The 131,583-nt window shown below is 37.7% G+C and overlaps 4 protein-coding genes across 6 annotated transcripts in view; 2 read left to right on the top strand and 2 right to left on the bottom strand.

Annotated features, from left to right (window-relative positions):
* slc26a10 (solute carrier family 26 member 10) overlaps nt 1-11,356 on the bottom strand; it is a 12,114-nt gene extending 758 nt beyond the window's left edge. The window contains exons 1-18 of the mRNA XM_081386982.1: nt 10,880-11,356; nt 9,825-9,935; nt 9,540-9,697; nt 9,290-9,454; nt 8,996-9,148; nt 8,713-8,795; nt 7,628-7,775; nt 6,744-6,857; nt 5,372-5,449; nt 4,674-4,769; nt 4,464-4,570; nt 2,350-2,419; nt 1,982-2,161; nt 881-935; nt 691-779; nt 546-600; nt 365-471; nt 1-243 (exon numbers count right to left, since the gene is read on the bottom strand). The exon at nt 1-243 is cut by the window's left edge and continues 758 nt beyond it. Of these exons, the coding sequence (XP_081243108.1) occupies nt 205-243; nt 365-471; nt 546-600; nt 691-779; nt 881-935; nt 1,982-2,161; nt 2,350-2,419; nt 4,464-4,570; nt 4,674-4,769; nt 5,372-5,449; nt 6,744-6,857; nt 7,628-7,775; nt 8,713-8,795; nt 8,996-9,148; nt 9,290-9,454; nt 9,540-9,697; nt 9,825-9,935; nt 10,880-11,144 (2,073 nt within the window). The 5' untranslated portion in view covers nt 11,145-11,356 and the 3' untranslated portion in view covers nt 1-204. The remainder of the gene's footprint in view (nt 244-364; nt 472-545; nt 601-690; nt 780-880; nt 936-1,981; nt 2,162-2,349; nt 2,420-4,463; nt 4,571-4,673; nt 4,770-5,371; nt 5,450-6,743; nt 6,858-7,627; nt 7,776-8,712; nt 8,796-8,995; nt 9,149-9,289; nt 9,455-9,539; nt 9,698-9,824; nt 9,936-10,879) is intronic.
* A 23,827-nt stretch (nt 11,357-35,183) lies between these two features.
* Nucleotides 35,184-36,725, top strand: sp5l (Sp5 transcription factor-like; the record flags this gene model as incomplete). The annotated part of the gene is made up of 2 exons (XM_081385933.1): nt 35,184-35,237; nt 35,691-36,725. 2 exons carry the CDS (start codon nt 35,184-35,186, stop codon nt 36,723-36,725), a joined length of 1,089 nt encoding a protein of 362 aa, XP_081242059.1.
* Nucleotides 36,726-38,835: 2,110 nt separating this feature from the next.
* On the bottom strand, nt 38,836-114,568 carry arhgef25a (Rho guanine nucleotide exchange factor (GEF) 25a). 3 transcript variants are annotated; one of them, XM_081387633.1, is made up of 17 exons: nt 113,822-114,568; nt 109,228-109,366; nt 61,965-62,275; nt 60,630-60,740; nt 53,820-53,944; nt 52,662-52,728; nt 52,173-52,276; nt 51,894-51,963; nt 48,878-48,967; nt 47,968-48,060; nt 47,211-47,261; nt 46,884-46,961; nt 46,260-46,451; nt 45,984-46,164; nt 45,428-45,645; nt 43,205-43,372; nt 38,837-40,787 (listed from the first exon to the last, which is right to left on the bottom strand). In XM_081387633.1, exons 1-17 carry the CDS (start codon nt 113,915-113,917, stop codon nt 40,668-40,670), a joined length of 2,214 nt encoding a protein of 737 aa, XP_081243759.1. In that variant the 5' UTR covers nt 113,918-114,568; the 3' UTR covers nt 38,837-40,667. The 3 variants fall into 3 exon arrangements, with proteins under 3 accessions (XP_081243760.1, XP_081243759.1, XP_081243761.1); XM_081387635.1 differs by having other exon boundaries at nt 113,826-113,949; XM_081387634.1 differs by lacking the exons at nt 109,228-109,366; nt 113,822-114,568 and adding an exon at nt 94,645-95,034 and having other exon boundaries at nt 38,836-40,787.
* A 5,782-nt stretch (nt 114,569-120,350) lies between these two features.
* ankrd33aa (ankyrin repeat domain 33Aa) lies at nt 120,351-131,260 on the top strand. Its single transcript, XM_081386014.1, has 5 exons — nt 120,351-120,478; nt 126,235-126,590; nt 126,709-126,838; nt 127,341-127,481; nt 129,143-131,260. The coding sequence occupies exons 2-5, from the start codon at nt 126,312-126,314 to the stop codon at nt 129,949-129,951; spliced, it is 1,359 nt and encodes a 452-aa protein (XP_081242140.1). The 5' UTR covers nt 120,351-120,478; nt 126,235-126,311; the 3' UTR covers nt 129,952-131,260.
* The last annotated feature ends 323 nt before the right edge of the window (nt 131,261-131,583 follow it).

Below are 131,583 nucleotides of genomic sequence, written 5' to 3'. Positions count from 1 at the left end.
AGCAAGTACTGAACACAACAGCCACTGCAGGTACGTACTCTTAGACACGATAGAGGGCCCTGTCTAAATCACAGCACGTTGAGTCCAAATAAATGCTGGAATGACTCATTCCTCGACACACTTGTAGTCACCCACAGTTCTTCAGGTCCAGTTCTGAGTCTCAGTTATCATAAATGTTGCAATACTTTGGTAGTGTCAGATAAATCATACCCATACCATTGTGTTGTTCTCAGGAGGTTTCTCCTGTCAAGCAAAATGATGAAATGTTAATGGTAATGCAGTTGTGCCACAACAGTTTAGCACTAAAAATATGCTGTTTTGTTGTTGAAAAAATGACATATACGAAGAAGCCTTTGCATCTTACCCGCTGCTGTTGTATGTAGACCACAGCATCATGGATTGTAACGAAGATATGCTGAGGATTCATGTATTTCATGAGCCCACTGGATGTGAGAATCTTCAGTACACTCTCTACAGAAGAGAGAAAATATTACACTCAGAAAGTGGTTTGTAAGGTTTTTCCAAGTATATACCTGGAAACTCACCATTGCAGTTAGCCAGGTATATCGTTATCCCAATCTTCTGGCACTCCATGCACATCTGTGACAGGATATAAGTACCGTGAGCACATGACACGATTCATGAGGATGCCGACTGGTGTCAAAACAAAACCTATACGGCCCAGCTCACCTGTATGAATAACCGAGCTCCCGCAACATCCACAAAAATGACACTGCTGCAGTCTATCAACACGGCCTGGACTTCACCCTCAGCCATCTCTGCATTAAACAATTGAGAAAAACCCACAAGTGTGATTCGTCTGAAATAAAAGACTCTCTAATGTGATTTTTGATGCTGCCAAATAAAAATGGGAATGGACCTGATCTGAACAAGTCATTCTTTGAAGAAAAAGAACTGTCTGCAACTCCTTGTTCCTTGAAAAAAAAAAAAAAAGTTATCCAATCAATCCAATTTTTGCATTACAGGGGTTTTAAAAGAAGTTAAATGCAGGTAATATAAAACCGCAGCTACAGTATGAGACACCAATATTCAATATAAATTGAATAATAATATTTAATATTATATAAAAGGTACACTATGTAACCTTTGGCCCCTCTAGCATAAAACTGCATGCTTTTTGTGGAAGAACATTGTTTTGGGTGTGTTTCGGGTGGAGTATGTACGCAATTTCCTGTGAAAACCATCCCGTCAGGTCTAAAATATAAACACTTATAATAGGCTTACCATAGCGAATCAGGGTAAGACAAAAACACGTTTCGGAAGAAGGATTGATACTCTTTGGTTCAATTTTGTTAATTGTGAACAAAAAAAAGTTACATAGTGTACCTTTAATAAACAGTTCTTCCACCAAGTAATATAGTTCAGTAATCTTATTATATAACTAATATAATATGACACATGGTGACTTGGCGCATTAACAATTAACAGAATGTGCATTTGTGCTTTTACAACAGCTCTGAACATGGCTAATGAACATTCAGAACTATTTTTTTAATGTTTTAAATTATTTTAAAGTCCCCGTGAAATCAAAATTGACCCTATTTACCTTGTTAGCGCATATTACTAGTCTTATGGTGAACAATTAATCCGTGCAAGTAAATATAAAAAAAATTTTTACCATGGTAATCTTTAATCAAAATCTGAAAAGTTACTTCCGGTCTGGAATGGCGTCTTTTTCTGATGAAGTAGGTTTGACGGCTTGGGTTGAAAACGCTTAACCACTCCCCTCAAACCGTTAGTCTGCAATGAGCAGAGATGGAGAGGACGAGCGCTAAGTAAAACCCTGCCCTCTGTTCAATATTCCGTTTCACTTGGAAATACGTCACAACACTGGAGAAAAGTCGTTTGCAACTTCCGGTTCACGGGGACTTTAAATAAAATGCTGGTGGACATTTTCAGGCTTAAGCGAGCAAATAATACAAAAAGCAAAAACAATTGATAGATTGATTGATCATCTTACTACAGAGCTAATGGCCTCTCTCTCTCTCCTCTCTTTGAGCTTCAGGGCTTTCTCTCGGCTGCGTATCCTCTCAGGCGTGAGGCCCAGAAGCTGAGCCATATCGGCCTTGAAAAAGCTACGGTTGCCATAGTAGATAGGCCCATTGTAAGTCAGGATCTTCACACCAGGAACTTCATAGCACTACGATTCAGAGGGATGGAGAGGGTATAACCATCAGTTACACAACAGAGATGTGATTGAAACAAATGCAGCCGGGCAAAGGTTAAGCGATTGCATTTCCAAAAAAAGTCCCAATTCTAATCATAGTAAATTACATTATGTGTGGTAATAAGAAAAGAAACTTAATATGACTGACTCTGTTGACTCACTTTATTATGGTTGCTGATGGATCTGTAGATCTCCGTGTTGGCGGCTCTTCCTAACACAGAGCAGTTGGCCCTGAAAACAGAAAGTTTACTGTGAGTTCAGGGACATCTTTTTGACTCAACTTTATCTCCCCTTTCCTTAAATGTGAATTTCATATCCGCCAGGAGAGGAAGGTTGTTTTGGAACACAGGGGTCTGTAAGGGATACTGGTTTGCTGTTTTTATATAGCCCTTGAGCTTTGGAAAGCATAATTAAAGGATGTAGTAAACATGATTATTAAAGCAGATAAATACACAAATCTAATTAGGTAGTTTCGATCTCAATTATATTATGTACTAAATATCTTGTTTCACTGGGGCTGCTCTAGTTGGATTGCTAATATCGTTATCTCTATACGGTCAGAATGATACTCTAATTCAGTGGTTCCAAGCTTTCTCCCAGAGGATCACTTTAAAATGCTATATGTTTCACAACACTTCTGAAATCTAAGCATACTTGTAATTAAATCTGATTTACACAGAAGTACCCTGCATCCACAAACAATTTGGTTATCCTTAACGTAGACAGTTACATGCCAATTCATCTTTAATGGGAATCCTGTGCATTCTTTTTCTACAGCAAGTATATTCAGGAGTGATTGTATTGCTTGCCAAACTAAAGTCATTGCACACTTCCAATATGTTGCATGGTGTTTGGATCAAATTATTTTTTTTTTTTAAATGCTACACATTTTTTGACATGTTTAGAACAGTTTTGTCTGGTTTAGCCATATGGTTTTAATCATTTTTATTATATAATCATTTAAAATCTATTATCTTTTTTTCACAAAATAATTTTCACTTATTTATGTGTTTATTGCACAGATTAGGTTTTAGTGGCTAAGAGTGAAATCCAAGGCTGTGTCCGAAATCACCCCCTATACCCTTAAATAGGGTACTATTTGAAGGGACAGCCATTTGTAGTGGTGTCTGAAACCATAGCGGATTTAATCGATTGCACTCATTCAATCCCATACAATGCACTACAACTGATGAACGCTCAACTAGACAATATCCATAATGCACTGTGAGAGTCGAAGGCATGGCAAATTAATTCCCGCGTCTTGTCAGAAGATGGCGCCCGCAGCTGAATCATCCATCCATCCATTTTCCAAACCGCTGGTCCAATGTGGCTACAGCGTAATGTCATACAGGTATAAATTCCGTTTTAATTGATTATTAAATTGTTTAGTTAAGGTTACAGTTTCCATGACAGAGTCTTTTCATCTTACAACTGGAGCTGCCAGTTTGTTAAGTTTCAAATGATTATTAAAGCAAGCACAAACTATACAAAAGCGGCAGCCCTTCCGGCGCACTCAGTGTCTGAATTCATTCACTCGTTTTCATTCACTCCTTCAAGTGGACTATATTTGTGGAGTAATGTGGGGAATAGTAAATGAGGGTATAGGTATTTCGAACACAGCCCAAGTGTGCCGCACATATCATGAAAAGTGAAGCCAAAACATTTTGCGATTGAGGGTAGGTTTACATAGGTTCACATTTTTGTAGTTTACACAGAGGCAATAATGGTATCGTTTTCAAAAACGTGCACTTTGAAACACGTTTTTAAAAGTTTGCAATTTCAGGCCCCCAAAACGCTGTTGTCGTGTAAATGAACGGCCAAAACACAAAGTTTTTCATTTTAGTTGAAAACTGGGTAGTGTAAACGGCCCCTGAATCTGCAGGAGTATGGGTGGCTCCATGGGCGGCACTACTGGGCAGCCTCGGAATCCAAATGACGTAATCAGCATAGCACACTATGCCAACGGCCATTTCTTGGATATTTTGGCTCCATTTTTCTACAGTGGAAGGAAGTGGAGACATGTCATCCACCTTTTTTTACAGTCCATGTTGAAATCATAATCATTTCCTCTAAAATCAAGTATGTGTGGCGACCCTAAGAGAGCACTAGTAACCCCTAGTGGAAGTCATGACCCTGAAGTTGGGATACCCTGCTCTAATTTATACTAAACATCTCAAAAAGTGACAATATGCCCATAATGGGAAGTGTCATAGCATTTTATCCAATAAATAAAGTTTAATTTTAACAAAATGAGTATATAATGCCCTAAGAATACCTCTGTGTGCGACAGATAACTGTCATCATGGAGAAGACCACCCCAATGGCCAGGCCCAGGTCAACATTTAGCACAACTACTGACAGCCAGGTCACAAGCCACACCATCTGCTCAGACATATAACAAGAATTAAAATTTATCAGCTGGACTCAATGTCAAATTAAAGATATATAGCAGTTTTCTGGGAAACGAGAAGTTGTAAAAACATACAAAATCGATTTTGCTGACTCTCCAAAGGTCAGGAAGATCCTTAAACAGCAGAAACATCTGTCTCAGGCTGGTTACGTTTATACATGCAAGCACTGCCTGGGTGGAGAGAAGGGAGTGGGATGTTGTTGGTTATATTGATAATTCCTTAAAGAGAACATGAATTCAAAATGTACCCTATTTGTTTTGTAACTATGTAATGTCTATGAAGCATGAGACAATATTACTCTAAAGAAATATCCCAATAAATGCAACTTAAATTTATTGGAAATGTGTCATTGGTAGCTAACAAACAAAATATGTTCTAAGAACTTTTTGATAACATTTGATTAAGTTATTTCTAAATTTTCAACAACAAAAAAATGTTTTAAAAACATTTTTCTTGTTTGTGGCATGGTTAGCAAAGACATTAAGGGAATGTTTAATCATTTTAAACATTATGGGAACGTTACTTTTTGAATGTTGAACATTTTGAAACAAGTAGTAATAAAAAATATAATAAAAAAACGAATATCCAACTAAAATGTTTCAGAAAAAACCTTCCATGAATGATGGACACTTTAGTGCTAACATATTGAGAACATTATTAAAGACCAGATAAATATGAACAAACATTCTATTAATGTAACTTTGAAGAACATTTGTTGAAAATTAGCCAACGTTCTGATAATGTTTCCTGTTTGCTGGGAAGGGACTCTTACCTTGGGTAAGAAGTAAAATAGAGGTCCTATCAGCAGAAGTACAATAAGAACGACCAGACTTGTGAACAGTCCAGCGAGCTGTTGAAGAAAAAGGGTTTTATTGTATCTAACTACTCTACTATGTTGGACAAACAAGACAAAACATGTAAAGAAAATCATTTACTTAACTTCTAGCAGTGAATATACTACAGTAAACAATCCATTAACTTAGCATGACCTTTGCAACATAACATTTGTTAGTGTTTTTTTTTTTTTTTTTTTTTACATGCATTAAACGTACAGTATGGAATTTTTCTCCACTAGGGGTCGCTAACCTCTTTACAATAACAAAGGCGTAGTTTGATGACGCAACACATGCTAAGAATTATGGATGTTGTCGTCAACGTCAAGCTGGCCGATCTAATAATGTTTATGGATGACTGAATACATCGATGCTTTTATCATGACTGTGATATGAAGCAGTTCGGAATTGCTTAAGAGACAGCTATCAGCTCCAAACACGACGCGAGCTCCCGCGGATATAAAAGGAATACGGACATTTCATTCTACCGAACTACACGCAAGTGCAGAATTACTACTCACAGGTCAGTTTATTAGACAAATTAAACTTGTGAGGTAACGCAGCGCTGTTTCACTAGGTCTAACATTACATTAGCACACTAAACTGCATTTGAATGTGTTGAAAAGTATGTGTTAGTTTGTCTGTATGAGACTAGCAGTAAGCTAGATCAACATTAGAATAACATACAGATCATATTCTAACATTTTATCATTGTTGAACTATATAACATTGATTAGTTTTATGTAAATGTGCTCACCTGTTTAATAAGTACATGTAGGAGCGGTCGAAGTCTCGGACGTGGAGCTCTTGTTTGTCTATGGGAGCTCTAGGCATTTCGAAAACACAGCGCTGATATTGATTCTCGTTTTAGTTCTCCTTTTTTATCCAAAGTCTGCTTGCCATGGTCCGTAATGTTTGAACGAAACAACAACAGCGTGCAAATAGACACTGCGAACTCCACAGTTGTCTGCGTCTGTCGCTTTGGTTAATCAGAGGGCTCTGCTCATAGCTCTGGTTGCCATCACAGTACGAGCGGAAACCATAGGCGGAAACCAGGGACAACGCGGATATGACGCCACTGACTGCGACAAAACGGAAATAAAGAAACGTGCCGTGTCTAAAAATTAAATAAAAATTTCTCCTGATTTGAAAGTTGTAGGAAACAGTCGGGATAATGTAAGTACACAACTAAAAAATATATATAACGTAGATATAGTGATTTTTGCTAATTTTAAAGCAAAAAAAGTTATATATTGTGCCTTTAAGTGGCTGAACAGTGAACAGTAGAGGTGATCTCAAACAAACCAGTACCTGTGTGTGAGCTCCAGCACTCTCCAGTATGTTGGTGGTGGCCAGTGTAGCTGAATTGGGGAAACAGGTGAAGAGAGATGACACAGTGTTGGAGATCCCATGTGCTAGAAGCTCCTACAACAACAAGAACATTATCTTTTGTTATTACACGGCTCTGTGGAATACTTGATTCTGATGTGGAATAACTATTCCCAGATAACAATCGCTGAAAACAGATACTGTAACACAGGCTCATCCGGGTTACTGAAGTCAGCAGCGCTATACGCTTGCTAGGAACGTTTTTTCTTTGTGGAAGTTTTGCATTTGGTGAGCTAATAAAATATTAAAACTCAGTCGAATCAGTATGTTGTGTACAGTTATTTAATTATGCCATCCAGTATCATGGACTCTCTTGTTTCATACAAACGCAGCTGCTGCCATTTTGTGACTATTGTTTTGCACGCTGTTGGATTATAAAATACAAACAGGTACGATTTTAAAACAGTTTAATCCAAAATCAATATCTCTTCTCTTCATAATTATGTATGTGGCGAAATGCTGTGTAATAAGTGATATAACTGTATACCGTATCTGTTAAATGTCCATCTAGTTTGAACTTGCCGCGCTAGCAACTGCTCTTTCCGCGGAAGCTTTGCATTTAAAGACCTACAGTAATAAAATATTTCAACTCAGATCAATATTCCGTGTCTAATTATTTACTAATGTGGCAAGCAAGTAGCAGTGTAAGGGGTTTATTCTGAGAGAACAACCGGCTGGATGTACATTATCCCTTACATGACTAACACATTCACAAACCTATAACCATGGCTTAACTTAGGCTACACCATGCTCCAGTTCCACCAGTCAAAACTTTTTATAACTTTGATTATAAATACAGTATTTACCTGATTTGGATCAATGGAGTATCCATGTTTATCTGCATAAATCATGGCCAGAGAAACAGACACAGCGTAGGCAACAAGGGTGATAGCAACCGTGTCACCAGCAATTTCTGGAACTGTCTCCAAAGCAGGCAGCCGTGGCTCAGGGAAGCTGAAAAAATAGTAAACTTTTAGCTTTAAATTATAGTTGGTCCCACTTTATATTAAGCGTCTTTAATTACTGTGTACTAACATTTAAATTAATAATTTGATACAATGCACTTATTGAGTTTATACATTTTTTAACACTGTACTTATATTTAAAAATACCTGCATTATCTATAATTACTTTCTGTAATTACATCTATAATTGCACTGTTGACCCTTCCCTTGCACCTTAACCCACCCTTAAACCTATCCATACCACCAAACCTGTCCCTAACCTTACCTGTATCCCTCCTCAATAGCAGCACAAGTGTTTTGTAATACTACATCAACACAATAAGGTACATTGTACCTATCAATTTCTTTTATTTTTTATGTAAGTACATAGTAAAGACACCTAATATAAATTGTGACCTTATAGTTAAACTGCAGGTTGTATTTAAATTGCAGGTTAAATAAAATTAAATATATGGATGCATTAAATTGATTAAAATTGACAGTAGAGTGTTTTACATTGTTACAAAATATGTCTAATTCAAATAAATGCTGTTCTTCTGAACTTTCTATTCATCAAAGAAAAAAAAAATGCATCACATTTTCCAAAACTGTTTTTAACATTGATAATAAGAAATGTTTCTTGAGCACCAAATCAGCATAAACTGTAAGAATAATTTCTGAAGACTGAAATAATGGCTGCTGAAAATTCAGCTTTACCCTAACAGGAATATATTACATTTTAAAATATATTAAAATAGGAAACAGCTATTTTACATTGTAATAATATTTAACAATATTGCTGTATTTTTGATCAAATGAATGCAGCCTTGCTGAGCGTGAAACATTAAAAAAATATTGCAGATCCTAAACCTTTGAACAGTAGTGTATATACCATTACTATTGATGAATATTATGAATATAATGTATTACATACAAGAATATATTACCCTGCTGGAATATGTCCTACTATCTGTATGTCATACTTGGAATCCAGAGAAAAGGCATATGTAATTCCTGTTGCAATTATTACCTGCAGGAGCCACAACAGAATGGAAGATTATTTTTCACAATGCAGACCACAGTAGAAATTATGGTTGATGATGAAACTCTCAGTATACTGGACTAGTTGGCTGACGAATGGTAAATATTTGTACAAAAGTTCATTTACTCATTTATGTCTATGAGTCACTCTAAATCTTTTCAAATGCCTGTTGTGAAGTGCAGACTCACAGTGATGATCTCTATAGGGATGGGAGTTCGCAGGCGCTCCCGAAAGCGTGAGTTGACCTCTTTAACTGGCACCAGAACAGCCAGGCAGAGCAGTGATATCACCAGCTCAGCCAAATTAGTGTGGGGCACATTCTCCATCACTGAAGCCAGAGTCTGTGGGTTTAAAGGGAACCTCTGACATGCCTGATTCATTTGTGCTCAGTCATATTCAGTGATACTGCTTCTGTTGTTACTAGATTTATTACACTAGTAACCAGAAAAGGAAAAAACAGTCTGTGTTATGCCATTTCTGACCTTAAAAAGAGAGAAGGCACCAGCATATCGGGGTAGACGTAATCCCAACATGCTTTGCAGCTGTGAGACGGTCACATGGAAGGCGGCTGCACATGTGAACGCCTTAACAATCGGTTCTGAGAGGTATGTGGAAAGGAAACCCAACTGGAGGCCGCACATGCATAGCTGGAACAATAATAACAAGCAATACAATCTCATAATTCTGTTTAAATAGAGTGCTATGTGTTTAAGTTGAGCAGATGTTGTTTACCATCATTATGCCTGAGAGAAATGCTACAGCTGATGCCACCCCAATTCTCTGGGCCTCAAACTCTGCAGCCTCTGGGCTACTGGAATTCAGAGCAAGCGGGATGGGAACCAGTTGCTCCACCACCGAGCCAGTCATCAGACTCAACACAGCAAAGGTACCTGCAAAAGTCAAACCCTTGGATTATGGTATTTCATTTTCTTGATTAAACATTGACTGGTTAAACGTGGTTGCGGATTAAATCGTTTTTTCACAAAGCCAAACTCTGGTAAATGATGGGTCTTTTACCTGTGGAAACATGGTGACCAGTGCCGAAGAGCATATAGAGAACCACAGGGAAGAAGGATGTGTAAAGACCATAGACAGGAGCCACCGATGTCAACAAAGCAAAGGCCATTCCTAACAACAACGAAAAAATGAATGTTTACGTTGTCTTGAATATGGGTCAAGAAGACATGATGCATTCATTTATTAAATTAAAGTAGCCAACATCAAAAGTTACACTCACACAAAATATTAAATAGGCTATTGCATTTTCTATGATGAACATGTACATTTCTGAATTATTTTCAGCAATCTGTAGGCTATGTATTTTTAAACGCCAAATCAAACTCACCGTAAACTCGTAGGCTAACGAATCTGGACGCCATGTCATGTGACAAGTAGCCTAAAGGTTTTTTTATCACGTATTTTAACCTTAATTTTTATGTAAAATTTTGTGCAATGCAAAATTGCGAATGTAGTAAACATAAGAAAACGTCACGATATGTGTTACTCAAAATGATCTAATATATATAGCCTACATACACACACTTTTTTGTAATTATTAAATTGTGTTATCAGGTGCATTCAAGTTACAAATAAATTAGTTTAACACTTTTTATTAGATGGTTAAGACTTCATTTATTTAGGATATTTATATATTTATTATTTTGAAGGAAAAAAATGTTATGAAAGTTTTTACAAAACCATATGAATCTGACGTTATACAGAGATTTACATTTCCAAGAACTTGGCAAGTATTTTAAACCAAATTTGTAAATTATTATAAACCTATTTTTGTAATACAAAGCCTTTATATAAACTTTTTGATGTTTCTATCAAGTATAGTCTAACAGTCTAACAATAGTTTTTTTTTTTTCTAACAAAAAATCTCATTAAAGCTGTAGCCTACCGCAACAAAAATATGTTGATGTTAAATAATTCATCATGTTATGTAATATTGTAAATTATTTTAGCTTATTATTCAAATAATATTTTTCCTATTCTCTAACCTTTTCTTTCTCTTGCTACGTTAGCCCACTACAGCTACAAACAACTAATTAATTAAGGTTTATTTTTACCTTGGGGAATGTGTACTATTCCAACAGTCAGTCCCGCTATGATATCTCCTAACAGCCATTTTTTGAGCTTGTATTTGGGCAGCCAGCTGCACACGGGCAGTCTCTTCTTGAGCAGGTGAACACACTCCACCTGAGAGCATCTGCATCTCTGCGCCAGTCTGTCACGGAGCCGCTCTCTCCCACTAGACTGCGCTTCCGTGCCATACGTCTGTCTGAAGCGGTCCTCAGTGTATACGTTTCTATACACAGCCACTGACGCACTCATCTCGTCCTAACGTGTTCTTCCGAGAGCAAGGTAAATAATCTTCAGAGTTAAACTGCTCCAAACAAGTGCCCAGCCCGTCATTTATAGTAGGAGTCGCTGGAATTTGACATCAGGAACAATTGTATTTTCCTGTCAAGTACTGGAGCCAATTGAACAGCAGGGTTTTTTTTTTTTTTTTTTTTTTTTTTTTTTATTAAGTCAAAGTCGACGGCAAAAAAAAAAAAAAAAAATGCTACTTTGGAGCTTAATACTTGACAAACCTCAGTGTTAAATGTCTTGCAAATCTTCCAGGTCCTACTGCTAAAGGCTTTTTACAAAGCAAACAATGACATGAACACTCTCATCTTTAACACATAGACCAGCTATCAGTCCCTCCTCCCCATCATAGCCCGTAACTCTTCAAAAAAAGACTCTTTCTTCTTGGCTATGACATGAGGAATCATGGAGTAGCCTATAGAAAGCATACAATGTATAGCTCTGTGAGACATCTGCATGATGATCAAAGTACTATTGTTTACAGGGTGAAGGTGAAACCTCAAACCACAACTATTACTGATTATTAGAGGTGCTCATTTCCGGGAGGGGGTCGATTTATCCCTGCCTTTGGTGTCTTCATGGACTTTGAGGAACCAAAGCTGCCTTTTGAAGTGTAATGATATATGTTTTCTTTGCCTCGCTGACCAAACTGCAATATGATTCTGGTGAGTGTGCGTTATATTCCCTTAACATAGTTAAGAGGAAACAAATGTCAATTTGGGATGCCATTTTTGGATTATAGAAGTGGAACATCACCTATTGAGTAGCCTAGAGACCAAGTATGCTGTATAACCCTTTAAACAAAAACATTTAATTCAAGAAAACCTTATATCAGTTGCATGGTCTTCATTTGTCAAGTATTTTCTTTTGTCTGAAAAGTTCAAATTCAATGAAAAATGGGTGAGCCTGCAGTTTTAGTGTGAACGTGGTGGAGATCACTTCAGCGCTGGCTCAGCCAACAAAACCACTGACGTTTGTATACCTCTAGACAATGTCACGGGTGCCTGAGATTGCAATCTGACAAAATGTCCAACCCATAAAACAAAGAGTAATACAATATAAATGGAACAGTTGTTTTAGTAATAGCCCAGTATTAGGACGTATGAATGAACCTCTTCCTGGCCATGTTTTTTGTTGGTTCGTGCAGAATGCCACACACCTGCGCCGAGTCAGACTGGGCCAGTCTCTTGGTTGAGGCGGCACTGTTGTAGTTCTTATTTATCTCTGACCAGGGTTACATTTACATTTATTCATTTAGCAGACGCTTTTATCCAAAGCGACTTACAAATGAGAACAATAGAAGCAGTTAAACTAACAGTAGGACAACAAAATGCAAGTGCTATGACCCTTCTCAGTTTAATCTAACGCAGTACATGTTAATATATATTTTTTGGGGGGAGGGGGGAAGGGGGAGGGGGGGTTAATATCATTAACTATGCATGAAATGTATTTGAAAAAGCATTAAATAAAATTCAAGTAAAATTGAATATAAAAAACTTATGTTACTTATTATTTCAGCTATAGTTGCCATTGCAATATTTGTTATTTTCGTTTAGCTTAAATTGAAGTACTGAAATAACTAAAGCTATATAGACATATTACGTTAAAAAAACTGAAACTAATAAAAATAACAAACACAACCAAATAAAACTAACATTAAAATGAAAACAGAAAATATAAAAAGAAAATCTAATTGAAAATATTAAAAACATATTATAATAGTATATCAATGATTCTAAAACAACAGTGCTTATTTGACAGAAAACAATATGAATAAGAGAAATTTAGACGAGAGAATTTAGAAGATCTAATTATTTAATAGGAAAAAAAAATGCTGTTTTATGTATTTTCAAAATGAAAAAGTCATTCCATCACTTCAGATATGCTTTCTCTGACTGAGGAAAATGTGGCTAAAGTGCATGAACTTTATTACTAATTATCTCATACATTCTTTAACAGATTATTCCCACATTACACAAACCTTTTATATCAGCATTAGACATTCGTTTCGTAATTTTTTTTTTTTTTTTGTCACTATGGCGGTATTGCAAAAGCCATCCAGAGGGGATGTCTTCACAATGTCTTCACCATTGGTTACATTTCAAAATGTGAAGTGTATCCTAATTATAAGAGAAAAATACAGTTGTTTTGATCCCATATTCCAAGATTCTCCAGGTCTCAGTAGATATGCTCTGATATGTGGAGTTTTTTTGTTAAGGAATGCAGCTATTGTGTTCATCAGCTCAGGAGAATTTATGGACACGCTGATGGCGTGTTGCGTCTGGTGACTGTTTAAACAAGATATTAATCAGCGGTGAAAGGAACAATGCGCTGAATGGAAGAGGATATGGAGTGTTGAACTCGTCTCCCCCCTCAAAAGCAAGATGAAGCCTAAGCACTCCAAGAAAAGACAGGTTACGTTAAACCAGAACAAAGGCAATATAAACAAGAGTGACACTCTGATTCCCTTCGACTGGAGTGTGTTTACAGCTAATCTGGATGTCAGTCTGCTCTGAGATGACAGGCGGTGGGTGGTTAATGAAGCACATATTTCGGTCTTGGGCATATTTCCACACTGACTGGCCAATAGTCCTGTAATGCTGCAAACAGCTGAATGATGAAAGCATTTGGAATTAGGAATTTCTAATTATTTTCTGAACATAACACAATTTGTTCATGAGGTCTTTTGTTAAATGCATTCATTTAATGTACAAATCAAAAGGAAAAGAGCAAAAGTAAATAGTGCTGGATTTTTGTGAACTCATTGCATAGTTTGTATTGCATAAAATAAAGCCTGTCATACACGCATAAGGGAGAGACTAAGTTAGTTTTCTTTGGCTCCAAATCTTTCTGTGGTATAATTTCCCTAGTTGTATATGCTATAATTGCATTAGAACAATATCTTGTTAACCTCCATGCCCCCCTCACGCTGAGAGTGTGTTGTGGTCCTCGGCTATTGTCGTCTGCTTCATCATGCTTTACTTGTTTTGGGAGGGGTGTCCTAATAATTTGTCAAAATTCTATAGTTCCTCTTATTGTTCCTTATCTTTTTTATGGGCTACTTCATCTTCCCCTCACTTGTATGTCCTTTGCTCTGACCTCGACAGCGAGACGGGTGCTGAACCTATCTTTCTGTCGCCATCCGACCACCTCTCCCTTCCCGTTCTGTCACGAGTACGTCTCCACATTAAAAGCATACGTTATAATGAATAAGGATTAGTTCTCTTTTTTTCCTTATGTCTCTCCATGCTGTTTTATGATCATCTTAGCAGTATAGTACTGGACATCAATATCAGAGAATATACCCTTTCTTTATGGACATATTGTATACTTTTACCCTTCTTGTAACATTTTATCTTGTATGTTGTGTTTGTGAATGTTACAGCCTAATGGTTTTGTTAAAAGTTATATATGTAATGTTTGGCAATTCCATTTTATTAAATTACTTATTGGATACTAAATTATTAAAATGCATACATGCATGCATGTATATAGACAGACAGACAGACAGACAGACAGACAGACAGACAGACAGACAGACAGACAGATAGATAGATAGATAGATAGATAGATAGATAGATAGATAGATAGATAGATAGATAGATAGATAGATAGATAGATAGATAGATAGATAGATAGATGACAGAAAGACAGACAGATAGACTTCAGAATAAAATAGGTAATGCATGCAATTTGTTTGCTAATAAATGGCAATAAATAAATTAACTTAATTATATAGGAATATATTACATAGCCTAAATGTTTTTAATAAATATATTTTTTTTACATATTTTTGAATATATATATATATATACTCTATATTTTATTAATTAAATATATTATTAATAATGTTGTTTTATATACGTGTGTGTGTGTGTGTGTGTGTGTATGTGTGTGTGTGTGTGTATGTATGTATGTATGTATGTGTATATATATATATATATATATATATATATATATATATATATATATACCTCTGTGTCATTGTCACGTAACATGGTAGCAAGCACACAAAGACGAGGAGGAACTGGAAACTGGATCTTTTAATAACAAAAACTCATGAAACATAACACGCTATAACATAGACGAGAACAGATGAAGAATGATGGAGAACACAGGGTATAAATGCAAGGGCAAATGAAACTTAATCAAGTAATTAACTGGACACAGGTGAATGAAATGACTAATTACACTGACTGAACCAAAAACACAATGAAGGGGGAAACACAGAACATACAGTCAGTATTTTTGAATTATTATGGGTTTTTTTTTACTTTAAAAAATGTATACATGCGACATCCATAAGCAACATCTTCAAAATATGTTTTTAAGTTCTATAATGGCTCTGCGCAGAATAAGCAAGAAAATAACTGATTACAAAAACAGAAGGTTTGGGGTCATTGAGTGCTGACTCAGAAAAAGCAGCACAGTAAAACGCTTACAAAGTTTAAAGATGTTTTGAACCATGCTAACTTGTCTTTTCATTGGGAAAACAGGAGTGTGACCGGCGTCTGAACAGCAGCAGGAGAGGAAGGGGAGTGGAAGGACATGTAGTGACCTTCTGTTCTCTGTGGACGATAAACCCGAGCAGACACACCTTGACCTCTAATCTCACACTATATAAACTGTATTTGATAGATATAGCCTACATGCAGTACCTTCTCAACTTTTATTGTAAGTAGAGATGAATTTGAAAGTATGAGAAAGTATTAGTGTAGCAGTGGATTGTGCTATGGGGAATTACTGTTCTGGGCCCTTACTTTAAGCATTGTGCTGCTCTAATGCCCTGTTGGGACACAACCTTGAACTACATTGTGAAATTTTCTTTCTTTGCATTGTCCGCAGCTCCATCACTGTGTTCTCCACCCATGTGGCCCTCAAATTCTATATTCCCTCTTTATACGACCCCTGAGGATCTCAGTGGAGATTGATGAGAAATATTTTGTGCCAGAGAGCAGTCTTGGGTGGACCCAGGTCAGCTCTCTCTCTCTCTCTCTCTCTCTCTCACACACACACACACACATACGCGCACACACACACTCATCTTAAGTAAAGAGTCCAGAGATCCTGAAGGACTCTTGGCTCTAAAAGAGAGCTGACATCAGGGATTTCTAGGCCTCTCTGTCAGACTGGTTTCATTTGTTTATGCCAAATGTCGTTGAGATGGTCAAGATGTCATGTTCATGGATAACCAGTAATGGTTTTGGTTTAGAGAATGATTAGCGATAATGAAACAGTGAGTTCTTACAGTATTGCTTAGATGCGCAGTTTTACTAAACAAATGACAAAAACAAAAAAGTATTCTAAGAGTGAAACACTGACGTGGTTAGTTTTGCAAGAGAGGCTGTAATGGAGGTACTTATACTTGTCTTGTTCACACTCATACATTGAGTCAGTTAGGGTCATATATACAGTCACCCTGAATTAATCATATGAATGTCACCGTTTTATATTTAATGATCACTGGATTATGATTCCACATATAATTATTATTATTTGTATTTTATTTTTAATTTTTTTTTATAAATGTATATAAATTGTCAAATAACAAATGTTATATTAATAGTATTAAAATATAGCCTATAAAAATATTATTTTTAATATATGATTCAAAAGTTTGATTTCTTTCTTTAAATTAGATTTTTAGAGTACATACAATTCCTAAAATATAAATCTTATATGAATAATATTCATATTAATTGAAAATAATATTATATAAATTGTAATTTATATTTGATTTATAAACTTATGAATTAATATTTCTGTTATATTTTTGTGATACTTGAATCATTCAGATGGTCAAATAGATACAGTATTATGGAGAGCCTTTATACTTGTTTTTTGAGGGCAAGTTTAAAACACAATATCGTAATGGCAAGGCTTTCTGCAATCAGTAAGAACAAGGTGTTAAAAGACTGGGGGGAGGAAGAGACCCTAAGAAAGGTCTGCCATATTCTTTAGAATCAAGGTTTTATCATAGCTTAGTGATGTATGCCAAATATATTCATACTGACATAAGATTATTAATTAACATATTTCCCTGTCTGTGTCCTCTAGGAGGGGGCCAAAACATACAAGATGCTCAACAGGACCCAATAACTGTTCCTCCTGCACTCCCTGCACACACACTTCACCTTCACCCCTCTGTTTTCAGCATCAAAGGGCAGTCATGGCTCCAGCTGGGTGGCCACCGGCCTCTTATTTCCTCCCACATGCTCTCCTGCCATTCATTCTGATCCAGGCCCCGTCAGGGCTGAGCGGACCCATGGGATACAACCAACGGGACCGCTCATGGCCACTTCCTGGTCATTTAAGACCTGTGCCGCAGAATGGAGGGCCATTGTCCAGACTGTTATCTGATGGCCTGAGCCAAAAAGCAGACAAAGCCAAGTGCTTGGAGACTCACCCCTTCCGCTTTGCTGAGGATACGATGCTTTTTTTAAAGCATGGCGATAGATGATTAAAAAGAAGTGAATGGAACTGGAATATCATCAAAGAAAACAAACATCACCAGTTTTAAATGAGCATAACTAATGATGATAAATTAAACAGATGGTCAAGGAGGTCTATGTAGATGAAATATTAATTATGATAGGTGGAGGAAGTGACTGTTGTGTGAAAGTGAGTCTATAAATCTATCTTGTTTCACTTGCTCTTATCATTGTCATTATTTTGTCAGTTTACATTATTACATTCGTATCATCAGTAGGCCTACACAGTTTTTATTGCACATAGCAATTCTGTTTTTTTATTTAGGTTTTCAATAAAGTTTCTCTTTATTTTCTATTCCTCTCATTCCAGTATAATTTGATAGTCGTTATATTAATTTGCAAAAATTTGACGTTGACGCATTCAACATGAGTGAAATACCCGCGCTCATAAGTCGCTGGCATTATTGGATCTCGGGAGTTTTTGTCACCAACCGTTTATGATAGCAGCCAGGTGATATCCAGCATGGAGTGTGTTTTGAAACCAATGAAAATTGCAGGTTAGTGTAGAACCAGGAAAAAAAATAACATGTTGTCAAAGTTAGTATTGTGGCACTTGCGTGTGTCGTTATATTGTTACAGGAGAACTCCGGTCAATTTTAACATTGAGCTAATTTTTTTAGTTTTTTACTGTTTTAAAAAAACAGTAATCGATTGTCGAGTTCACGCGCATTGGTTTAGTACCTATGATCATGCGCGTGAACTCGACAATCGATTACTATGGACTTTGACCGAAAACAGGATGTAAATACAGGTATGAGCGCTGGCTAAATAAATATCATTTTTATCCATATCTTTCACATCTACTGCAGTCAGATTGACCCGCGTTCACTCTGAAGGAATCACTCACATGACCTGTGCACTTGTAATGACACATCAAGGATGTTAAGAGGCTAAAAGCAGGTTTAAAACTTGCCCCATTGAAGTCAACAGGGTGCAAATTTTAAAAAGAGGATAACTCGGTGTAGGCAACAACGATTTTTGTCGTTGTTCTCTGTACTGACAGCACTCCAAATGTACAAAAAAATGAGCTCAATGTTAAAATTGACCGGAGTTCTCCTTTAACATTTTCCCAGAATCAAGCTCAAAATTAGTTACGAGGTTTTTCACCAGCAAAAGTCAGAGATTTGTGTTTTGTCAGTCATTAAACGTACAATATGTAAAAAAAATTCGCCACTAGGGGTCGCTAACCTCTTACAATAACAAAGGCGTAGTTTGATGACATAACATTTGCTAAGAATTATGGATCTTGTCATCAACGTCAAGCCGACCGATCTAATAATGTTTATGGATGAGTAAATACATTGATGTTTTTATCATGACTGTAATGTGAAGCAGGTCGGGATTGCTAAGAGACAGCTATCAGCTCCACATGCGACGCGAGTCCCACGGATATAAAAGGAATATGGACATTTCATTCTACCAAACTACACGCGAGTGCAGAATTAAGACTCACGGGTCAGTTTATTAGACAAATTAAACTTGTGAGGTAACGCAGCGTTGTTTCACTTGGTCTAACATTACACTATCACACTAAAGACACTATCACACTATGTGTTGAAATGTGTTAGTTTGTCTGTATGAGACTAGCAGTAAGCTAGATCAACATTAGAATAACATACAGATCATATTCTAACATTTTATCATTGTTGAACTATATAACATTGATTAGTTTTATGTAAATGTGCTCACCTGTTTAATAAAGTACATGTAAGTCTCGGACGTGGAGCTCTTGGCATCTCGAAAACACCGCGCTGATATTGATTCTCGTTTTAGTTCTCCTTTTTTATCCAAAGTCTGCTTGCCATGGTTCATAATGTTTGAACGAAACAACAACAGCGTGCAGATAGACATTATGAACTACACAGTTGTCCACGTCTGTCACCTTGGTTACTATCAGAGGGCTCTGGTTGCTATGGCAGTACCAGCGGAAACCAGGGAGAACGTGGATATGACGCCATTGACGGCGACAAAACGGAAATAAAGAAACGGTACATGTCTTCAAATTAAATTACAAATTTCTCCTGGTTTGAAAGTTGTTGGAAACAGTCGGGATAATGTAAGTACACAACTAAAAAAATATATAACATAGATATAGGGATTTTTGCTATTTTTAAAGCAAAAAAATGACATGTACCTTTAACGGCCGCATCTAAGGCAGTAAATTCAGCGTTTTCATCAACTTAAGTTACAGGTTGCAACGTTTATTGAAGTTAACTACTATGCGCCAGTTTTTCATGTCATTTAATACGATTTGGCCAAAATCTTGAGTTATAAAAAATGAAGTGTTACACACAGACTATATGGTCTTGTCCACACTAATATGTTTTCGTTTGAAAACGCAAATTTTTCTCTCCGTTTTGGCCTTCCGTCCACATGAGACGGCGTTTTTGTCCCCAGAACAGAAAAGTTAAAATGCGGATTGATTCTGCTTGGAATGAGCAGGGCTTAAATTACTTTTTAAGCCCTGCTTCAGTGTCTCATAAGTCACGAGAATCCTTCAGAAATCATTCTAATATGATGTGGTGCTTAAAGGGATAGTTCACCCAAAAATGAAAATTATCCCATGATTTACTCACCCTCAAGCCAGTAGTATCAAAAAATGTCATTGTTTTTCCAAGCTTCATAATGTGAATGGCTGTCCTGATTTTGAAGTCCAAAAAAGTGCATCCATCCATCATAAAAGTAATCCATAGGACTCCAGGGGGTTACAGGGCCTTGTAATTGTGATTGTCAAAACATTTGGTAACTAAATAGAATTTTAGGAAGTTTAGTGACAACATGTTACAATGTTTACATTGTACAATGACTGGTAGGATACAGTTTTTATTATTGCTTGACAAAAATTGTAAGATTTCAATTCCATTCTTGTGATTTGATTCCGATTTTGATTCAATATTGACTAATTTGGATACATGTTTATTTTAAATTTTATTTAAAAAAATAATCTCACCTAATACTGTAAACATAGAGGGCCCAATCTGCTGGTATTATTAAAGGTTAAAAATAACAAATTAAATTAAATATAATGCAGTTTTTGTTATAATAACAATTATTTAATGACATAAGTAAAAATATAATAAATATGTAATATAGTGCTCAGCAAAATCATCTCCTCTCTAGCTATTTTTTCTATATTCAGTTAACATGCTATGGTCATTAAATGGCTTTCGTGAGGTAAATGTAATGTTATGTGACATAATTGTTCTCCTGCTGTTATATTGACCTCTTTCCGTGGTTGAAAATAATTGGTCGATATTATGTATACTTTCGGTAAGTTGTACTGCATCTTTAAATAAAAAAGTAACAGATGATCGGTTCACGTGCACTTGAACTGAGGCGCTCAGCGATCTGTCACGTCACATTTACAAGCGCCAAACGTATTTTTGTCTGAATTTCGTAATAAAATTGACGGAATAAGAGCTGAGAGTTAGCTTAATATTAAAAGTACCTTTTTGCTCCGCAATTTTTCTGTGCGTGAGAAAATGGATGTGTGGCGTGAGAGCGTTTGAAAAGTGTCAATTGCGTGAGTCTCACGCTCAATGCGTGAGAGTTGGCAGCCGGTTAATAAAGGCCTTCTGAAGCAAATAGGGCTGGGCAACAAACTCAAGCTCCTCTTTTCTTATATCGAAATCCTCCGACATTTCTCTTTAAAAAATATCAGTTTAGACATGACTGATGATTTGTTTTGCTCTATCCTCTGCGCCGTCAATGCATCATACGTCGGGTCAAGGGTTACTTTTTCGACGTAAAACAATGCGTAAGGCCGTCTGACGGAAGCTAGTTATTTTAGTTTATAAAGTTTTATGAATATTTTTCCTACACAAGCGCATCGGTGTGCTTCATAAGGCCTTTATTAACCCCCCGTAGCCATTTGGATAACTATTATGATAGATGGATGCACTTTTTTGGGCTTAAAAATTCATCCATTCACTGCCATTATAAAGCTTTGAAGAGCCAGGGCATTTTTTTAACATAACTCCAATTGTGTTTGGCTGAAAGAAGAAAGTGATAAACACCTTTGGCTTTAGGGTGAGTAAATCATGGGGTAATTTTCACTTTTGGGTGAACTGAACTATCCCTTTAACTAACATTTCTAATAATTATTATCACAATGGAAAGTGGTGGGTGGCGCTGTGTTTTTGTGGAAACCGTGATTAAAAAAAATTAGTAATATTTAATTAATAGAAAGTTTACAAGAAAAGCATTTGTTTTATTTTATTTATTTTTTTCGTAGCAGTGTAAAAGTCTTTACTGTAACTTTTGTTCAATTTAATGCATCCTTGCTAAATAAAAGTATTAATTTCTTTAAAAAAAAAAATAATAATAATAAGCTTGCTTACCCCATACTTTTGAATGGTGTATATAGGCCTAAAGACTATCATGAAATATTATTTACATAATCTAAGACTTAATGATTTAAAGACTGTCCCCTAGTGGAGAAATTGATACAGGACAACCTCACTTCATTAGGTGTGAATTAATTATTTTCAATCACAACCCACCATACTGGCTCAGCAGGCATCTTCCCTGTATTCCCCTGCTGTTTGGATCCTAGGCATCCCATTAGTGCCCTTGTTTCCCACAGGTAGACAGGTGATGCTGCCATACAGAGCTGGCATTGTGTGTCTCATCAAAGAGAGAGTTGTTGAAGAAGCTGTGCTGTTCTGGACTATCATACGCATCAGAGCAGGTGTGCAGACTGCAGAGGGGGATGGTGGCAGGACCGCTCACATTTCAGGCATGCTTATTCTGCTACATGAACGTATCTGTGTTTTAGGCAAATATTGTGTAGCCTATCTGTCATTCTACAGAGTTCAGTTTTATGAAGACTGTGCAGACCAAACTGAGTCCATTTATTATGTGAGACTAGGATTGTGAATATTGCAATGTGAACCATGTGCTGCATAGACTCACTGGTTCAGGATTGACTCAGCACTGCTCTCTGCTGGACAACAACTTGCAATACAGACAGTTGAAATATGAATCTAGTTTTCTATGAATCAAAAAAAATCTTGGTGAATAGAGATATTGCATACAGTCGATTTAAAACCTACACATTCCAAATTCAGCATTACAATACTTAAAGTGTTTAAAGTATTAATACTAAAACAGACAAAATATTAGCATTTAACTAGGAATATTGCAGCAAGAAATACTTCCACACACTGAAAATGAACAATATTGGTTTATCTGAGCTCATTAACTATATTTTTTCTTTAAATTCTTGATTTAAAAAATGACAAAAACAGATTTCCATCCACATGAACATGGATGCAGATTTGGTTGTGATGTTAAAATGTTATCTTGGTCATGTGGATTATCTATTTGTATATGAAAATCAACGGGACAGATATTTACAACAAAAGTGTCAAGGAGAGTAAAAGCAGTATGATAAATAAACAGAAGACATCCAACCTAGACTGATCTATCCATCTCTGCGTTTCCCCACGTTCATTTCTTTTATTTTTGAAGATCAAGCAATGGCAAAAAGTTGAATAATTCTGTGTCTTTGATCTACACACACAAGTACGAGTTCATTTCCATTTTTAATTTTTTTCTTCTTCGTCTCTGTAAAAGTGCCAGCATCAAGATGTACCTTGGTGTGCAAATGTGCTGGAATAGGTTAAAAGGAAATCTCCCTGCTCTCTCAAAGCTGAAGTGCAGATGTTATGAAGTTAATTAAAAATTTAGCAATTTGTTTATTCGGCACCAATTTAGGTTGCATCAAATGGGAGAAAGGAGTTTTTTTTTTGAGTGAGTGAGTGAGAGAGATATGCATGAACCTGTCACATTATGTTTGATGATGACTAGAAAATATTAGTCCATCTGGAATATGTAGTATAATATTTTTATATTTAATCCTCTGGTGGGGTCACACTCATACTCCTCCCGGTCAAAAGTGGCTCAAATGTAACTTTTTTACAGTAAAATCTTTTATAATCTTTATAAATCTTTATAAATCAAAATTTTATGGAATCAAGTAATATTTATGCAATTACTATAATTCATTTGTTTCCATTTTTACAATACAATAAATTATTGAATCCATACAATTTATTTCAATTTCAATTTTTATTATTATTATTATTATTATTCAATTAACCCCTTCCTTGCTGTGTGCTTTTTTCATCATTGTGGCTGATTTGTAGATTGTACCCCCAAACAATTCTCTATAATGGTTTTTATATTTATTTTCTTCTAATTCATTTCTATGGTGATCATTTTTTGTGGGACCATTTTAACTTTTTTTGTGTGTACACATAAGTGGCACAAAAGTAAAAAAAAAAAATAATAATCACACTTAAAATGTTTTGGTCAAAAGTGCCCAAAGGGTTATTATATTATATTATATTGTATTGTATTATATAATGTCTAGTTTATAGACATTAAACTAGATGTCTAGATATCTATGTGTAGTTATTTTGTACTTATATATCACACACAATTTGTCCTGTTAGGGGCCTGTGCAGAAGATTCTGCATTTCCACCTTTGTCAAAACCTGTTGGCAGCTAACTTGAGTTGTCAAGGCTCATTACTCACAAGCTGACATATCCAGAGGACACATTTACTGAGCATATTCCACAAGCCTTTAAACAGCTATCCCGGTACAGTAAGCCGGCACTTCATAAATAATTATCAATGTTTACTGATATTGCATCAGATTGTTGACACAGACCGTGTGTTTCTCTCTGTTCGCACCTAAATAACGGTACCGTGCAGAAAAGGTGTCAAGTCTCCAGGGAGGGTCTGCCAGGGTCTGCCCCCCCCCCCCCCCCATCACCACCGACTGCCTGATCATGCTCCTGACATGAGTGAGGTTTGGATCCTCAGCACAGGTGTTGCAGCAGCGTTGGCACAGAATTCCCATGCCCGTGCACACAGCCCAGTGTTAACCACTATCTGCTGGCTCTTCCCAGCGGACCTGTGCTTCCATTGAGGGATATTACAAGCGGCAGGCGCTCTCCTCTGATCTGCATGCGCTCGGCACTCTCTCAGTCCTGGGTGAATAGTGCTTGACTTGTTCAATTTGTTTAGAAGCCTCATTCAGCGCTTTGAAGCCACGCATCTTAGCATAAATCATAACCTGTCTAGTTGCTCACAAGTGCTTTGAAATGCAGCATCTGCTTTGAGTCCCTGCTTTACAATTAGTTAGGCAACATCAATAGATTGACTAAATATCATGTTTCTTCATAATGAAGTGTTTGGGGTATAGCCTACGAATGAGGGTAACTTATTTATTTATTATTTCGACTTACCTGGATTTAGTGGACAGTTGGAGTTCGTCATTCATATACGCAACAATCAAAGTGGGTTATGGCGGATAACCTACTTAGAGAGTATTATGGTTGTGGGGCATCGAGCATGTTGTTTACTCTTTCATCACTCCATTCCTGTTATCTGTTTGTTCATTTGTTTTGCAAACTAGAGCCGTCTGTTCTGTTGTGGGGAAAGAGGAAGGAAAGATCTTAGAAGACAAGGAGAAAAACTGCCTCTGACGTGCCTGATTGTCGTCAGCCGGTGAAGTGAACTCAATAGACGTAACGTACAGTAGACCGAGACGTCTTGAAAGGACTTTCTCACAAATGCGTAGTGTAGCATCCCAATGGTGACTCAGAAGTTTTTCATTTCTTAGTTTGTTATATTTCAAACTCATCAAATTCATTTTATTAAATTAACCAGAGCTCATGGCAAAAATATCACTGAAAGTGATATTTAATTAATCAATCTATCTATCGTTCTGTCAATCATCCATCCATCCATCATGCTTTTACTTTCCTTCACAATTTCATTTATTTTTTTATGAAAACATTTATTATTGACATTATGTCCATTACTTTTCTATTGGATGTTGTTTTCATTTTAGATTAACTGCCATACTTAATGTATTTAATTGATTCACTTGAATAATCTGATGTCATTATACAGTATTATATGGTTAGAAAGTCAAATTAAAGGTTTAAAAAAATACCTCTGAAAATCGACTAATGAAAAATGGTTTACCTAAATACAAATTAAATTCAGTCAGATTTTTTTTTTATTATTATGGAAAAAAATAAATTTTCAAAAATAATGGAATATAATTTAAAACAAATATATATATATATATATATATATATATATTTTTTTTTTTTTTCTTGACATGTTTAGCTCTAAAATATTTAATCCGCTAGAAATTCTTTGCAAGGGCATATTAAAAATGCTGTTTTAAAATCACAATAGATTGGAAATTGTACAAAAAATGTGGGAACCATGTACTGCATATGAAAATGGCCGTTCTTTCTTAAGTTAGCATTATAAATTTGTATCAGGAATGAATTTATCATTGATCCATCACAGTCGGTTTGGTCTTATAATGTCTGCACACTCAATTAAGCTATAGATCAAAGAAAAGTTGAACCACTGTTCTTCTCCATCATAATGTGCACCCCTTCAACCTGCAACATTAGAAATTCTTTTTGCATTGAGAAGAGATGGGGAAAAAAACAGAAGAAGAAAAAAAAAATACTTAAGTTTCTCATTTTCAAAAGGCAGGTATTTGATCAGTAGTCATAAATTAAAGTTACGGGGGTGCAAATTACGGCATGAGGATTAGATAAAAGCAGCTCTCTGTCAAAAGGTGGCATCTTCAAAGCGCCCCTGGTTAAGCAGCACACAACAGCACGCCGCCGTTGCCTGGCATGGCTCGCTGCCGGATGACATCTCTCCGTGCATTACGGGGGCTGCGCTAACCGTGGGGGCCAAACAGCTGCTGATGGAGGTGTGCAAACACAAATAAATCTACATCTGTGAGCAGAGCTGCTGCTTGTGTCAGGGGCTCTGCCACTGGCTCATCACTAATGCATTGGATAAGTAGGCCGCATATGGCCCGGGATACAGGGTGGAGGAAGGGCACAGAGGGGTCTAAGTAAGGAGACCCTTAATCTTACATAGTTATTTTCATACAGTTACACTAAAGGGATAGTCCACCCAAAAATTTGAAATATTCTGCCAAAAAGTTTCAGGTCACATTAACTTCCATTGTATTTTTCAGCCATATACACACTCAGAAAAAAATGGTACAAAAGCTGTCACTGGGATGGTACCCTTTAAAAAGGTTCTAATTTTTTCTATTTAAGGTACTTATATGTACCAATATATACCTTTGAGGTATACTAATATGTATACTTTGAAAGGGTACCACCCCAGTAACAGCTTTTGTACTTTTTTTTTCTGAGTGTACAACAAAGCCAATGGGGACTAAAACGTACCGAATCCAAAATTGTTTGGTTACCAACATTCTTCAAAATATGCAAAAAACATTTTTCTGTACTCGTTCCACAGAAAAAAAGATGGTCATAGGGGTTTGGAATGACATGAGGCTGAGTAAATGATGACAGAATAAAAAAAAATAGTGAACTATCCCTTTAATAGTGAAACGTATACTGTCAGGCTCCAATCAGGATTGTGTGAGCGTGTCCTGGTAAATGTGCCCACAAAGATGGCAATATCTGAAATCCTTGAAAACAATCAAAACGTTTTTTGGTCCCCATGACGAAAACAGATTAAAATGTAAAAATGCTGAAAGTTTTCTGTGATGTATAGGTTTAGGGGTAGGGTTAGTGTAAGGGGACACAATATAGAGTTTGTACAGTATAAAAATCATTGTCTATAGAACGTCCCCATAAAATGTGAAAACACAACGTGTGTGTGTGTGTTTCATTGAAAAATAATAAAAGAGCATATGCACTGGGAATAACATGAGGGTGATGATATAAAGACAAAACTTTCATTTTGGGTGAATTATTCCATTACTACTCATAGGGCATGCTAGATATGCTGAATTAATTCTGTTAGGATACTATATACTAAGCATGTTAATATAATGCATTTTAAGCACTTTTAAGTAGCTTGCACATACGGTCATATTGGTGGGCCTGTAGAAGCACCTGCATCCTTTAAAAGAAACACATTCTTCACTTAAAATGCTGAGATCATCAGTCACTGTTGTCCCTTCCATGTGAATGTCATCACTGTCAGAAGCAGACGTCATATCCATTTCAACAGCTTTTCTTGGAATGCAAGAACAAAATGATCTGCATGGCTCAAGCTCAGAATGTAGAACCATTCTAACCAAACATAATGTTTTGCACCTGGAGTTTTAAAATTGGTGTTGATTGGTGGCTAAACATAGGGTTTTTTCCCCTAATAAAGGATAAGATAAGAATAATAATAATATTTTTTTCTCCTAATAAATTAAAGATATTTCTCAGTCCAACTAAATATAAGCTATTTCTTTGGCTGGAATATAATGTATTGCTAAGATAACATTCTACCAGCATTCTAATAGTTTATTAGTGATTTCCACAGAGCAAAGCTTTCTACCATGTAGGTACAAGAATCATACGTGTAATTAGAACATAGCCGTCAAAGCTTGACAAACTCTTCACATGTCTCACTGTAATTCTGAGCTTCTAAGGAAATTGGCTGGGGTCCATGTGCTGCACAATACCCACATTAACTCGACATTGTCAGGTGTTCTGACTATTTATTTTCTTCTGTTTTCAGTGTGTGTTTGCATGTTATGAGCCGTATTTGATTGATAATACGCCTGTTCTTTCCTTTTGTTTTCAGCCGGGCTTGTATATTATTCATATTATGTTGCCTTAGACTGACAGCTATGTTGGGGAATTAGTCTTTAGTCTTTAAGGGTTTTAAATAACATGATCCATAAATAAACAATGTCCCCCTCGCTCTGTAAATTAGTAATCATTCATTTTAAATTTCAGGTATGGTACACGCACACACCAACATCTGCTGTGTTTGAGTTCAGTGCATTTTAATAAGTGTCTGAGTAAAGTAATAAAAGTATGATAGAAGTCTAAAATCCACATTGAAAAAAAAAATATTTAGGATCAAAAAGCTATAAATAAACAAACAGAAAGAGAAATATACACACTAAGACATTCTGAAATACAAGTAAATTTATCACGCAAGTGGAGGCATTTTCTATTGTGATATATTTTAAAATGTATTCCTGAGATAGCAAAGCTGAATTTTCAGCATCGTTCCTCCGGTCTCCGGCTTCAGAAATCATTCTAATATCCTGCTTAAGAAACATTTCTTATTATTATTCATGTTGAAAACAGTTGTGCTGCTTAATATTTTTGTGGAAACCATCAGGATTCATTTATGTGAGATCAACTATTTTGTAACACTGTAAATCAAGCTTGATCAATTTAATGCATCCTTCCTGAATAAAAGTATTAATTTCTTTCAGAACAAATCGGACTGACCCCAGACTTTTGAACGGTAGTGTATATCAAATAGTCTGTCTTCCAATGAAAGTGCTTGAGGTTGAATGTCTGGTCTTCAAACAGGATGTCTTTTCAATATGTGAGAGTTCAAAGTGCTGAAGTAGTCTTCAAAGCTCGAAGACTGAGCAAATTTCTTTCAGATGGCAACTTTCAGAGCGTGTCACGTGACTCTGTGGGTCCAAGACCTGAATCGGTCTGGTTTCCCATCCATTGTTGCTCTGGGATTAAGCAGTCAGTGTGTATTTAAATGACAGACGAAGCAGATCGGGGCTGAGGAAGGGAGTTGTTCCTTGCTGTAAAGTCTTCACTCTCGTTTTATATACAGTTCCAGTACCCCCTCCATTTCACTCTTTCCTTTCGTCTCAGGGAGTGCAGGCGCATGTCAAGCGATTGTTGAATTGAAATATTGATGTAGAATATCAAAGCATGGGGTATAGCTCCTGTGTTTCCTGAACTAACCGAAAACTGCTTTGATCACAGGCTCCTGTGATCTGACTTCTGAAGTTGTTAAGAGTACTGAAAAACAAAATGCAAACAAACTTCAAGTGCCCCTAGCAATGATAAAAGTTTCTCTGACAAGTAGATTTTTGCCTTTTTTTGAATTTTCACACACCAATGACGGAATTCCATCTCGCATAAATGCAAATGGACAATTGCTGAAAAGATTTCATACACATAGATTTTATGACAATTTCTTTCATTCGCAGTGGCTTATGTGAATTTCATACTGTATAAAAACTTTTAACTTCTCTCAATCTCTCATTTTTAAGTACATTAAGCTATACTTTAAAATGTAAAGACAAATTAAAATCAGAACCCTTATTTAAGTTCCTTGACTACAAATAGAGGACAGGATAGAGATTCTGTCAGGAACCTCCAATGCCTCAAGAATCCTTTTAATTGTTATTGTGCATTACAGTAAAAAATGCTTCTTTGAGCCCTTAATGAGAGCTTATGGTAAATGAATCAAATATTTGTGCAAATTCATCAACATTAGTAAGCCGGGCCTAAAGCTCAGCATCCTGAACTATCAACATTCCTTGACTCTGTCGTGGTCATTATGAACAGCGCTGTTCCTGATTGCATTGATTAGTGTTTTAGCTGGGAAGATGCGGGGGGGCAGCAGGTTTTTACATGCACTCTGTCTCATCCATTATACCACATTTGTCAAGTTGGGGGTTTTCAGTCATTTAGTCCATGTGGGGCTGTAAACTGGCTTTTGGAGATGGCCAACAGTACAAAAGCTTGCGGCTGGCTGTTTGGAGTGCAGATGGTCAAGACAGCTGGGACAATTTAGTGATCTGAGACTCTTAAACTGCCCTCCAGACATGCTAAAAAACAGCTTGACAACATGCCGGCCATTGTTTGGGTCATTTTATGAGGACATTGATCTTTGAATGAATGGATTTTGCATTTCTGATGGAGAAAAGTAAGACTCTTGCTGTCTGGATCAATAGTAAATTTGTAAAATTAGATTGTAGAATTAAAATGAAATCTAAATCTAAGACCGAAGAGTTCAGATGCAAAAGCCTCTAAGTGCCATCTAAAATTTTCTTCTAGAATGAGTATTTTTATCAAGCTTATATGTTTATGTTCACTTATTCCACTTTAATGGCAATGAAAATTACCTATTAAGTGTCATTAAAGTGAAATTACTGAACTTAAATATATGAGCTTGATAAAAATACTCATTTTAGAAGAAAATTTCAGATGGCACTTAAAGGCTTTTGCATCTGAAGTCTTCATATATTTTCTATGGTAAATTAGGATTAGAATTAGAATGTAAAATTATTTTTAAACTGACATTTAAAAAGGACAAAATGAATCTTGCTAATTTATTACCATTTACAACCACTATTTAGAATAATATTAAAAAATACAAATATTATAAATGTTGTGGGGCGAAAATATTAGCTATTAAATAGTTATAAAACTGATATAAACATTATATCACTATATTCACTCCATTTTGTCCACATCAAGTGAGATTTTTTTATGCACAAGGAGTCTGACAACAGCCAGTACGATCAGATCTCACCATCATTGAGTCAATATTTGGTAACACCACCCTTTGTGTTTAAAACAGCTTTTGTCCTAGATACACTTCCACATAGGCTAGGTTTCTTCAAGCATCTTGGAGACGTTGCAGTTCTTCTGGATTTAGTCTGTCTGTTTTAGTCTGTTTCTTCATGTAATCACAGATGGACTCGATGATGGTGAGATCAGATCTCTGTGTGGATCATAACGGCTGTTGTCAGACTCCTTGCGTATACAAAAATCTCATTGGATTATTACAATTAATGGCAAAGGAATGTTTGGAGATGTAAACTGGTATTTCCTATTGACACACTAAGATAAACTGGCTTAAAACCTTTTTTTTTGTGTGAAAAAACTAGCTTGTCTAAGACTATATGTATATATATATGTATGTATATATATATATATATATATATATATATATATATATATTTAAATATTTAAATATATATATATATATATATATATATATATATATATATATATATATATATATATATATTTTTTTATATATATATATAATGTGTGTGTGTGTGTGTTTGTGACATACAGGGAAAATATTTTGAATTAATATGAATTTTAAAAATGGACAAAGTGGGATATAATACTTGCGAATTTACTAGCGTTATTTAAAACAATATTCTTATGTATATATGTATATTATCTACAATATATGTATGATATGTATATATATACAGTGCTATGCATAAGTTTAGACTCCCATACTAAAGTTGACTAAAAAGAGGAATAAAAAAAATCATCTTTTGGAAACTGAACTTAATGCCTTAATTTAAAAAAATTGGCCTTTGGAATTAAAATAGCCCCACATCATCACATAGCCTTCACCATACCTAGAGATTGGCATGGTTTTATTTCAGTTAGCATAATAGCTGGTTTGATTTGCATTGAGAGATGATCTTATGGAAAGTACTCCATGCCAATCTCTAGGTATGGTGAAGGCTATGTGATGATGTGGGGCTATTTTAATTCCAAAGGCCAAGGGAACTTTATCAGGATGCATAGTATCCTGGATCCATGAAGTAACTGGCCTTTAAAAATAAAAATCTGCCTGGCTCTATGGGAATTTAACATAGGGGTGTCCAAACTTATGCACCCTGTATTTTAAGGAAGAACATTTATTTATTTATGATACATTATTCATTCACAAAGAAAATTGGTGTCCTTAAAGGTTGGATTTTGTTCAATTTCCAAAAGATGATTTTTTATTCCTCTTTTTAGTCAACTTTAGCATGGGTGTCTAAACTTATGCATAACACTGTATATATATATATATATATATATATATATATATATATATATATATATATATATATATATATATATATATATGTTACAATATTCAGAATATTATACAAATAATAAATAACATATAAATTCATTAAGTAATCTTAGATTAAGTTTGTTATAAATAACAAAAGTAGTAAATTAGCAAGGTATATAAATCTCATGCACATCCCATTTTGTCCTTTTTAAAAATTCAATTAAAACCATAATTTAAAATCATTTCATTTCAGTTCAAACTATATAAATGTAGGAGCCCAAATGAATGCCTGAAAGGCTGCAGTAAAGCAACTGTGCACAGGCCACCTAACAGCAGCCGAAACCTCTGTTAAAGGCAGTTCTCCTGATTGCCTGCCATCTCTAAAGCTGCCTAATGAAGGCTGGGATCTGTGCTTGCTTTGGAAATGAGTTTTCCCTTGAAAACGGCATAAGCCGTATCCAGGTCTATTTAAATGAGGTAACATGGGGAAGGTAAGCACAACCACTGGAGCATTGTTTGCACAGTTCAAAGTGAGGAGAGCGTACTTTGCACTTCAAAGACACTCATCTGGGAGGCAGTGAGAGGAGTGGGGGTGGGTGGGGGGAAGGAGGGGGGGATTTAGGGGACAGGAAATAAGAATCTGGGTAATTAACAACTTCTGCTCCATAATAAAGCAAGCAAAAGGAGACGGAAGCAGCCTCCCCTACGTAAAGCGACCAAATATTTGATGTGTTATACCTCCGTCCTCTACGTGTTTCCCCTTTTTTTGACTGTTACTTTGTTTTATTAGTATTACACCCCTTAATTGCCCCCCATACAGTACAGAGATGTGCTGCTGCTTATTATGTTATGTTTAAAATGCAGTCTCTAATGTGATTTTTACACAGAGCAATAATTTTGCAGGCTAAATTTGGAGAGAGAATGTTGTTGGTTTGTTTATACATGTTATATATTTATTAATTTGTTATTTTAATGAACTCAATCAGCAGTCAGTCAAATTATTTATATATATATATATATATAATTTCTCATTGAATAACAAATAGATTGTCATCTCTTCACCTCTCTTTCAATGTGTGAATGAAACCAATTACTCAGTATATAAACAGTTATTAATAGGCTAGTTTATTTTAAAATAGCCTACATCTTAGACATACATTTAAAAAGCCACATACGAAAATAAAAATGTTAAAAACTCAATTGGACTCATTACAATTCGACGCATGTATAAGTTTAGCACGTTTCCTACGTGTCATCTCATTTCTCCATCGCTGTGGTGTGTTTTAGCAGACTAAAGCAATGCATCTGCTGGGACAAAGGTCGATTGTTATGCGACTAGAGGTGAGAGGCAACACAAAGCAGCAAGGATTTTCTATGTATTAAGATGTTAAATGGCTTTCCGACTTCAATGTAAATTCTCTTAGAGAAAGACTCAAAGTGTTAGATGAACTTTGGATGCTCTGCATTTAATCCCTTTAAATGTGATGACGCCCTTAACTTGAACCCGGAGTGTGAAAATGTCACGCAGGGCTCTTTATTTATAATATCACTTAAGAGTGCGAGCTAGTGCGCATGGACATTTATTTCACTTGTCTTGGTTGAAACTTTTACAATTTGGTTTCTGATTACCTGGTGTAGATTCTTTATTCTCTTTTATTAACGGGACAAGAGTAATAGCCCAATTCGATCGTCTTCAAACTTAATTTGGCGTCTTAATACGCCATTTTCCCAGAATGATCAGTTGACAGTTGAACAGCTCCTATCAATAGACAGATTAACAGTTAGTGGTGCTCATAAGAACGAAAGATCAAATACAGCTGAACTAATCTGCATAAAATAGGCTACTTTCAAAAGTTTTAAACCCCTAAAAACCTTTTAGCATTATGTGCAAAATTATGCCATTATATTAGGCTAATTCCCAGTAAATTGTTCGAAAAATGTCACATTTTCATAATATGTATCATATAATTTATTTTCATTTTTAAATGCACATCAACTGTACTTTGCAGTCAGCTAAAATAGAATATTTAAGTTTTAACTGACGCCTCAATAAAAAAAAAAATCTTTTGTGGCTCGTTTCACTTGATGGAAAAAAAAATCAGGTTGAAACCCTTAAAATCGAGTAGAAATGAATGTGACAAGTTAAATAAATGGAAAATTGTGATGGCATTATTAAGTTGTTTTAATGATTGTAACAGGAAAGTGGGTTCGTTTCGTTCTTAATTTATGACAAAAGAACAAGTGTTAAACTTGTAAATATCAGTTACATGCAAAACAAACTTTTTCATTTTAGACTCTTCTCACCAACAACCGGTAAAAGAAAGGAGCTCTCTCAGGTTAACATTTGGCTAAATTAAATTAGAATAAAATGAAGGTTATAATACACACCCCTCTTCCTAATCTCCCAAAGATTGCCCTCCCCAATATTCCCCCACCGCATCTCTCCTCCATTCACTGGCCCTCCTGATACATACTTAAGAGACCCCGTCGAGAGGATCTTTTCCCTATAAAGAGAAGATGCGATCCGAGCGCCTTTGAAATGATCCTCCGGACTTATTGCGACAGGCCCTTCAGTCGCACTTCAAAAGGACGAGTCTTGGTTTGAAAGCCGCTGCTTTTTAAAAAGGGACCCAGAAACCCAGCAGCAAGAGCGCGGAGTGGCCAACGACTCTTACAGCCGATAAAGGACAGGAGTAGCAAGAGAGAATCGAGGGATTATTGATGAGCACTATATCTAAACTGATGCACCGGTAACCTGACTGTGTAGCGGGGTCAATCCGAGCAGGATCTTTGCGCGCCTCCTCGCCCTCGTACCCGCGCACTCTGACTTTGGCTCGGTTACGCACTGCGCGCCGCGCTTTTACGCAGGTGTGGATATTTTGAAGATCCAGTGCACACATGGCTGCGTTAACCTTATCCAGAGCGGACAATTTCCTGCACAATTTCTTACAGGTACTGCACTTTCATTTGTTTTATCGTGCATTTTTCGAGTACACAGAGAGACTTTGGCACAATCTCCAACTTAGAATTTTGTTTCCTGCATAACTTTATTTTTGGTTCATTTCTTTCTTTCTTTCTTTCTTTCTTTCTTTCTTTCTTTCTTTCTTTCTTTCTTTCTTTCTTTCTTTCTTTCTTTCTTCTGTAAAAATGTATTAACATAAGTTTAATTGCAGCCTTATTTTCAGTTTTTATATTTTTTATATTATACAATTATTATTATATTATAATAATATTATAATAATATAAGATTATTATAATTTCTTTTAAAATTCATAAAAATTTTAAAACAACAATAAAAAATAAGGCAGCAATTAAACCTATTTTGTTATATTATTTGTTCATTGATTCTGTATATGCAAGTATGAAGGTTGATTTAGTCACAATTATTTGTTTTCTCCCCTCTAGGATCGTACTCCCAGCTCCTCTCCAGAGAGCGGTCCTAACACCCTTTCTTTTTTGGCCACCACATGCAGTCAGGCTTGGCAGGAGGGGTCACAGCTCCCTTACGAGGGTCCAGTGGGCTCCGCTTCCAGCATGTTTCAGCTCTGGAGCAATGACGTGGCCCCTAACTCCAGCTTGAGCGCTCACCAGATGACCTTTACCATGCCCAAAATGCAGTTCCCCGGCCACATGCAGCCCACCCTGGGCTCGCACGCCCATCATCACCATCATCACCACCATCACCACCACGAGCTGCCCCTCACACCTCCGGCCGAGCCCCCTTCCGCCTACTCGTTCGAGCTGTCTCCGGTAAAGATGCTCTCCTCCCAGACGCAGGGGAACGCGGCGTACTACGCGCAGCACAACGCTGTGGGTCAAAACTTTCCCAGCTTCCTTCAGAACGCTTCAGGAAGACCTCACCTGCCCGGGGGGCACGTCGAGGACGGCCAGCAGTGGTGGAGTCTCCCTCAGAGTAGCAGCGCACCCTCCAGTCACCCCTTCTCTTTGGGACGGCAGCTGGTTTTGGGCCACCAGCCTCAAATTGCTGCACTTCTGCAGGGCACCTCAAAGGGTCTGTTGAGCTCCACTCGTCGCTGTCGCAGGTGCAAATGCCCCAACTGCCAGTCCTCGGGAAACGGAGGTGCTGCTCTAGAGTTCGGGAAGAAAAGACTGCACATTTGTCACATTCCAGATTGTGGCAAGGTTTACAAAAAAACCTCTCACCTGAAGGCGCACCTGCGCTGGCACGCCGGCGAGCGTCCCTTCATCTGCAACTGGCTCTTCTGCGGGAAGAGCTTCACACGTTCAGATGAGCTGCAGAGGCATCTCCGCACGCACACCGGGGAGAAGCGTTTTGGCTGTCAGCAGTGTGGGAAAAGGTTTATGCGGAGCGATCATCTCTCCAAGCATGTGAAGACCCATCAGAGCAGGAAGAGCCGGTCCGGTCAGCCCGCTCACAGTGGGACTGATGCACTGCTAAGCAACATCAAGAGAGAGTAAAGAAGGCAAAATGCAAAAGAACTCAATATAGTCCCCGGAATGAGACCAGGGACCTTACAAGGACATTTGCGTCATCTGAAGGTTTTTAACAGATATTCCAAAAAGCAACAGGGACATGGGCCTGTTTCCATTGTACTTTATTTGAAAACACTGGAGCGAACGCACACGATGCTGCACCGAAACCAACCTTTGAGATTTTAAAGAGACTTATGGGCACAGCAGAAGTTCTCTCGTTGTGATATATCTAATAAAAGTGACTTTTTTATGGCTCTGTCTGGATGCAAAGACTTCTCATGACCAAACTTTGCCCTTGCACATTTATTTAAAGATTTTAATTCAAAAGCTACAGGAAACTCTTTGAACAGCACAATGACAAGTATTTGTTACTTGGTGAAATTGTCATTTGTTTACATTTTGTTGTTGCTTTATTGGTATTTTGTTTTAGGGGGAATTGATGCCTTATGTTGAAATCATAAATTCCGGTTGCAAAATTTGCCAACACTATTCCCTGACAGATCACCTGAAGTCTTGTTTTCTTGCAGAGAATGGCACTGCTATAAATATGTCGAAATCTTAATTCAAAACATGAACCGTATGTATATAATGTTTATACAGTGCACAGTTCTATGAAGACCAGCATGTGAAATATTAATAAACATGAATAACTCTGCAAATCAAAATCTTGTGCTTTGTGTTTTGTTCATTCCTCCATAGCAAAAATTCAATTTAATACCTGGTCAAGCACCCTTAGTTCGTTTTAACAGATGTGTGAAGTTCAGCAAATGGCTAATGTTAAATCTAAACCTCAGTGTCGAACCTCAGCGTTTTGCATTTATTCAAATGTTAATGTAATAGCATTCAGGATGCTAATTTAAGATGGCCATTGTTTCTAAGGTGTCGAGGAAGCACTTAAAGGAAAGACAAATGATTGGATGAGTCTTCAGACATTTTACAGTTGTCAATAAATAGTCAGGCCATTCATGGGAACAGTGGTCTGACCTTCTCCCATCAAGTTCACAGTCATGTTGTCTCGTAATTGCCTGTGTAAATAACAGACAACAGTTACGCTCCACTGGAGCTCAATGTGAATGGACCCCCAGCTGTTTATATCCCACTGGCCGCGACAGAAGTCACTTTGATTTGGCACCTTTGTGATAGTGAATGCTTAAAACCCCTCTCCCCCATCTGTGTGTGCAAATGAACCCTTTACTGCTCAAGAATGCCCAGAATGTGACTTAAAACAGAGACAAATTAACCAGATGTCTGCATGTGTTGACTAGATTACCTAGCCAGATCTCAGAAAGCTCACTGATTTGGAGGATTTTTTTTCTTCATCAGTATATGATTTTGGTCATTATTTTGTTTTTACATTTAAAAAAAAAAAAAAAAAAAAAAGTTAAACCAAAGCATTCATGACTGTGAAGGTTTTCATCTATTCAGGCCATCATAAAGTGTCTGATGGAGTTTAATCATAAACATTCTGGTTAAACTCTACTAGAACCTGCATACCGGGGCAAGTTGTCACGGTAACCAAAAGGTTTTGAGTCAAGAAGTCCAAATACACTAATGTTTGTTTTCTCAGTGATTTTGTATGTTAGTTTTGAACACCTATAGATCAAAAATAGTCTAAAAATCAAATAATTCCTGTGAATTATATTTTTGTAATATGTCTTGTACAAACTAATTTCCACACTAATAAAGGATATCATTAAGATTATGGCTGAAAGGTTTAACTGTTTTCAGGGCAAGAATATTTTTTATAATATCAGGGCAATTTGTCACATTTAATTCATGTTTTAATACACAATTTTATAAAATGTATTATTACAATGTTTAGTTGTTATATTGGAAAATGTTGCTGAATAATAGGCCAGTAATAGACTGTTTAATGGCAGGTTTCATTGTTTCATTCAACATGCCCCCTCAATAGTGTTTAGTAAACTATCTTGGGTCTTTTTGCAGTTTTTTTGTGTATACAGAAACAGAAATGATCCTACTTTGAGAAATATTTACATGTGACAACTAGCCCCGATCTCCCCTATATCAGAAACACACATCCTAAACATCATCACACAGCAAACTACAGAGAAAACAGCCAAGAGAGAAACATTGTGTGTTCTAAAACACCCTTGCGTTCCAAAAGGAACCAGTTTAATTTGATATAATACAATGGTTTTGTCACATAGACATGGATCATGTCCAATTCTTTCTCTACATCATTTCCTTCATCATTTAGAGGTGTTCTTCAAAATAGCATGCAACAATGTAAGATTCAAACCCACATTTGTGGAAAGGCAGTACAGGAAAGCTTTCAGTTTATACAGGGATATGTCAAATTATTTGATTTCTGCTGATTTGAATATTACGTCAAGGCAAGAGAAGGTTGTTACAATCATTTTAAGGATATTTAAGCGAATGCATCTGAAACATGCCAACAGTAAAGCATATGAGCTTTGGTGCTTTGAATTTGAAGTTTTAAATTGATCTGTGGAAAAGAAAAAGAAAAGAAGACTGATTGGTTGTGTATACAGAGTTGAAGTCCTCTGGCTCCCTCTCTTGGAAAGAATGTGCAATGAGCTAAATGGAGCGAAAGTGCTTTTTGATCATGCTTCAACATCAAATACCAAACACATTCCATCCCTTCTTTGGCGAGGCATCTAACATTTTATGACAAACCGTACGTTTCAGACTCGATTAACAATGTCAATACTATTTTTACTTATGATTTAGTTAGTCATTAAAAATAGAAATAAAACAACACAACAAAACAAAACACAATACATTTGTTTTAAACTTTGGAGAAAAAAAAAAAAAAAGAGAGACATCTTTAGCTTTTTCCTTAGTTTTTATGAGAACATTTTCCCAAAAATTAAGCAAGTGTTTTAGATGGTCTGAAACTGAATGACATTTTCTATAAAGGGTACTGGCACCTGCATTTGGCACAAAATGATATAACATTTTACCTTTGGCCTTCATTAAGTTAATAACAACAACAACAATAATAATTATTATCATCATCATCACCTAATATAATTTGGAAACCTCATTTTGTATCGAGACACCTGCAGAGTAATCCAGGCAGTGTGCGTCCAATGTGGAGGGGGCGGCAGAAGCTAAAACGGGCCATTAAACCACAGATAAAATACTATTATGCGGCATCTTCTTCTGCCATAACAACTGCTGTCCATCTTTCAGTCCTTCCCTTGAGCGAGTCCTCCTGCTCAACAAGGCAAATGCTCGTTGTATCCACCTTGTCCAACAGAGTTCATTGATCTTAGAGAATTCAAACCCCCAATCAGCGAAGAGAAAGTCAAGCGTCCGTGTCTCCATGCACAGATCATTCCGCTACATACGGTATATACAAATTTAGCTGCATTTAGAGTCTGTTTCCCCTTAGCTCCTTCATAAGAGTTTACGCAGCCCACGAGAGCATTCAATATAGGTGGATATAGAAAGACGACTTCTGTAAAGAGGCACCGATAGTGCGAAACCTTTAAAATCCAGCGTGAGCCCCTTAAGGACTCTCTTATGTTTGTAATAATACAGTATGTTCTCTGCAAAACACATCTGATGGAAAATGTTCAGCATGTTTGCAAGGATGAAGCCATCAGAATTTAGCACACAAACACACACTCAAAAACATACATACATGCACGCTAGCCCAAACGCATCCTCACACCCTCAAATAAAGGTTTACTCTGGTTCCTGCTCCAGTGACCTCCCAATATAGGAATGGTTGATTCTCCTTTGAACAAAACAATTTTAGTAAAAAGACAAAAAAAAAAACAAAAAAAAACATAAGAAATTATGTAAAACAATTTAAAAAGTCACTAGGAAATTCACGTCACAGGTTCAGGAAGAATACCACAAGATAACAGACGTGAATAAAGTCCAGACTGTGGCATGCTCTGGTGCAAACATCAGATTCAGGGTCGTTTCCATTCACAGGTCGTCCTCATCAAGCTGGGCCAAGTTACTGGAGCGCTGAAGAGTGGAGGAGGGACTAGGAACAGCCATGCGTCCCTCTCTCGATGAAGCTCTGCGTCCACCCTCTCCTGAGATCTGGACACAGCGGAGGGGGGAAAAAGGCCATTTCTGCCACTGATGGTTTATTTTTCTCAACAGCACATTATTAACATTATGATTCTATGGAAGCCTGTTTTAACCTATTGTGGAAATTTGTTTAAAATAAAATCATGTAAGATTAAAAGTCACGATCATTGGATATAAAGTTACATTTTATGAATTGCAAAACAGTCACATCGTGAGATATAAAGACGCAGTTACAAAAAATAAAGTTGCAAGGATAAAAGCTAAAATTGCGAAATATCGTCACATTGCAAGGTATAAGTCGCAATTGTGAAAAATAGTTGCAATTATGAGACATAGTGATTGAGATATGAAGTTATTATGAGAAAAAAAGGGTACGTTTACTCGACAATGATGTACTAAAAACAGAAAAGTTTTTTCTTTGTTCAAATGTCAACATTGTCAAAACGATCCCCGTTCACACAGATCCATGAAAACGTCTAAAAACGGTGTATTATTCATGCCAGGCCAGAAGATGGCGATGTCACTTTGTAAAAAAACACTATACGATGAACACGTAATACGTATGCGAATGACGTCCCCGTTTCACAAATTCGTGGTTTTGTAGTTTACACAAAGGCAATAACAGTTTCGTTTTCAAAAACTTGAACTTTGACACTTTGCGTTTTCAGGCCCCCAAAAAGCCGTTGTCGTGTAAATGAACAGCCAAAACGCATAAAAAGTTTTTAGTTGAAAACGGTGTCGTGTAAACGGCTTTTTAGAATCTAAGTCACAATTGTGAAATATAAAGTCACAATTGTAAGAAAGTTGCAATAACAAGATACAAAGTCATAATGTGAAACATAGCCATTCATTAGATCATAAATAAAGTTGCAATTGGGATATATAACATCTTAGTTACCTTTTAACTTTTTAGCGCAATTTTCCACCGGACAAAATTGCGATTGTTAACTCATGATTTCTGTTCTGTCTGTGCGCACCAATCTTGCACTTCTATCTACTCCTCAACCAGACCACCTAGAGACTTCGGGTTTTCGGCATTATGTTAAGGAAGGTCTAATCTTGGGAACGCACAAAAAAAATCCAGGAAAAGATTTACTATCTCTTAGTGTTGTGATCCCATGACGTGAGAAAATTGCGCTAAAACACTCACCGAGTTTTTATTACTTGTTTAACTCTCACAGGCTTCCATAGGATTCAAATTTTCCCCCACACAGTTCATGTGAAATCTTCATTTATGAATATATAAAGGTTTGTGATGCGTGACAGCAAAGAAATTCTCGCCTATTCCCCAAGCAGAGAATAATGAGCTGTCACGAGCCGAGCTTATGTCTAAAAATGGCTGAAGAGTTAATTACCAGGAACAGCCTAGGATATTAAGAGTAATATGTTTGTTACAGGGTTTATGACATGACTAAAATCAGCATGACTGAATTTCAGAACGAGAGCTTCAGAAATTATATAATATTGTTGAACACTCCTGTCAGACCCACAATCCTTGTTAGAAATGAGAGACAGAACAGAAACTCCGAAAAGCTTTTCACACTTATTATCAACCGCAAAGATCTTAATTATGTTCGGTGTCCCTTGGTATTGGTGATCGTTTCTCACCTCCAATATCAGAATAGAAATAACAATCAAAATCCTACTATAAGCCCATCCAGGTGAGAAACCCTTGTTTGTCCCCTTGCCATAATAAATATAGCCTGAAGAAATGAAATCATGGCAGTGATTATTTTAGATTAGATATGGTAGATGGTTATAAAATTAATCTAGCATGAAAAGTAGTTAGTATTAAGCACATAACCACATGGGAACTAAAGTCAAAACAGCGCTCAGATCCAACAGCCTGCAAGAACAATCAGGCGTTAGATAGGGATCTGGTACTTCCTTCTGTCAACCTGTCTCCTTCCTGTTTGTCAAGTGGCCTGAGTAAAGCAGATAAACAGCTATTTCACGCACAACTATTGTTGAGCTGTCATCAAAGCTCATTTTGGGCTAGACGCCGCTGCAGACGGAGACGGATGTTTAAATGGGCCGCTGTCTCAGAATAAGGAAAACCTCAGTAAAGTAGACTTCATAACTTCATAGGTTTGTTTGTAGTCTCATGAATGATCAAAGAGGTTACAAGGTAAAATGAATAATGCATATTTAAATTCTACACTATTTCTAGGTCAGTAATGAAATATGCAAATTTTTTACTAAAATTGTTTTGCTTATAATATAATTTGTAATAAAAAAAGTTGTATTAAACGATTAATCCAGAGCTTCAGACAATACCTGTCCTGCAAATAAGGCCATGTTAGAATATTGTTATTGCCTGTCCACAATATACCAGCAGAGGGAGCAGCATGGCCTCTTTTTTAAACTAACCATATTCCGAGCAAACCAAATCCAAGTGAGCCTGAGTGAGCGGGTATGCACAGTACCTGTGAGCCTTGCGTGCTAGAGGAACACAGTCCGTTGGAGACCGCCTGGCAGTTTAGGGGTGCCTGGGAGAATGGCGGCTCTTCAGAGAAGGCCAGCTGCACGTGAGTTGGAGACACCGTCTGGGAATTCAGTCTGGAGTCCACCGGACAGTGCTGGACTTGTGTTGACTGTAAACGTCAGACAGAAACAGTGGTTACAAAATCTTTTAGGTTATTTATATCCATTTACCACATATGATTGTGACCTCTCAGATGATGACAGCGGGATTAGAAAACTTAAAGGAGAACTCCGGTCAATTTTAACATTGAGCTCATTTTTTTGTACATTTGGAGTGCTGTCAATACAGAGAACAACGACAAAAATCGGTGTTGCCTACACCGAGTTATTCTATTTTTAAAATTTGCACCCTGTTGACTTCAATGGGGCAAGTACTAAACCTGCTTTTAGCCTCTTAACATCCTTGATGTGTCATTACAAGTGCACAGAAAATGTGAGTGATTCCTTCTGAGTGAACACGAGTGAATCTGACTGCAGTAGATGTGAAAGATATTAATAAAAATGATGTTATTTAAGCCAGCGCAAATACCTGTGTTTACATCCTGTTTTTCGGGTGAAGCCCAAAGTAGTCGATTGCCGAGTTCACGTGCATAGGTTTAGTTACCTATGATCACGCGCGTGAACTCGGCGATCGATTACTTTGGACTTCAACCGAAAAACAGGATGTAAACACAGGTATTTGCGCTGGCTTAAATAACATCATTTTTATTAATATCTTTCACATCTACTGCAGTCAGATTCACTCGTGTTCACTCAGAAGGAATCACTCACATTTTCTGTGCACTTGTGCAAATTTTAAAAATAGAATAACTCGGTGTAGGCAACACCGATTTTTGTCGTTGTTCTCTGTATTGACAGCACTCCAAATGTACAAAAAAATGAGCTCAATGTAAAAATTGACCGGAGTTCTCCTTTAAGAGTCTTAAGAGACAGAAATAGGCCATTACTAGAGTAATACTTATATTTGTAGTTAAATATCAATAATAAATATTATTTATAAGTTATTGTAGACATATTTATAAACAATTACAGTTGGTATTAATATTTTGAATTAGCTTTTATTTTTATATTTCCATTTTAGCATAATTTTAAGTGCTTTAGTCATTTTTATTAGTTAAAATAAACATTTCAAAATGGTTTAAATGTATTTTAGATTTTGTTTTATTTCGGTTATACATTTTTATACACCAAATTAAACCTATTTTAGTTAGTTGTCAAGGCCATCTAATATTTATATTTTAATTTGATTTCAATTAACAAAAATGTAAAAAATAAAAATAAAAATAAAGCTTTTAGTTTTAGTTGACAATAACAAACACTGTTTCTCTGTGAATACATGTGTTCTCTTTCTGCTTGAGATGAGTGTGACAAATCCCAATTCACATCTACAACGGACCAGAAGAACCATTTTGTTGGGGATTGAAAAGTATGTTTGAGTATGTAGTAAGACAAAGTCAATAGAAAACCAGCAAAAACAGTGCAAGCATGCATACTAAAAATCCACTGAAAATAGTACACTCTCAGGCATACTGTGATACGGGATGCATTACTCATCAAGCATCGCGTTAGTTCAGGAAGGCCACGTCAGCCAAGCTCGCATCAGCTGATAGCCAGCTGTTCCTGACGTGTACCAATCCAGTGTCGACATCTATCACAGCGGCCTATTTAAATTCCCATTCCTCCAGCACTTCCTCCATAGCATCGCTGCTCGCATTCTAACTCCCTCCTCCAACCCCAACTCCACCCAACATGACCTTTAATCAATTTGACTTGTTATTTTGTTTTTCCGTAAAGGTCACTACATTGCAAGCATTTTCTATCATGTATTTGTATTTCCACAACTCATGTAATTGAGAATTGTAATTATGTATGCATATGCTGGTTTTGTTCTGTACCCCAGGTGGGGTTGACTTGCTGCTCTCCCTGCTCTGTCCAGGCATAGCAGCATGGGCGGGCGTGAGGGATCGAGAAATAACCACTAGCCGGGACTTGAACTTGGGTCACTCAAAGCCAACCATGCTACATTTTTAAGAGCGCTGCCTACAAGGCCATCAGCTCTGACAGGCTACCATTTGTTCAATATAGGTCGGATTGACAGTGGAGATGACCACACAAAAACTAGGTGCGTGAGGTTTGAGCAACCTCAAACGACTGACATCTCTTACCTCTGGCTGTGAGTGGTCATCAGTGGGGACCTGGCTGGGCAGGTAGAGAGAGGGCAATGATGTGTTACAGGAGCGCAGGCAGGGAAGTTTGTGTCGGTCGATAGATGCTGAGGAGTGAGGCCTCAGACCAACCACTGCTGACAGAGGAGGCTTCATGCTACGACCCAAACTGTTGCTCTTGCTCTCCCTTCTCTGGTACTCAATGGGCGACTGCAGGGCTGAAACACACAAAACAAAACTGATAGAGTAGCCATATTTAATTTGCCAAACAATAACAAGGCTTAGAGGACATAAAATGACTTCCTAGTTCATGTTCATGTTCAGAATCAGATTTTCCTTTTTTCCACTGGAAATTCGTGAAGTTGTATTTTCAATGATTTGACATTCAACGTTTGAACTGTCGAGGACTATAATAAAGTGTAAAATGAGCACTGAGTTTAGATACCACTTAAATGTTCATCCATGAATGGTTTAAACATCAGTCTAAAACAGCTTCTGAGGTTGGGGGCTGAGCTGAAATCAGCAGGGTGTATGGTGTTCACTTTGTGAGTCTCACCATTGAGGAAATTGCGTTGGGTCTCCAGTATTTGACTCACGTCGCTGACCCAAGCCTTGCAGATGTCCAGCGACAAGGAGTGCAAGACAAATCGCACCGTGCTGCCATCAGCCCCCCGAGACGTCAGGGCAAAACGATTAGGGTCACCGTCTACACACGTCTCCACGCCCAGACAACTTATCTGAAAGAAGAAGCTATGTTAACACATGCAAACATACTGCGTAATGTGGAAACCTTATGTGATGATAACTTCCTCTAAAGGGGTCTAAAGCTCACCTTAATACTGTTTTTAAAAATATATCCAGGTAGAGAAAATCCCTTTTTCCTGTCTATTGGCTCACTGAAGATGACAAGCTGTTCAAATAGGAAGACCCGCCTCTCCTTAGTGCGGGAAAGGATGCTGCTGTCCTGTTCTGTGACTGTGAACGTGTCTTGCTGGAGAAGTTTTCCTTGTGCCGTGATCTTCCCCTGAAAAAAAGAAAGAAAATGTGGTTTTAGGGCATGGATTTTCAAACCCTTTGGGACCCCCAAATATAATGATCCCCTTTCTAAAATATTATATATAGAGAGAGAGAGAGAGAGAGAGAGAGAGAGAGAGAGAGAGAGAGAGAGAGAGAGAGAGAGAGAGAGAGAGAGAGAGAGAGAGAGAGAGAGAGAGAGAGAGAGAGAGAGAGAGAGAGAGAGAGAGAGAGAGAGAGAGAGAGAGAGAGAGAGAGAGAGAGAGAGAGAGAGAGAGAGAGAGAGAGGATTCTTTGATGAACAGGAAGGTTTTTATTTGAAATAGATTATATTTAAAAATAGATTTTTAAATAGAAAACCCCTGCTTTAGGGGATCAGAGTGGATTTCAGTATTTCCACAGACCGACAGCTTTAAACCACAGCCTGAGTCTGGCACCATACCTCAAAGCCTTGCAGCCGACCCACGTTCATCATGTCATTGCAGCGCTTCGGAACAAAACACATCACCTCCACTGCTTTCTGTTAGAGAGAGAGAGAGAGAGAGAGAGGGTGCAATGTGTGGAAACAGACCTCAAATCTTTATTAAAGCCTATGAAAAAGTATAGTATTACTGATTTCTGGCTTAAACTGACACCAAAGGGAAGAAAAAAACACAAGCTGGCAGGGTCAAGGAATCACACAATGTTCCTTGGTGGGATTATGTGTTTCTTCTGGTCTTGAGAAATAAAACTTGCTTAACGATTACAGTTTCTGATGAGTGACTCATACCTCCAGCTCTTCGGTGTCCATCCCAGCCTTTGTGTAGTATTTGAGGAAATCCTGTCGCGAGACACACAGCGTGAGCTCTAGAATGTTCTATTTTTGTAAAAAGATCTTAATATGATTTGACTAGTAACAGGTCTGTGGTGTTACTGTGACACGTTTCACACCAAAGGCATCAGCATACAAAAATGATAATTTCTTCTAAAGCAGTAATTGCCAACCAGGGCAGAATATAAAAATGCACTACGGCTCAAAAGTTTGGGGTCAGTACTTTTTTTTTTAAATACTTTTATTCTGCAAGGACGCATTGAATTAATTAAAAGTGACAGTAAAGAAATCCTAAAAAAAAAAGACTTGAGTAATACTGCTGAAAATTCAGCCTTGCCATCACAGGAAAAAATATATATATATATATTAAAATATACAGTTATTTATAATTGTAATAATACAATATTTCACAGTATTACTATAGTTTTTATTTCTATTACTGCAGCCTTGGTGAACATAAGAGACTACTTTCAAAAACAAAAAGACCCCAAACTTTTGAATGATAGTGTAAAACAGAAACCCCTTAAAGTATTGTTTGATTATATATTTCTTAAAATCAAATACATCTGTATTAAAATTTTGGTAATAATTTGATGTTCTACTTTTATTTATCAATGTGGAATTGATTTGACATGATCCCCAACACACCTAATAGAATAAGCCACGAGTGCACAAGAATGTGTGTGATGTGTGTTTGTGTTGCACTCGGTTTCACCTTCAGTAGCAGCTGGTACTTCATGATCCTCTGCACGGGTTTGATGAGCAGGTCATTCAGCTGCAGCCTGTGACCCAGCTGCTGTTTCAGTTCCTGCACACAAACACACACCTGATTGACTGAATCCTTTATGCACAAAGAGAGAAAACCAATGTTCTGCATAGCATACAATAATACTACCCATACTATTTTTTTTTGCAGCGTGCATACCATGTGCAGTATAAAATGCATGGAATACAGATGAGCTACAATGAGCTATCCACAATGCAATGCATTCAACTGCACTGAATTCAATATTTAACATCATAAGTCATATGATCTGACTGCCAAAAGTTGAGCAAAAAAAAAAAAGATTTGCTGAATTTAGCATGCAACACTGAGGTTATGTGACAAAAATCAGTTAACTATTGTAGGAAACATGCATCATTTACACACGGTTTAAAATACTAAAAAATACTAGGCAGTATACAGTACATACTGCGCATTAAGCTATGCATTGGTTTGCTGGTATTCCACTCCAAACATAACCAAACACTCTCCTTGATCCATTATCCCATAATGCCCTGCAGATCGCATCTATAAAACCTAAAGTAACCCCAGCTATCAAACCTCTAAATGCTTTGGCACAGCACTGAGAAGAATCCATTTAAGTGTCAAACTTTTCAATCAAGTCTTTCCCTGTTTTGTCGGTTCCAAGAATTGATGGGTCAGTCCAGGCCTTCATGTCCACTGAGCGATTATTACACACGCAGTGCAAATGGAAAGAGAGCGAGAGAGTCTGCCTTGAGATATTTACACAGATGGGCCTGTACGGCCAAAACAGCCCCTCAAGCTTAACCTGTGTGTCTTTGAAGACTCCACTAGAGCGTGTATACATGTGTTTGTGTGCTTGCTCTTCACAAGCACTCACCTCAAAGTAGGTCTCGATGTATTCTGACACGATGTGCTCAGACTTAGGTTTGTTCTGGCAATAAACCACATACATGTGAAGCCGTCTTTCCTGCAGTTTGTGCAAACAGAGAGGACAGAGTGAATTAGCTAAGTAGTTATACAGAGGACACAAAAAGTATATGTAAATTTAAGCCATAACAAAGTCTTTGAATGTCTTGGAATTATATGACAAAATATCTCAGCAAGTAGTGTTTATTTGAAAGAAATATAGCAACCTTTTCAAGCAAAACATTTCACACAAAGAAGTTTGCTCAAATTATAAAAGTAACGGTTATACTGTTAAAATGAAATAAACCAAATTCAGTCACTTTCTATGTCCACTGTTAATGTGATGACGACTTTGCTAGTACACCTTGAGGGCAAGTGACTTCATACAGCCACAAAGGCCCTGTTTTACACTTGGTATTAAGATGCGTTTTAGTCGATCGGAACACAAGTAGACGAGGGAGAAGCATACCCGTTTACACCTGGTGTTTTAATCAATTTCTTTTGTCCACTTTCAACCACTTCTGTCCTGATTTCTTAGAGGGGAGGATCTATGAGCGGGTAAATATATGGGCTTTTTCAGATCTTTCGATCTAATGGACAAAATAAGCTTCAAACCAAACCTGGATCTCGAGCCAAAGTTTAAATCCCATCTGGCAAGCATGCTTCCCATAATGTTTCCGCATTAGGTCAGTAGGAGAGTAGGCAGTCTTTTGTGGCCGTTCGAACGTATTAGACCACTACACTATGAAACCAATCCGGTCGAAACAAGCTCAAAACGTTTTAGACCCCGTTTACACCTGTATTTAGCGTTGTCCACTTGTGATCGGATCACCCAAAACGCATCTTAATACCAGGTGTAAACAGGACCTAAAATCAATTTGACACCAGCTGGTTGCAGAAAAGCCATTGCAGTTAGTTCTGAGAAAAGTATCCTTTGTTTGCAGAAACCACTTAGTTTGATGTTTTGTATCTAATTTAAAGACATTTAGTTTCCAAAAGTGGATTTTTTACTGGATTAAAGTACAATCTTATGTCCAGAAATCCTGTTAGTTAAAATTGTTGCCAATTAGACGAAACAGTAGCTGGGACGTTATAGAAACATATCAAATCATTTAAGAAAAAAATACATTTATTGAAGGTTGATAAATTGGCCACTGGTGGTAGTTTATCTAGTCAAATCATTCTTTCCTGATCCCATTAGTAAATGCAACTTAAAGAGAGACATGAGGCAGCGGTGAACATGTATCATGACAGAGGTGATTCAGTGGAAACTTTCAAGCTGCTGTAAGTTTAAATAGTTTGAAACAGACTCTGTCTGCAGTATAAGAGCAGCGTGCTGTTGATGGCATAGAGAGAGATTACAAAAAACTGATGTAGGAGAGTGAGCAGAAGGCCATGTATAATTCAGTCCAATTATCCTCAATGTAATCAGAGCCACATTCTCTCTCTCACTGCATTCAGGTAGTAGGACGTTACAACTGGACACTACCACTCTCACACACAAACACACCCACACGCATGCACGCACACACACACGCACGCACACACACACACAGACACACACACTACAATACACACAGACTGAGTTGCCCAGAGACAGGCCGATTGGATAGACGTCAAAGCATGAATGGTTCTGACAACAGATTGTAAGCGCTTCATATGGACCATGTGACTTTAATTTCTTAAATCAGCATTTGTGTCGTTTTACCATAAAAATAACAATGAACAATATTTTTACAGTAATTTACAGTAACTATTTTATGCTAAAACAATTATTTGCTAAAAGTAAAAATACTAGAATAAACTAAAAAGTTAAATTTATTTATTCAAATATTTTATTACTCAAGTAGCTTGTAATATATACTACAATATTTAAATATTATATAATAATATCCATGTAATATGTTTAGTAAATTTTACTGGAAAACAGCTAACAATACTGATTCAGAAAATGACTTAGGCAGTGCAATGCATGTCCTTATAAGACTAAGACCAGCTGAAGGATTTTGCAACCCATCGTCTTAATTTATCTACATTACACATCATTGACTGGAAGTTAGGAAGTCCTGACATAACTTCAGTGTCTCACAACTTTGTAATGTACTGTAGAAGTTAAAAGAGAGGGTGAGAGCAGGGGCTGAGGAAATTTGAGACGGGGGGAGCGGGGGGTGGGGGTGGGGGGTACTTGTTTGTGAAAGGAAAAGAAAGAGTGGGGACAGGAGAAAGAGTGAGCCTGGACCTCACTCACCCTCCATTACTGTTTCTCATTACCAGTCAATTTCCCACAACGCTTGTTTCATAGTTCGACTCAACCTTTAGATTTGCGTTACAAGTTTCTTTATTCCCCTCAAGCCTTTTAAAGTTACCCAAAGGGCTCAGACTCATTAAACAGTAGAAAGGGCAAACGCTGGCAGACGCCAATTTGAGTTTTCAGTAACTCTTGAAAGTGCTTTTCATTTAAGCAAAACACTTTGATTCACCACAGAAACTTATATCACAGCATGTGGCAGCTTTAAACAAATTACTGCTACTGTGAAGTACTTCCACAACTGTAAATCTGCAAATTTTAGTCTTTCACATGTATGCCTGTGGGCGCCGGGAATTGTGTTGTTTCTTCTCGGCGAGTTATTTATATGTGTATGTCCATAGTGTAGGACTGAACTCCAGAAATAGACACGGTGTGTAAAGCAGCAATGTTGTCAAAGGACATAGCCGTGCTCGTTATTCCTCCTTTGTTTTTCCCGCCTCTTTTTCCCTTGTGGTGATGAGCCAATGGAGTGGACACACAAGCAAATACACAGTCTTAAATGAGCTGTATTAGTAACAGGGGGGACAGAAATAGAGTGGGATGATGGGACGATTAATGGGGTGTTAAAATGTGTGTGTGTGTTAAAAACATCCGTTTACTCAAAGTGTGAGAGGACGTTTTGCTCAGTCTTGCTAGGCAAAGGCTGATAGAGGAAAGCGAGAATAATAGAGAGACTTACATGTTTGATAAAAAGTTGGGCCAGTCGTTCAGGCTCAGCCACACATTTCTCCAGCTCACCCAGGAAATAACTGAGATCAGAACAGAGGAGAGATTAGACATACAGCTCACCATAAGTCATCAGCAGGACCATATGGAATCTGCATGCACTAAATTACAGAGATTTTCCCAAAAAATCAGTGCAGAAAATGCAAGAAAAAAAAAGTTGAGAAAGTTTAGGAATATACTGAAAGTCTTGTCAGATTCATGATACACACAACACAAATACAGATAAACCCACTCTTTATGCCAGTCGTAGATCTGATGAATATTCCCAAACACTATTTTGTCTTTTCCCTTCATGTCTTCTGGAACACCTTTAGCAATCATAGAGGCCATGTAGCCCTGCGAGAGACAGAGCATGATGAACTTCCATAGCTCATGACCCATAAAAACACTTTTATTATTAAATAAGGCATTTCAACAGAGATAAAATATCCCACTCATAAAAAAAATGTAGATCATCATATTCCAAATATTTTAAATCCAGGCACCATTATTTTGATTTATACTGTGATCAGTATTACAGCTGAGAGGAATTCAGGTCAGTTCATGCATCAAATCTAATTCTTCAGTGATTAAATGCTCTGAAATGCATTCGAATTATTCTAAGATTACAGGAAAATTGATAGCGTTCCATTACAGAGTTGATCAAATCCACATGTGATTTGTTAATTGATATTTTAATCCCACCCCCACCCCCACCCACCCATCCCCAAAAGAAGCTCACCTCCACAATAAGTCCTAGATCAGCTACATACAGCTTTTCTGTCTCTATCAATTCTTTCAGAACATACCTGTAGAACAGAAGAAGTCAGCTTTCATTCAATACATCAACAATATCTGACAGCTCAAAACATGTGCTGTGAGTATAGGGTGTAATATTAGCAGAGTTCTGACTTGTGCAGAATAATAATAATCAAGGAGCTATTTGTGGACCAGATGAAGGGCCTGTTTTATCGAAACGGGTGAATATCCCAGCGGGAAAATCCATTTTATGCTGGTAGCTTTGTTTGGGAACACGCTAGCTTGTTTCTTTGGTATTTAACTGGTCTAAGATTATCTTTACCTGGTTTAAGATGAGCTTTAGCTGTTTAATATGATCATGAGCTGGTCTAAGCTGGTCATTAGCTCATTTAAGATGGTCATTAGCTGGTCTAAGATTATCTTTAGCTGGTTTAAGATGATCTTTTGCTGGTCTACCAGCCACTATGCCAATTTGACCTGTTATTATGGCCAGTAGGTTGCTGGTTTCTAGCTGGTTAAGAACATTGTTAGTCTAAGATTATCTTTAGCAGGTTCAAGATTATATTTAGCTGGTCTTTAGCTGGTTAAGATAGTCATTAGCTGGTCCAAGCTGGACATTAGTTCATCTAAGAAAGTCATTAATGGAATAAGATTTTCTTTATCTGGCTTAAAATGATCTTTTGATGGTTTACTGTAAAAAAAAACAAAAAAAAAAAAACAGTTCAACCTGTTAAGGCTGACTGGTAGTTGGTTCCTAGCTGGTCTAAGATGATCATGGTGAATCCAATTTTGTCATTAGATAGTTCATTAGATGGTTCAAGCTGGTCATGATCCTCCAGCTACCATGATCCAAAAAACAGTCTGACCAACTAAAGCTGTTATGACCAGCCTGCCAGTCTACCAGCTTGAAGCAATTAATAATCCACCTACTGGTTTAAACTGGATTTTCCACCAGGGATGACGTACTGGTGTGCTGAAGAACATCTGATGTCTGCTCTGTTAAATTTTGCAATTTAAATCTCAAAGTAATACAGCATTAAAAGATCTAAATTAAGCATTTCTGTTACATAAGCTGCCTTAAATAAGCATTTCTTAGGGGTTACATAACTCAAGTTGCAAATGAAGGAGATTTCACACACACATGCTTTTTTCTAAGGCACTCTTCCGATCCTCTTCGCTGTCTATGGTGTCTGATGATTGGCTGGAGTTGTCATCCATCAACACGGAGCCATTGTCGTCAGCCTGTAGACTGGTGCACTGGGTGAACTGCAGACACAGAGGGGATAACTGTGAATAAGAGACGAGACGTAATGCTGAAATGTTATTCCATTCAGGGATGGCTGCAGGGACAAAGAGGAATGATACAGAGGAGAGAGAGCAGGGTGGGAAAATAAGAGCTGTTGTAATAGCTCAGGTTGCCTAGGTGACAGGAGAGGAGCATGCTGGGTCTGCTGGTGACAGTGACTGAATGATAACAGGAATTCAGCGCTTACCAATAATCATGACACCACAGAGACGGAGTAGATACTCTACTCTGAATATCAATGCCTTTGACCCCGTGAAGTCACCACGTTCTCAGAGAAACTCAAGTCAAATTGTTTTGGTTGAAATTGAGCATTGTTTTAGCGGAGGATAGATGTGCAGACAGCCCTGCAAGTCGTTCAACGATTTGAGATGGAAAAAGGAAGTCTGAAGACGTCCTGCCTTTGTTAATGTGTTTATTAATCAGGGGTAAAACTAGAACATAAACTATGCTATAAATCCTCACACATTGTCACGTCCCTCCGTTTTTTTTGTCATTAAGGATTTCCTAAAACAAAAATATAAAGTAAATTGTTCCACACCATTTTTGCTACAGAGATGAATAATTCACCTCAAATCCTGCAAATTGTTGTGAAGAGATGATTATTACAATTTACTTAAAATGAGATTGCATTGTGACACCGCATAGGTTTGTGCTAAAAATCGGTACTATATTATCTATACACACATTTCTATATTGGGCAGTTGATTTTTCAATTCAATAACTTTACAGCTAACCATTGCGCATTATCAGATTGCCATTAAAGGGATAGTTCACACAAAAATGACTCACCCTCATGCTATTCTAAACCTATATGAATTTCTTTATTCTGCTGCACAGAAAAGTTATTATTATGAAGAATGTTGGTAACCAATTAGTTTTAGTGACCATTGACTTCCATTGCACGGACCAAAAAAAAAGGGGGGGGGGGGTTCGGTTAGCACACTAGAAGAGAAGCGCCACATATTTAAAATAAGAAAACATTTCAGAATCCTCCATTATAATTGTACCAAATCCTTGTTAATGTACATAAAGACTTCATCCTAGTCTGTAAGACTGTACATTTTAATATTAGAAACAGTACTAATAGTATTATTTAGGTGCCAGATGTTATATATTCTTTTAAGATTAATTTATGACTGTGGATAATCTGTATCATGGAAGAATAGCGATCACAGTTCTCCCACGATTCTGAAAACAAAACATTAGAGAACCGAACAACATAATATGTAAATTACTTGTGGTTCTGACAAAATCCTCTAGCCTATTTAATGTTACAAATTAATCTACTTAGAAATGTCTATAATGTTATAATTAATCTATTAAAAATATTAATAATTTTAAAGGAATTCATTATGTAAAAAATCATTTGAAAATAATGAATTAAAACTTGTTTCGTCCAGAGTTTTTAAACAAATCTCTTGAATGAATGATTCAGTGATGCATCAAATACATTTTAACAGTCACTGGTCACCACCAACTGGAAAAGGAACCACTTGCCATTGTTTTCCCTGCAGTGTGTCTGCAGTAGTGTACATCAATAGACATATTTTCCTTTTGTTGGAACAATAAAAAAATCTCTACAAACAAACAAAAAAAGCAATTACTTTTTACTTTTTGAAAAACTACATTTCGTGACACTATAATAGAAGAAGTATTATATTTCAACTGTATATTTAAAAAATGGCGCTTCTTATGTTGTCATTCCCCTTGTAGCAAGCGCAAGTGACAATTCTCTGTCAACCAATCAACGTCCTGCAGTGAGTCTAGCTCCACTCTTTAGGTACCGTACCACTGTGCTAGGTACCCCAACGGAAGGCTACTGAAAAAGTGGTACGGTACGGTTTGGCATTTTGGTACCATTCACAACTTTTGACAGTGAAAACTGAACTGTAGCCTACTGTACCGTACCGCTCGGTGCTAACGAGCCATTAAAGGCAAGATAGGATCTGCCCTTTAACCACAGCTGTTTAGCTGCTTGCTTGGTTAACGTCACAGTCACCTGTGGAGCATCACTTCATCTTCACTTCACTTCATCTTCATTCTCAGGACCCCGGTTTCTCACTCTCTTTCTGCGTGTATTGTGAGAAAACACAATACACGCCTTCCACTATAACATCACACACCCTCCTCAAAACAAGGAATCCACATCTCCATCCATCTATTCTGATATCCCTTTTTTCAGTTTGCTTGTTTATTAGAGCTTTACAAAGCACTTCCTTCACTTATGAGGGTGTTATTGTGTTGTGTGTGAGAGAAATGTGGCAGTCTATTCAGAAACGATGTGAATTACAATGAACGGAAGTTCCTTACATCATTTGATCATTTACTCACTCTCATGTCGTTCCAAATACGTGTGATTTTCTGTCTTCCGTTGAAAAAAAAAGGAGACATTTTGAATAATATGCTCTGGTTGCTCTCTTCCCACTCAATTACAATGAAAAAGGACTAAAGATTTCAAGTTTAATTGAAACAACTCACTGAAACCTAACTGATTTGAAACACTTTTATAAAGCACTTCATATTAATAATGTTCTTTTTGAAGCTTGAATTTCTTGAAAGCTTCGTCATTGCAATTGGATGAAAAATAATGACCAGTCCACAGAAGAAAGTTAGGAAAAACATTATGTTAAGTAAATGATGACAGGACTTTTATATTTATATTTTAATTTGACTCCGTTGTGCTGCTTAACATCGTTGTGGAAACCATGACACATCTTTTCTTCAGGATTTTTTGATGAATTGAAAGATCAAAAGAACAGTATTTATTTGAAATAAAAAATGTTTAACAAATTTAAAAGTCTTTACTGCATCTTTTAATCAATTTAACCTGTCTTTGCTGAATAAAAGTATTCATTAAAAAATAATGTGTATATTGTGTTGTATTTGTCCATCAAGCGGTGTTGTAGTTTAGCATTACGCCCTACAATCGGTGCGTGCCGTTAAGGCCTGTTGGAGTATCATATTACACTGTTGTGTTGTTTTCTGGTGCGGGGTGGTGTTTGTGTGTTTTAGTGTTTTAGAGCAGTGCGATCACTCCTGCCTGGATCGCAAGTCTACTCAGATCATTTCCAGATGTTTTTTGGCACAGCCTGCAGGAGAATCCCCCACTCTTGCACTTTCCCATTTTTATCTTCACCTAGAAGCCTGGAGTCTTTACTCGGACCTTTAATAAAAAGCTGAGATCATATTGGTTGTTGTTTTTCTACAGGAAATTGTTAAAGTTAGCTTGAGCAGAGGGAGGTAATCCAACCTTCGTTTTATGTGAGGGTACACGCGGACTCATGTTACGGTTATATCATCAGTGGTTCCACGCTCAAACTGCTGTGTCAGACCTACATTTGTGTGGGGAATAAAACGAAACAGCCAGTTTGATAACATATGCTGCGTTCCTCCGTCCAGGAGACAGGCCGGATCCGAGGAGCGCTTACATATTCATTCAGGAATTTTCCATTAGCCAACAAATAATAAACTCACGCTGGATCCCCACAGCAAATCTTTCTGTGTCAGGTACAAAGCGGGCTGTCAGCTGAGCTGAATCATAGACAGAAATGAATATGATATAAACTAAAACCTCAGCCTCTCTACGGAGAGAGACAGTAAGTCACAGAGTAATGCATAACATTGAAAAGCAACACCAATACTAGTAACTAGTAACTAGTAACTAGTAAGTAACTTGCCCCAATACACACTGCAGAATGTTTGTCTTGTTTTCCAGTAAAAAATATACAACTATCAATATAAGAAAAAAAAAAAAAAAAAAAAACTAGCTGCATGAAATATTAAGGGGGAAATTTACTAATGGTTGACCATTAGCACTATTCATTTGTTATGGACTACGTTTTCAAAAGTATGGGGGCAGTAAGTGTTTTTTATTTTCTTCATTTATTCAGAAAGGACACATCAAAAGTAGCATTAAAGACATTCATAATGTTACAAAAGATTTCTAATTCAAATTATATTTTAACATATAACATTAACATAAAAAACTGTTTTAAAGTTTAATAATATTTCACAATAATATTACTGTTTTTACTGTATTTTTGATCAAATAAATGCAGCTTTGTTGACCATTTTCAAATAAATAAAAAAAATCTTACTGACCCCCTACTTTCGAATGGTAGTGTAATTTTAAAAATCTTAAATTTACTGCAACAATTGTCCTTGTAAATAATGCCTGAGGCTGTGATTAGTATCACTTACAAGTCTAGACCTGAAGCTCATGTTGTTTCTGTAGTATATTAAATTAATTTCCAATTATAATCACAGTGCTTGAGATCTCAGTCTCTAGCTCTTGTTATTCTGCACCTTTCACCACTCACCTTCTGATGAAACGACCGAATGAAATAATGAATGTTATGCATTTAGCCATTAATCTGGATTTGCATTTGCTCTCCTCCAGCTATTGTGATTGTTTATGTGTGTTTTGTATTCATTTGTGTGCTCTGGCTCAGATAGTGTACACGCACATACAAAAATATACAGTGGGGTCCAAAATGTCTGAGACCAACATTAAAAATCTGAGATTTAAATTTGTAAATAACTATAATTTTAGCACTAGAAGGAAGAGGATAAATGCAATAGATTCATGTTAATGTTTCAATTGAATTTTTCACTTAAATTGTTATGCTGATAATATACACTACCGTTCAAAAGTTCTTGTTCTTCTATTCGAGGAAACATATTCAGTTTATCAAAAGTAAATAAATGCTGTTCTTTTGAACTTTATATTCAACCAAAAATCTTTAAAATGTATTGCAGTTTCCACAAAAAATTTTAAGCAGCACATTATAATAAATATTAATAAATGTTTTTTGAGCACTAAATCAGGATCATGTGAAACTGAAGACTGGAGTAATAATGCTGAAAATTCAGCTTCATCACCACAGGAATAAATTACATTTTAAAATATATTAAAAATATTATATATTAAAAATAATCTTACCGACCCCAAACTTTAGAACAGTGCAACTTATGATGTGATTATTTTATTAAAATAGAAAATACAAATTATAAAACAGATAGTTCCGGTCCTTGATTCTGATTATTTGAGCTGTGTTTAAAGCCTTTGTAAATTACACTACAAACATAAACCTGTGATCATATTACATCAGTATTACTGCGCCACTGCGTCTGTGTTGGCAACCATTCCGCTTCTGAAGACATACATTGAATGACGAAAGAATAATATTTTTTTTATCAAAAGCATTACATTTTTGTGTCTGTGTGTTTATTTCATGAAACCTTACATGGAATAACCGTTTTATAAAAGCAATAAACCTGCAAGCTGTGATTTATAGTAAATTTTGAACAGCTAATGCGCTCTGCGTCATGCCTAACAACGGCCCTTAGCTGTTCAAACCACAGCTTCTTGGTTTAACAGAGCCCAACATAAGAACATAAGAAGTCTGTTTGATCAATGTGTGTTTTCACTTTTAAAGGTTCAACCTGTAGAAAAGAGCCTGGCAACAAATGACCCATCAGTCAAATGACCATCTGGCCTCTCTCACACTCAGTGTGAATACTAACACATTGAACCCCTGTGCAAACTGACAAAAAGCCCCTAATACAACCTTGCACCCTCCTTTCTTGTTTTCTCTTTACATTATTCATTCTTACAAAGAGACTATGTACAGTAGCCTCTGTTTCAGATGACATGTCCACAGACTTTTGATTGGCGGTGTGAAGTCTGATGTTAAAAGGTTTTAATATTTGAGACACATACAGTAAGTAAACAAGATCCTTTGATCACACCTACAGTGACCCCAAAAAGCATCAATACATATAGGCCCTGTTTACACCTGGTAATAAGATGTGTTTTGGTCGATCGGATAGGTGAGGTAGACAAGGGAAACACATACCAATTTACACCTGGTGTTTAAATCAGTCTCTTTTGTCCAGTTTCAACCACTTCTGTCCTGATTTCTTCGAGGGGAGAGTCTATGGGCGGGTAAATGTATGTGGGTTTTTTTTTTTCAGATCTTTCGAACTAATGGACGAAATAAGCTCATGCAACTTATTATGAACACGACCGGAGAAAACAGAAAAACATACAGAGAGCAGCAGCTTTTGTTTCTGCTCTGATAGCCGTGAGACCAGGCCGAACACGGTGAGCGCTTGTTAGAAATCAGAAGTAGTGAGAGAACATTGTGCTTGGTACATTTTTCGGCTTCAAACCAAACCTGGATCTCAAGCCGAAGTTTAAATCCCTAGTGCGCTACCCATGATGTTTACGCATTAGGTCAGTAGGAGGAGAGTAGGCGGTCTTTTGTGGCCGTTCAAACACATTTACCACATGAGCGTCTACACTACGAAAGCAATCCGGTCTAATGTGTTTTCTACTACCTCTGGAAGTGGTCAAAAGTGGACAAGCTCAAAATGTTTTAGACCCTGTTTACACCTGTATTTAGCGTCGTCCACTTGTAATCCGATCGACTAAAACGCATCTTAATACCAGGTGTAAACAGGGCTTGAATTATAGTTTGAATTATATTATATTGTTTTTTTTAATCAAATTCTTTAAGCAACAAACTTAAAGAAAGAGCACATGCACACTTTTTCATTTGATTAAAGTACATTTAAATACATTATGGTTTAAGAAAGTATTCTAAATGAATCCAATAGTCTGATTCTGGCAATCTGACTTACCTGTGTATGTCCTAGTGTGGTGGATCCCTGTGGAGAGTCTGACTGGAAGCTGTAGGACTGCGGGTTACCGGGATCGCAGTCACCGAGAGCAGGAAGGCCATCTCTCCACTCCTGCACACACAAACACACATAAAATACTGCTTTAAAACAAACAGGAACCACAACCTTCATGGTCTTTCACAAACATCAATATTCAGGTGAAAATAGAGCTGACCCACAATTCCTATCTCTGTGTGACTATGATGTGCGGTTGTGTTAGAGGGTCCTAGTAATTAAAGGTCACATCAAACAGTTATTTCGGACAGAGGTGAACCACAGGGCTCCAGTGAGCAGTTGGTCGCACCGTTAGGTGCAATTCACACGGCATTATGAAAAACAGAGACATCTGTACTGTGATGTAAACTGATGTTTTCTGTGAGAGGCAGTCTTTTCTTCCATATTGTGATGTATAACCGAGTGAAAAAATGTAAGGCAGGACTTGATTTTGTCTATTGGGAATTTAATTTAATTTGGAATGGATCGTTGGATCATTGCGGTTTGCTATTGCTGTGATATCATGTGAGTGACAGGTTGTCCTGCCCTCGCACCAGTAAACACGTCATCATGTTGTCGCAAGATGGAGGGGAAGTTATTTTGATTATAGATTATGAGAGCACACACATTTTTTTTTTTTTTAAGTGCACTGATAAATCATTTATAATAAACACTGGGGTGTGCGATAAATATTGCCTACGATAATATCGTAATTGTTGTTTTGATGTGCTATCTGACATTACCGAGTCCATGTCCCTCACCTTGCAAAAACCAAACAAAAATATTGCCTAAAGAGTGTATACACTGCAATGATTCGCTCAATAACAGTGACTTGCTGGCACCTACTGGCGGTATTAGTTTCATATTTAAAGTATGATATAATTATATCATAATTATAAAAAAATAATTGCCCTTGTTAAGGTAAAAATGCAAGTAAAAGCAAGTACAAATCAATTTAAACTTATCGGAAATTTAAATTTCTGTCAGTGCTGCGAACCACTGCACAAAATGAAGAATAACAAAAACTTTACGAGTCAGCTGTCCACGGCAGTCCAAAACCTGCCAATGTACCAACACTATAACACACTCAGCAAAATACTGTCTGATCATCATTGTCGAAAAAATTACAGAAAATATCAAGATGTCATTTTTTGTCAATACGCACACCCCTAATAAAGAATGACCAATTCTGATTTCATGGTTGGTGACTTTAAAAACAGAATGCGAAGGCTTCTTGATACTGATAATGAAAATATCGAGTTGTTTGAGTGAAACCATCCCACATCACAACATTTTCCTCACCAGCTCTTTGTCTATGACTGGCAGGATGGTGAACTGCTCCTCTGTTGTTTGCGGGCTGCCCAGGTCTTGACTGCTCCTGGTGGGTGGAGGCGGTGGTTTGCCATCCAGTTTGCGGACCTGCCGCTCCCCCTTCGCCGTTCCGGTCGCCCCGGCGCTTAGCTTACGCACCGGATTGGTCAGCCACTTCTTCAGGGTGCTGACAGAGCGACGGGAGCCAGGGGAGTTTGGGGCCGAACTGCCCGAAGCCTGGGGCGGCAGAGAGGCCACCGAGGTGGAAATACTGCCCTCACTGCCAGCGGCTGAGTATGAGTCTGTACAAACAGAGAGAGTGAAGAGAGAGAGGGAACAGGAATTAAGTTGGGAATAACCATCTGAGAGGACGACAGCAAAGGAAAACTAAATAAATCTGCCTTATATATAAACACACTCAATATAAACACACTATAACACTAAATATGGCCCATAGCTTAGACATTGTGAAGATTTTTTCCCATCTTCAGGCCTGTGAGTTTCTTCAACTATGGACACTTTTGACCCTGTTGACTTTCACCAAATACACTACCAGTAAAAACATTTGGGGTCGGTAAGATTTTTTTGAAATGTTTTTGAAAGATGTCTATTACAAGGCTTTCCTGTAGCTCAAACAGTAGAGCGTTGGCGCTAGCAACGCCAAGATCAGGGAAAGCAAGAACTGACAAAATGTAAAATGTGTACCTTGAATGCAATGTAAGTCGCTTTGGATAAAAGCGTCTGCCAAGTGCATAAATGTTAATGTACAGTTTTACTGTTGTAATCTATTTTAAAATGTAATGTATTCCTGTGATGGCAAAGCTGAATTTTCAGCATCATTACTCCAGTCTTCAGTGTCACATGATCCTTCAGAAATCATTCTAATATGATGATTTGGTGCTCAAGAAATATATATATTTTTGCTATCTGAAAAAATCTGACTTTTTGAAGTGCTATAATTGCTTCCCCTGTGCATCTACCAAACCAGAAAATGTGAAAAGTGACAACCCAGTCACTTTGTTTTAGTAAGCCTTTATCTGCAAGCATGTAAAAAAATAAACGAATCATATTTCGCTCTCCTTCTGACGTAGGAAGGGGATAATATTACCACCCCTTAATCTGCACGTTTCTACCCATGGCGCAGCCATTTGGTTTATGCAAGCGTAAACAGTTTAAACAGTTCTAACCATAGACTGTAAAAAAATATGGACAACGCCCCTTCGCTCTCTTCCATTGGTGAGAACTGAAGCCGCCAGTGTCCCAATATGGCGCTGACATCTTGGGACTTGACCTGCGCAGACCTGCCAGACCTGCGCAGTAGTGAGCAGGAAGTAAAGCCACAAAATCAACGCCCCGCCCTCACTCTCGCAGAATGCACTCTCCCTGCACTTTTTTTAAGTAGCCTATGTCTGCTCCGTTCCGCTCCAATTTTGATGTCTGTTGATTGCAGTACGACAAGAGGCTTGTTAAAATAAAGTAAATACAATCTCCTCAGTCATCCGAAGATCCCGAAAAAAAGGCTGTTGGTGCTTCAGTGACTACTTCGCTCAGAGAACCTGTCAATCACAGCTGTCAATCATGACGTTACACCACCGTTTTTATTGCATCACGTAACTAACTAAAAACCAACTTATTTTTGAAACAGACACTTGAACTTACATCAGCGTGATAAAAACGACAGCAAATGACAGAAACCACCTTTGGAAAAAAGATATTTAAAGTGTAATTTAATTGTTTAGTTGGTCTCACGTCCCATTGAATAACACGGGGAGGTGGGGTTTATGACCTAGGACCAGTCACCAGGGGGCGATCGAGACACTTTGGCTTAACTTTTCAGGGCTTGTGTGGCACGCTTGGTTCTTACACAATGAAAAAAGTTCGGCAAAACATGCAAACTGTTGTCGTTGGCTCCACAGACGAACACAGAACACTATTTAGAGTCCCATCCTCAGACAAGACAGGAGAGCAGTTATACCAGAAACAGATTATTCAATGTAACTCCACAACAACTACATAAATGTATCCACAAACCATTCAGAAACGTCCAGGTGCAGCCTAAAAGTGGCAACCTCTTCCTGAGTCTCTCTGTTAGGCTGCACTCTGCTACTGGTTATTTCTGAGATTTTGGATTTCATGACAGCGATGGTGCTGTCAGTTTACCTTGTTTGTGCATTCAAAAGTGCACAATAAAATGTGACACTGAATTTGAAACAGCACATTGTAATTTCTGCATCTATTATCAAAGTATTTATTAGTGGAAATTAGTAGATTTGGTTAGCATGTTGATTTACGGTGTGCGCCCCTAAATTTTCTGGTTGTGCCCCTAAAATGTTCATTTGGGGGCCACTGAGCTCCTAGTGAAAAAAGTTAGTCTGGAGCCCTGATGAGTGAAATTATTTGTCTGTTTTGTTATTGTATCCGACTTTATTGTAAAGTATCGTCCCTCTTCTGGTGCAAATAAATGCACCACAGGAAAATTGTGCCTTTTCATGAACATTTTCCCTATTGTCCTTTCTAACACATCAAATAATACTGTTTTTCATATTCTGGTGGAAATGACTGTGGTGCAAACAACACATTTTAAAAACAGACTTGCCACTTGCCCTTTGTCTTGCTAAGGCTAATTTCATAGTTAGTTTTGAATATCCCAAATACACGCATTTAAATAACATCGACAAACTTTAAGCATAATTTGACAAAAAATCTTGATGAGAAATGAGACACATTATATTCTGTTCTCACATGTAGCCTAGGCCAATATACAAGGACATTTTTGTGCATCAACCGGTTTTGATAATGACACACTTGACTTTACTCAAAGACCTTTCTGTTTAAGTGCGAGTGAATCTTTAGGAAGAGGCTGGGGCGTAGTTTGTGGGGGGGTTGGGGGGGAGATAACCCCCCAATATTTTAATCTATGCATTACAACCCCCCCCCCCAATATTTATACCATGATCACATGAGAAGGAGGCATACCCAAACTTCAACCCCCCCAATGTTCAAACCAAATCTACGCCCTTGGGAAGAGCAAAGATACGCTGTCGCTAACAGAGTGATGAATGGCTCTATCGTTCACTGAAAAACAAATTTATGGAGATGCATTTGGAATGTAATATCCTAATTACTAACCTTCTCATTTTGAATAATACATATTCATCAACACTGGTATAAGGGTAAGAACAAAATTATGCGCATGCATATGCATCTGTTGTGAGTCCACAAATTTAACAGAAATTTTGTGCAAGAACTTTTAAGTACACTGTCATTCCTGAATGCATTTGTGTGTGATCGGTGCAGACAGGCCTCGTGCCACACATCCCAGTTAGTGTTAATCACATGAGGACTACTCAAACTGGTTTAGGGCAGACTTTGAGAAGCTACACTGGTTCGCCACGCTGTCGTGTGACCCTGGAGAGCTAAATATAGACCCCGCCCCAAAGTTGAGGCTCAGGCTGAGACTGCGGTGCTGGTGTCAGAGGGACCCTGGGAAAAGAACAGAGGGGGATGTGCACAGGAAGCACACTTTAATCCTCGTCCACAGGAAGGTCACCAACTTTTTTTGTTCTCTCACCACGTTGTGCCTCACGCCCCCCACTACTCTCTTCCTGACCCAGAACAGTGGCTGTCTGAGGTTATCAGCAGCAGAAAGGACAGACTTCACATGTTTCAGTCTCTCGCCATTCTAATCTAGCCCCTGTCTGACCCCCTGATTCAGCCGAACACTGCCTGACAGGAGGACGTAAACCAAACACACACAGACACACACAGGCTGTGTCAGTACTTGCTATATACCATTGCTAAACTAGTATTTTTCTAAAATAATTTTGAAGTTAACCTTTATTTTCCCTTACTTATGACATACTGAAAAGGCAGCTTTAACAAATCACAAATTAGACGTGTCTTTTTTCAAGAAATGTGACTTGTGAATCTTATTTTGAGACTATTGCACAACCAAATAATTGTGCATTAGTGCATTGCAAGTCAAACCGAAAACTTTATAAACGAAAATAACTGGCTTCCGGTAGCGGTCGACGCGCGTTCACGGAGATGGATGCTGGCGTATGACGTAGGACGTAGCGTATGAAGCGTCGTGACGTAGAACGAACGTAGAGTTTTGTTTTGCTCTGCTCTCTGTTTTGCTCTCTGGCATGCGCTGTCACGTTCGTTCTACGTCACGACGCTTCCTACGCTACGTCCTACGTCATACGCCATACGCCAGCATCCATCTCCGTGAACGCGCGTCAACCGATACCGGAAGCCAGTTATTTTCGTTTATAAAGTTTTAAATATGTATATTTTTACGACAAAACCGCACGGATTACCCTCAGAAGGCCTTCGTTTATCCCCCTGGAGCCGGATGGATTACTTTTGTGAAGGATGCATGCACATTTTGGGACTTGAATGAGGTGGACCCCATAGGTTCACATTATAACCACTGAAAGATCTAAGACATTTTCTAAAACAACTGAAAATGTGTTCGTCTGAAAAAAGATTGACATATGCATCTCGAACGGCTTGAGGGTGAGTAAATCATGGGTTAAATACCATTTTTGGGCGAACTATCCCTTTAAGCTAATGTTTTGTGTTGCAGAACCGTCCTATAATTTTTGCTGATACACAGAGAAACAACCCCTGTCGAGAACTAATCCACAAACTTTCCACTTTCATCAGGAAATAATCAGTGAAATAATGGTGCTGACCTCAACCCAAATGGAATTCAGCAGAACCTAAAGTGGAGGGATTATAACTCTTATTGCTGGCTAAACAGCAGGGCAAAGCTGCTTTCCTGATACTGTGCTGCTGTGTGCTCGGAGGGGGGTAGCTCTCTGTGTGAACAACATGCCAGACTGTTCCTCCTGTCTCCCCACACGGGGCACAAAAGAGAGGAATGGTTTCATTCCACACTCAGTATGGATCCGACAGATTAAGAAAGAGTGGCAGTTATGAAAAAGCAAAACCTAATTCATTACCCTGTTTTGTTTTTTGAGCAGGGAACTGAATGTTATCAGGAACTAAAGGCTGCTGTGAACCGGCAGCTACTGCTTACCGTATCCTCTACAAATCACCGGTGACACCCACATGAAACAATGCATGATCCATCACTATATTTCAAATGCAGATTAAAAATTGTGTAACGTGTCGTAATGCAACAAAGTAGAGCTGAACGATCCCTCGTTAAAAGATCGAGATCTCGATTCAAACACCCACGCGATCCTATTCCTAAATGACAACGATTCACCTGTCAATTAAACATTTGACAAAATCACACCGGAAGATTCAAATCTGTGTTTGCGAGCAGTTGTCATGTTAGGTACGAAGCTTATTATTTCTTGTTATAGATTGTATGTAGCTCCGCCCCTTTTCAGCATTACGCTCATTGTGTTCTGTCTACCGGTTTGTATTTCCACAGCATGAAGGTAAGATTTTATGGATTTATGAATGAACCAGTCTACTGACATTTGTTATGACATCCGCTTTAAATATTACAACGCTCATGATAACTTTCATTAAATCTACAATAAGTAAATTCACTTCACCAGCTAATTATTCTTCGACAGCTATGCCATAGAAATATACAGAGCTACCATAAAAACGGAAGCTCAATGACCAAATTCTAAAGATGGCTGCAGCACGCTTGTTTCTCTGGTGCACAAGGTCTGTTACACGGCTCTGTGGAATACTTTATTCTGATTGGTCAATCGCACCATCCAGCGGTATGTAATTCCCCAATAACCAGTTTTGAGACGATTGTTCTGTACACTGTAATGGATTATAAGATAACAAACAGGTACGATTTTAAAAACGTTAGTGTGTGGTGTTGAGTTGGTCGCTTCAACCCATGGCCTAAAAAAAAAACAAAAGAAACTGCGGCAACACTGTAAAAGTAGCCCAGTTCTAAATGAAAACCGCGAACTTGGCAACACTGGCAACAAGTGCAAAACAAAATAAAAAAATATATATATTTTCCATTGAATCATTCATTCAATTCAGATTTGTTCAAAAATGATCAACCCAGTAATGAAGTATTTATGAATAATTTATTAGCAATTAATATTTTGTCAGAACATCTAGTAAGTTACATGTTATTTTGTTTAGTTGTCTGTTCAGAATTGTGAGAGAATCGTTATCTCCATTTGGAAAAAAAAAATGTATTTGATTTATCCAGAATCGTGCAGCTCTACAACAAAGCACACGAATAGAGAACCAAAAAAAAAAAACGTTTGGAAAAAACTTTAAAGCACACCTGAAAAAAAAAGCAAGACTGAAATTGCAGGAAGAGATGCTCCATTTTGATTGCTGGTAAACTGAGGGGCTGAATTGATTCAAAAGCTGCAAAGCTATGCTTAAGTGCTGATGGTGTACAGAGAGAGATCCTCTTAATATGGCACTGACTGAGTGCTCAACACATTAGAAAGGATTTTCTGAACTCTTAATAGCTAGCTTCACTGAAGGAGAAACTACATAGATTATATAAAAAGATGTCTTTATGTAATATCGTTTAAACATGTATCTGTATGCTGTAATTAAACAATTCGCACTGTAAGATTTTTTCCCAGAACACAAAAAAAATGTTCATGGGAAAGAAACATGACAAATGATGTCATAAATATCCCAGTTGTTTCTCCAATAAAGCAATAATATTAAATGGAGTGCAATAGAAGTCTCAGATTTTTCTCCTGGCAAAAATATCCTAGTAATCTCTCTGATTCAGAGATGCCAGGAATTTGACAAACTGTTTTCAGAGTTGGCAAGATGTCAAAGTCTGCAAAATTATTTTTATGAACATTCCTCATTCATTTCTTCCAAAATCAAATTATCCTAGGTATGCTACTAACATTAAAGTTCTTTCTGTACACGTTATAGGCTGCATAGATTAGGTCAGCCGGAACCGGGAACGCTTCCCATAAATCCGGATGTACACGTTGCATCATAAGAAGGATGGCGTCTACGCTAATATTAGTCTCTCTGTTTATCTCCAGGTTTACCGCAGTCCGCAGGATCCAGGCCGCATCCAGATCTGGTGAAGGACCTGCACCTGGACGCGACGACAACGCACTCCTGAAGTGTGGACTAGTCTCTCCCCTGGGACTTTACCTCTGTACAGATAAAACATTGTCGGGATATTACCAGTTCACGCGGCTATGCGTAAGCGATAAATATTCTGTATTTCAGTTTGTATTACAGTACAAATTTTAAGGCCAGACAAGTAGTTTGTTGAGGGTTGGTTTGTAAAGAAGGACTACACGCCTGCGCACATATATATTCAAATGTGCATACCTATAGACTAAACACGTAATACACATGTGCACGCCATCACTGTTCTCACAGGTTCACGTTTTTAAAGTTTGCGCAGAGAGAACTTAAGGGTTTTCTGTTAGAACAGTGTCGTGTTAGTGGCCCCTAAGTTAACAACTAATGATCGTTGCGACGGAAGTGAATCAATCAAAACTAACTTTAGCTGGACAATAACTTTATTCTAGAGCTGCTGTAAAGCCAAAACAATCTCTGTTACTTTAATTTCCTATTATCACTGTAAAGCTGCTTTGAAACAATCTAAATTGTTGAAAGCGCTATATAAATGAAGGTGACTTGACAATTGTCCCAGTTATTTTTTATTTAAAAAAATGAACATCTGAGACAATTTGATACTTAAAAAAATTAATTTGAAACTTTGAAAAATTAAATAAAACTAAAACTATTAAAACAATTTTTGGTAATTTAAAAAAACTGAAATAAAATAAAAAATATATATTAGATGAAAAACTTAACTAACTGGGAACTAGCCTAAATAAAATATATAAATTTAAGTTGAAGTACTAAATTAGTAAAGCTGGAACTATTTCTATTTAGAAATGTTTAATAATAATTGTTATAAACAACTATAACTATTACTATAACAAAATTACTAAAACGTAAACTAAAATTAAAATGCAAACTGAAAACATACTGTATACTGATAATAGTATATAAATAATGCTAAAATAACTCTGTATTTACACCTGGTATGAAGATGCATTTTGGTTGATTGGATCTCAAGAATAGACAGGGGAGACACATTCCCGTTTACACCTGGTGTTTTAATCCGTCTCTTTTGTCCACTTTCAACCACTTCTGTCCTGATTTCTTCGAGGGGAGGGACTATGTGCAGGTAAATGTTTAGGCAAAATGGACAAAACAAGCTTGGGCAATTTACACATGAACGTGCCCAGAGACGACGGAAAAACATACGGAGAGGAGCAACTTTCGTTTCTGCTCTGATATCTGCAAGACCAGGCCGAACGCGGTGTCAAGTCACCTTTATTTATACAATTTTTTACAATACAGATTGTTTCAAAGCTGCTTTACAGTGATAACCGGAAAATAATTCAACAAAGTTTGTTTCAGCTGTACAGCAGATCTAGAAGAAAATACTGTCATAGTCCAGCTTAAGTAAGTTGAGTGATGTTTTTTTCATTTTCAAACCAAACTTGGGTCTCCAGCCAACAAAGTTTAAATCCCATCTGGTTGGCACGCTTCCCATAATGTTTACGCATTAGGTCAGTAGTAGGAGAGTAGGCGGCCTTTTGTGGCTGTTCAAACACATTTACCACATGAGTGTCTACACTGCGAAAGCAATCCGGTCGAATACGTTTGACTACCCCTGAAAGTGGTCAAAAGTGGACAAGCTCAAAACACTTTAGACCCTATTTACACCTGTATTTAGCAGCACATTTATAATAAATGGCCATCGATATTACAATCTTGATTGTTGTTAAATCTACAGAGTAGAAGCCAAAGCCCAAGCCGTAACTATAAACTGCTTAAATAATCAGGATTCAATCCAATTTACTGAATAGAAAGTAGACACAGTGTGAATTCTGTAACCTGTTAATATGGGCAGAGAAACAGGCCTAATGGGTTTTTCGGATTTCCCAGACCTCAGGGCAACTGAATAGTCTTTTAGTAGACAAAAAGATCTTGCTGTTTTGTGCATACGGCAAAGAGCCACTGGCCCCTGAAACTCCAGTCTCCATCGTTGGAAACCTCTCCAGCAAAATGAGTGCCTACACAACACATTAGCTGTGCGAGACGGAAACGAGAGATCGCAGTGAAAACAACCCTGCACGAAAGAACCCAGACTGAATGGTTATCTAAGGTTGGCTCAGTTGGACGGAAGAAAACACAGAATTCCCCGCAGCCCCCCGCTGGCAGGCACGACCATCATTTCTGGAGAGCATGTGTTTCAGCTCAGAGCGGCCGGTGGGCTGTTTCATCGGCACTCAGCAACAAAGTCAACATGAAAGCGCGAGTGGGGGGTGAGTGTAAGGGGATCTGAGATGGAGAGATGAATGGACAGAGGAGAGCAGGGGCTCAAAATAGGAGGGAAGGGAAAAGGTCTTGAACAAACACAAGCTTAAGGCACAGTGGATACAGGAAGAGACTGAGAAAGAAAAACTAACATGTTATATCGCTTGAAAACAGGCTGTAAACAAGACAGCAAAAATAATTCTATATAACTTCATAGGAAGCAAAAAACGGAAATGCCTGTGCGTGCGTTGAAGCAGGGATCTGTATATTGTGGAAAGGACTTGCTGTTTGCAAGTCTGATTGATTGAGTCTGATTTCATGCAACGTCTGTCTGACTCCAGACCTGCGACACTCGGTCCAACAAACCAAAGTTGAACACCATGTAGAACTGAACAGAGAATGACTTTTAAATTAAATTTCTAAATGAGAGAGAAAACAGGCTGCAGAATTGTAATTTAAATTGGAACTGAACACATTAGAATTGAATTTCAAAAACTTCATATGATGTAGTTTCCATAGTTGATGTAGTTTGTAAATCAAATGACATTAATCAAGATATGCTATGAAATATACAATGAAATATATACAATAAAATACAATGCTAATAAATGACACACATTTCAACATTTTCAACATTTTATTGGGTAGAAATTGGGAGTAAAATTACTTTTAAAAATCCTTATCCAGTAGGGATGCTCGATTATCGTCATTATTATCGATTAATACATCATTAATATGATATATACAATTATTTTATATGAATCATGTAATTATTTGCTTTTGGTTGGTCACAAAACATGATTTTTTTTTTTTTTTTTTTTTTTAAGTAAACTGTTCTCTTTGTGCTATATCAAGACAACACAGGATTTTACCAATGGGAGGATCCACGAAATTAACATAATACCCATCCAGCCCTGCAAAGGCCTTCTACTGTAGGTTTGTTTCTGACTGGGTTAAGTGTGTCTCCTTCCATCACTCTGACATTGGTTGACAGGGAGAGGAGGGGATGTAATACTGAAATGAAAAAACATTCTCCTGTCAGTCTGAAGAGTGTGTGTGAACTCATTCCTGTAATGGTGTGTCTGAGAGCCAGGAGATTACAAAGAGGTATTTTGATAATGCTGCCACTGCACCGTTCAACAAAATTGATAATTAAAAGCTGAATTAAGCAAAATATTAAGCCTGAGCTACCCTTGTCCCCAGTGATCAGCTAATACTGTGCTGTTCTTCCAAGTCTGTCATCTCTCTCACTCCACAATCCTTTTCCTTCTTCTTCTCTCTCATTTTCTTTTGAGCCCTGTCTTTATAATAAGTCTGGTGCAACAGAAGGGATTGTTCCCTTTTCTGAGCTTCACAATCTCTGTGCTCTGGGATAATGCTGATTCTAAATCGCTTCCTAAAAACTTCTTAGACTCTATAATCTGAGGAGGAGGCATAAAATTTACTCCTTAATGTTGATCAAAGCAAAAAGTTTGAGACCAATGTGGAGAATCAGGGATTCCCAATTTAACTTCAAGATAAAGTTTTTAGTTTCATTAAAGCAAAAGAGAAACATAAATATATTGTGAAATGTATATCAAGTTTGAACAATTTAAACCATTCAAACCTTAATAATATAATATAATATAATATAATATAATATAATATAATATAATATAATATAATATAATATAATATAATATAATATAATATAATATAATATAATATAATATAATATAATAATATAATATAATATAATATAATATAATATAATATAATATAATATAATATAATATAATATTGCTATTCAAAACCAGCCCAATCATGGCCAAAACCAGCCCAATCGTGTTTCAGGGGGTAAAAATTTAGGTCTTTGGTCACTTCAACTCACAGACTAAAAAAACAACCCACAGCAACAGTGTAAAAGTAGTCCAATTCCATGAGAAAACCACATACTTGGCAACACTGAATAAGATATAAAAATGTGGTTCCCTTTCGAGGGAACTCGAACTGCGTTGATAACGACACTTTGGGGAACGCCCTTAGCGTAACGCATTTAAAGTATGAATGAAACTAATCCAATCCTGATTAGTGCCGCGTCATGACGTAACATGTGACGGCATAGGCTACATGGAAGGGACGCCGGCACACAACAGAGTAGGGCCCAGATCACAATGAACGCATTTTTCAGGTTTGAAAATGCGAGGGACACTGCACTGCCTTTTTAGATTACGGGTCTACTCAGAGGCAGCATGTAGATCAAAGGTCTGCATTGCAATACAGAATCTAGTGGCTCGGATCTCGCGTTTCCCGAGGCAGCGTGTAGATTACAGGTCGGCCTACTCTGAAATGAAGATTCTGTGTGGGTGCGAAGTATGCACAGTCAGCTCCTGAGGGTGCTGGCTGTGTTCATTGAGAAATATCTCAACGTGCACAGCCGTGCGTTTTCGGATGTTTCAGCTTCGCGTCCGTTGACTTTCATCTCTAGAGATGAAAGCCAAATATATATTGTGAACGATTCGAATCTCACGTTTGCCGAGGCAGTGTGTAGATTATGAGACCATAAATAAATATTAAAACAGTATTGACTGGTGATTATGCCTACATTTAATTCTAAGAAATTAAAATGATGGAATATTATCTGACTTTAAGAAGTCAGATATTTAAATTCAGCCTACCATTCAGACTGTGTTTCACTTATCCAGTGTTTATGGCTGCATTTAATTCTGAGGAATTAAAATGATGAGCAGCAAACGCACGCTGCTCTGTCTGCCCCACAGGCTTGCGGCCAGGCAGTGTTGCGTCCGCACATCGAAAATCGTTTTAAATTTTTCCCTGCCGGTCCTCCACTTCAGGGTATCGAAAATGAGACGAAAATAGCAGGTCTGTCCCCCCCGTGGAGGAACGAGCGAGAATCACTCCTTCCGCGGAGCCCTCAGGAAATCGATGTTTGTATGCAGCCCCAAATGCGCTTTGGGACATTGACATCGGTTTTCAACGAATGCACACTGCAGAGTCTGTCCCAAAGGCTTGCGGCCAGGCAGTGTTCGCGTCCGCACATCGGAAACTGTTTTCGACTCATCCTTGGGTCCTGCGCACAATAGAGAAGGGTTACAGACTGCAGTTCAATTCAGTGAATTCTGAAATTCAGCGGGTTGGTGTGGACTGCAGTTGACCCAGTGCAGGGTCGGGTAATGTAACAGGAAGTAAACTCCCTGCAGGTAAAAAAAGCCATTTTCCTCCGTTGGACAGGGAGTCCGCGTTCTACAGCCGCTACTTCATAGTTCCCAAGAAGGATGGGGGGCTGCGCCAATTTTAGATCTAAGGCACTTGAATAGGTCTCTGAGGAGATTCAGGTTCAAGATGCTCACTATTCCCATCATCGTGAGTCAGATCAAATCTGAGGATTGGTTTGTCACGATAAATCTAAGGAACGCATACTTCCACATCCTTCCATCTCACAGAAAGTTCCTGAGGTTCGCTTTCGGGGGCGAAGCATTCCAATATTGGGCTTTCACCAAGGGGGAACCCGTTCAGCATGATCAGGGTTACGCGCAATCTTTGTCAAAGAATACACTTGTATGGTCACAGTTTGAACGATCTGAGGTGAATTATCCATTGTTGCTTTTACAGCTACAAAGCTGGAGCACTAAGCGAAGTCACATTGCATGCTTTTAACATTAAATAAAGCACATAAACAGTATACCTGAGATTATCATTGCCACACTTTATTTGTTGTTCCAGCCGCGACGTCAACCGCGGTAAGAAAAAATTCATACCGTCCCAGCCCTACCGTCACATGTTACGTCATGACGCAGCACCAATCAGGATTGGATTAGTTTCATTCATACAGATGCGTTACGCAAAGGGCGTTCCCCAAAGTGTCGTCATTGACACAGTGTCTCGTTCCCTTCTCAGGGAACGGGGTTACAGTCGTAACCCGAGACGTTTTTCTTGAAAGTATAAACCTTCCCAAATATAGTTAAGTTTGTGATTATATCAGCTGATAATGTGAGTGGTACTATGAATGATATTTACTGCTTAAATAGACAAAGATACTGATAATGTCATTTTGTTCAATATATTTGCCTTATGTAACACATATACAGCTCAAGAAATGAAAGAAACTCATTAGCCATAAAAGTATGTCACTGCTTGAAATCATGTAGAAATTTTTGTGATAATATGTGCATGTGAAGACCAATGTGTTTTGGAGTGCACCTTTCCAGGAATTTGGGCATCATTTCCACTTATTGATTGTGTGTGGTAGAGTGCTGAGGCAGCAGCGCTGCAGGAGGGAGTGTGTTGGCTCTAATGGGCGGCAATTTTCAGAGAGGTTCAGGCCTCTGGAGACCTGCAGATCTTTAGTCAGCTTTTGTTTGGCACAGCCATGGTCACTGCGTTTGGACTGGGGTTGAGTCACTGCATCTGCACCTGATGCTTTCTTCATATAGGATGGGAAAAGACATAGATCCAAATACATAAATATTTTGTTTACAATCCCAGGTGGATATGGACTGTAATATAAACACAGACTGTAATTTGTAGATAACTAGATGTCATCTAAAAGTTTGGAGGTTAGAGCAGAAAAGGCTTTGGAAATTATGAAGATGTTACTTTAGTATGGACATTATTTGGGGGAAAACTGTGTTAGCTAAATAAATGTGTCATGAACAATTTGGTTTTCCATCAACTTCCTCTTTGCAGCTATCTAATATAGCTATAATCCAATTTCTGGAGATTGCACCTAACACAGGCTTTCTCATTTCCACCCACACAGAAGAAGCAAGTTTGCTCTTGGATGGATGATGTGTCCTCCCCCAACCTTCAGTAAAAACACCTACAACAGCAGTTCTCAACCAGGGCACCAGGACCCACTAGGGGGCATCAGCAAACTTGCAAGGGGATCTTAAGATGACTTAAAGGGATAGTTCACCCAAAAATTTAAAATCTGTCATCGTTTACTCACCCTCATGTTGTTCCAAACCTGTTTGAATTTCTCTCTTCAGGTGAACACAAAAGAATATGTTTTAAAGAATCTCGGTAACCAAACAGTTGATGGGCCCCATTGACTTCTATAGGTTTCTTTTTTCATACTATGGAAGTCAATAGGACCCAGCTATTTGGTTACCTACAAGTGACAACATTTTCATATTTGGGTGTACTATTCCTTTTAAATCGTTTAAAATAAGACAAAACAAGCATTCAAATAAGCTAAAATAACAAAAAATCAAGATAATCCTTATTTTAATTTTTGAAGAACACTGGTTCCAACAGTCTTGAATCATCTGGATATATAAGGCAGCCTATAACTTTAAAAAAAAATTCTAAACCTGAAAAAGGCATGTATGTCTAGTAATGATGAGCTCTAAAGCAGGAATGCAAGGAAAAAATATTTTTAAATCGAAACCAAATCATTGGGCTTTCAAATATTGTTGTGGACAGTGTCGCACATTTATACATAGTGGTTTAAAGGTATAGGTCACACAAAATATGTTTGCCCTGTTTTTGTTTACATGGCTCTCTTTGAAAGGGACTACAAGAGGAGATTATTTCTCTGAAGATTACTTTAGCTATTTTTGTCCATACAATGAAAATCAGTGAGGTCCAAAATAACACTGAATGCGACTGAATTTCATTGAAAAGACACTGAGACATTTTTCAAAACATCATCTTTTGTGTTTTGCAAAAGAAGGAAAGTCATACAGGTTAGGAAAGACATGAGGGCAAGTACATTTTCATTTTGGGGTGAACTATCCTTCTAATGTGTTAACATTGCTTGGGTAGTGTAATTATCTCATTCTAGAATTAGAGCATCATTCAACCATGAATGAGAGTGGCATGCGAATGGAGTGTCTATTTGGAGTGTCTATTTTTCTCTGTTGTCCTGAAGTATGTAGTTCCTGCTCTTTGTCTCGCTCTCACTTCTAGATCACTTGTTCTCAACCCAGGCCTGGCCAATAGATTGTATTTCACCTACGCAGAGGAAATGGAACGGTTCGAGCTGGACAGACAGGTCTGTGTGTGTAGTGGCACTGAAGGACGGCATCTCCTGAGCAGACACGTAACACGCCGTACCGGGTCGGACTGTACTGCACTACACTGCACCATTAACATAATTTGCTCTGAGCTTGTGGCTACACACTCCATCTCCTGCTCTCGAACCAACTGGCTGGCTGTGATTACAGCCATTTCCTGGCTTAGTTTTTCATTGCAATGCAGCAAAACTTTTAAATGTATCCTGATGTTTATGGTCACCGCCTTATTTGGGGTTTTAAATCTTTTTTCCCCCTTGTCTGTGCTTCTTTAGCTAAAAAGATCATTCTAAACCTACAGTATATGAGTTTCTCTCTGGGGACTAATGCTTTCAAACTTTAAAAAGAGCATGATGAAAGTATCATAAAAACAGACTATATGTTAAGGCTTCTGAAGGAATACAACAGATTTCTGTGACAAACAGACTCGCTGATATGACATTCTTGAAAGTACTAGTCTGATTCATGAATGAACCAGTCACTAAGTCTAACCAGTCTGAATGATTAGTTCAAAAATAAGATTCTGATTCATTTCACTGACTCAAGGATCCGTCAGCAGCTGTTGACAGTTCAATGGATGACAACATTATCAGTAAATAACTGACTATTAATAACTAAATAATAAATAAAAGTTACATTTCAGTTGGTTTCTCACCAAAAATGATTGCACAGTTTGAATTACTAATATAGCACATGAGTCATATGGATCAATTTTATGATACTTTTAGGATGCTTTGGGTCCTTTTTAAAGCTTGAAAGCTCCAGTCACCATACATTGTAATTGCAAGGGGGGGAAAACACCAATATATTCTTCAAAATTTCTACTTTTGTATTCTGGATAAAGTCAAATGTTTTTTGTAGTTTATACTGTAAACGATGACAGCATTTTTATTTTGGGGTGAACTGTCCCTTTAATCGCACTTTTTTATGCAAGTTTGTTTAATTGATGAGAACTGGCACTTGGCTGTTTCATCCGTTGCTCTTCCACCCTCCCCGTCTTTCTCCTTTGCATTTTCTCTGCCACATGCTCTTTTGCTCTCCTCCACTCCCCCCATCCTGCAGCATAGCGCAGTCGCTGTCGGCCTCCTCAACCCCAGAGACCTTCAACCACAAATGCCCTGCAGTGCCCACACCCTGCCCAATTACAGATACATTTCCATACTCCCCCATTCAAATAGATCAGAGCAGTGGGTTTAAGCCACCTACCCACCGTATGATTCCCTAACTATCAAAACTAAAAGGCATGCTGCATCCTAAAACACCATTTTGGTCCAAACAATTAAAAAAATGATTGAGGGGAAAAAGTCAAAATGTTCTGAGAATAAAAATCATAACATTATGACACTGAAGTAGTAATATTTTAAGAATAAAGTCAAAATTACGAGAAAAAAAGTACAGTAGTATTCCTATTGTGATAATCACATCTTTTCTCGTAATGCGAAATATTTCTAATTCATTCACATAATATTATGCTTTTAATTTTGTAATTCTTGATATCTTAGAATTATTTGTACATTTTAATGTGGCTTTAAAACGTTGTAGCATCCTGATCCGTTATCAGTCCCCAACAAGTATGAAGAACAGATTTGTGGTAATGGCACAAGCAAAGAGAAGCAGCCCTCTGTGAGTTACCGATATGAATACTATGAAGCCACAGGCCAAAGATGAAGAACCACATACACATAAACAAACCCTGTGTGTTCCAGAAGTCATCATCCCTGGATTTATTGTTTTTTTGTTCCTGAGTATGGAAAAGGATTTTCCACATCTTAAGAGGCTACAAATGCAATACCTGAACATGTAGGCACACTATAACGCGCAGAAAAACACAAAAGTGTCCAGATAGTATGGAAGTATAAGTATGCACGTATAGCAAACTCAAGCACGCACACACAGTCAGGCTGACAAAGTATAATTACCACCTCACTTACACACGTATGCCATAAAATATCCAGTCTGAACACCGATAAGTGCACTTCAGTCCTCCAAACAGAGTCATGACAGTAGACTTTCACCTTCTCCGCTACAGCATCAGAGACACCCTCCCATTTCGCCATATCAGCTGCTTTCTCAGGAGACAGGGTGAATGAGAAAAGTTGAACCGTCACACAGATAACTATTATAAGCATGCGCAGATGCTGAAGTCAGAGGACCTGCCCTAAATGCCACTCCATAATCTGATGAAATGACCGGATTTGGTGCATTTTGATGACTATAAAAAGCGAAACTAGGCATAAAAAATGCAAAATGCACTAGCGATAGCAGTCTCACGCTCCAGAGCGTCTGAGTAAGAGGCTTACCACTCTATTAATGCTGTCTGTATAATGGTGAGGGAATTGAGTGGCATTGCACAAGCCACAGCATTCCTGCCCGGCTGCTCCCAAAAGCCTTCCTACCGCAACCCCGGCCTCTCTCCCTTGTCCTCTTGCCATGTTCCACCACAGATGCAAAACCGCTGCGCAAGACCAAGACTGTGGCTATCTGCTTTCCTGGCTCAGGCCCTGCTGACACTACAAATAAGGGGTAAAAGAGATGTAAATTACACCCCAGACTAGAGACCTGAGTCAACCCCGACATCACCCTTCACTGCTGACGCACTCACCCAGACGGACCCTGACTGCTGTTATAGAGTGGAAGAGAGGAGGGGGTCACTAACAGAGTGAACGATGAGCTCGGCGGTTCCTGATGACTCAGATTTATCTTTTCGCTGTCAGCTTTAGAAAGCACCACAGAATCCTGAATGTGAACGTCATTGATACAAGAAAGAGATGAGTGAGCTAGAGCGTGTGCAGTTACTCGCCAGTGGATCGGTAACTTTATTAGGAACTGTAACACAAGACGTAGATTAAATCAAATTGTAAGAACGATATTTGACCCACGCTGATGTAAACTATGTGAGCGAATCAAATCAAACATGTAGAAAGCATTGACTACAGAAAATATCTGCCATGACTAAACCAAACAACATTTAACTTGGAAAGAAAGGAATAGTTCACCCAAAATTCAAGTAACTAAAAAAGTAAGTCAATTATTTTGTCAATACAATGAATGTACAATTGGGTACAATGGACTTTGAAGGGTTTTAAACATTCTGCAAAATATACTTTTGTGTAAAGAAATGAATACAAAAAAGCAAATGGTGAGAAAAAAAGAAAAAAAAATGGGTTAACTATCCCTTTAATTTCCCATTTAGCAATATGTGTCCGCTATAAAATAGTAAAATGCAGCTGGTTGCAACAAACACTTAATTAAAGCAATAATTGATTTATAATTACAATGAATGGCTTTCTTATTAAGGAGTTTGTTGCAACTGGGTCTTATTTTGATATATGATGTAACAAGACAGGAGGTCAAATAATCGCTGTCTACATTTTTGCATTGCAGTTGAGTGTGTTAAGGGGAACACTTTCAAAAACAATGACATCATATGGCAAAAAAATGGAAAAATTGCCCCGGTCAAAGCTCATCCACAGGGACAGATAGAAACTGATGAACAGAGAGACTCAGTCTCAACAAAAATAATATGCTTTACAAAGAAAAATGTCAAAGAGGCCATCCAGGAACATCTTGCATCACAAACACAAACAAAACCTGCCGCCAATCGACCAACTAATCAATCAATTAATCTAGTGTTTACACAAAATCAACCTAAGGAGACTGAGCATGGTTTTGCATGTTTTTACTCTAGCATTTGAATATGTATTTAGATAGAATCTATGGCGTCTATATACATTCTAAAAAAGAGTTCTGTTGAGTCCATTATGAAGATAATAGTGAGCAATCTGCATGTTTTTCAATCGCCGCCCTGGGCAACAATAACATCCTCATCACGTGGGCACACATGCAGGTGGAGAAAACCAACAGCACCTGTTCCCTACACGGGATAATTAAGTAAGAGAATAACAGAAGAACTGGCATCCCAATAAGACTCTCCATACACATCGCTTCGGTCCATAAACATCTGAAGTTTTTCTTTCCATCTACTTTGTGTCTGTGCCTCATATTCCATCACAAAACACAGCAATTGTGCATGTGACAATGAGTGTGTAGGAGGACCTCCCAGTGTGTAAGCTTTTATCTGCCTATAGCAGCCTTTGGTTCATGAAGCAGGATTTTTGGGCCCAGATGCCACTGATTGGATGGCTCATGGAGATTGTTCCAGAAAAGAAGCCCTGCAGTACGAGCGTGTCCACGTGGCACAGCCTGTGTGTGCACGGATATCCACAATTATGATCATTAGAAGCAAAAAAAAGAAAAAAAATCTCCCTGAAGATGCCTGCATCCCCCTCTCCTACTGTACCCACACATGATCACAGCAGAGCATCATGCGTTGCAGAGTGCACAGAAAATATTTTTACATTCTTTTTTTACAGACCTCCCACAGTCCTTTCGATACAATCGATAACTTGACGCAACAACAACAACATCTGAACATCCTTAAAAGTTACATTTACTTGAGAAACAAAAGAGCAAAGTTATTTATGTAATATATATATATTTTAAGAAACTTAATATTTTATGCACTTATATATATTTAAAAACAACAGATGCCCTCTATTAGATAGGTTTGAATGATTTTGTATTTTGCATTGTTTCTCAGTTAGCTTAATGGGTGTCACTTTCTGCGTGGGAAGATCTCTGCTTTTGTGTAATACTTAAAAATGACAATGCTTCCAGGGACTCATAGGTGCATCATAGTTAACATGACTGATTGCACACTTTATACAGTATGTGCAGACCAATAATGGCTGTTAAGCCTCCAGTGCAAATTTTCTTTCCTTCCCATATCTCTCTGTTTTCTTCTAAATCACATTGCCATGGCAACTAAACCCCAAAGGATGAGAGTTAGGGACAACCACACAAAACAAAAGCTGTCAGAGAGGCACGTTATGGGCATCGACTGACATAGGCATGCACACACACGTCTGAAAGTTCACTTTACACAGTGAGCTTGTTATAACTCACATCAAAGTCACACTGAAGCCAATCACTGTCATGTTCAGCGCAAGAGATTGACTGACTGTGAAAATGCCGAGCACCATCAACCGAGTGAAGGGCTGGTGTCAGCAAAACCTGCATTTGTTTACTGGTAGAATCTTTCTTTCTTTCTTTTTTGTTCTTTATTTCTCTCAGTATCAAAGTTATCAATTATTAATCAACGTACCATGGTATTACCATCTGCTTTCTTTCACTAGAAATACTATGGTATTTAACACATTTATGGGCATGAAGCTGGAGATAATACCATGTTTTATAGACATGTGTCGTGGTATTACCATCTGATAACCTTCTGTGTTCCTGACAAAATCTACTATGATGTACCATGGAATAGTGGGATCTAATGGTAATACCTGGGTACTTTGATATTTATGGTACTGAAATTCATGTAGGTGTTTAGCCTATATGGTAAGCTAGGGTACTTCCCTGAATACCATAGTACTAACGTGGGACATTCCCAAAACACTACAATAGTACCATGGTAAGTGTTCCTTCTGTCTGTCCGTCCGTCTGTCTGTCTGTCTGTCTGTCTGTCTGTCTGCCAGTCAGTCAGGAGGGAAAAATGAAAGAAAGAAAGATCCATCCATCTATCATAAATTATATTAGATATGGACAGATATTAATTAGGATGAATGGATTGATAAGATTTATGATAGCGGGCTATATCTAATTTATATGCCTATCCATAGAAGTAGAATATTGTGAAATTAGCATGCTTTTTGGAGATGTACCATGACATTAGCGCAGAATTCTTTGAAGTACCTAGGAGTACAATATAAATACCATGTTATATGAATTTCATAAAGCCATCAACACTAGTACCATGTAAATTTCAATGTATCATGGTTTTACCATACCATATTGGACCATGGAACATTCTATAATTCTTTTTGCAAGGTTTCTTCTTTTTTTTTTTTTACAAAATACCATAGTATTAACATGTTTTTGGACATGGTACCGTTTAAATACCAATTTTTTAAACACCTCCCATAATATTGCTATGGTATTTTTTGTAGTACCAAGGTATACAATATAAATACTATGATATCTGAATGTCAGAGTCATCAATCATCAGTACCATATATATATCAAAATACAATCATTAGAACATAGTCCCTCTAAAACGTAAGCATTCTTTCTCCCTGTGTTTCTTTTTCTAATTAAACCAGCATTGGGCCTCATATGGCACTTAGATCAGCAGCTTAAGCTGAAAACCACAGGAGTGACTTAACTAACAAAGCTTGACGCTGAAGCAGCACACTTTCTGTTCTAAAATGAAAGTACACAATGTCCGCTTTAGAAGTACTGTCCGTTATATGCATTTCATTTCCGCCCAAGGTCAGAAGTAACTGTATACAGACATGCATTTCTTAGTAAGTCGCTGGCTTGATGCATAAGAGGATAACATGCTGGATTTCATAAACAAGCTATTATTCTCATGCTCGCACTGAGCCTTAGCAAGGAGCATCTGTCCTTTTTTTTTGTATTCTGTGTACACGGAGTCAAGCTGCTGTTGGTCCAAGAGGTTAAAGAGCTGTTTCTGTTTCTACAATTCATTTGTTCGCTACAAGAAAATATATCTACCAATGCTGTCCGTGGAAAACCCTTGAGATTTCAAGACAACTTCAAGAGACTGCCAGCAGTGACAGAGAGACCTTTGTGTTGAAAATCAATTCAATAATGCACCACTAAAATACACATCAACAGTAAATGAAAACTCTCCTCTTTCCACCAAGATAAACACCAGAAGCGTGTTGCTCATTCTGGCATTTGTAATGTTGTGAATCGCAGAACATTTTAGAGCAGAGATTAGCTATGTTCAAAGAACAGCAGACTGTGGAATTCAGAAGAACGATGTCCTCCCTCTTTCTTTTTTTCTAAACAAGGCATGGAATGCACTCCTGCGTCTAATAACTTGTCCCGTCATTCTCCTCGTCCTTGCACTGATGCAAACAGCACACACCTCGGTGCAGAAAACAAGGTGGAAAATGTCTGTGGGGGTTCCAAGGGGTCAAGGTTTAGATGGTAGGTGCCGTAACTACACCATCCGATAAGCCGAATGACATTTACAGCTTCAAAAGAACTGTGGTCACATGAGCAAAGATGGCAGATTTCAAATCACACACTTACAAGGATGCCCACTGAGCTGTCGGCCTTTAAGATGAATGGGAATGTTAACGGATGATTTTTTCCACATAGTATAGACCTCCTCGGGGTCAGAGACGGAAAGAAAGAGAGAGTGAAAGGCTGAGGAAAAGCAAAGGTGAATATAGTTGAGGAGGTTATTGCATCCAGCTGGACAGAAGTTTATTTTAGTCTGGTTCAGGGGAGAGAGAATCAGAATGTGAGATTTGCCCCTGGAATGATCTTAATGCTCCACTTGACATTCACATTCCTCACAGGCATATCATACAACTTTCTGCCCAATTTTCGGCTGAGGCTATTTCTTCATTCTGCTGGAGGAGCTGAATGTGAGTAAGAGACTGAGTAAGAGGTGGAAACAGTGAGGGATGGAAAGAAAATATATCAGGGAGATTTATAGTGGTATAGAGGGAGAGCAAATGAGGGAAGGAAAGAAAGACAGATAGAGAGAAAGAAGGGGGATGGGGTGCCGTGTTAAAAATATCTCCTACTACTTAGTGAAGAGCAGTCTCAAGTACCTCAGCTTGCTTTCATTTTTTGCTATTTTTGCAGCTTTTTCCATAATACATGGAGGAATGAGACCTTATAAGTGGATGACAAAAAAGATGTCTGCCAAGTCAAAAAAGAACATGATCTATAAACTTCAGTGGTCTGGTGGGATTTGAACATCTATCTATCTATTGCAAATCATATCCATCAATCCATAGTTGGATGGATGGATGGATGGATGGATGGATGGATGGATGGATGGATGGATGGATGGATGGATGGATGGATGGATGGATGGATGGATGGATGGATGGATGGATGGATGGATGGATGGATGGATGGATGGATGGATGGATGGATGGATGGATGGATGGATGGATATGATTTATGGATGGATAGATGGATGGATGGATATGATTTGTAGATAGATAGATAGATAGATAGATAGATAGATAGATAGATAGATAGATAGATAGATAGATAGATAGATAGATAGATAGATAGATAGATAGATAGATAGATAGATAGATAGATAGATAGATAGATAGATAGATAGATAGATAGATAGATAGATAGATAGATAGATAGATAGATAGAGAGATAGATAGGAAGGACTTTAGAACCACTGTACCCTTGAGATAAGCACTTAAACCCAGGTTGTTCCAAGCATACAGGCTGTGGTAAGTGGCCTTGCATAAAAAAGTCTGCTAAATAGCAGCTAATAACCTGTCCAATCAGACAACCCCTTGACCAGCCACTTATCAGCATTCATGTGTAATGGGAGCAGATCAGTCTTTTTTGTATGAGATAATTCTTATTGCTGTGGTTGTGAAGCCCTCTCCCCCTCTCTCTTGGTTGAGTAACTGCCAAGCATTGTGAGCGCCAGCTCATTACGAGGGTGAGTCAAGATTGTTCAGAGACACTGGCCTCAGGTGGGCTCATGATGGCCTGGATGTGCGTGCTCGATAAATCCAGCAGGAATCTGGGAATACTGAGACCAAGACAAAGCAAAGCAGTGTGTAGGGCAGCTCACCTTGAAATAAAGTTCACCAGCTCATGTTCAGCTCAAGCACAATGCTTATTCGCAAATGTTTTATGATTGTTCATGTTCATTCCAATTTTGCGCTTACTAAGTTAAATTCGTAACTTTGTATAGAAACATAGCTAGGGTCCGAATTCGCTCTCTCGATTTACTTCTTTAAATAGACTATATTTGTGGAGTAACGCAAGGATTAGTGAATGACGGTACAGGGGGTGATTTCAGATACAGCCAATATGTCAACAAACAATACGAAGGTAGAGTTTTCTCCCATTTTTTTGCAATGATTTGCATAGTACAGAAAAACGTACACATCAAAATGCAACAAGTTTCTGTCTTATAGTATACACTTGGGTTTAGAGACACAGATGGACTGTATTGGCGCTTTTCCACTGCATGGTACGGCTTGGCTTGGCTTGGCTTGGCTCAGCACGGCACGGCTTTGTTTGCTTTTCTATTGCAGTTTAGTACCGCTTCAAAGTAATAATAGACTGATCATTATAGTTGTGCCGCCTCTACTGCCGTGACATAATCGTAAACACGACACAAACGAATGCAAAACAAAGGAGCAATGGAGCATATCAATGGAATGGTGTTCTTGATTCTTGACATGTGAATGTTTTTCACTGCAAGACGAAGAAGTTTGTTTGTTCGGGTTTGGTGTCTCATGCCTCAAATCCAATGACGCTGGTAGTGACGATTCTCTCTGACCAATCAGTGATCTGCAATGATTACACGTCACATTTTAGTATCGGTACGGCTCGCTTAGAACCTCAACCTAGGTGGTACTATTTAAAGGTACAATATGTAAGAATTTTGTATCAAAATATCCAAAAACCACTTGCACAGTGTTATATATTTCTTTCAATTATGTACTTACATTATCCTAAATGTTTCCAAGATTTTGTAAATTCAGAGAAATTCACAATTTTGCTCGTCCCTTGTCGCTTATCAATGATGTAATATCTCATCCATAAACATTATTAGATCCATTTGCATGACAGCAAGTTCCATGATTCTGCTTATCACTGCGTCATCAATCTACGCCTTTGTAATTGTAAGATATTAGCGACCCCTAGCGACAAACAAAAATTACATATAGTGAGCCATACCGAGCCGTACCATGCAGTGGAAAAGCGCCATAAGTGTGTACATGAGAGACTGAGAGACAAACAATTGTTGTTGTGACATGTTCTCCACCCTTAATTGGCCTTTATCATGCCTTTCAGGCATCACCCCAGTCAGCTTTCGAAACTGGCTTGGGGTGAAAACTAAATGAAACCTGCAGGTGAAAATGAAGCCACGGGGAAGCAGAAAGCGTGGAGCCATTGGTTTCAATATACGCCACGGCCAGAGAAAACAGAGGTTTGGAAAGGAGAACATTCTCTTGGCAGAGTAACAGGGCTAAGGTCCTTCTTACTCGATTCGCTCCCTTCTTTCCTGCCACTGGAGCCTGTCTGATTTATTCACACATGTTATGACTGCCTGTACTCTGGGAAAGTATATATAAAAGCAAGATTACCTGTAGGTTTGCAAAATACCACTGGACGTGTAGGGGGCTTTGCAGTGGTAGAAATGCAATATGGCAGCAGATGTTGTGATTTACTGCAGAGTGGTACTGTCTCCCTCTTAATCACTACCATGACGAGAAGCACATGCTCATACCCGGGCTTCATTACAGTTTTTCTCAGTCGCTTTGGTGCATTTCTCACATCACTATTTACATTTGCACAACAGTTAATGCAGTTCTCAGAACAATTAGTACAAACTGCAAAACCTAGTTGATAACCTGCAAAAGCGTGTCACGTGCTCAAAATGGATAGCCCATTCCTCAAAAGCAAGTATTCATGTCAATGAAAGTGTCAGTGTCATCAAAATGAAAAGTCCTGACACTATTGTTTATGAACAAGATAGTCAAATGGCTTTGTCATGTTTTCTTTATGACAGTTTACTCTGTAAATGTTTTCCAATGCAAAAAAGTCAGATCTTGGTGACACTACCTGAAAATGCTCAAGACAGCACTATATACTATTTGCACAGCCATCTGAAAAAATACAGTAAAGTTACACATTACTGTATTTAGTGAGGGAACTGAGTACAAGACACTGAATATGTATGTTTCACATTTTTACTGCATATGCTCTTTGCAATTCTAATTTGTTCACAGCATTGTGCAAAAGAAAAAATACACCCTTATTTACAACAAACATAAACTCCCTTTGGGTAGAGCTGTGCACAAACAATATTGCAGTACATACTGGAACTGAACATACAACATGTAGTACTGTAATCATTCATGCACATCCAGACGTTCCTCTCTCTCTAGCCACATAATTTCATCTACATCACAGTGAATATCATTGGTTTTATATAATTTTATATAAAATATAATGATATATCGAATATCATAGCAATTTGCTTGACAGATTTTGACAACTAGTTCAACATTTTTGTATGTAATGACTCAAGCAATGAAATGAGGACTATTAGTTTTATATGGAATGACTATTCAGCATTCACAAGTATAGTTAATTTTGACTGACATGACATAAGCAAATGATAATGTTATAAAACAGCAGAGAGTTGTATGAAAGCAATTGATGCATGTCCAAAAGCATTTGCAATTTGTTGGAAGGAATGAGAAACTGCTACTATGATGCGCACAAATGACTAAATGTTGTGGAGGTTGAACTAACTGTTGTGCAAATGTAAATAGTGATGTGAGAAATGCACCAAAGCGACTGAGAAAAACTGTAAATCGTTGTTCTTCACCAGCCATCTAAAGCAGATGGGTTATAAGGGTTTACAAGCCTCTGAAGATCATGTACTTTGGTAAAGTAAAGCTGTTTTTGGGACGGCCATTTTGTTTTCATGATATAGGTTGCATTTGCAGGATCATGCTGAAGATAAGGCTAGAGATTCAAATATCTGCAACACAACAGACTTCCGGGGACAGCAGGGAGTTCAAGTAATCATTTATCCATTAACAACTGAACACATTAAAGAGAGCAGAAACTTTTTTAAATCTTTGCAGACTTTCTAATAAATTTAAAGGGGGCCTGACATGAGAAATCTAATTTTTAACACATAAACTGGTCTTTGAACATCCCACAAGTTTCATAGCTTGAAACATCCTAAGCACAAAAAATAAAATTTATTAATCAAGCTTTAAAAATGTCTCATTTGGATATGAGGAGATTTGTGATTTGCATACAACAAATAGTTTTACATCAACGCATGAGTAAGTGTTTTGAAAACATTATGGGCCCATTTTCACGTCCTGTGCCACGGTGTTTAAATAGCAAATGCATTTGCACCCATTTGTGCGCCCATGGGCATGCTGGTCTGAAAACGAGGTGTGTTCTGGCGCATTGTTGGCGCGTTACTATTTTGAGGCAACAGAAATAGACTGCGCCATTGACCAACTGAAACCTGGTCTAAAGTCAATTGCGCAATATTTTATTTATTTTTTGTTATTTAATGAGCGCGTTAGTAATGTACACCTATAGGCAGGTCCACAATGCGCGTACACTCTGCTTATTAAACACACAGGGACGCACAGCAGCACACAAACATGCCAAATATTTAAAATAAAAGGATTACAATGTAAAAGATTATTATTGTGTACATAAAGATATGGTGGAATCCGGCTTGCCCCGTAGATTGTCTGCTTGCGCACTTTTACCACGCGCGCGAGCAGATCCGTTTGCGCTCTAGAGACGCGTTCGGTCTTTCCACTCTCAAATTCCGTCATGTAAATAGCGAATCTGCTTTAGCGCGAGCGCAACTGGCATTTAAAGGGAATAGAAGATGAGACTCTGATTCGTTTAACATGCTAATAAACAACGTGACCATGCTAATCAGTGGACACAATTCCTGTCTCTTTTCCATGGGACATCAGAAATGGTTTTCAGCCTGTATGGCATGTTCTTCTCAATGAACACAGCTGCAAAAATCTACAACATGCTCCTTTGTTCAGCTCATTTTAGTCAAAGACATGTTTTTTCCTGAGGTAAAAACTCAGCTTCCTGTTTCTGTCAGAGCCAAGCAATTTTCAAAAAAGATAACACAAACTCTTAGCTCGGGTCAGAAACAATTCTTGAGTTATGTCTCTTCAGACTGTTTGCTTCCATCCTTTACTTCCTCCCCCTCTATTTTTCTATCCTTGCTCTTATTTTTTATTTTATTTTTTTGTCTTTCTAGAAGCAAGTTCAGTGTGATGCTAATAGCAATCACTTTGAAATGTGCTGTCTTCACTGTAAGCTTCTGCTGATGCTTGATTTTATAAAAATCAATGCATGGTGCCATTACGTCCAAGATTTCTGTTTGAAGTTTATTGATTCTCTAAGTGGGTCTATGAATGATACATATGCATACATGCAGACACCCTATTTAGCAATCAAGTGTTTTCATTCAGATATCAGTGGGGAACTGTTTCACCTACATAGTCATGGTCACCTTAATAGTGTCTGAGCAGATGATTGTCATGCGTCTCGAAACTTGGTGCTCATTAGGAAGGAGAGAAGAGATGTCATATGGTGGATTCCTGCTGGGCTTGTAAATAATAGCCATCTATAGCTGCAGTGTGGAAAAGAAACAGCTTTCACTGCTGTGTAATTACCAGAATGATGGTTTGGCTAAAAAAGCAATGTGATTACATTCTGCTGGTCATTGGAAAGATGGCTACACCACTGGGGAAATGATGGAAGTGGTTGAGTTTTTGTAATACTGATGCATATAAATATAAAAAAGAAAAGAAAAAAGTAAGATTTGAGCATGAAGGATGATAAATTGGGTGAACAATTTTATAAATTTACAATAAATCAAGATATATGTAAGACCCTATCATACATCTGGCGCAATGAAGCGCCAGGTGCGAAGAAAGTGTTTTATGCTAGTTTCAGCCCGACGCAGTTATCATTTTCACGTCCTGCGCCACGTTGTTTATATAGCAATTCATTTGCGTTCATTTGTTCAGTCATGTCTGAAAACAAGGTGTGCAAATATTACAAATAAATGGATTACAATGTAAAAGATTATTATTGTGTCCATAAAGATATGGTGAAATCCAGCTTGTCCCATAGATGGTCTGCTTGCGTCCTTTAACCTCGCGCACAAGCAGATACATTTCCTCTCTGGAGAAGCGTTCAGTCTTTTTCCGCTCGCAAATTCCGCCATGTAAATAGCAATCCGCCATGGCGCGAGCGCAACTAGCTTTTTTAAAGGGAATGGGTGATGAGAGACTCTGATTGGTTTATTGCATGTTACGCCCAAAACACCCCCATTACTCATTAAGAGAACAGGGACAACCCTTTTAGACCATTAATATTTTACAATTGTAATAATATTTCACAATATTACTGTATTTTTTTTATCAAATAAATGCAGCCTTGGTGAACAATGAGAGATTTATTTCATATATATATATTAAATCTTACTGACACCAAACATTTTAAGTAGAGCACCACTTACAATATATATATATATAAAAAAAATATTTAGAAGATGCTATAACCTATATTTTTAAGTGAAATAAAAGAAACAAAAGACATGGCTCTGACAAAATAAATATCATGGTATTACAATTTGGTAATCATTCAGTAGCATGGTATATATAAAAATCATGTGGTACTACCATATGATACCATGAGAGTACCGTAGTATCACTTTTTAAGGAGGAGTGGCAAAGTCAAATTACCACAGGTTGTGGAAGTTGGTTCCTGGAAGTGAAAGTACTGGACTTTTCCATCCATTACACCTTCACAGACAGGAAAAACCTTTGGAAAACAACTGATATGTGAAGATGATTATCTCTGCACAATCTAGATTGTTTTTCCTATAAACATCAAAACAAAAAGGGTGCATCCAAGTGTTTGCATTGCACTCTGGGTATGAGACATGCCTGTGTGTTTCAGACTAAGAGAGACATCTGTATGGTCACGAAAGGGATGTGCGTGACACTGTGAACCAGGCCGATAGCTCTTGTGATCACGTCTGCCCCTTTAACCATGCAGAAAAACAGCATGTCGACAGCCCTCCTGCTCCATGAGCATTCAGGTTGTATACTTTATTCCCAGGGCTGAATAAACATTTAGCCCTCATCCGAGCGTGATTAAACACTCTTACATAAACCAGTCATTTATACTCCCTTCTATTATAGAGAATAGAGCTTAGGTGTCAGAAAGAGGCATATTATCTTCAAGGCAGCAGAGTCAGGCTTGAAAAGTGAAAGAGAGGGAGATGGTGGGAGGAAGTCACATATGGGTTTAAGCGTATCCATCTGCCTACAGCTTTCTCCTAATGTGATTTATATTTAAGAAGGAGAGCCTGATGCTAATGCCCAACATTAAAATTCTATTTGCTGACTTAAAGCAGCACTTGAAATCGACTACATGTAACCACAGGGTACCGTCACTTCGAGACGGTCATCATTGCTAGTGAAAGGAAGTGCACTGGCATTTTCCACTTAAGAGGTGTTTTATTTACTCTTCATGGATACTTAAAGGTACACTCAGTCATTTTTGTTTGGCCGATACAGCAGTTTACTCATATCATGCAAAAGTAATCATTTTCTACATGGTAGAAATGCACTATTCACAGTCAGACATGATTCATTTATTCTCTGAGCAATATTAGTGGGGCTTCTGAGATCAAATGAATAATTTTAATCTGGTCATGTGATCTAAACATGATGGCCCACATGATGCCACACACTCTATGTAAAACTTATTCACTATAAGTTTGGTCACACAGTTTGGCACGACTTCAGAATAGTGTTGTCAACAGTAGCATTTTTGTATTGTAGCCACAGACGTTTGTAGAGAGTGTGAACGCAATGGTCAATCAGAGGCATTTGAGTTAGTCAGAATCCACTCAATAGTTTGTTCAGCGTGAGCTTTGCATGCTCGTGAATCGTTTTATTGTAACCAAAGTATAAACACAATGCAAATAAGAGATCCACTGAGCAGTATAGACATTTTTAAATTATTACGGGAGCTTTCAGTCAGTAAACTTCATATTAGCTTGATTGATTATAAAGGGAACACTCTTTGCTCGGTTTCTATATTCAACTTTACTCGCTTTCTGTGTGTTTCTGTGTTTTTAAGCTGCTACACCCTGCAAACCGTGGACACACACACACCTGGAGCAGTGGGCAACCATTTGCTGTGGTGCCTAGGGAGCAATTGGGGGTTAGGGTTGCATTGCTCAAGGGCACCTCAGTTGGTTATTGAGGGTGGAAAAAAAACGCTGTCCATTCACTCCTACCTGCATATTCCTGCCAGTACTGAGAATCGAATCCGCAACCTTCCGGTTACAAGTCTGACTCTCTAACCATTAGGCCATGACTGCCCCCAAATGGCCCCCAAACGGCCCCCAAACGGCCCCCAAACATTAACAGTGAACCATAAATTTTACTGGTATTAGTAACAATTACTGAAATTTTGGTATTGTAACAACACTATTTCAGAATGATGTCATAGTTTAACTTAGATGATCCTAAGTGAAGGTAGAAAGCACATACTCTGGCTCAGAGGAAGAATATCCATTACATAAGCACTGGAGATTAAACTAGAGGCATCTGAACTATGCCGAGCCCCACAGAGTCGAAACAATGATAAAAGAGTACATGAAGAAAGCTTTAAAGCAGTATATTTAACATAAATTATACAATTTTAGACTCAAAACAGATGGAATATAGCAAGAAGCAATTGTGTAGATGTAATCGCAAGACATTTTGCTTTGGAGCTCCCATTTAACATGCAGCCTTAAAGGAATAGCTCACCCAAAATGAAAATTCTGTCATCATTTAGCCTACTCATTTATGTCATTCCAAACACAAGAGTGTGTAACACAAGAGAAGAGATTTTGAAAAGAAACTTTTTTTGTCCATACAATGAAATTCAATGGGATCCAAAATAACATTAAACCCCACTTACTTTCATTGTATAAACAAAAAAGAAAGGTTTGGAATGACATGAGGGTAAGTAAATGATGACAGAATTGTAATTTTATTGAAAAACTACCACAATAGAAACCTCAATGACTGGCTGAAAATCCTGAGAGACGAACCAAAAAAGATAGGAAAGAGAGACTGGGGCTGTACTTAGTCAAAGTCTCAGAGTTAAATAGGGGAAGGAATGTTTCTGGGCAGCCCCCAGAGTTTCATCCACCCACGTGCTCCTCCAAAAAAAACCCTGAACACATGGCACCCTGATCTACATGCAAACACGCTGCATATAATGCATGAACATAAACATGCACACACGCCTTTCTTGCCGCTCGATAATTGTGTGAATGCCTTTGAGAGGGGGAGTGAGATGAAAAGTGTGAGGGGAAGCCGTAACCAGGAGAAGTGACAGACATCTGTTGCTCCAGCTGAGCGTGAGCAGAAGAAAAAGAGGCACAGACAAATCCCCCCGAAACGCATGCAATGCAATACATTCACACTCATAGAGTAGAGATAAGAAAAAGGTGGGTGAGCATCTGCCAATGCCGATTTGGAAAGCGAGATCCGCTGGAAGAGGATCGTAGACCAAATAAGAAAATCAGAACACCAGCGTGGAAGAAAACCTCCAGGAATAACACGAAAATTAGCATTCAACAAAGCACACATGACCAAGAAGTTGCAAACTCAAAGGGTAGTAGTGGTTTTCTTATCCTTCATCTCTTTGTAATCTGTGACAAAGTTAAAGTCACTGACCTCTGACCCGGGCATAACAGCAGCCGCATTTTGCCAGGACTTTCCGAAACAAGTGGTGGCAGGCGCAGCCCCGATGGTGGTGGCCCCCCTTCATGGTCTACCCCAGTCACTGACCACAAGATTAGCAGGCATGGGCATGGCACATCACACGCGTTCACGCCGGGGATATCCCTGTAGTGGTAATTCCAAAGAGGTGTGGAGGAATACCTCAAAACAAATCCCAAGAGGAACAAAAGTCCAGCTAGTCTGCTAGGGAATCATTTACTGTCCGGACATCCAGTCTCAGGCTGTCACTGCACAAGCGAGAAGACGAGTCAACAGCAGGCAAAAGCACAGCTCAGTCTCTCTGTTTTTCCTCCCTCCTGCTCTCACTGTCTGCTCAAATGACAGACTGTTAGACTGCCAGAGAGAGAGAGAGAGAGAGAGAGAGAGAGAGAGAGAGAGAGAGAGGAGGGGGGGTGAGGGGGTGGAGTTAGCAGCTTGACTTGCTGGCTATTCCAGGATTCAGCTCCCACTCCCCCTTTTATCCCCTTCATCATGCGTTTACTCTTCTCATAATTTTCTCTCTGCTCTCCAGTCTTTTCAACCATATGTCTTGGACTTTTTTAGCACATAACCATTTTAGAAGATCTCAGATGGCTGGTCCAAATTCAAGCCCCTCATGAGTCAGATCCAAGATAAACAAGTTGGAAATACAAATCTGCTTGTGAGCTTAATTGCATGTGGTGATTATTTCAGAAGTACCAGGCTAAAAGGGTATCTCAGACCTGCTGGGACGCGGTACGGGTGTGTTGTGTTTACTGTACACAGGGTTTACAGAATTCGAGGGACGAAGGTAGCTGTCTTTTGATTAGTTAAAGTTACAGGCCTGGGAAGACACACAGAGTTTGCTGTGTTGAATTCAGAATATCACATTTCAATGGGTAATGTTTACACATTTTGATCAGTGATCACATGTGTCTGTGTTCATACTTCACAGCGGCTGGAGGCAAGATGGCAAGGGTGTGTTTGTGTGCTTGTCACCTCTGATTGGATGTTCTGTTGCAGCGCTGGTGATTTACAATGACATTTCAACACAACCAATATGGGAATGTTATTAAGGTAAAGCTGACATAGGGGCTTTTCCCTCCAGATATAGCAGTAAAGGCCAGTTTAAACCCCAGGTTAAGCAATGTCTTAATTTTTTTTGTTACATTTTATGTTATAACCTCATTTGCCTCATAGCTATGATAATTAGGACTTTTAGAATATTACGAATTGTTTAGTGATACACAACCAATCGTAAACTACCTCAGTGCCTCAAACTTTCACATGCTGTTAGATTTTAGCATCTAAAAAAACTGTCAGTCTAAATTGATGAATGACATAATGGGCCCTATCTTGCACCCAGCGCAATTGACTTTGTACACTGACGCATGTATCATTTCTATTTTGCACCTGCGCACAGCAAACTTTTCCCTCCACAGACGCACGTCGGTTAACTAAGAAATACACTTGTGCTCCCAGGGGCGGTTCAGCGCAAAGATGAGGCGTGTTCCGGCGCAAACGTTCCCTCATGCTAATTTGCAGGTTTAAAAAACAATTCCGCCACTAACCGAAAAAAACTAGTTTAAAGTCAGTGGCGCGTTGCGCATGTTATTCATATGCTATTTTAAGGGCACATGCTTGGCCATAATCAATGTAGCGTGTGCACAACGCACATACACTTCGATTCTCTCATCTACACAGAAGCAGCAGTTTTCATTTTTGCAAATCATACATTATTACGATAGATAGATAGATAGATAGATAGATAGATAGATAGATAGATAGATAGATAGATAGATAGATAGATAGATAGATAGATAGATAGATAGATAGATAGATAGATAGATAGATAGATAGATAGATAGATAGATAGATAGATAGATAGATAGATAGATAGATAGACAGTTTATTATAAAAGCATACATCTAGCTTATACATTTACCCAAATTATCATACGCCTGTTTAACCGAAGCTAATTTGGGTGGGTTTCTCCATCCCCAACGTCACTTCTCTGTGTTTTACGGCCCTGACGAGAACGTCGGTCTCCTCGGCTGTGAACCGCTCCTGGCGCGCACCTGGCAAATCCGCCGTTATAATAGGAATCCGCTTTAGAACAAGCGCGCCTGCTCTTAAAGGGAATGTGAGATGACGCTCTGATTGGTTGATTTCAAGTTACGCCCAAACCACACAGATGAATAATGAAACTACTTCAGACCAACCCATTTTAGATTTGCGTCGGGCGCAAGAGTCATTTATCCCGCCGGTATAATAGCAACAGCGCCCAAGACCCGCCCACAAAGTTACTTGCGTTTCGCGCTTGATACTTGCGTTTCAGTCCGTTAAAATAGGGCCCAATATGTTAAGTGAAGGCACACAATTTTTGTTGCTGTGTGTTTTAGAAGACTTCAGAAAACCTGACAGAATGTGCAAGGTGACATTTCCACAGATGGACAAGCAGTTATTAAAGGAATAGTTCACCCAAAAATGAAAATCTCTCATAACTTAGTCACCCTCAAGCCATCTTAGGTGTATATTACTTTTTTCATTCGGCCGAATACAATTTATATGTATATAAATAATATATATGAAATAATAGCCGGGCTCTTCCCAGCTTTGTAATTGCATTGAATAGTGCCCAAATTTATGAAGATCCAAAAAGCACATCCGTCCATAATAGAAGTAATCTATACGACTCAAGTGGGCTAATACATGCCTTCTGAAGTGAAGTGATGGGTATTTGTAAGAAAAACATCCATATTTAAAACTTTATAAACTATAATCACTGGCTTCCGGCAACGACCGTACATGCGATCATGAGAGTGTTGAGTTGAGGAAGGGTGACTTCTGACCCGACGTATGACGTATTCTCTTATATGAAAAACCTCCGTCATTTTTCTTTAAAACTTCCCATTTTAGACTTCTAATTCGTGACCGACTTTTTTTGTTCTGTTCTATCCTCTGTGCTTCCGCGTCAGTTCTCACCTTAGCTTATGCTACGCCTACATCATACGTCCTATCTATCATACATCGCGTCAGAGGTCACCCTTCCGCCATAACTGACTGTGTTCGGCTAAAAGAAGAAAGTCATATAAACCAAGGATGGCTTGAGGGTGAGTAAATTATTTATGGTGTACTACTTGTCTAATCAATAGCTATGTTTTCATCCAAGTTGCAAATTTATGTTAAAATAAAAAATAAATAAAATTAACCACAACAAATTAGAATATTGAAAGTGCAACAGCCGAAAAAAACATAAAAAATTAAAACAACAGTGCTAGTAAATCTGCAAAAATGGATAAAACCTGGTTACCATTGATCATATGTTCATGTATAAAATAAAAACTTTAACACATGGTTTACATATGTGCTATGTAAAATCTCTAAACCTGACTACCCAGGATTAATTACTAAAACAAGATGAAAGTTAGAATGATAAAAATATAAAATATGGAATACGATAACCCAGGGTTAAGAACGACCCTGGGGCAAACGGATAGTCTGTTAAGCAGAAGAAAGAAAGTTGCAAGAAATGTGACAAGTGATGACAATTTGTATTTTTCGGTAAACTATCCCTTTAACAGTTTCAAGTGTGAAAAACCCTATAAAGAGACAAGGCTCGTAAGAAAAGTGTGTGTCGGAATGTGACGCTAATGGTAAAAAAGAGCAGGAAATGGAGTGCAGGCCTCTTCTCAAGTACATGAGCAGCTGGGGATTTTGCTGAGTTTGTGTGTGTTGATGGAATTAGTCTCTCTCTAGAGCCCAATTACCCGGTGTCTATTGCGGAAAAGCAGAAAGGCTCCATCCATATAGGTTCGATACAGCCAATGAGAGTGGAGAATTCACTGAAGTAGCGAACAAACCATTCCCCCATCCAGCCCTGTTTAAAAGATAAAAAACATCAGGACTGAGACTGCCACTGGCTGAATATATGCAATGCATGAAAGTAAAACAACCTACCTTGTATATAAATTAATGATTAATTGAATCTGTCTTAACGGGTACCTCTAAATGTAAAAAAATATTGAATCAAAATTGTACAAATCTAAAGAGTAAATGCATTTTCATCCAGATTAGAGCAATAATTTATCTTTTTAAGACACTTTAGTCTGACTGAAATTGTACCAGTTTTAGATAACGTAATGGCTTCGTTCAGCAATGCTAATCAGACTACAATTGGCCTCAGCATTGTGCGCTTGCTCTGCACTCTTGCAGATGGCATGACATTTTTAATTCTTCAAATATCTCTTTACGCATTGTGTCATACTTGGCCAGAGAGAGGGATAATGTAGCTTGACTATTAAAAAACCTGCTTTGGCTCTATCATAACCATGCATGTAAACATACTGCTAATCAGCCTATCACTGTCCCTCTTGTCACCTCAAATCAGCAACTCTCACTGAAAACAAATGAGGTTACTTTGTTACTGCAAATTGCTGTCATCCCCTTAACACCTCCACCAGGTTGCAGTATTGTAAACAGCAACCCATCATGCTGCTGTGTCTGCCTGTGGCATGAATGGCAGAGGATTTTACTCACAAGAACAAAGGAGAACTGCATTTTCTCTCTTCTAATCTATAATCCAACTACACAAACAGAACAAACAGTATTTTGATTTGGTTATTAAGGAAGACAAATTAAATTGAAACTGAAAAAGCTATTTTAAAGCACACCGTCAGATTCAAAGACTAACGCTGCACGTCAAACAAGCAGTGCTGTCCTTATTTTGTCCCTTCTCATTTCAAGTGTACACTGCTTACTACGTTGAAAGAAAGGGAGCTGCATGGCTATGACAACAATTAGCTCTAATGGTGATGTTTGCATATGATCACAAGTCAAGTTTTCTCTCTTCCTCTCTCTAATCTCGCCATCCTCTTTCACTAACCAGTTTGTTTGTTTTTCTCTTTGCGAAACTTGATTAAATGAACCATGCCAGGAGTGCAAATTTTGATAAGTTGTTATGAGCGCTTGTGTTTGCTTTTCCAGTTAAGGTACAGTGTGTTGTTTCTTTAAAGACAAGCAAGCAAATAGTTTCAGAGGCAGATACCTCCCTCAAAACCAACATGCTGTACAGTATCTGCCTAAACTGGTTGAGGGAAGAATGTATGAACATGAACGTCCATGTAATCTTATGATAAATAACAAGCCTCACACGTGTGCTGTACAGAGTGCATTAACATTTCTGATCAGTAGAGGGAGTGTATACAAAGTGCCTGAGCATTGGGCAAGTACTTACCCCTCTCATGAATCTCTTCACTGATTTGCTGACACTCAAACTTCTGGGAAATACTATGGTAATGTGCCTAGTATTTTATTGTAAAAGGTACATGTATTGTCCCATTAAATACTATATAATTTCTGACTAAATATAGAATAATGTCATTTCCAATTAACCAATAGACAAGTTTTTACTGTAGTAGCTTTATATTATTTTTCTGTTAAAATTACAACGATGTTCAGAAACAGAATGGCAGTTTTCTATGATGAACTAGTCAGCCTGCTATACAATTTTCAGAAATAAATAATATCTTGCATTTGAATATTGTAATCCATCTGCATAGACACATTTTAGAATTCCATGACAACAGGGAAAAATAACTAAAGAGTGATATGAGGTGAATAGTGCATTCAAACCCATACTTCTCATCTTTATCTCTTACCAGTACTCTTCCTCTCCCTCGGTTCTTCCCTCACCCTTTCCTGTTTATTTACTCATTCTCCACACTTCATTGCCTCCATTTATGAGTCTACCCAGGCACGTACATATTCAACACACGTCAACTCATTCAACTCATCTACACTCACCCTCATACATACTGTATGCACTAGAGCTGCGCGATTATTCGTTAAAAGATAGCGATAGTAAAGCTGCATAACTCGGATTGCACATCTCAAATTGAAGGATCTTTAGAAGGTAGCCTTTGTTTCTTTTGAAGGATGCATCAAGTGAATCCTTCGTGTCCTTAAAATCACCCACAATCCTTTGCACACATTCCAATTCACAAAAAAGAACTGAAGGAAAACGAGTGAGCGCTGAGCTTGTCTGAGGTCATTATGAAATATAAGAAATGTAAATGAATCATCAAACACTAAACTGCAAATAATGCAAGTCACTGGGAGACTACGGACAGTTGTCATTCACTGTATTGCATTAATAGAAAGCTAATTAATATAAAGATTTTTAATACAAAATTAAAGTTTTAATAGTATTTTCATGCCGTGACCATGGGGGCAGGAACATGTGTGACGTAGCCATGCGCACTTAGACTTGTCTCATTCTAGCGTTTAATGCTGAAGAGGTGTAACAGTGGCTGTTTCAGAGGAACGAGAGTGGAATCCAGATGCAGCAAACATTATTCAAACAAACATAATAACAGTAAATCCAGGCAAAACTGATAAATGCAGACACGAGAAAGGAAAGCAAACAAAACTGACAACAAGCGCACACATAACATCCATAAAAGGACAACACCAGACAAAGAACATGAGAAACACTTGGGTATCTATACACTGGCAAACAAGACACACCTGGGAACAATCATGAACTAATCAACAAGAAAAACTACAAAGGACTACAAAACATGGCACAAAACAGGAAATAACATAAGTCCACACAAGACAAGGGGAATCATGACAGGAAGACACTAGCCTACAACCCCAACCAGTAGGACTGGACTAGGAAGGACGCAGCCTCATATGACGCAGCCTTCCACTTGAGAAGCACCTTATATGAGGGAGTCATTGAATCATTCATTCAAGAGATTTGTTCAAAAACGCTGATTCATCCAGTAATGAAACAAGTGAAGTCTTTATGAAGGAGTCATTGGGCCCTATTTTAACAATCTGAAATGCAAGTATCAAACGCGAAACGCAAGTAACTTTGTGGGCGGATCTCGGGCGCTGTTGTTATTATACCGGCGGGATAAATGACTCTCGCGCCCAACGCAAATCTAAAATGGGTTAGTCTGAAGTAGCTACATTACTCATAGGTGTGGTTTGGGCGTAACATGAAATAAACCATCTCACATTCCCTTTAAGAGCAGGCACGCTTGTTCCCTGGCGGATTGCTATTATAAAGGTGGATTTGCCAGGCGCGCGCCAGGAGCAGTTCACAGCCAAGGAGACCAACGTTCTCGTCAGGGCCGTAAAAGACAGAGAAGTGACATTGTATGGAGATGGGAGAAACCCACCCAAATTAGCTTTGGTTAAACAGGCGTATAATAATTTTGGTAAATGTGTAAGCTTGATTTATGCCTATTTTTTCACATCTTCATGGACACTACAATGATTTCCCTCATGTGGAATATTTTTCCTTGTAATTATGTATGGTTTGCAATAAATGGCAACTGCTGCTGTGTAGATGAGAGAAGCAGAGTGTATGCGCGTTGTGCACACGCTACATTATAGCCAAGCATGCGCCCTTAAAATAGCATCTGAACACACCACTGACTTTAGACTAGGTTTTTCCTGGTCTGTGGCGGAAATGTTTTCTGGAACTGCAAAATAGCACCAGGGAACGTTTGCGCCGGAACACGCCTCCTATTTTGGCTAAACCGCCCCCGGGAGCGCAAGTTCATTCCCTAATTTACCGATGTCCGTCTGTGGAGGGAAAAGTCCGCTGTGCGTCGGGTGCAAAATAGGAATGATACATGCGTCGGTGTACAAAGTCAATTGCGCAGGGTGCAAGATAGGGCCCACTGAATCATTCATTCAAATCGATAATTTTTTTTTTTTTTAAATTAATTAAATAACATGTTATTTTGTTTAGTTGTCTATTCAGAATTGTGGGAGAATCATGATCTCTGTTTTAAACAAAATAAAAATCACGATTCTCAATTTTTCCAGAATCGTGTATGCACACATGAAGATATATAGCCTAGCATGCAAAACTCCAAATATAATTTTCAAACTCGTTTTCCCATCCATTAATACATCATATAAAAAATATTTTAAAGAAGATATTATCAATGTCAACTCCTGTTTGCGCACAAAAGTACATAGACATAAAAACTGGATGGACAAATAGCTTATTGTAATGTTGGCTCTGTTTTCCCACTCCCCTCTGACTTGTTTTGCACATACTGATGATGATGATGATGGATTCTGGCATTGCTCACTGCATGCTAATTACACAAACAACAATTCAAGCTTTAACAGCTTTGACAATGACAGGAACAATGAAACACTAGTAGTAGGGGGTTCAAGGTCAGCAAGCTTAAATATGTCCCAAGTTCATTTACTTGATGTGTGTAGATGAAAATGAGGTAAACTTCACTACCCCGCTCCGCTTCTCCAACCCATTCTAAATCATACTATGCAATGCCTTGACCATACTGTGCTTTTATTGGATTGTTTAGACCTCTCCAATTCTCATTCTTCCTCTTTCTCTTTCTAAAAGCAGGAGCTCCAATTAAGGCCTGCATGAATAGGCAGCAGTTTGTGAGAACAGAGAGACAGTTGGCAGAAAGCCGGCTGGCTGCAGTGAGCTGGTGTTGTATGCTCTGCACTTTGTTTGCTGGTCTGTCTCCTAAACCAGGCCAAGAGATTGGCCAGGACTCTCACAAAAATATATACAAAAATGTGCACACACACTCACATATTAAGACACAAGGGATGTGCACCATTTCGAACTGAATCGAGAAATTCTGTTCTTTTGAACTTTCAATCGCAATTTCCACAAAAATAATAAGCAGCAGATAATTCAACTTTGTTATCACAGAAATCAATGATCAGTCAATCAATCAATCATAATGACACCGTGTTCGTTCATTGGCCAGAGGAGAACTGCCCCAGTAATACTAATGTAATGCGGTTACAGGTGCATGTTTGTTGAGTAATTTACAACGGCTTTGAACGCGGCTCAACCAGTCAGAATCAAGGACTGGAACTATCCATCTTACAAATATACATTTAAATACATTAAATACATGTAATTCATAGACATCCATAGATACTGCAGGCATGGCATGAAATCACATCTGTATGAAAAAGCTAATGGGAAACTTATCAAGCAATTCCTCCCACAATCCCTCTCGCCAGAACTCCCCATTCCTTGCATACTGTATTTAAACAGATGCACCTCAGCATCCTCAGATCTTATAAATCCACTCACTAAGATGTCCTAAAGAGGATTTTCAGGATTTTTAAAGATTAGTGTAGAGATATTTAAACACACAGGTTTATCTAAGGTAAACACAATCCTTCTGACCATATGCAATAAAGTTCATTCAACCACAAATTAAGGCAGAGATTATGTAAAGCGTATCTGTTTTAAATTATACTATATGCAGAGACCAAACTTCTGCTTCCATTTCCATCTAAAGTCAACATGCATGTCCTCTGTCCTTAATCTCATCCTGAGATTTTTGTTCATAAAACATCACAGTGTGGAAATGCCATCTGTGGACCAGTTTTGTTCCCTGATACATAAAGAAGCAGATCATTACATCTCCGCATGATGCAGACTGCTGTCTCTGTCAGCATGAATTGTGTTCTCTGAACACTGTAGCCAAAAAGACAATGACCCAACATTATCAGGCTACCCTTTTCTCATCTTCAGATCAAAGACTACCTCACCAAAGCGCTGTTCATCATGAGGACTTGGCTAATGCATTTGGAGGAAAGTGTAGCAACCTCTGCTCTGATTAATGACCAACAAGTCAACAGTTAGCACCAAAGAGCATAAACAAAACAGACCAACATCCATCACGTGACCCATCCAATTCCCAAGCTCTAGCCTAAACCACAGATCTTATAACAACGGGACGCATCTCACCCAACAGTCACCATATATCAACATCCAGTGGATAAACACAACACCGAGAAATATACAAACAGCCCTACAGCTTTACGACATGGCTGACACAGGCTCAAACTGTTCTTGGAGCTGATTGAGAGGATGATGTCTGATGGTTGTTGGGTGTGAAGGTTTGGCTTCTGGCCTAGAGCTCCAGTGCAGAGGCCAGCAGTTTATCAAAGCGTCACCCGCTCTGGAGCATTAACTCGAGAGGATGTCCGTGCTCCTTAACAACTCTGGTTTATTTTCATATGCTCAGACCTCATTTAGACTTACATCTATTCTTTCTACAGTGCCATCTTTACAAGTTTTAAATCATGAATTAAAAGGAAAGCCAATTCTTCAATTCTAGAAGTTAAGTTGGATAACACAACACATAGTAGTAATAACTGTCAATGTTTATGTTCTAATAAAGTCTTGACATGCATTAAAACATATGCAATAAAACATATAGACGTGAAAACACACGCACACGCACACACACTGGGAAACCCTGAGGCAACCAGCACCACTTTTCCCTAGTGTGGCATGTGCAGCTCCAAATCTGCGGTAACAGAGGACCTTTTAAGGTCGGGACTCGCTTAGCCTATGCGTCTCTCGGGAATTCTGACTCCACATTCCCTCAGCTGTGTGTTTTGTTTTTTATTCTAAGGGATATGTGGAAAGGAAGTCTTTATAATGTGCCAACTTATGAATGGATGAACATTTCTTGCAGAACAAACCATATATAGAGTTTTTTGAGATAGCCTACACAGCCATATAATGTTGTATGTCAAATATCAGCACCCCAGAAAAATCTTTGTTTCCATAGCAGGCATCTTCTACTGTAGTGAAGATTGCGTGATTATTCTGACTGTAGGGGAACAGTACATTACAGAGCAACACATGACAGCTTTGCTGTAACTGAATAATGAATGAAGAATTATGAATAAAATAATTATGACCAAAAACTACTGCACTAGACTGAGCCTTGCATGCACATGAACCACTACATATTTATCTTCAAAATGAATAATACAATGATTCTAAACAATAAATATTTCCCAGTGCCCTGAAATATTAAAAAAATGAAATCTTTTACCACATAATACATATATATAACAAATATAAACAAATATATCTCAGTCAGCACAAGGATCTAATTATGTTACTCACACTATCTGCAGTCATATTCCTAGGATACTATGTATCAGCCATTCACCTTTGAAACGACAGCACTTGCTGCTTCCTGTTGTTTCTAAGCATTCAACCAGACGAAAGATAGGATATGAAGGGCATACGTGTTGTTTTGAACGTTTGTATAGTCACCCTCAGCCAACCCTGTTACGAAAGAGCTACATGACGTGCTTCTGACTAAAATAATTACTCCTTGGGTGGACAATGAAGCTTGGGGATTTGGGGAAGACATGACGGCTTCTATCCAAGGAAATGTCCTGAATGGACTGTCGGACATGAGCTTTGAGTTAGGAAGAGAAGAAAAAAATGGCGTTAAAAAAGGGTGAATGTGTGCAAGCTACACATCTGCATGTGATTTAGTGAATGTTGGCACTGTCTCGTGATTCCACTGAAGCCACTAAACGGCATCTTGTTTCTAATCTTTAACAGATGGGTGATCTCTTGTGCCTCTAGCTCCTCTAGTAACGCAGCGGCCTCTTTAGATATAGACAAAGCAAAATTCCACTCTGAGCCCTTCAGATCTTATTGATGGGGAACTGAAAAGTATTAACTTGAAAAGACATGCATCTTGCAAAATGGCTAAAGCTTTTTTGGTTTAAAAGGCAGCTACTGAAGCAAAAGTTAAAAACTGTGTTATCATTGTTAACTCACCTTCGTTGTGTTGTTCCAAATCTATATTCTTTCACAAAAGGAGAACATTTGAATAATTTTCATGATGCAATTTTCCAAGGAATTTCAATAAATAGGTATTAAAGATTTCTAGCTTTAGATTGGATGCAACGGCAATATCTTAAAAACGTTTCTCTTGTGCTACAATCTGAAACCATTCAAAAGTTTTGTGTGAGAAACGGCTCAAATTTGAAGTTGTCATTGACTGAAAATATTGAATCTTTCACTGGTCCATTCATGAGAGAAGCAGGGATGTCTAATTTGTGAACAAATCATTCTTTTGTCAAATCATTCAGTGGTGAACTGCTCACTGGAGAGCAAGACTGTCAGTGAATAGTGTGTATTTCTCACAAAAAGCTACAGTACAGCTTCAGGAATCATTGGACTGCTTTTGGTGCTTATGACATTGAGTTTATGGTGCTTTTGCATTATCTATTGAAGCTTGAACGCTTTAGTCCTCATATAATTGCAAGTGCTACAATATCTTCAAACCTTATCTTGTGCTCATAAAATTTAGTCGTACGGGTTTGGAATAATTTTACTGACGTAAATGAAACTTATTTTATTTCAAGTAATTTTTGAGTGAACTATCCTTCGGTGGAGTAATCATTTGAATCATCGCTTGGGCATGAAAAACCCAAATTCACAGCATGAAAGTAAACAAAATAAGTAAACTTATATAAGGAAGCAACCCTGATTAAATGGACAATGCCGCTTGTGCTTGGTATGGCTTAAACTAATATTTAGAAGCAACAGCTTTGACAATGCAATTCATCTAAGCAGACTCATTTGCGACAAACACCCTAGGCTCCTTGCTTTCCTATACACCACGTCCTGAACAGTTAGGGATTTGGCTCCATGACACATACCTCCCATCCCATTACAAAGCTCTTTCTGTTCTGAAGGACTAAATTTAATCCATTTAACTCTAAATAATCATAACTGCAACGTGCATTGCTTTTTTCCAGACATTGGGCAAAGAGTGGGTCTCCCATCTGGAAACTGTTCAGGGCAGCTTTTCATCCAGTTTTCGTCATGGAAGAGTAGCAGAGATCGTTTCCTCAATTCAGCTTGATTAAGTAAGTTTGATTATCAGATCAGGCAGTACAGTTACAGGGTGTGGTTCATTAACCACCTGTTAAGACCTGAGACAAAGCCGATCTGATAAGAGTCACTAACAACCAAAACACAGCATTAGCCATATTTACCCTTCAGGCTTTCATTGTTGGACTGCGGTTAAAATAATAACATATAAAAAAGTGGCACTTTTTCTCTTTTGTAATTGCATCCAGCCATCAACAAAAACTGAATTAAACACTGGAGAAGTTGTGATAACAGACTAGAAGAACAGACGTGAATAAGAACAAGAGATATTAATAATGAGTAACTTACATTTTAGACATAATAATGTCAGCGATTGTGTCTTGTTTTGCTACGTCAACAATAATATTTCCAAACAAAGCCAAAAACAGGATCAACTGTTGTGTGGATCAATTATTGCTTGCCGTTCATTTCCTGAATGTAGCAGTGTGTTTGAACAAGAACAAATTGGTTGAGTGAATGATTCATTGACTCACTGATGTCAGTTGTTTCGGTCCTAAATAAATCACTTTATATAAACGAATCGTTTGATTTAATCATTTAGTAGGCCACTTATACATAGTCACTGGTCACCACCTACTGGCGTAACCTGGAATTTTGTTGTTGCGGTTTGGTTAAAACATTCTTAATAAACCTTAATAAAGCAAAAATGCACTGTTGAAGTACTGTGTGAAATATGAAATGTATGGTTTACTTACGCAAAGGTCATTTCTTAAAACTGATGGCTGATGTAAAGTTGGAGGAGAATTTATGTGAATTTATTTTATTATTTCTTTGTTTGTTTGTTTTATTAACATCAAACATTTTCTTGGTATGCAGCAATTTATATTGTTTTAAATGATTAACAATTTCAAATAATACATTTTATTCTAATTGTTTTTCCATTTTTTACTTCTGTTCTCTGATTAAATTTTTTATACAACTTTGTTTTTATAAGACTTCTGCATAGCACACATTTTTGCTAGATGGGAAGTTTTAAGAAACATCTAAATGTTACTTGTGTAATATGTGTGTTTTTAGATGCTGCATCTCCATTAATGAACATTCTACTGGTTTCAGACTAGAGGAGCGAGGAAACATCAATTGGAGAAGCATCCGATGAGCGTTTTCAAACAGGCTGCTTATATATGCCCCGTCTTCCATTGGTCAGACAAACAGATAGTCCAACCCCAAACTCATGCCATTGGTTCAGCCACTGTTATTAATGTCCTGCTGAATGGAATGGTCAAACAAACAGAGCAATGTTTTGATAGCGCCACAGTGTTTACACTTTTCAGGGAAATCAAACTATGCCTTTAAATCTTAGGTGAAGTTATTTTCAGCCCATGATGAAACCATTATAATTCCATGTAAGCACCCAAAGCATGCTGATAGTGTTAACTGTATTTGTAAATATTTGGCAAACACTGTAGGCCAGAATGTTTGTTTGTATTGTGGGTTGAGTCCAGCAGAAAGATGTCTTTTTCATTTGGTTTTAGACCATAATAAGGATTTCACTCCGTCATTAAGTATATTACGCACATCAAAACAACTCCCGATATCACATGTGGCAGGAGAGAGGCGTAGTTAAAACAGAAATGATAGGAGCTTTAAACAGGAAAATGGTCTTACATCAACATCAACACTGGCAGCACTCACTTGTTACTGAAGGTCAAGAAGACTGTGCCAAATCAGTTTTCAGACTCCATGTTTTTTTTGTTTTTTTTTAAATGTGCTTTGGCTCCATATCCCTCACGTTGGAGTGGATCACTACCAACTCTTGTTGTGTATGTTTAACCTGCTAATACATTTGACCAAATATGGTTGTTGCATCTTACTTGCTCTGTCTCTTCTTCGGACTCTTTCCAGGCTGTCCCGGGACATATCATCCCAGTTCAGTCCCTCTGTGTCCCAAGGGGGTTGTTGTCCTGTCTTCCGTTCCTGCTTCACACTCAGGTGCTCAATACCCTCTGAGTTCTAAGACCAAAAATAGACAGTCACAAATTATACATAAAATGTGTATTTTTGTTAGAAGAACAACAAAAAAGAAGTTACTTGGTTTTTTTATCCCATTCCAGTGATGGCGCAGATTAATTCTGAGCAGCCATTACTCCAGTCTTCAATGTCACATGATCCTTCAGAAATCATTCTAATATGCTAATCTGGTGCTCAGGAAACCTTCTTATTATAACCATTGTTGTGCTGCTTAATATTTTTGTGCGAACCGTGATGCATTTTTTTCAGGATTCTTTAATGTATAAAAAGTTCAAAAGAACAGCATTTATTTGAAATAGATGCAAAGCAGAGGGTGCTTAAACTGACTTGGAACTACCAGTGCATTAAACAGATTTATTGCACACCTTCCAGCCTTATACCTAATACATAAGTAAATTATTCATAATTCATTTATTCTCCCTAATTATTCTTTTTTTTATCATTACAATTTTCTTTAAAAAAAAAGTTTGCTTATATATATATATATATATATATATATATACAGTATAAATATATATATATATATATATATATATATATATATATATATATATATATATATATACAGTATATATATATATAAGCAAAATAAGTGTTTTTATTTTAAAATTTCTTATTTTATTTTAAAATGTTAAATATTGAATTAATTATTACTTAGCTTTTCATCAAAACCCTTCCAAACCTCCAGATAGGGAAACCCTGAGGTAATGTAATGTTTAATGCACTTCATGTTGTTAATAACGAAAGATGTAATCATTTTTCTTTCTCTTTGTATTATCAATATGGTACAAGATTATACTATTCAAATCAATGTTAAACAAGTTGTCGAAAGTCATCTAAAATGTGTAATGTAATAGATTACACTATTCGTTCATCTTCATCTTCGACATTCAAACACAAATTAAGATCTTTTTAAAGGGGTGGTTGAATATGATTTCACTTTTCTAACTTTAGTTAGTGTGTAATGTTGCTGTTTGAGCATAAACAACATCTGCAAAGTAAGACGCTCAAAGTTCAAAGCAAAGGGAGATATTTTCTTTTAAAGAAATTACTTTTTAAGGACTACAACAAACGGCTGGTAGGGACTACACCACATTCCTCCTGGGTTAGTGATATCACTAACCCTATAATTTACATAAACCGCGCCCCTGGAACACGATTTATACTATAGATTATCAAGAAATAATATGCTAATCAATGACTATAAGATACTACACATAAGCTACTTAAATTAATCTACTAACCATTCAGAAATGTTGTCTACATGTTGCCACTTCTTCTCGAGTCTCTCCATCTTTCTGACTTCGGATTGAACATAAAAGGCTAAACGTTTTTTAAATTTACAGTGCATGTCTGTGTGAGGTAAAAGGACACCAGCTCTTGAAGCTCCGCCCCCTGTGACGCGAGCAGCAGCTCATTTGCATTTAAAGCAACAGGCACAAAAACTATGCGTTTTTGCTCACCCTCAATAAGTGACTACTTTAACATGCTATATAAAAATATCTGTGGGGTATTTTGAGCTAAAAGTTCACATACACACTCTGGGAACATCAGAGATTTATTTTAAATCTTGTGAAAAGGGCATTTTACCACCCCTTTAAAGAAATCTGAGAGCTTTCTGTCCCTCCAATGACAGCCTATGCAACTACCACTTTCAAGCCCTAGAAAGGTAGTAAAGACATCGTAAAAGTAATCCATGTCTCTCAAGGGGTTTAACCTCACTTTTATGAAGCGACGCAAGTTCATTTACTTGAACTTCTTAGTCTGGACTTGATCTGTTGTGGAGCTATTATGCCCGAACAAAAGCTGTTTGGACCAATCAAATTGTCAGGGCGGGCTTTATACGATGATGGACAGATGATCAACAGTAACGTGATCATCCACGTCACCAAAGAGCGCTTGGGTTGAATTTCGTTTACAACAAAGATGACTGCCGCTGGAGAATTGAGATTTCACGAGTTCACACTTACAAATAAGTCAGATAAAATAAATGCATATTTGGCGTGCTGTCCGAGGAGAGGGCTCCAGGCTCGTTATTCGGCCCGAACCCAAAGTAGCTACTCCCCCTGTATTCCTGACTGTGGAAGAACAAGCCAAGAGTGAGTGGAGGGATGCTGAAAACTGTCAAGGAATTTTAGGTGAGTTGACAGAGTGAATAATTATTCTTCCTCTCATGCTGATAGGGTAAGGGTAGACATGGACATGGTAAATGTTTGATGACAAGTTGATTAGATTGATTATTTGAACGTGCTCCTCCCGAACGTGCTCCTCCCGAACTTTGTTAATAAAACATCAGGTGTAGATTCTGCCATCTCGTCTGTTATAGAAGATATCGACAGCGCATTAATTTTAAAAGAGGAACAGAGAACCGCGATCAAGGCATTTGTTGATCGGAAAAATGAATGAAAAACATACGTCACTTACTCCGTTGCTCTGATTGGTTGTAGGTCTATCCAATTGAGTGCAGAGGCATTTTCTTTCCTGGTTCGGTTGAAACATGCCCCATAATCACAGCCCAATGGAGCAGTATCAGACTCATATTATGAATAGAATCTGAGTATGATGACGTCAGGCTATGAACTTCTCAGGTAATATCTATGGTTTAACCCATTTGAGAGGCGGCCAAAATCAGAATTTAAAATGGACTGAATAAAGCTCTCTACGAACTTGACGTGCGATGCCGCGCTGACTGACGATGCGCGTGAGTAACTGTCACTCGGCCACGCTCAGAGTAATATTGTAAGTTAGCCTATAGGCTACTGCATGATAATAGGCTACATTTTGAGATATTTGGCATGCTAAATATCTGGACCTGTCTTCGATTCAAAATCCTTCTGTGTGAAAGTGTTCTGAATGAAAACTGCATCGGCGATGACCTACAGCCAATGAGAGAGCAATACAGGACGGTGGGAAGTTCGGAGAGGAGTTATAGACCAGAATATCAGTATTTTTTTAATATATCAAACTGAAATAAAGCACAAACATTTGCTTGACTAGCAGCACCTTGCAAAATTATAACTCCCCAACCATTTCCTCCTGCATAATCTGCCCCCCTCCCCCCTCCCCCTTTGCTCATTCACACTGCGTGATTGTCACTCGCGTGAACGAGCACCGATTTGCCTGTGCAAAATGTAACAATATTTTAGTGATTTTCTTAAAATCCAATAGACTGATAGCCTATTGAAATGTTACATTTTAGATCACATTTACTTTTATGTTCTTAGCAGACGATTTTCTACCAAATAGTCTTAACATTCCTCACACAAATGTTTTCCTCCTCAGACTTTACTTTGGCAAGAGCAGTGGAACTGAAAACACAAAAAGAGTGGTATTTTAAACCATAGATATATAGGCTGCTGGCCTATACAGTCTATATTTTAAACCCTATATATATATATATATAGGCTATATATATATAGGGTTCATTTTAAATAAGATGGTAATATTATATGTAAAAAAACAAAATATTTTGCCAATCATTCCCTTGTTTGTTGTCTTACAGTTTGAGTGACAGGTTCATTAGAGTGATTAAAAAATAAAAATAAAATTATGATTGAGGGGGGAAAAAATGTCAAACTTTTTTGAATGTCATAAAGAACAGTAAACAGCCAGTTAGACCTACCGCTTGACAGCTGTTTTAAGAAGACTGCCTGCACGGAAATGTCTTAATCAGTCTTAATAAATGTTTATGAGGAAATGTCTTAATCAGTGCTAGTTTCCTGCTCTTGCAAGTGCTCTAAATTCCTTTTAAACACCCAGGAGAGTGTCTTTCGTGTCACTACAAAGTGGTTCTTGCATAGTTTCCCCCAGAAATGTTTTTCTGTCATTCTTTGACTGACTTCATTGTTTATCCCTCCATTCTTTTCCAATTTGTGAATGTGATGTGTTCTTCCTTTGATGGATTTTATTGTTATGATAATTTTAAATATGGATGTTCATAAACAAAGGGTCATTTAATCTTTATATAAATTGTTTTTCTGAAGCTTTACACATTACAGAGAAAGGACACACTTCACATTGTACGTTTAATTGTAAATGTATCTGTCAATTCTTATCCGCAAATAAACAAATACACATACTTTGCAAATAGTTTGTTTATTTTTTCTGACTTGAAAAATAGAACTCTGACTTTAGTCTTGATACATAACAGCAACTGACTCTTTCTGCTCCGTGAATTATGGTTATGACCACGCGAAGTTACAGTACATTTAAAATACATTGTTCTACAAATACATAAAACCAGCTGCCGTTCATCATTTAGAGTTATATGTCAATACATATCAAAACAAACTTTGCTTAAAATCAAATCAAAAGTCAACCAAAAATGATTACAGATATCAATTGGTATAATTGTGCAATGGTCACGTGTGTTGCATAAATATTGTTTACAAAGTGAACAACTTAGTGCAAAGGTGAAAAGCCAAACAAGTCACTCACCCACTTCTGATTGGGTATCGCCAGAGATGTCAGCATATCCGCCATAGCACCCAAAATCTGATCGGTTCGTCCCTGGTTCTTTGGAAGAGCCTTCATATTCCAGCAGCCTCGGTCAATGTGACTTTCCTTGTCGATACTCCCTCCCTCCTTCAAAATCCCTGTCTTTCTTATGGTTTGTTGTGCCAGAGCTTTTATTCGCAGCCCAGCTTCAAATTTGCATGATCCTCTGGAACGCTGTTGCACATAAATAATGAATTATGGAGGAGGATGGTCTGTTTTTGTCTCGTTTAAAGTGGACTTTAGCAGACGAGAGTGCTGTTGTCCTGACTAAAGCGTCCTCAGGTGGGAAGGTCTTTCTGTGGGTCTCAGTCAGGCCTCTCTTCCCCTCCCCCTAAAACTGGGTTTGTTCCTGAGATCAGGTTAACCACACCACAGTAAACGGTAAAGATATCTTTCTGTTCTTTCTCCTTTCCTTTAACAAAAGTAGCTTGTTTTTGCAAGCTCCTTGGCTTTTGGGACCTTTTGTGAACAGAACATCTAATCACTCATGAGTCAGCCTTTTCTGGCTTGTCATTGGCTGCGTGAATCTACCTCCCATTCGGCCGAATCCTCTCCACCCTCTGTACATCAATTTCATCATCTATTATGCCTCCCTTGCACAACACCACACTGATTCTTAGAACAAGTTTCTGTCCTGCTCCTATATCTCCTACTTCTTCGTCCACCTCCTTTTCTTCTTATTCTTTCACTGTTACTCACTCTTGTTGTTTCCTATCGAGACTGACTGGATGACACATGGCTTTTGGCATGGTGCAAGCATGAAAAGCAGCAAATGACCCAAATAAGGCAGCTGTGCTGGGCTCAGGGCACCGACACAGAAGCTGTCAGATATAATTCATAATAGCTGCCCACTTTAAAACTTACAACAAAGGCTTGAGGAGGAGGAGGAGGAGGCTGTGGAGTCTTCCAGAAATCTCTGAACATGTTAAACTAATTTAGTGTTCTTCAACTTTGTTTTTGTCCTACGTACTGTATGTACCCTTGGCGTAATCATATATAAACTACCATTTCAAAGTTTGAGGTCAGTAAGATTTTTTTAGAAATTAAAGAAATTAAAACTTTTATTCAGCATTACATTGATTAAAGTGACAATAAAGACTTTTCAATTGTTGCAGAACAGTTCTATTTCAAATAAATACTGTTATTTTGAACTTTCTGTTCATCAAAAAATCCTGGGAAAAAAGGTTTCCACAGAAAATTTAAGCAGCTGCCTGTTGCTGAATTTTAAGCAAAATGTTTCTTGAGCCTCAAATCATCATATGTGACCCTGGACCACAAAACCAGTCTTATGTGTAATTTTTTTTAAATTGAGATTTATACATCATCTGAAAGCTTAATACATAATCTTTCCATAGATGTATGGTTTGTTAGGATAGGACAATCTTTGGCCGAGATACAACTATTTGAAAATCTGGAATCTGAGGGTACAGAAAAATCGAAACATTGAGAAAATTGCCTTTAAAGATGTCCATTTCTATTGGCGATAGTGCTGCATCCATTCACAAAAATAAATGTTTTATATATTTAAGGTGGGAAATTTACAAAATATCTTCATTGAACATGATCTTTACTTAATATCCTAATGATGTTTGGCATAAAAGAAAAATCGATAATTTTGACCCATACAATGTTTTGTTGGCTATTGCCACAAATATACCCGTGCAACATAAGACTGGTTTTGTGATCCAGGGTCACATATTAGAATGATTTCTGAAGGATCATGTGACACTGAAGATTTCCATCACAGGTTAAATTACATTTTAAAATATATTACAATAGAAATTTGTAAATTGTAATAATATTTCACAATACTGTTTTTACTGTCATTTTTTAAAATCAAATAAATGCAAAAGAAACACGTTTAAAACCAAAAACATGCAATATTGTGACAAAAAAAATTAACAAAAAATAAAATGAAAACATTTTCATTTACTGAAATAAAAATATATACAGCATTAATAAAGCATTATAAGCAATATAAACAACAAAATAAAAATAAAAATTAAAAAGCAACTAAACTAAAAATACATTTTCATGACTTAAAAAACTAAAACAAAATAAAATGACCTCAAATTAATTTTAGATACACAGTATAAAATTCAAAACCTTTTATTCGACAAATAGCACTAAAAAGTAACAAATACCACTATAAAAAACAACCCCACTAGAATAGTACTAGATAACTTTAACACCTTTAAACATATTTATATGATAAATTAACTTTGGCAGCTCTAAAATACTAAATATATATATATATATATATATATTTATTTATTTATATATATATATATATATATATATATATATATATATATATATATATATATACAGTATATATACTGTGAAAACTAAACTGAAACTTGAAAAAAAAAAAACGTATTTAAATGAAGTAGCATATTTCTGCTAGAAAGCTTGCATGCTTGCTAATTACTGATATAACTGACCCACTATAAATTAGAGAAGAACCCTTTTAGTTGGATCTTTTGTTTACTTGTCTAGAACCTGCAAGTTCCATGCTTATTTTAGCCTTGATATTTTCCAGGTTAGATGAATGAGCGTGTCATGATATGCATACTTGGGTGGCCCACAATATATATGTGTGCTTTTCTGAGCAGAGCAGAGTAGACATAGGCCTACGCATTCCTGAGTCTGCTGCTCATTCCCTCTTCACCTGGCCTGGAGTCAAAACACACGTTTATACAATTACAACTCTCTCTCTCTCTCTCTCTCTCTCTCTCTCTCTCTCTCTCTCTCTCTCTCTCTCTCTCTCTCTCTCTCTCTCTCTCTCTCTCTCTCTCTCTCTCTCTCTCTCTCTCTCTCTCTCTCTCTCTCTCTCTCTCTCTCTCTCTCTCTCTCTCTCTCTCTCTCTCTCTCTCTCTCTCTCTCTCTCTCTCTCTCTAATATTGCAGCCCAAACCACACACAAATTTGGGTCAATTTTCCTCTAGACAGATTCTTCTGTGATGGTGTATGTTCGTGGACAGCGAGAGTGAAAGAAGATAAGGACGGCAGAGAGCAGAATGTGATCCGACTGAGCCTCTCCGAACTGAAGCCAAGCCGTGTAAAGATGGGCTGTGGAAACACTGCCAAGACTCTAATAATAACTCTGCACATGGCTCTTTAGTACTGCTTTTGTGACTAAACTTAGAGCTCAGCAGCCCGTCATCCTGCAAACATACCTCATACATACACACACTCTCATGATATGATACACACAGATCATATGATACAAATAAAGAGAGCTAGAATGACACATGACTAGATTTTGCTGGTCTATCTAAAGATAACAGATCTTAAAAGAAGTTTACAAGAACATATAATTAGAAGGAAATACAGTACTTTGAACATAATGACAGTACGCTACAATTATGCTAATTGCACATAATTAGAATATACGTAGGGTAGCTATATATATATATGTGTGTGTGTGTGTGTGCATGTAAACTATTTTTACTGTGACTATACTGAAACACTGACTTCTTGCAAAGTGGCCTAATGTTCACAAATGACGAGTCACACGACCCTCATTAATTATAGATGTCTCCAAGTGTATGTTGACTTGGGAAGCTCTTATTTATAATGGCAAGCTGCATTTTCAGCAGCCGTTACTCCAGTCTGCATTGTCACATGATCCTTGTGTGTTACACATAAAAAATAAAAATAAAACTATAAATAAAAAGTACTTTAAGCATGTCAAAACTAAGCAGATGAATTGTGCTGAGGTAGATTTTGTGTTGGTACACAGAGTACCCTGAAAACACTGCATAACAACACCCAATAGTAACAGATGCAGTAGTGGTGCAGTTTGCTGCCCTCTGCTGGCGCAATGGGGAATAAACAATTAAAAGCGCACATGGAAAACGGTAAACACTGAAATATGTAATTTGTGTGGTATTTATATCAACGGACACGTTTTAATCAACACATATCAGTTTTCTTTTCTATTAAATCTGTCTCCTCTTATGGAGAGAGTCCGTGCAAAAGCACCCCACTTGAATGATCTCTAAGGCCAGCTGAGCTTCCTCTTTCTCTGTCTCATTTCCTGAGTCTTTGCACTGTAATAACTCTTGTGCTTCAGGTCAACAGTCTGAGAAAATAACTGTGGCCGCACATCACCTCTCCTCCTGCTCTTCGAATCCAACTCATCCAGCCAACCTGGCCTGATCCATCTCTAAACTACCGCAAGGTTTGGCTGGCTTTGCTTTGCACTGAACAAACACATCACGCATTTGATATAGGGTTACTATCATACTCACAAAGTCAGGGTTATATGAATTTATAAAGTCTAACATTCTTTTCAAAGTAAGATTGTGCATGTGCAAAGAATTGAGGTTAAGATCTGTGTTTTATGTGTGTGTCTGATTTTGGCCTCCCTCTCCATCACAATGAATTCCATGTTTCTGACTACAGATATTTCAAATTATTTTTCGATGATCAGTTGTAACCAGTTGTAAATAGAGAAACCATGAATTTCACAAAAAAATGTATTGTTCCCATCTGGAACATACCAGTCATTCATGTTTGTTTTGTTCAGATATTTCATTCCAAGGTCCTGATGAAATGGGCCAAAATGTATTTGGTGACTAACCAACAAATGTGTCAGCTCATTTTGCTGGATAAAGTTAATTGAATTTGAAATAGTGTTCTCTGAGTCTTTTGTTCACAATGCCATGATGTCATGCGATAAGTGCCCTCCTTTGTTTTAAGAGTTTCTGCTTTCTGAATATGAGAAGTGAACTCAAAGCACTTTGGGCCTCATTCACTAATCATTACTTACATTTTGCATATTTATGTGGGCAGGAAATGTTCTCAGGAAAAACCTCTGTCAGATTCACTGTGATGTAGAAGGCCACTGGGATTTGAGTTTTGTACACGTTTTTCAGTTGGTTCTAAATATCTTAAAGCTACACTGTGTAATTTTTTAAGTTGATTCTTAGCAAAAAAACACTTTGTTCTTTCAAAATGATATGTGCTCATTAATGTGTAATTACTTCTACCAACTAATCAAGTATTCTCGTAAGCGTAGAATCTGCCATTTAGAATACATACGAGCGAGTCGCTCGAATTGTGGCAGCCATGTTGCGCCTCCATCTTGAAAATACATTAGCCTAAGAGGGACATACCTGGAAATTCAAGCTTTGCCTTTTTACGTTTTTGCACCGTGACGAATGCGAGGGGGAGATTACTCGCGACTGCCGGCAGATTTGAAATAATACGGCCACCGTAGGAGTTAAAACACCCTCGGAATGGGAGGGGCCAGAAAGAAATACAAAAACAATTTCACCGCTAGATGGAAGAAAATCCTACACAGTGTAGCTTTAAATTTAGTGCAAACGTAATAATTACAATTTCTGTGCAAAAGATTTGTATGGAGAATTTACGCACAAATGTGTATGTGAATGAGACTCATTGTTTTGAGTAAATTATAATTTATAATTTTTAAGTTTCTCAAAACATGCAATAACAGAAAGTGAATTACAATTGTGCATTCAAGTCATGTCGGGAAGATCGTATTTATGAGATGAATGCACAAGAATGCCACCAAAAAATCATAATTACAATTGGGAAACTGTGAACTTTCTTTAATCTCATCAGGTAATTTTGTTAAAATAATTTTTTTTTTCAGTTCCGCTAAAACTGAACAAAATTTGTTCTAGAAATAAAACCTCGGACCAAAGTAACTTTAACACACCTGATAATGACGATATGAACTTCTTAGGAATACTTGAATGCACTATTAAGGATGTCATGACATGCATGAAAATGATTAGCCTAGATTTTCACTTCATTAGTTACAGATTCATGAGGCCAAAAAAAAAAAAAAAAAAGGTATCTTCGCTGGTCGGCCAAGAAATAATTATGGTATTGGAACCATAGATTGGAACAGATTAATCACAGTTGGTAAGATTAGTTTCAGTTTCAGTCCCTCTGATTTTTCACATGACTGCTGCCAGATGAGCGACACCTGGCTGTAAGATGAGCCACGAGGTGTTACCTGGGCTTGTCTTATATGTTTAAGCGCGTTTTAATTGGCTAAACTCTACCATATTCTGAACTATAGCTATTTCAGGGCATGTAAGATGGGTGTTTTGAAGACATGGCAGGCGCAAGCGGGCATGAACAATCAGTGGCAGTGTGATTTTAATAACTGCAGCAAAGTTCATAATACACGTCATGCGATTCCCAGCACACACATGATCTGTAAGATTTACTGTTATATGTTTTTTAGAAGTTTAACATTCTTTTAATTTGAAATATGCCAGCTCCGACCACAGAAGTGAAGCGGTGACAGTCTCACTGGCAGCTGCCATTTCTTAATGTTAATCCACAAATCTCCTGTAATCAGGATGAGTGGACATGCCTGTCTTAACAGAGCACCTGTGTCAAGATTTAGAAGGATTCCTCAGTGATCGGAGGCCAAGCAGTATCGGAGGGCTGGGAGGAGGGGACAGGCAGGGCCACGGCTCTGTCCGGCGGGATCACACAGTCTACAGTAAGAATCCATACTGGGAGGACTACACAGACACAGCAGGAGCAATGATCTGATCACCCAGTGAGACACGGACAACATTAAACCTTCTTCTGAGCACTTTTAATGGTGAGATACAATGGATGTGTTTATTGATTTGGTGCATATAGATTTTGGAAAGATTGGGGAAACAAGCAGAATTGCTGAAAGGGCACATAAAGTGGTACAACATTAATGAACAATTGATAAGTGTGTATAGAAACAAGTTGCTAGCATATTATTTGTTTTTGCTCCAAAATTATGCTAAAACGTTACATTACTGCTCAAATATATATATCGTTAGTTAACGTGATATTTAATTTGATTGCCCTTGAACAAAAAATAAAAATTTTATCATTTGAAAATTTTGTCTAAAACAAAATGCTCTTCTAATGTTTAGATTTCAAAATGTATTTATTTATTTGTAATTTTAAGTCAAATGGAAATTGGCATGCAAGTGTTCACATCATGAACACAAAAATGTGTAAATATGAGCAATGTGAAATAGAAATATAATTTTATTAAAAATAATGCATTATATATTTGGGATTCTGCTTTCAAAAATTGGTCATGAATTTACATATTGCCCAAAAAATGTAGGAAAGTCTACATACGATTTTGTAACCAATTATTGAGTCCTGTGGAATCACTCACAAAATATATTTCTAAATGGGCAATCTCTTATGGATCCTTAAAATTTTGCTAGGACCCTACCCTAACAAGAAATTCATATTTTTAAAAAGAAGAGAGAGTGTTTTATCACTGTCAACTCAATTTGTAATGTTTATGTGGAACTACATAGTTCATTATTTTGTGCTGTGGAATGGATAATATAATGCTTAATAAGAATAAAATAAGTTAAACTTTAAAATAATTTTAAAAAGTGTGCAGATACAGCTAATGGAGCAAAGTCAGCAAACTGAAACTCTATATTCTTGCGCAGACTGATGTCATTGAATCAATCTGCTTGCAATCACATCACTCTATATAGGGCACAGCTGATTGGTTCCTGCTGTATCAGAAGCCAATGAGCTCGCTGCTCAACCTTCAAATGTTTTTTCAGCAATTTTTACTGGGGGGGGGGGGTTTAACTTATTTAAAAAAATATATATGGTTGCTTGTTAGGAATATCTGACAAGCAACTTCGCTGTATTCTCCAATACATTGATTGACACTCTACTCACAGCTAATTGCCAATCAGTGCAATAGTAAAAGTGCTGTAGTGTAATTCGTCGTATTTTGCTCATTTATTGATAATAAATATTATTGATGATAATAAATAATACAATAATATTTGACTTGTTTTGGGCTTGTTTTTAAAGCTGCGGTTTCTTATGTGTCTTGTGAGAGTTGGCAACACTGGTTGGAGCACACATTCAGAAACCCTCCACCTTCCCCAGCTCCACTTGTATAGATCTGCTATGGGTAATTCAATTCCATAATGTTATTATTATATATATCACACCACAAGACGCAACAACATTGAAACCAAAAAATTAACAGAAGTAAAACTACCTAAAAACAGAGTAAATGTAAATCATTAAACAAATGTAAATGTTGTGCAGTATTGTGTTTGGGCTGACAGTGGGACAGTGTTTTTGTAACGGTCTGCAGAGTTAAACCAGCATGTGGACAGTGTTGTGGTTCTCATAGGACAGACTGTTTATGTGGCACTAACAGGGAATGTTTTCCTATCCTCACTACCCCCTTCTCTCTCTCTCTCTCTCTCTCTCTCTCTCTCTCTCTCTCTCTCTCTCTCTCTCTCTCTCTCTCTCTCTCTCTCTCTCTCTCTCTCTCACACAGTGCATGTCAGTCAGCACTGGCTGCTGTGCTACCAGTAACAATGGCTAAATATAGCTGGGAAAGCACTGTGAGAGCAAATATGTTTTTTTATGTTTTTTATTAAAGATTCAAAAATAAAAATGAGCAATGCTGCATGTAGCTTCTCTTTCTATAGAAAAGGGTGAGAAAAGTAATGTGCTTTTATCAGAGACTTACATGAGTAACCTGAGGTTAAGTGCTCTATGGCTTGATCTTAGAGATTTGAAAGTGGTTATAGTCTTAACTATTATGAATTTGATGAATCAAAAGTATGGTATATAAGCAGACAAATTACTCATGAGGTTGAAGTTTGACTAACTGATTCTGTTCTCCTGAGCAATTAGCACAATAAGCTCTTTCCAAACCATTTACAGAATGGCAACACTATTAGAAATTGAAGACAGAGAAAATCAATATGTATGCTTGACTTGTGAAATGGTTCCTCATTTTGCAGTTTAGTTTGGCGTACACTTACTGACCTTGTTTTCAACATTCCTTTGAATATTTTCAGAAACCCTGAACAAAAGTTCATAAGTTCCTTCTCATTCACATTCATCATGTTGCTTAAATGTTTTGCTTCGTAAGTTCTGCTTTCAGTCAAAATAATTAATAGTAACTATGTTCTCCTGTAATAAATAGCCTCATCCCAGACATAGCTATTGTGAAGCTCTGTTACAGCACAGTTGAGTGAAGTTGTGCAGATTACTGTCGGTCAATCACAACAATGTTCACCTCAGGTGAGACTCTTCATTCTAATTTTAAAGGTCCCGTTGCATGCGATTCCATGTTTCAAACTTTAGTTAGTGTGTAATGTTGCTGTTAGAGCATAAATAATATCTGTAAAATTATAAAGCTCAAAGTTCAATGCCAAGCGAGATATTTTATTTAACAGAAGTAGACTACAAAAAACGGCTCGATTGGACTACACCCCTCTACATCCTGCATTAGTGACATCACCAGAACCGTTTCTTGACTAACCTCCGCCCACAGGAATGCTCCCTCAACTCTACTGGCTATTTGCGCACTTCTTATAACTTAGGCTACTGTGTTTACTCAGCTCTTACGGTGATTTTCTGAAGTAAAACTGACGCTTCATCTTTTGTGTGATGTACAATAAACTTTATTATACTCATCAGTATATGTTTGATCATCATTCAGACAGCAGACTTGTAGGCTATTAGTAAGTAATGGATACATAGCCTACAAGCAGATGACAAATACGTTATAATAACCGTAATTAAACTAATAAACCATACCTGTTTCATCTCTATACAGCACTCTGACTCTGTAGGCATTATTGTCCGACTCGAAATGAACACCGTTACTGAGAGTTTCTGATATTATCATCATTCCGTGAGATGAATTTTTCCTGACAGACTGAGCACGAGCTCATGAAGCTCCGCCCCCTGTGTCGTCCAGCAGCACCTCATTTGCATTTAAAGGGGACACACTGAAACGGCTCGTTTTTCTGAGCCCCAAAAAATGTCAATTTAAACATGCTGTAAAAAATGATCTGTTGGGTATTTTGAGCTCAAACTTCACATACACACTCTGGGGACATCAGAGACTTATTTTACATCTTGTGAAAAGGGGCATAGAACGGGACCTTTAAATCCTAAAGGGCCACAAATGGCTTCAAATATGGCTATCCACAACAATACCCTGCAAAAATGCATGCATGCATGAAAAACTTGTACATGTGCAAAGGAAAAGTTTTATGTACACGTTACCATTACCAGATAATTTTTTTCTTCAAACTTCACTTGAGGGTCTTCGTAATGGAAGACATTGCAAGATTGGCAAACTGTTTCCCCCCTTACTTTAAGCATAAAACTTTGCATGCATTTTGTGGAAGAACATTGTTTTGGTTGTGCTTCGGCTCTACATGACTGTGAGGATGAATATTACACTTCACAATAGATAATGCTTTACAATTAACTCCATTAGAGAGCTACATATGGTAATTTGCCTGTTCAATACAATACCTTACTCACCTGTTGTTGAGTAGGCAAATAAAAGGTTCAAGATTTGCCGTACTCCATGTCATGTCAACCTTTCTCACTCGATGTGACATCCTATGTCACTCCCACACAAGCGTCAAAGTAGCCGGAAAAACGTTTTTCTATTTACGCATATGACAAGACACTCACAGACGAGTGGCCTATATGTAGGCCTACGCAATTTCCCGCGAAAACCCTCCCGTCATGTCTAAAATATAAACACTAACAATAGGCTTACAATAGTGAATCAGTTTAAGGCAAAAACATGTTTTGGAAGAAAGATTGATGGTCATTATTTAAATTTATGCTTAAAACTAGAAAAAATTGTCAAGAAGTATAAGCTTAAAGGTCCCATTTTTCCTGTGTTTTTGAAGCTTTGATTGTTTACAGTGTGCAATATAACATGTGTTCATGTTTCGCGTGTAAAAAAACAGTATTTTTCACACAATTTGCTTATCTGTATACCACTGTTTTCACTGTCCTAAAAACGGGCTGATGACTTCCTCCTTGTTCTATGAAGTCCCTCCTTCAGAAATACGTAAGGAGTTCTGATTGTGCCAGCCGTTCCTGTGTTGTGATTCGATAGCAGCTTAGCGCACGTTGCCCGGAAAGTTCACGCCTCTTACCATAACGTGGAGATGCATGCGCTCAGTGTTATTGTAAACATGTCTTTAATGTTGGCGTCCCTGGGAAGGCCAAACAAAGGTGATTTGACTCCGGGATGAAAATAACAGCGTCTCGATGACATGGCGACAAACACACTCTACAAACGCAACTCTTCCTCTTCTCCGTGGGAGCGCAACAAGACCACGCCCCCTTTTTGTGTATTCCTGTGGGCGGGGTTAGTCAAAAAACTGTTCTAGTGAAGTCATTAAAGCAGGAAGTAGAGGGCTGTAGTCCAAACCGGCCGTTCGCTTTGAAAGGGGACGTCTGTAAAATAAAATATCTCGCTTGGCATTGAACTTTGAGCTTTATAATTTTACAGTATTATTTATGCTCTAACAGCAACATTACACACTAACTAAAGTTTGAAAAATGGGATCATGAAGAACAGGACCTTTAATTCAAGATATATCTAATAGAAGGATTAATGGTGCTATCGTCTTGTAGGCTATGTATTTACGAGTTGAACGCACTTGAACGCCACCACAATGCCATATCCATACTAGGCATATGGGGAGCTCGGGATTTTCTCTAATGGTGCGTTCAAGTCATCTCGTATAGATCATATTTACGAGTTGAACGCACTTGAACGCCACCACAATGTCGTAAATACCAATGGGGAGCTCGGGATTTTCTCTAAGCTCCGATCTTTACGAGTTGGGGGCGTGTCAGTGATTAACATGGCGGAATACACAATACGTAAAGGTATTTAGCTGTGATATTGTAAGGCTTTTCTATTAACAGCTCAGTTAGCTAATCGGCAACACAGAATATGATAGTATTATAATATAACAATGCAACATGTAACGATGTGTTGGCAGTGGCTTCTTAAATGAATTAAAAACATAAAAATACAAAGTACACCTGTTGTACATTTCTTTGTTCTTCATTTTCTAGTACAAGAGTTTAAGAACCTTACTGTATTTTTGTGTAATTAATTATAAAGTACTCCGCCATCTTGCTCCGACGAAAGTGACTTGAACGCACATGCCGTCGTAAACACGAATTCCCACCTTGTACGTACGAACTTCCCAGGAGGACTTGAACGCACCATAATATCTTTTGCTTTTTTATTAAATGTAAGTTGTTCTAACTAAGGATGTTTAGATACTTTTAATGGTGTGACAAAAATACTAATTTTGATACTGATTGTACTCCTCATTTTAAGATAGCAGGCAAACAAGCAGGACAGTTTTTTTTTTACTTTGTTTTAGCTGTCGTTATTATTTCCTACTATGGCACTTGGCTATGTAAAGTAAACTTGTCATAAAAGAAAAACAAAATGAGCTCATATGTATGTGGTGTGTTGGACAATCAAAGTGGGGTGTCATTTTAACCTTTATCTATATCTTTGCATCTTAGATTCCAGGGAGGGAGCAGCGAGGACACAGATGATGATGAAGTGCCTGAGCGTGTGAGTCCTGGCTCGTGCTGGCCAGATGGCTGAGGTTAAAGTCACGGTGCAGGAGGATCCAAATCTGGGATCTGGTCCAGATGAGGATGCCTCTGAGTTGTCAGTTTCTGAGGATGATTCAGATTCTGGGAGTGTGCTGTCAGATGACTCTGTGCTCCCTAACTATGAGCGGGAAGATGCCAGTGGAGGCCCTGCCAATACCTTGTACCAAGCCTGTGCCAAGAACAATGCGGCAGCCCTACGCAGAGTTTTGGAGAGGGGTGCTACAAGAGACGAAGTCATGGAACTAGACATAAACGGCAGGGTAGGGAGTGAGATAACCTTATTACTCATAAAGCATCATTCACATAACAGAAATTTGGCAGAAGAGATGGTTTACATCTTTGTATATGCTGACAAATCCTCTTCTTGTTTTCTGATAGAACGGTCTGATGTTGGCCGTCTCAAAAGGCTTTGTGGATATTGTGTATGGACTCAACCAGTGCCCATTTCTGGATATAAATCATCAGGATAATGATGGCAACACTGCACTCATGATCGCTGCACAGGCTGGTAGGATCTTTAATAACACATTAAACAGAAAAAAAAATACGACCCAGCTAACGAGAAACGTTCTCAGAACTTTGGCTAACGTTCTGATAATGTTCTCTCAAAGTTATGAACTAACATTCTTCCAGTAACGTCAATAGAACATTCTGTCAAAGTTATGTGCACGAAAACATCAGCACAAAAACATATTTCATAGAATGTTTTTTTCCTAAAACGCTTGGTTGAACGTTCATCTATGTTTTTTAAATGTTATATTTGTTACTTTTGAATGCTTTCTGAACATTTTGAACGTTTTTACAAAATTACAAAATTATTAAATTTGGATGTTCATTTTGCATGACAAGAGAAAACGTTTTTTTTTTTTTTTTTTACTGGATGTTTTAAACGTTCAGAAAACATAAAAAAATAACATTTTTATAGCTTAATGGGAAGGGAACATTAGCAAAACATCTTAGAAATGTAAATTGTTTCAACACTAAACTTATTAAATCTATAAATATTGCAGGTTACGTATCCATCCTCACCTACATCCTAAATTACTTCTCTGGGGTGGACATGGATCTCCGGGACAACCGAGGCTTCACCGCACTCCTCAAGGCTGTCATGCAGGGCAGCGATCACTGTGTGGCATCACTGCTCATGGCTGGTACGTTATTTTAGGATTGTAATAATTAGTTTACAAACTTACCAGGTCAGATAGGTTGAGTTCCTACCAGCTTTCTTTAGGCAGTTTGGATGACGTGAATGGTTGCATAGTATTAGAAACCATGGGATGCTGTTTCTGTTTCATCCCAGAACATCCCCAAAGAAGAGCACGATCTATAAAAATAGGTGTAGTCGCATACTGTTGTCATATATGCAATGGTTAAAACACAATGCAACACATATAGTACATAACGCATCAAACAAGTGTTACGACATTTTTACATTCAAAATGTTGTAAGTTACAAAAGTCTGAAACTAAATTCTGCTGTTTTGCAATTTTCTTTTGTATTTACATCAGTGAAAATGTAAAAAAATAAATATGAATTTCGGGTACTGGACATTTCTTAGTATCCAAAATTTTAACTTGACTTATAATGTGACTTTTGGACCCAGCTGTAAACACTAACCAGGATGCTAGGAATATGTAGTCAAAATACCACAATACATAGGCATATGCATAGTAGTTAGAGGTGTGCCTACAGAAAATGATAAGGTGAAGTAGATGTGATTTGGTGACATATGACGGAAGCTTGAGCAGGTTTAAAAGACAAACCTGAGGACATTTTCTTTTCTGATCCCTTGGATTATTAGCCCTGATGGCGAGTAATGGATTAGCCATGTGTGCACTTAACAGTGATTATTTAGACCAGTTACAATTCAAGACACCTACATTGCACGTAGTCAACTGTCAAAAAGTCAGCGTCTTTCACTTATCTAAATACAATCAATTTAACAATCTTTGAAATAAGAAATGTTATTTCCTGTGTTTTGGTCTTTTAATTTTATAGCATTTGTTATTAAAAAAATTATATAGGTAAATATGACCTAAGTTGGACAAGCTAATAATAATAATACATTAAATTATCCTTATTATACATCATTTAATCTTTTTTCAATTAAAAAAAATGTCTCTTACTAAAAAATCTTGTAAATGTTTTGCTCTGCTTGAACAAAGTGCGACTTTTCTTTCACACTTGATGATTCATCTGATTGTTTCAGATAATTAAAATAATTATTTTAAAAAAATGGAAATGCAAAGTTAATCAAGACAAGATACTGATGTTATACCCAAAGTTGCCACTCGATGGGGTAACACCAACTGCTAATATTTTTCAAGTCAAGAACCAATACATTGTTTCCACATTTATGCATTTCTTACCAGAGCAACTATAGCCACAGATTAAACTCAGCTTAACTTGTACTACCTTCAAACATTAAAACACTTTACTTAGACTATACTTTCTTAGTTTTTTTGAAAACCAAAAAAATCTCTTACTAAGATGTAACTTATTTGAAACTTGCAACCTAATCATACTGTAGTCTGCAAATAATAAAAAAAATTATGCAATTTTTAACAAATCCTATTTAGTTTTTTCCTATTAATTGTTCATTTGCATGTAAATTAGCAGAACACCTAATCACAAAAAAAAATTGAAATATACTTGTGGATTTGTGCATGAGAATGTGCTATAAAATGCTGCATATGTGTTTAAAAAGGTTTTGAAAAAATATTCTTTTGATATGCTTTTCAGTGTCTAAGCAATGAGGAAAAATTGTAATATCATCATGGTTTACATCTCCTACATGTCTCTCTTTTGCTAGGGGCTGACATAAATGTTGTGGACGCCACAAGGGGGAAGAATATACAAGAATGGGCTCTGAAGACAGGTCGCTTTGACACATTATGCAGGCTTAGACGACTGAACAGCAGACCTCAGGCTGAACAATTCTGTGAAAATTATGTCCCAGAGTGGCCAGACCTGAAGGAGCTGGTGGCCAAGGCCACAGCCACAAAAAGCACAGGACAGAAGGTCGCCCATCGCCTGAAGTCCACGTTCACTTTTAGTTTTCCACAAGATCCCCAGGACAATGGCATCTTGGACCATATGGTGCGTATGACCACAAGCTTCCACAGTCCCTTGGTGGTCACCGGATGCCGTCCATTGTGTCCCTCGAGCCCGCCGGAGGTCGGCAAAAGACGCCTGGCTGTGCCTGAACTGATGCAGATGCACCCGGGGAAAAAGCTTGAGGAACACACGACAAAGCACAGCAACGGCTCCCTCTCTGTCGCATCTAGCTCTGCCTCTTCTGCCTCGCTGGCCTCATGCTGTTCCAACACCGAGCGGAGAGGCAGCGTGCTCTCGATGGCCTCCAATGGCGTCCGCAAGTTCGTCCCGCGCAGCATGGCCCGCCGCAATAGCGTGTTCCCCTCCGGCTGCATCCCCCAAATTCAAGTGACCAAGTCTGGGGAGCCAACACCCAAAAAGGAGAAGAAGAAGAAGCGAACCAAAGGTTACTTAGAGCCACCGATATGGAAGTACAAGGAAGCTAAAGAGGAGAAGAAAAAAGAGAAGAAAAAATCCGAACAAGAGAAAGCGGATAAAGAAGCCAAGAAAAAAGTAAAAAAATGAGTAAACTGCCAACAGATTGCCATGATGCTCTCTGATTTGTCTGCCATCTTTCTAGATCTGTCATAATAAGAGGTAAAAGGGAAATGGATCATGTTTCTATGGATGGATATTATTCTCATGTTTTAAATGGATGTATGGCAGCGCAATACAGTCTAAAGACATTTCATCCATATAACCTCAATATGATTAATACCTCTCCATAGTAGGCCTATATTAATAATTTCTTATATATTCAGGTCTTCTTTTCTAAGCCCATTCTACTCAATGAGTTTGCTATGGCATCATTATTTATTTTAATAGACGATTTTACAAAAGATTTTAAAAGCTATATACACTCTGGTTCAAAAGTTTGGGGTCAGTAAGATTGTGTTCACCAAGGCTGCATGTATTTGATCCAATACACAGTAAAAACTGAAATATTCTGAAATAATATTGCAATTTAAATGAACTGTTTTCTGTGTTAATATATTTTAAAATATTCCTGTGATGGCAAAGCTGAATTTTCAGCATCTTTACTCCAGTCTTCAGTGTCACATGATCCTTCAGAAATCATTCTAATATGCAGATTTGCTGCTCAAGTATAATTTATTAATATTATCAATGTTAAAAGCAGCTTAATATTTTTGTGTAAACCATTTTTCTAGGATTCTATTATAAATAAAACGTTCAAAAGAACAGCATTTATTTGAAATAGAAATATTTTGTTACATTATTAATGTCTTTAATGTGACCTTTGATTAATTTAATGCATCCTCGCTGAATAAAAGTTTTAATTTCTTTTTAAAAAATTCTTACCACAAACTTTTGAATGGTAGAGTATTTGTCTCTTTGCTGTTATTTCCATTTGTTCGTATTGGACTCCAATATTCTACAGGTGACTTTAAAAGTCACATCATAGCAGTTTGACTATGTTTACCTTGACTGCACTTTAATAATTTAAGACTTTTATCAATATTTATCATTCCTCTTTGCTTCTATGCAATTGTTTGAAATGAATTTTTATGGATTTGTTCATTACATTATCTTTTTGTGTCTCAGGGAAAACACTTATTGTGTACTTTATAAAAGCAGGTACTAAACTGAACCCATGAAAAGCTAAATCTATGCAACATCCTGGATTTATTTATTATTGTTTTTATTGGTCTGTGCATGAAAATCCTTCAGACTGCAAGATGGAATTTGTACTGTACATTGCACCCTACAATATTTGTTTATGTTTGTTTTGACTTGTGATATTTTAGTTGCATATAAATTGAAAACATTATTTTATGAAACAAAAAAAGTCTAATTCAATAAAGTTTAAACACCTATTTGTGGCACATCTTATTGCACACTTGTAATTCCATGGTATCAGTGGAGGTTTTAAACCAATCACTGAGCATAAGGCAAGGCTATAATTGGAGCAGTAAGGTCAAAACACAAAGGAGGACAAGTGGACTTGGAAATTAATCCACTCGTTGCGCCATACTTACGTAACTGATGAGATCTTTGCCTTGGCGTTAAAGGGTCATGAAACCCTACCTAAACCAAATTTTCTGAGATTTGAACAGAGCTATGTGTGTTGAACACCATTGAAGACAATGTTAGCATCTGTTAGATTTAATAGTAGGGGGAAAATGGTAAAAGTTTAGT

This window comes from Scardinius erythrophthalmus, assembly GCF_964197995.2.
Source record: "Scardinius erythrophthalmus genome assembly, chromosome: 15".
NCBI classification, from domain to species: Eukaryota; Metazoa; Chordata; class Actinopteri; order Cypriniformes; family Leuciscidae; genus Scardinius; species Scardinius erythrophthalmus.
This window is presented reverse-complemented; position numbering and strand designations above follow the sequence as displayed.

Excerpts from the sequence above, each read along its gene's own strand:
- arhgef25a (XM_081387633.1), bottom strand. The coding sequence starts at position 113,917 with ATGAAGGCTCTTCCAAAGAACCAGGGACGAACCGATCAGATTTTGGGT. Across the intron at positions 53,945-60,629 it reads CCACACTAGGACATACACAG|TTCACCCAGTGCACCAGTCT; the intron begins GTAAGTCAGATT and ends CTGTGTCTGCAG. Across the intron at positions 46,452-46,883 it reads GTCGGCTGCAAGGCTTTGAG|GGGAAGATCACGGCACAAGG; the intron begins GTATGGTGCCAG and ends TCTTTTTTTCAG.
- ankrd33aa (XM_081386014.1), top strand. The coding sequence starts at position 126,312 with ATGGCTGAGGTTAAAGTCACGGTGCAGGAGGATCCAAATCTGGGATCT. Across the intron at positions 126,591-126,708 it reads AACTAGACATAAACGGCAGG|AACGGTCTGATGTTGGCCGT; the intron begins GTAGGGAGTGAG and ends GTTTTCTGATAG. Across the intron at positions 126,839-127,340 it reads CATGATCGCTGCACAGGCTG|GTTACGTATCCATCCTCACC; the intron begins GTAGGATCTTTA and ends TAAATATTGCAG.